This window comes from Ceratotherium simum, chromosome 32 (genome assembly GCF_057802395.1).
Source record: "Ceratotherium simum simum isolate JZ-2026a chromosome 32, ASM5780239v1, whole genome shotgun sequence".
In the NCBI taxonomy this organism is placed as follows: Eukaryota; Metazoa; Chordata; class Mammalia; order Perissodactyla; family Rhinocerotidae; genus Ceratotherium; species Ceratotherium simum.
Window position 1 is genome coordinate 7,142,908 of NC_141931.1, and position 126,022 is coordinate 7,268,929.

Sequence of the window (126,022 nt, forward strand, 5' to 3'; positions counted from 1 at the left end):
TGCTCAAATGAACTCATACTCTACTTACTGTTTTGTGTCTTGCATCTTTTACTTAATAAAAATCTTGGAGATCTTTCTTTATTAGTACTGCTAAAAACTGAAATTCAACTGAGTAAATTTTAAAGATCTTATTGGCTTTATTCAGCCATTCATGAATCGGGCAGCATCCCATCTAGCAGACAGAAAGGAGCAGCTGTACAAAATGCAAGAGTTTTACGGGCAGAAAGGAGTGGAGTGAGGAAGTTACACCAGCAAAAAGCAGATTGGTTGTGGCAAGGTCTCTTTACTTGAGTGGACGGCAGGGTTCTGTGTGGCCAATGACCTCACTGGTGTTGACCAAGTGATTCCTGATTGGTTGAGATTCCACTTCTGGGAAAGACTGAAACTGGAATTAAGCTAAGTCTTAGTTTGGTGAACGGTGGGTGGGGTGAGTGGGGCTTAGCATCAGTGACTCCATTTTGGAGTTTTTTTTACAGTATATACAGTACCTACAGGTCTACAACATTCCCTCTGATGTCTGCATAGCATTCCATTGTGTGAATGTGCCAATGTTAATTACTAGTCCCCTACTGATATTTAGTTTATTTCTCTTTTTTGTTGTTGCTAATATAAACAATACTGTAATGATCATTCCTGTACCTTGACCTACTTTTGCGAATGTATCCATGTAGCAATGAACTTGCTAGATCTTGGGGTAAGTGCATTTAAAAATTTAAAAATATTACCAAATGAACGCCTGTTTCCTGTGTATTTACCAATATTGAGTTTTATCAAGTTTGTGATTTTTGTAAATCTAATCGTTGGAAATTAACATCTTATTGCTTTGATCTGCATTTCATTCGTTCACTCATTCCACAAATATTTATTGAGTGTTTACTATGTACCAGGCACTCTGATGTTTTATAAAAGGCCCAGTAAGTAGTGAAGTGAACATGTTCTCATAGACTTTATCAGCTATTTATATTTCTTCTTCTAGGGGCTGCTTGTTTATATCCTGCTGCATTTTTCTTGGGTTGTTGCTATTCTTCTTTTAGATTTGTAGGGACTCTTTGTGAAGACCTCTCCAGTTTTTCATGCATGGCAAGTTTTTCCCCAGTTTATTTTTGGTATGTTGAGTTTGTTTAGGATTTTTAAACTTTGTTTTGTTTTTTCCATAGAGAAGTTTTTAGTTCCTATGTAGTAAAAATAATTTTACTTTATGGCATCTAGGTTTTGTATCTGGCTTAGAAATGACTTCCTCATGCAAGATTATATGTAAATCCTCCCATGATTTCTTCTACAATTTTTATATTTAAACTTTTAACATTTAAACGTTTGATTCATCAACAGAAAGATTCAGATCCAGATTTATAACTTTTAAAATTGCTGGCCAGTTTTCCCTAGTTTTGAATAGTTACTATTTCTACACCAGTTTGAATATCTACTATTGCATGTGACTGCCCAATTTTCCCAACACCATTTATTGAAGAGACTGTCCTTTCCCCATTGTATGTTCTTGGCTCCTTTGTTTTAAATTAAATGACCGTATATTCATGGGTTTATTTCTGGGCTCTTCTATTCCATTGATCTATGTGTCTGTTTTTATAAGATCCTAAGTTCATATTTATATTTTCAGACTTTTCTGGACTGCCTATTATTTCTGTTACCTTGTCTGCTAGTTATACAATTTGTGCGTTTTATTTAATATTAATGTAAATAATACATAAAACATTATAGTAATATGTTTTAATATATGTTTAAGATACCTCCCATTAGCCATTTTTTTTCAATCCTATGAATTTCTTATTATTCCTCATATCAATTAGGATGTTTTTGCCTGTAAGTCACAGAACAACCAACTAAAAGTAAGGAAGCCTTGTTATCTCCCACAACCAGAAGAGAGGATGAGCTGTTTCTAGGACTGGTTAACTCAGCTGAAGCAGCAGCGAGGATATAGGCAGGTGTTTTCCATCTTGCTCTGCCATTCTCAGTGAGTGTCAGAAGAAGGCTGCAAAGTTCCTGTAGATGCAACATCCAGCAAAGGATGTTTTATAATGTGTATCTGAGTTTTTCTCCCCCAGTTTTAAAAACATTTTATTTTGGAAAAAGTTTAACATTTACAAAAGTAGATAGACATGATATCTATGATATTTTGTGTGATAAACCCCTGCTCCCATTAGCCAGTTTCAACAATTGTCAACTCATGTTTAATCTTTTTCATCTATATCCCACAAACCACTACCTCCTACCAGATTATTTATTATTTACAAATTCCAGCCATTATTTAATCTCATCCATAAATATTTCAATATGTATACATCCAAAAGTAGTAACTTTTTTAAAAAAAGCATAATCCAAATATAATCATGTATAAAAATGTTAACAATAATTGCTTAATATTATCAAATATAGTTAGTGTTCAAGTTTCTATGATTGTTTTATAAGTATTTTCCCCTTCTTTCTTTTTAATTTTTTTATTCAATTTATTTAAACAAAAAACAAAAACAGTTCACCCATTTCTCCCACCATACCCTCCTCCCCATCTCTGGCAACCACCAATCTGTTCTCTGTATCTATAGGCCTAGTTTTATACATATATATATATTTTTTTTTTTTTCAGATTCCACATATAAGAGAGATCATATGGTATGTGTTTTTCTCTATCTGACTTATTTCACTTAGCGTATAATGCCCTCAAGGTCCATCTATGTAGTTGGCAAGATTTCATCTTTTTATGGCTGAATAATATTCCATCGTATGTATATATATATATATATATATATATATATATATATATATATATATACACCACAGTTTCTTCATCCATTCATCCATTGATGGACACTTAGGTTGTTTCCATAGCTTGGCTATTGTAAATAATGTTGCAGTGAGGATGCACATATCTTTTTGAATTAGTGTTTTCTTTTTTTTTTTTCCAGAAAAATACCAGAGGTGCAATTGCTGGATCATATGGTAGTTCTATTTTTATTTCCTGAGGAACTTCCATACTGTTTTCCATAGTGGCTGCACCACTTTACATTTCCACTAACAGTGCACAACGGTACCCTTTTCTCCACATCCTCACCAACACTTGTTATTTCTAGTCTTTTTGATAATGGTCATTCTAACAGGTGTGAGGTGCTATCTCATTGTGGTTTGATTTGCATTTCCCTGATGATTAATGATGCAGAGCATCTTTTCATGTGCCCTTTGGCCGTCAGTATGTCTTCTTTGGAAAAATGTCTACTTGGATCTTCTGCCCATTTTATAATTGATGGTTTGTTTTTTTGCTCTTGAGTTGTATCAGTTCTTTATATATTTTGGTTATTAGCCTTTTATCAGATATATGATTTACAAATATTTTCTCCCATTCAGGAGGTTGCCTTTTGATTTTGTTGATGGTTTCCTTCACTGAGCAGAAGCTTTCTAGTTTCATGTAGTCTTATTTGTTTGTTTTTGCTTTTGGTGTCAGATTCAAAACATCACTGCCAAATCCTATGTCAAGAAGCTTACTGCCGGGCCGGCCCGTGGCTTATCAGTTAAGTGTGCATGCTCCACTGCTGGCGGCCTGGGTTCGGATCCCGGACGCGCACTGACGCACTGCTTCTCCGGCCATGCTGAGGCCGCGTCCCACATACAGCAACTAGAAGGATGTGCAGCTATGACATACAACTATCTACTGGGGCTTTGGGGGAAAAAATAAATAAATAAAAATTATAAAAAAAATAAAAAAGAAGCTTACTGCCTATGTTTTCTTCAAGGAGTTTTACGGTCTTATGTTTCAAGTCTTTAATCCATTTTGAGTTAATCTTTGTGTATGGTGTAAGCTAGTGGTCCAGTTTCATTCTTTTGCATGTGGCTGTCCAATTTTCCCAAAACCATTTATTGAAGAGACTGTCCTTTCTCCATTGTATGTTCTTGGCTCCTTTGTTGTAAATTAATTGACCATATGTTTGTGGGTTTATTTCTGGGCTTTTCTATTCCATTGATCTGTGTCAATATGATACTCTCTTAGTTACTATAATTTTGTAATATAGTTTGAAATCAGGGAGTGTGATGCCTCCAGCTTTGTTTTTCTTTCTCAAGATTGCTTTGGCTATTCGGAGTCTTTTATAGTTTCGTACAAATTTTAAGATTTTTTGTTCTATTTCTGTGGAAATGCCATTAGAATTTTGATAAGGATTGCACTGAATCTGTATATTGCTTTGGGTAGTATGGACATTTTAACAATATTAATTATTCTAATTCATGAACACAATATCTTTCCATTTATTTGTCTTCTTCAATATCTTTTATTAATGTCTTGTGATTTTCAATATACAGGTCTTTCACCTTATTTCTCCTTGGTTAAATTTAAAGTCCCCTACTATCATTGTGTTGCTGTTTCTCCCTTTAGGTCTGTTAATATTTGTTTTATATATTTAGATGCTCCTGTGTTGGGCACATAAATATTTACAAATGTTATACCTTCTTGTTGTATTGACCCCTTTCTCATTACATAATGCCTTTCTTTGTCTCTTATTATAGTCTTTGTTTTAAAGTCTATTTTGTCTGATATAAGTAAAGCTACTCCAGCTTTCTTTTGGTTGTCATTGGCATGGAATATCTTTTTCCATTCCTTCACTTTCAGTCTGTCTGTGTCCTTATATCTGAAGTGAGTCACTTGCAGACAGCATATAAAGGGATCCTGTTTTTTAATCCATTCAGCCATTCTATGTCTTTTGATTGGAGACTTTAGTCAATTTACAGTTAAATTAATTGTTGATAGGTATGTGCTTATTGCCATTTTGTTAATTGTTTTTATAGTCCCTCTCTGTTCCTTTCTTCTTCTCTTGCTCTCTTTCTTTGTGATTTGAAGACTTTCCTTAGTGGTATGCTTATATTCCTTTCTCCTTATCTTTTGTGTATTTACTATAGGTTTTTGCTTTGTGGTTACCATGAGGCTTACATATAACAACATGTATCTATAACAGTCTGTTTTAAGTTGATAACAACTTAAGCTTGATCCCATTGTAAAACTGCACATTATTACTCTCCCCCCACACATTTTGTTTTTGATTTTACATCTTTTTATCTTGTGTATCCCTTAACTAATTATTGTAATCATAGTTATTTTTACTACTTTTGTCTTTTAACCTTCATACTAGCTTTATAAATGATTAGTCGACTATTGTTACTATATACTTACCTTTCTAGTGAGATTTATTCCTTCACATGTGTTTGGTTTTTTTTTTATAATTTTATTTATTTATTTATTTTTCCTCCCAAAGCCCCAGTAGATAGTTGTATGTCATAGCTGCACATCCTTCTAGTTGCTGTATGTGGGACGCGGCCTCAGCATGGCCGGAGAAGCAGTGCGTCGGTGCGCGCCCGGGATCCGAACCCGGGCCGCGAGCAGCGGAGCGTGCACACTTAACCGCTAAGCCACGGGGCCGGCCCTCTTCACATGTGTTTTGTTACCAATTAGTGCCCTTTCTTTTCAGTTTAAAGAAATCTCTTTAGCATTTCTTGTAAGGCCAGCTTACTGATGAACTCCTTTAGCTTTTGCTTGTCTGAAAAACTCGTTGTTTCTGCTGAAAAATCTCTATTAGTGTTATGGGGATTCCCTTATACATAACAAGTTGTTTTTCTCTTGCTGCTTTTAAGATTCTCTTCTTGTCTTAAACGTTTGACATTTTAGTTATAATGTGTTTTGATGTGGGTCTCGTTGGGTTCCTTTTATTTTGAACTCTCTGGGCTTCCTGGATCTGGATGTCTGTTTCCTTCCCTAGGTTAGAGAAGTTTTCAGCCATTATTTCTTCAAATAAGATTTCTGCCCCTTTCTCTCTCTCCTGCTCCTTCTGGGAGCCCTGTGATGCAAATGTTAGTCTGTTTGATGTTGTCCTGTAAGTCCCTTAAGCTGTCTGCACTTTTTTAAAATTCTTTTTTATTTTTGCTATTCTGGTTGCTTGAGTTCCACTGGCTTGTCTTTGAGTTGACTGGTCCTTTCTTCTGCTTCATCTAGTCTGCTGATGAAGCCCTCTCATGTATTTTTCAGTTCAGTTACTGTATTCCTCAGCTCTGTGACTTTTATTTGGTACTTTCTGATATTTTTCATCTCTTTATTGAAGTTCTCACTGTGTTCATTTCATCCATATTCTCCCCAGTTCAGTGAGCATTTTTATGACCATTACTTTGAACTCTTTATCTGGTGAACTACTTATCTCTGTTTCATTAAAGGTTTTTCCTGAAGTTTTATCTTGTTTTTTTCATTTGGAACATATTCCTTTGTTTCTTCATTTTTCTTGACTCTCTGTGTTTGTTTCTATACAGTTTATAAAACAACCACCTCTCCCAGTCTTGAAGGAGTGGCCTCGTGTAGGAGATGAACCTTATCTTTCAACCCTGCCTCAGCTCCTGATGTCTCTCAAACCTCTGTGCTTGTGCATGCAGCCTACTATATTTTTAATAGCTCCCAGTGGCTGAGGATATGCCAAGACCTGTCAGAGTCCCAAAGGGGAGGATCGTAGCACCTAGACTCAGTCTGACTGGAAGCCAGACCCTCAGGCATCTATTTTTTAAAAGTATACAAACATATACATGCCTATGGGACTGTCAGCATAAGCCCCACTGGCCACCAAAGCCAGGGAATCTGCAGATGTCCCCAGAACAGCAGTCACAGAAATCAGGGCTCCAGACGAATGTATAACCTTCTTTCTGGGTGATAGTGGCAAGCTGGAGCAAGGCAGAGGGAGAGTGCCAAGAAGGTGTCCACAGCATACGTTCCTTAAGAGCAGCTCCACGGGCCACTAAATTTGTGCCAAACCTAACACCTGCCCCTCAGGCCAAAGCTCCAGGACAAGCAAAGAGTCCTCCTTCACAGAAAGACTGGGGAGCAAGCTTCAGTCCACTGTCTGTGCAGCGCCCTGGGGGTGGCAGCCTGCCAAGAACTGTCTCTCTGATTTCCATAGTCCTGTGGGGCCCAGGAGTGCAAGCCCCCCCTGGCCACCAGAGCCAGGCAATCAGTGGGCATTGCACGGGCAGCAGCCCCCAAAACTAGGGCACCAGACATAGAAAACAAGGCACCAGACACATGTAAAGGTCTCCTTCAGGAGACACTGATGCTCTGGTGTGTGGCAAAGGGTGAGTGCAAAGATAGCATCCGCCCTAAGAGTTCTCTGGAAAGGATTACAGTTAGTCCCAAGATGCACTGTCTGCCAGAGCAGGTGATGTAGAGGTGTCTCCTGGCAGCAGTTGCAAAAATCAGGGCACAAGACAGGGGTATGAGCTCCTTTCTGGATGACAACAATTATTACAGTCCCATGGAATCAGGAATGCAAGCTCCCCTGGCCTCCAGAGCCAGGCAATCTAGAGGTGCCCCCTAGGTGGCAACTGCAAAAATCCAGCTCCAGACATGTGCAAAAGCTCCACTGGAGGAGACAGTGGTGCTCTGGAGCATTGCAAAGGGAAACCGCAAAGATGACACCCATCCCGGGAGAGTGTTCCAGCAGGCTCCTAGATGTGTATGTTAAATTAGATGCCTGCTTCTCAGGCCTACACTTTAAGAAAGGCAGGTGAGCCTCCTTCACTTTAAGTCTGGGAATGATGGGCTTCCTCTGACCTGGGCCATGATGGCTTCTCAGATCACTAGAGTCTTGTGGGTCTCCAGCCACAAGCCCCATTGGTTTTCAAAGCCAGATGCTTTGGGGACATCATCTCTCAAGTGTACATCTCAAAAGTTGGGATGCCCGATGAAAGGTTCAAACCCCTTGCTCCTCAGGAAGAAGCTCCAGTTCCGAATTCCCTCCTGGTTGTGGGGCGCCTTGCTGGGAGTGGGGTTTATGGCGAGATTTTGTCCCAGCCTCTCCTTCCCACCTCAATATGGTTTTCTTCTCATTGCCTGATGTGTAGGCGTTACTCAGCCAGCCTTTAGGTTTTCTTTAAGAGGAAATTGTTCCATATGTAGCTGTAGACTCAGTGTGTCCCTGGCAGGAGATGAGTTCAGGATCTTCCTATGTCGCCATCTTGAACCGCCATCCTGAGTGGACTTTAGCCTTTTCAAAAAGAATTTTCCTGATAATCTATACATTTACTTTTCCAGGTGAACATAGGTATTGTTCTATCAAATTCTCCTCCAAAAATCTTGTTGGTATTTAATTGGAATTATGTTGAATATATTGAGGATTTTGACATTTTTTAAAATATTGAGTCTTCCTATCAAAAATATGCATGTTTGCTATTTAAGCCATATTTTCTATCCCAAAGAAAAGCTTTAAAGTTTTTTTCACATAGACCCTATCCGTGTCTTTTTTTCCCCCAGCTTTACTGAGAAATAATTCACATATAATGTTGTGTAAGTTTAAAGTGCACATGATGATTTGATAAATGTATATATTGCAAAATAATTACCATAATAAGATTAGTTAACGTATCCATCACCTCACGTGATTAAATTTTTTTTGTAGTTAGAGCATTTACTCTCTTAGCAACTTTCAAGTATACACTACAGTATTAACTATATTCATCATGCAGCACGTTGGATCCCCAGAATTTATTCATCTTATAACTGCAAGTTTGTACCCTTTGACCGATGTCTTCCCATTTCCCCCACTCCCAGCCCCTGGTAACCATCAGTCTACTCTCCGTTTCTATGAGTTCAGCTTTTTTAGATTCCACATATAAGTGAGATCATGCAGTATTTGTCTTTCTTTGACTTATTTCACTTAGCATAATGCCCTTGAGGTCCATCTATGTTGTTGCAAATGGCAGGATTTCCTTCTTTTTCAGTGGCTGAATAATCTTCTATTGTATATATACCACATTTTCTTTATCCATTCATCTGGTGATGGACACTTAGGTTGTTTCCATATCGTGGCTATTGTGAATAATGCTGCAGTGAACATGGGGGTGCACATATCTCTTAGAGATAGTGATTTCATTTCCTTCAGATGTATACCCCCAGAAGTAAGATCACTGGATCATGTGGTAGTTCTATTTTTAACTTTTTGCTGAGCCTCCATACTGTTTTCCATAGTGGCTGTACCAATTGACATTCCCACCAAGAGTGTACAGGGTTCCCTTTTAACCACATCCTCACCAACATGTTATCTCTTGTTTTTCTGATGATAGGCATTGTAAGAGATGTGAGATGATATCTCTTTTTGGTTTTGCTTTGCATTTCTCACATGATTAGTGATGTTGAGTACCTTTCCATGTACCTTTTGGCTATTTGTACGTCTTCTTTGGAAAAATGTCTATTCAGGTCCTTTGCCCATTTTTTAATTGGACTGTTTTTTTGCTATTGAGTTGTATGAGTTCCTCATATATTTTGGATATTAACTTCTTGTCAGATAGATGATTTGCAAATATTTTCTCTCATTGCACAGATAGCCTTTTCATTTTGTTGATTGTTTTTCCCCTGTGCAAAAGCTTTTTGTTCAATGCAGTTCTGCTTGTTGATTTCTGCTTTTGTTGCTTGTGCTTTTGGTGTCATATCCAAAAAACCATTGCCAAGACCAATGTCAAGGAACTTCTTTCCCATGTTTTCTTCTAGGAGTTTTATAGTTTCAGGTCTTATATTTAAGTCTTTGATCCATTTCAAGTTAATTTTTGTGAGTGGTGTAAAATAAGGGTCGATTTCGTTATTTTGCATGTGAATATTCAGTTTTCCCAACACCATTTATTGAAGAGACTATCCTATATATGTCTTATTCATTTTATTGATATAGTAAGTTAAGTCTTTACTTCAATTTTATTTTCTATGTAGCAAAGCTACTGATGTTTGCGTATAAAACTAGTAATTTACTCTCTTACTGAGTTCTCCTTTCTTTAGTAGTTTTCTTTTTATTTTCCAGGTACACATCACTGAAAATAATCATGATTTGCCTTCCTCCTTTCCATTTTTATAGCCCATCTTTTCTCCTGTCTAATTGCATTAGCTAGTATTTCCCAAACAGTACTGGAACAGTACAGAGGTGATAAAAGTCCTTTTTGGTTCTTGAATTTTATGGGATTGCTTCTAGTGTTTTGTCATTAAGCATGATATGATGTTGAGATTCACATGACTGTCTTGTTCTCATTCTTCAGATCTCAGCTTGGAGGTCACATCTTCAAGGAGGCTTTTCTTAACAATATGATCTAAAATCCCTTGTGGGTCTCTAATTTATTATCTTGTTTTATTTTCTTCACAACATATATTTCTGTATTTATTGTGCATTATGTACTGAACTATGAATTTTTTGTGCATTTACTTTTTAAAAATATTATTGTTTTTCCTTCACTTAAATGTAAGCTTCACTAGAGCAAGAACCTGATCTGCCTAGCACATAGTACCTTTCTGTTTTTTTTTAATTGATTTCATAATAGTTTACAACATTGTGAAATTTTAGTTGTACGTTATTGTTTGTCAGTCACCATGTAAATGCATCCCTTCACCCCTTGTGCCCAGCTCCCAGCCCCCTTCCCCCTGGCAACCACCAAACTGTTGTCTCTGTCTGTGAGTTAGTTTATCTTCCACACATGAGTGAAATCATGCAGTCTTTGCCTTTCTCTGTCTGGCTTATTTCGCTTAACATAATATCCTCCAGGTCCATCGATGTTGCTGTAAATGGGACGATTTTGTCTTTTTTATGGCTGAGTAGTATTCCATTATATATATATACCACATCTTCTTTATCCATTCATCAGCTGAGGGACACTTGGGTTGCTTCCTTTTCTTGGCTATAGTGAAAAATGCTGCAGTGAACATAGGGGTGCATAACCCTCTTTGGACTGTTGATTTCAGGTTCTTTGGATAAATACCCAGTAGTGGGATAGCTGGGTCATAAGGTGTTTCTATTTTTAATTTTTTGAGGACTCTCCATACCATTTTCCATAGAGGCTGCACCAGTTTGCACTTCCACCAGCAGTGAATGAGGGTTCCTAAATTAAGAATACCATCCCATTTACAATTGCAACAAAAAGAATAAAATACCTAGGAATAAACTTAACCAAAGAGGTGAAAGAGCTGTACACGGAAAACAATAAAACATTGCTGAAAGAAATTGAAGAAGACACAAAGAAATGGAAAGACATTCCGTGCTCTTGGATTGGAAGAATTAACATAGTTAAGATGTCCATACTTTCTAAAGCCATCTATAGATTCAATGCAATCCCTATCAAAGTTCCAACAACATTTTTCACAGAAATAGAACAAAGAATCCTAAAATTTATGTGGAACAACAAAAGACCCCGAATAGCTAAAGGAATCCTGAGAAAAAAAAACAAAGCTGGAGGTATCACACTCCCTGATTTCAAAATATACCACAAAGCTATAGTAACCAAAACAGCATGGTACTGGCACAAAAACAGACACACAGATCAATGGAATAGAATTGAAAGCCCAGAAATAAACCCACACATCTATGGACAGCTAATCTTTGACAAAGGAGCCAAGAACATACAATGGAGAAAAGAAAGTCTCTTCAAAAAATGGTGTTGGGAAAACTGGATAGCCACATGCAAAAAAATGAAAGTAGACCCTTACGTTACACCATACACAAAAATTAACTCCAAATGGACTAAAGACTTGAATGTAAGACCTGAAACTATGAAACTTCTAGAAGAAAACATAGGCAGTACGCTCTTCGACATCGGTCTTAGCAACATATTTTCAAGCACCATATCTGACCGGGCAAGAGAAACAATAGAAAAAATAAACAAATGGGACTACATCAAACTAAAAAGCTTCTGCACAGCAAAGGAAACCATCAACAAAATGAAAAGACAACCTAACAATTGGGAGAAGATATTTGCAAACCATACATCTGATAAGGGCTTAATCTCCAAAATATATAAAGAACTCATGCATCTCAACAACAAAAAAACTGCCAACCCAATCAAAAAATGGGCAAAAGACCTGAACAGATATTTCTCCAAAGAAGATATACAGATGGCCAATAGACACATGAAAAGATGTTCAAAATCATTAACTATCAGGGAAATGCAAATCAAAACTACAATGAGTTATCACCTCACACCCGTCAGAATGTCTATAATTAACAAGACAGGAAACAACATGTGTTGGAGAGAATGTGGAGAGAAGGGAACTCTCATACACTGCTGGTGGGAGTGCAAACTGGTGCAGCCACTATGGAAAACAGTATGGAGATTCCTCAAAAAATCAAGGATAGAACTACCATACGATCCAGCTATTCCACTGCTGGGTATTTATCCAAAGAACTTGAAAACACCAATGCCTAAAGATACATGCAGCCCTGTGTTCATTGCAGCATTATTCACAATAGCCAAGACTTGGGTGCAACCTAAGTGCCCATCAAGGGACGAATGGATAAAGAAGATGTGGTATATATACACAATGGAATACTACTCAGCCATAAGAAAGGATGAAATCCAGCCATTTGTGACAACATGGATGGACATTGAGGGTATTATGCAAAGTGAAATAAGTCAGAGGGAGAAGGTCAAATACCGTATGATTTCTTTCATTAAGTAGTAGATAATAACAATAATAAACAAACACATAGAGACAGAGATTGGATTGGTGGTTACCAGAGGGGAAGGGGGGAGGGAGGAGGGCAAAAGGGATAATTCAGCATATGTGTGAGGTGATGGGTTGTAATTAGTATTTGGGTGGTGAACATGATGTAATCTATGCAGAAATAGAAGTATAATGATGTACACCTGAAATTTATACAATGTTATAAACCAATGTTACTGCAATAAACAAAAATTAAAAAAAAAAAGAGTGTACTGCCTATATTTTCTTCCAGGACTTTTATAGTTTCAGATTTTACCTTCAAGTCTTTGATCCATTTTGAGTTAATTTTTGTGTATGGTGAAAGAAAATGGTCTACTTTCATTCTTTTGCATGTGGCTGTCCAGTTTTCCCAGCACCATTTACTGAAGAGACTTTCCTTTTTACATTCTATGTTCTTAGCTCCTTTGTTAAAGATTAGCTGTCAATATATGTGTGGTTTTATTTCTGGGCTTTCAATTCTGTTCCATTGATCTATGTGTCTATTTTTGTACCAGTACCATGCTATTTTAATTATTATAGCTTTGTAGTATATTTTGAAGTCAGGGATTGTGATGCCTCCAGCTTTGTTCTTTTTTCTCAGGGTTGCTTTAGCTATTCGAAGTCTTTTGTTGCCCCATATGAATTTTAGTATTCTTTGTTCTTTTTCCATGAAGAATATCACTGGGATTCTGATTGGGATTGCAGTGAATCTGTAGATTGTTTTAGGTAGTATGGACATTTTAACTATGTTTATTCTTCCAATCCATGTGCATGGGATGTCTTGCCAATTCTTTAAGTCATCATTGATTTCTTTCAATAATGTCTTATACTTTTAATTGCATAGGTCTTTCACCTCCTTGGTTAAATTTATTCCTAGATATTTTATTATGTTTGTTGCGATTGTAAATGAGATTGTCTTCTTGAGTTCTCTTTCTGTTAGTTCATTATTAGAGTATAGAAATGCAACTGATTTTTGTAAATTGATTTTGTACCCTGCAAATTTGCTGTAGTTGTTGATTATTTCTAATAGTTTTCCAATGGATTCTTTGGGGTTTTCTATATATAAAATCATGTCATCTGCAAACAGGGAGAGTTTCACTTCTTTGTTGCCTATTTGGATTCCTTTTATTCCTTTTTCTTGCCCAATTGTTCTGGCCAAGACTTCCAGTACTATGTTGAATAAGAGTGGTGAGAGTGGGCACCCTTGTCTTGTTCCTGTTCTCAGAGGACTGGCTTTCAGTTTTTCCCTATTGAGTATGATGTTGGCTGTGGGTTTCTCATATATGGCCTTTATCATGTTGAGATACTTTCCTTCTATATCCATTTTGTCGAGAGTTTTTATCATAAACGTATTTGGATCTTGTCAAATGCTTTCTCTGCATCTATTGAGATGATCGTGTGGTTTTTATTCCTTGTTTTGTTAATGTGGTGTATCACATTGATTTGCAGAGGTTGAACCATCCCTGTGTCCCTGGTATAAATCCCACTTGATCATAGTGTATGATCCTTTTAATGTATTGCTGTATTCAGTTTGCCAACATTTTGTTGAGGATTTTAGCGTCTATGTTCATCAGTGATATTGGCCTGTAATTTTCCTTCTTAGTATTGTGCTTGTCTGGCTTTGGTATCAGGGTGATGTTGGCCTCATAGAATGTGTTAGGAAGTGTTCCATCTTCCTCTATTTTTTGGAATAGTTTGAGAAGGCTAGGTATTAAATCTTCTTTGAATGTTTGGTAAAATTCTCCCGAGATGCCATCTGGTCCTGGACTTTTGTTTTTGGGGAGGTTTTTGATTACTGTATCAATCTCTTTACTTGTGATCGGTCTATTCAGATTCTCTATTTCTTCTTGATTCAGTTTTAGGAGGTTGTATGAGTCTAAGAACTTATCCATTTCTTTTAGATTGTTCAATTTGTTGACATATAGTTTTTCATACTATTTTCTTATAATCCTTTGTATTTCAGTGGTATCCATTGTAATTTCTCCTCTTTCATTTCTAATTTTATTTATTTGAGCCTTCTCTCTTTTTTTCTTAGTGAGTCTGGGTAGGGGTTTGTCAATTTTGTTTATCTTCTCAAAGAACTAGCTCTTTGTTTCATTGATACTTTCTACTGTTTTTATGGTTTCAATTTCTTTTATTTCTGCTCTAATTTTTATTATTTCCCTCCTTCTGCTGACTTTGGGCTTTGTTTGTTCTTTTTCTAGTTGTTAGGTGTAATTTAAGATTACTTATTTGACATTTTTCTTGTTTCCTAAGGTGGGCCAGTATTGCTATGAGTTTCCCTCTCAGGACTGATTTTGCTGCATCCCATATGAGTTGGTATGGTGTATTTTCACTTTTGTTTCTCTCCAGATATTTTTTGATATCTCCTTTAATTTCTTCAGTGATCCATTGGCTGTTCAGTAGCATGTTGTTTAGTCTCCAGATCTTCATCACTTTCCCAGTTTTTTTCTTGTAGTTTATTTCTAGTTTCATAGCATTATGGTCAGAAAAGTTGCTTCTTATGATTTCAATCTTCTTAAATTTATAGAGGCTTGCCTTGTTTCCCAACATACGGTCTATCCTTGAGAATGTTCCACGTGCACTAGAGAATAATGTGTAATCTGCTCTGTTTGGATGGAGTGCTCTCTCTATATCTATTAAGTCCATCTCGTCTAGTTTTTCATTTAAGTCCACAATTTCCTTATTTACTTTCTGTCTGGATGATCTACCCATTGATGTAAATGGGGTGTTAAGATCCCCTACTATTATTGTGTTGTTGTTAATATCTCCTTTTAGATTTGTTAATAGTTGTTTTATGTACTTTGGTGCTCCTGTGTTGGGTGCATATATATTTATACGTGATAAGTCTTCTTGGTGGAGTGTCCCTTTTATCATTATATATTGCCCCTCTTTGTCTCATTACCTGTTTTTTCTTGTAGTCTACTTTGTCTGATATAAGTATGGCAACACCTGCTTTCTTTTGTTTGTCATTATCTTGGAGTATCATCTTCCATCCTTCACTCCGAGCCTGTGTTTGTCTTTAGAGCTGAGATGTGTTTCCTGGAGGCAGTATATTGTTGGATCTTGTCTTTTAATCCATCCCATCATTCTGTGTCTTTGGATTGGAGAATTCAATACATTTACATTTAGAGTGATTATTGATATATGAGGGCTTAATGTTGCTATTTTATCGCTTATTTTACAATTCTTTTGCATTTGCTTTGTTTCTCATCCTGTGTGTTTCAGACTACCAATTCAGTTGGTAGATCTGTATGATGGTTTTCTTAGTTTTCTCTTTATTTATCGTATGTGTCTCTGTTCTGATTATTTGTTTAGTGGTTACCATGAGGTTTACATAAAAAATCTCATAGATGAGATAGTTCTTTCTGATGGCCTTTTATTTCATTAAACTAAGTCAATTCCATCCCTTTCCTCTTCCCTTTCTAAGTTATTGTTGTCACGACTTATTCCATCTTGTGTTGTGAATTTGTGTTTGAAGTAATGAGTTTGGGCTGGCCCCGTGGGATAGCGGCTGGGTGCGCGCACTCTGCTGCTGGCGGCCCAGGTTTGGATCCTGGGCGCACACCGATGCACCGCTTGTCAAGCCATGCTGTGGTGGCATCCCATATAAAGTGGAGGAAGATGGGCACAGATGTTAGCCCAGGGCCAGTCTTCCTCAGCAAAAAAGAGGGGCATTGGCATGGATGTTAGCTCAGGGCTGATCTTCCTCACAAAAATAAAAAAATAAAATAAATAAATAAATAAACTGATGAGGTTATGTTTGTTTGGTGTCTTCCTTCCCCTAATCTTTGATGTTATAATTAAGTGTTTGCTAACCTTTCTGATAGATAGCTGCAATTTTTCTGATTTTGTCTACCTATTTTTCTCCTTGCTCAAAGCTTTGTATCCCCTTTCTCTTTTTTTTTTTTTTTCAGGCATGAGGGCCTTCTTGAGTATTTCTTGTAGTGGGGGTCTTGTGGCAATGAACTCCCTGAGCTTTTGTTTATCTGGGATAGTTATTATTTCTCCATCATATCTGAGGGATATTTTTGCTGGGTAGAGTATTCTTGGCTGAAGGTTTTTGTCTTTCAGAATTTTGAATATACCATTCCTCTCTCTCCTAGCCTGTAAAGTTTCTGCAGAGAAATTGGCTGAGAGCCTGATAGGAACTCCTTTGTACGTTATTTTCTTTTCGTCTAGCTGCCCTTAATATTGTTTCTGTGTCATTGACTTTTGCCAGCTTTACTACCATATGCCTTGGAGAGGGTCTTTTTATGTCACTGTATTTAGGAGATCTATTGACTTCATTCACTTGTATTTCCCACTCCTTCCCCAGGTTTGGGAAATTCTCAGCTATTGTTTCTTTGAACAAGCTATCTGCTCCCTTTTCCCTCTCTTCTGTCTCTGGAATACCTATAATCCTTATGTTGCATTTCCTAATTGAGTCAGATTTTTCTCAGAGAATTTCTTCATTGCTTTTTAGTCTTAGTTCTCTCTCCTCCTCCATCTGGCGCATTTCTGCATTCTTATCCTCAATAATGCTAATTCTTTCCTCCACATTGTCAGCTCTGTTCTTTAAAGATTCCAGATTTTTCTTTATCTCCTCCATTGTGTTTTTTATTTATTTATTTATTTTTTTTAAATCTTTTCTTGGTGCTTTTTTTATTTTATTTTATTTTAAGATTTTAATTATTTATTTATTTATTTTCCCCCCAAAGTCCCAGTAGATAGTTGTATGTCATAGTTGCACATCCTTCTAGTTGCTGTATGTGGGACGCAGCCTCAGCATGGCCGGAGAAGCGGTGCGTCGGTGCGCGCCCGGGATCTGAACCCGGGCTGCCAGCAGTGGAGCGCGCACTTAACCGCTAAGCCGTGGGGCCGGCCTCCATTGTGTTTTTCATCTCCAACATTTCTGATTGGTTTTTCTTTATAGTTTCAATCTCTTTTGTGAAGAAGTTCCTGATTTCATTGAATTGTCTGTCTGTGTTTTGTAATTTGTTGAGCTTTTTTATGATAGCTATTTTGAATTCTTTGTCATTTAGGTTCTACATTTCTGTGCCTTCAGGATTGATTTCTGGGTTCTTATCATTTTCCTTCTGGTCTGGAGATTTAACATATTTTTGCATATTGCTTGAGGGTGTGGGCTTATTTTTCCTCATGCTGAAAATGTCTGGTAGCAGCTTCCACCTGCCACCATGGGTGGGGGTCAAGAGCTGTGTATTCAGAGCCTGCCAAGATCCTTGGGTGCTCTGGCCAACCAGTTGTGTGGGAGCACTGGGTTGGGGGAGGGACTCTTTCTTTTCACCTGCCCTATCCCAGGGGCTTCTCGCTCTTCCCTCGCTATCTGCTCTCCTGGGGTGCTAGCTTGATGAAGGCATCCCTGCAACAGTTCTGTCCCCTCTGTATGGGAATTTCCCACAGGCTGTGAGAGAACTTGGCAAGTGACAGTTTTCCCACAGAGGGCCGCCCCTCCCCCACTCTCTCTGAGAGCTGTGTGGTCCTGGTCCCAGGGTCGCTGTCACTGGGGAAGGAGAGGAGTTCTCCTTACCTCCTTCCACTTCCTCCAGGGGTTCCAGCACCTCCACCTTCAGATGTAAGGCTGTGTGGGTCTCTCAGACATCTTTTGTGTTGCGTGAATGTCCTCTATTGGTATATGTATGTCCTTTTTGCTGTATCTTAGAGGGGAAGAGTCTAAGTGGGAAAGCTCACTCTGCCATGATGCTGACATCACACCAGTACCTTTCTATTTTTGATCAGTGAACACTGGACTTCCCTGCTAAGAAAAAAATGAATGCACTTATATTTTCTCCCATCTTATCACCATCTCCCATTTTATTATTTCAACATTGCCACATTTTACTACACTAATGTACTACATTTCCCATCGTTCTGTAGTTGCATATGTAAATTGCTTCCATATCACCAACACCACTTTTACCACCATTCTCCATTCATCTCTTGGTTATATTTTGTCAGTTGCTGTTTTCTTCAAGGTCTCATGAGTGCAATAATAGTCTCTGACCTTTTCATGTTTGGGAGTCTCTTTATATTTGAACAACTTACTAAGTATAATATTTGGGTGATGGGCCGGCCCCATGGCTTAGCGGTTAAGTGCGTGCGCTCCGCTACTGGCGGCCTGGGTTCGGATCACTGGCACGCACTGAAACACTACTTCTCTGGCCATGCTGAGGCCATGTCCCACATACAGCAACTAGAAGGATGTGCAACTATGACATACAACTATGTACTAGGGCTTTGGGGAAACAAAAAAAAGGAGGAGGATTGGCAATAGATGTTAGCTCAGAGCCGGTCTTCCTCAGCAAAAAGAAGAGGATTAGCATGGATGTTAGCTCAGGGCTGATCTTCCTCACAAAAAAAATAATAAATCAAACTGTTAAAAAAAATATTTGGGTCACAATACATTTTCTTAGACATTTCTTAGAACTTCATAGACATTACTCCCATTATTTTTGTCAGAGAATGTTGTTCAAATTGGCATACTTTCTCTCTTCCCTTCTTCTGCTAGTGGGGTCAGAGGTTGTACCGGCTATTTGCTTGTTTGCTTTCAGGTTCATTTTTCTCCCTTTTATTCCCTTCTCAGCATTACAGGGACTATCCCAAGCTCTCTCACCTTCTTGCTTCTGGCAAAGTTACGCTAGTGTAGGCAGAACTAGAGGAGGAGGGGGAAAGCCTGGGTTTCTCCCTGTCTCTGCTTCAGATGGCGTCGTAGTCAGTGGCTTTGTGTTTTCCTGGGATCCATCTCCCTCCATGCTGCCGCTCTGTCCATACTCCCAGCTCTCTTCTTTGTCATTTCCACCAGCGTGGCCTGCCTTGGTTTTATCCTCCACCAGTTTCAAATTACCTCCTTTTGAAATACCTCAACTGACTTCCATTTTCTGACTAATTCGGGAGTGATTAGATGTGCTAAACTACATCAAAATTTTCTATCTTCCTTTCTTTCCAACCATCATCTTTCAAAGATTGTAGAACAGTTTTGTGCTTCTTTCATTGTTTTGATATTTGTGGAAGAATATTTTGGCCCTTTAAATACTTTTGTTTTGTTAAGCATTGGGGGATATTTCATCAGCTATCTTATCCTGCAATTCCATTATCAGTATTTTACGTAGTGTCTTTAGAACTCTTGTGCTTGTCAAACAGGTATACAGAGATGTAGCCTGAGACTCTGCATTGGAATTTTAAAAATTAGAGCTCTTGCGAAAAATATTTATCATTTTAATAGTTTTAGCTCATAAAGATAAAATGTCAAGGTATCAAAATGAAAAAAAAAAGTGAAATTTGAGAGGCTCGTTGACTTGAAATTTCAGTGACTCTTTGCTGAAACTCTCCTCTTGAATCACGATTTTTTTTTTAAATAAAAATATTTTTGAAAACATTAAGCTTAAATATTAAATACAAAATTAAGCAATCTCACAGAGCAAATATTTTAAATGTATACTTCCTTCACTCATTCATGCAAAAATATTTGAGCACCCACTATGTGATTTTTCTGGGTAATGGGGATACAAAATACACGAAAGAGAGAAAAATTATTGTCCTTGCATTCTTTTCTCATCCAAGGTAATAACCCCAGAACTACCTAAACAGGATAAGAAAACTTATTGTGATCCTAACACACACACATAGGCTGATCATAGGCAAATAACAGTAGGCATCTTAAAAAAGGAAAAAAAATGCCCATTTATGAAGTACATATAATGGCATCAAGAGATTTATGAAGTACATACAATGGCATCAAGTGCCTGTCCAATCTTAATCTTCTTACCTCTGTCACAAAGGCAGGGAGTTCTCACATCCCAGTCATTTTCCTATAGGATGGATATGTGGAGTACAGATGTTCCATTAGTGACACATCTTAGAATGTGACTCAAGTGTTGCCTGCCTACACCCGTCCTAAAAAGTCAGAAGGGTCTGGTTGGATGCCAAGGCATCATCTGAACCAAGAGATGGACTTATCAAAGTGTTCTACCTTGTGAAACCAGGACACAGTCCCGAAATCCCATGCCTCACCCAATCATGCCCTTCAGAAGCTAGGGCCAGTTCCTGCTGGTCCATCTTCCTAAACTCGTCACATCAGAAGTAGCATCTTGCTTCTCATTGGCTTATTTACTTCTAAAATGTGTTCACAGGAGGCTAATTATTACTAGTTCAGTTGATTAACTTGGTTAGACCACATTTCATAGTGTTAACAAAACAGGCTTGGAGTTAGGTTTTGGTTACCACCAGTAAATTGTAATAATTTCTTAAAAGAAGAAAAAAAAAAAAAAGCTAGTTGCTGTTCCTTTCCTATCGCCCAAGGTGAGAGGACCAAAATCAAACCATGAAGAAAAAATTTTCAGTAATCTTTGTAAATTTTCGTAAATTGATTCTGTCCATAGCCCATTAACATACATAATTCATTCAACAAGTATTTATGGAGTACTTATTATGTATCAGACACTGTTCTTTCATAGAAAACTAGAGTGAGAAAAACAGCAATGGTGTCCTTTTAGTTGGGAGATCAGGAAAAGGACTCTTGAGCAGGTGACCTTTGAAAAGAAACTGAATGGAGAGCAAACTGTGCAAGTCTCCAAAGAACAGAGCTTTCCAACAGAGAGAAAATGCAAAAAAACCTGAAGTGGGATTGCAGTGAGCAAGGGAGAAACTAGTGGATGAGACAAGATTGTGGTGATATTCAGGGGCCTGAACACACAAGCCACAGTAGGAGCTTCAGATTTTGTTCTGAGTATGAAATCACTGGAGGCTTACGAACAGAATGATGTGACACGGTTTATGTTTCACTCTGGCAGCTGTATCTGCAGAACAGATTGTGTATGTATGGCGGTAGTGAAAGGAGTAGCAGCAGAGGAAGGTTAGGAGGTTGTGGCAGTGGTCTGGTTCAAAGATCACTGTGGATTGGACTGTAGTGGCAAACATAGTGGTAGTGAGAAGCTCTCAAATCCAAAATACATTTTGAAGGCAGAGCTTGTGGGTCTTGATGGATTAAATATAGGGTGTCAGAGAAGAAAACCCTCTGTTTGGACCTTGAGCAACTAGGGCGAATGATGGTTATCAATTACTAAAAATAGGAACACTGGAGAACAAAGTCTGAAGCACAGATCAAGAGTTGTTTAGATAACTTGCCGTGTTAAGCTAAGTATCTGAACTCACCATTGTTAGGAGCTCGAGGAAGAGATCAGGACTGGAGATAATTTGGATAAATTGACCTAAGAGTGGGATTTTTAAAGAGAAGGGCCTGGATGAGACCACCTAGGCAGACTGCAACTTAGCGCACTCCCAAGTTCAGATATCAAGACCAAAAAAAAAAACAGGTACAGCAAATTACGACAGAATCTCAAGAACCCCAACTTCAAGCCAAAATTCTCACTGAAATAGCTCAACTAAGAAATTACGTTGAGGGGCCGGCCCGGTGGCATAGTGCTTAAGTTTGTGCGCTCCGCTTTGGCGGCCTGGGGTTCACAGGTTCAGATCCTGGGCATGGACCTACGCACTGCTTATCAAGCCACGCTGTAGCAGGCGACCCACATATAGACTGGAGGGAGATGGGCACAGATGTTAGCTCAGGGCCAATCTTCCTCACCAAAAAAAAAAAAAAAAAAAAGGAAATTATGTTGACAGTATTGAAACATGACTGCTATTAAAATTTTCGTAGTAATCTGGTATTTTCTCTCCAATACAAATGCAAATTATGCATTCTAAGGCTTTCAAAACAGTTCTGAAATAACTGCACAATATAGTCAAAACATATTTATTACTTTTTAGCGTCATTGTGTACACTCCAGTACAAATACAAGAATATAGCCATATTTACAGGTATTGAAAAGAAGTCTGTATATTCAAACCCTATATCTAAATACAGTAGCTTTAAGTCCTGAACTACAATAGTTCTGGTTTGCAGAGTGAATTTACTTCATATTCTGCCCTCTCCCCTTTGAAATAATCCCTTGAAGCTAAGGCTGTGTTTAAACAGAACAGATTGCTTTTGAAATGGGGTAACAGTGCATTCTTTGAAAAGTTTTAAGCACCTCCTTTCAAGAATTTACAAGTGTGAAACAGATATATAAAATTTAGAAGATAAAACCATTCATTGGGACTATTAAAAGAAGCATGTCTTTAAAAAGGCTGAAGCATGGAGTTTTCAGTGTGCTTAAAATCTGGTTATAGTCCAAGTTTTAAAATTAAAAGTTAAACTAGTTAAATAGGAAACAGGAAAAAAAGGTAGGGAAGCTGGTTCTTCAGAGGAAATACTAACAGACCTACCATCACAAAATACATTTTATTACAGTATCAGTTTTTAAGGTCTGAATATAAGACTACTAACGCCCTTTTTAAAATAGAAAAATAAAAAATAAAAATCGTGAGGTTTTCTAGGGGCTATTCATATTTCTGTTTCCAAATTATCAGAACCAAGGTGCCCATCAAAATGAGATACATGTTCAAAGCCAAGGCAACAGGCCAACTAGATAAAGAAGTCTCAGATATTATGCCTATTTTAATAAATATTCCCTGGTTAACTCAAAAAGGTTAGTAGCTGGACACCCATGTCTGTACTAAAGTGTGATATTTAAAATAATTTACTACAGAAAAATAAGTGAATCAAGTATTGTAAAAATATTTCCACAAAAATTTTAATTTTCTGTTTAAAAATTCACCAAGAAATTTCAAATTAGGAATCTTCTATAAACACGTGAGCAGTCCACTTAGGAATGTAAACATTTGTTAAAGCAAACGAATAAGGTGACATAGATCAATAAACTATTAGCAAATCAAATTCAAATTTACCTTAAATCACAAGTCAAGTTGCTATCTGATCAGGAAATATTTGCCTACTACATCACACATTGCTCACTTTCCAGGAAAGACACAGGACTGCATCTAACTTAACACAGTTCTTCGGAGTTTCACTTACATGCACTAAGCAAGTCCAGCAAATGTTAACAATCTCACAGGTATGAACATTTCATGACGATATGACATGTCTTTTCTTACATTTTAAAAGCACTCAAGTTACAGTAAAAAAAAAAAAAAAAAAGAATCAGTTGCCAGGATAAGATTTTAATTCCTCTTAATTACACTGGAACATTTTTTGTATTTTAGAAAATATCGTCCATACTATTGCTTACAATTTACTTTTTAAAATTTATTTAAAAGTTTGAGCATTAGCTTCTATACTTTAAATATGCTCAAAGCACAAGAGCAATTTCAAAATTTTAGTATCCCAGAATGTAATAACATTAACGTCTCTCATCACAAAATAAGCCCTTGGTGCTGGCAGTTCTGAAAGCACATGAATACATCTGCCTCAACAGGAAAAAACAAGTCTCTAACTTGGGCGAGTCAAGATTTTGAAATTAAAAAGATTTTTCTGCATAAAGAAACCCTTGTGATTTGATATAATACTGGCAGTGTCATGCTAAGGCCATGTGACCAATATTTTAGCAAAGAAAAAAAAAGCCAAGGTAATTTTATAGTAGCAATAGTTTCTTTTTTTATTTTAATATACTTTAAGAAACAATATACAAAGCTGAGCTTTCCCGCCATTTCCAGATAACAGCAGGAAGCTCCAATTACACAAATTTAGCGTTTTGTGATGGCTAAGAACAGCAGTCAGCACCAGACTTGAACAGTTAGCTACAACACAAACATCCTTCAAAATGAAATGTCATAATAGCAAGACAGGTAAACCAAGGTTTAACAAATGACAACCACTTGGGAAATGACAATCATTCTTGTTGAATTTCATATTTCATTAAATATCTTATACACAATTTCCTGTTAATGTGTTTTAAACAAAACCTCCCTTAAGGAATTATTTCAATTAAGTATAAATAGTCAACAAGAATAGTTCTGATAAAGAATCCCCAGGTAGTTCAAATTCTAATATGCATTGACCGAAGGAAAAGAAAAGTAACAATTTTCGTTTGTTTTAACATGTTTATTACAACAGATACAATTCACATCTGACTAGCTTTGTTTCCTCTTTCCCCTCCCACAACCATGTTCATTGGGCCGTTTCCTTATATGTGAGCAATCCATGTACTTTCAGCACACATGCCCAGCAGTACTTTTAAGTCCATTCTTACAGGGTGCAAATGGATTTCAATAATTTATACAAACAGTGGGTTATGCTCAATCACTGCAAGTTTAAGCTACTGTACACAGGAATGAAAAGGTTATAGAAAAGTGCCATAGCAACAGTGCCTTAAGAAAGGAGAAAAAGAGGAGCCTTAAAAAATGGATAAAATCAGATCAAGGATTTCAGAGGAAAATGGAACACACAGGAAATGAAAAACATTTCTCTGCAAAACAAATGGAGAAGCACTGCTCTTGATCAGGTGCAAGTGTGAAAACAGTTGTTTCATGATATTTTGTACACTGCCCATATGGTTCAAAATCGTATCCTTAGACACAGATCGCCTGGCGCTTGCACTGAATTTTTGAAAATGCAAGATTTCTGAATGATAAATTAACCCCCCAATTTTTTTTTTTTTTAAAAAAAGCTAATTTTGCAGACAGGTTTACATGTAAAAGGCTAGGTATTTAGCCACCTCAGCATTGATTAGTTTTGGATGTCTAAGCTCTGTTACACATGGCTTCCCATGGCTTCACTCTACAAAACATATTTACAACGTGAAGAATACATCTACAAGAAATCTACATTTCAAGGGTTTTTACAAATCAATCTTGTATCTTTCCCCTGAATTGACTCACAGACCCCGTCCCCTTGTCATTTCCTTTGCCCAGCTTAACGGTCCAAAGTCTACTTAAATGCAGCTCAAAAATGTTAAGATTGGGCAATAGATTTACAGTTCCTGTACTGAAAACCATGTGCAATTATTCACATCTTCACACCATGAAGGAATTCTGATTTTTTAGCTTTTCGAGTTCCTTAATTTGTTGTCTCAAAAATAGTATCCTGAAAAATAAAAGAAGGCATTAGAATCTGTGTGGTCATATAAATGTTACAGAAAAATCAAACTTTTAACTACAGTAATATCTTATGAGTAATTACTAGTTAAGACAAAATAATTAAAAACTAATTAGTCTACAGTTAAGACAAAATAATCATTGAATATATGTGATATATATTAAAGTACTAGGGTGACAAAAGTTAGAATGTTTCCTAGTTTTCTAACAATTTCTCAATAATTAACTTGACTAAAAAGACATTTAAAATGTAGTTGTTCACTGTATCATCACACACACAAGGCAGCAGATATTAAACATGAGATAAACCTATATTACATGTTTCCTGGGCCACAATATAGTAAGTCTAGAATTAACTAGGTGCAAGAGGCTAATTGTTTTGAAGAACAATATAAATGTAGGTTCATAAAAGTGGAGCCTAGTCAAAGTCCAATTGACATGTATATTTAAGACAAAAGACAAAACACAAATGCCATAGCTAACTAGATTTCCATAAACTTCATAACATCGTTCCTTTTCTGACCCCTCTCTTCTGTGATCTATGACATTTATTGCCAATACCAGTGAATTAGGTATAGTCATATACTGGCTTGATATTTGACTGTGTATACTGTTTCAATAAGTTACATATAAACAATAATTTCCTGAAGTCAAATCATCTGTTTAGCAAGCCAAAATGAAGTTTTACGTATGTCAGAACTACTTTCAGAGCAATCCTAGAGTAAAAAATTCCCAGTTGATATTCAAAAAGTACCTCCAGATATTTCAGTAATTGAAACATTAGATAAAAACTCACTTTTCCAAGTTTAGTATAAACCCAACTTGGTTTTTACCAAATATTTGTGGTTTCGAGACAAGATTAACCCTATCTGTGACCCCATGACTTATAGAGACAGGATGTGAAGCCATTGAAAGTTTGTCCTCAATTTTCTAATAGGCACTTAAAAAAATATCTATACTATTTATCAGGATGTAGATATCCTACTTAAGTATGGTAACAGATTATGAAATAATAAGAGCTCAGGTGTAAACAGTAAGAAAACAGATATACATCATTAAACCTGTTGGACAACTAAATTCTTACTGTAATTTCCAAGATATCTATCAGGGATGCAAGAACAATGTAAACAGAACATAATTTGAAATTTCAACTAAAGTATGCTCAGCAGTAGAGTGCTACTCTCAATTCAAGAGGGAACTCTTATTAGTTGCCGCCAACAATTCACTTTTCAAATAGTATATTACCGTATCTTATAAAGTTATAACATAAGAAAAAATCCAATGCAGCATTTACCATGGGTTAAGAGAAATAACTCTAGATGCCATTACTGTTCACCAGGAATATTATCAAATTATGAAAACAAAGTTATAGTATTATGGAACATGATATAATACATTAAAGAGAACTTTAAATTTCAGAAATAAAATTTATGTTTTTCAGTGTACTTTAAGATATATATAATGCTAAGAAACATAAAAACTTATTTCAGCAAAAGCCTTACCTTTGCTCTCGCAAAGTTGCTTGAATTTCACATACTCGGACTAGAGATCTTAAATTTTTTAATTCAGTACAAATTTCTGACATGTGAACGCTTCCCATGTTATGGGCTTCTTCTCGTAATCTTGATGCCTATATAAATAAAGAAATGAAAATCACATAAAATATGTCAAATTCACATACAAAAAATAAAACATTATATTTCTGAGTAGAACTTGATACAATTACAGAATAATCGTTTTCCCTTTACGTCCACAAAAATGCTGGCGAATCTAAGGGGGAAAATGATTATCTTTTAAAAAACTGTCTCTAATCGTGGAAGGTAATTATTTTAAGATTTCCCCTTCGGGTTTCTTGAGAAAATAGTACTTCTAATCTCAGAAAAGCATAGCACTAGGATAGATGGACTCATGATTTGTGGTTAATAAAAGATGCTGGGTCAGCCAAAGCAGAGTTCACTGTTCAGCCAAAGCAAAGTTCACCAAAGCAGTTTATAACACTGATAAAAGGGCCTCACTGTATTTCTGTATCATGAGATACACAACCTATCTCTTTAAACTTACAGAACATCTCAGATGGTCAGTTATCTGATAAAAGGGAGAAGCCAATGGCAGTAACTGCAATGTCCTAAGGTCCCTCACCCCAAAGCAAAAAGTGTTTCCTAACTTCTAGTAGCTAGTCTAGTGGGAGAGTCATAAGATTAATAGTACTAACAGATTCTAAAACTATCAGAGTGGCAGGTTGAGTGGAAAAAGCACACTGGCTTTGAGCCACATTCACTGTATTAACTGGGTCAATTTGGTATAATCTATTGGGTCTTAATGGCCTCGCTGGTAAAATGGGAAAACTCATTATTGCCCTGGTTAGCAGTTTTACGAAGTGGAGAAAATTAACATAAAGCACTTAGCACAGAGTTGAATGCTGAGTACTTAACAATGGTAGCTATAACGATAATTATATTAAAATATTTTATGTGAAACCACAAAAAGTTACCTCATAAATACCCTGTAAGTACATATCAAATGTTTTCTAAAATGACTACAATCTAATTAGAAATTTGTTGTTTTAACTATAGCTTGAATTCAGTAGTCCAGATTAGATTTTCTAACAGTAGAATTAAATTATATTTTGCTAGTCATCCTAAGGTAAAACATCTGCTGTGAATCATGTAACATACCTGCTTCTCTGCATGATCTGCAGGCCATCCTTGAACATGCTTTATGAGATTTTCATTGAAGTGTGCTGCTAGCGTAGGTGTTAATGAACACGTAGGTCGGGCAGATGAATTCTGTGGTACAACTGTTGCATTTGAGGCATTACTATTGGAAGTATGATTTGGACCAGGTGATGGACTTCTCTGGCTACTGGAAAACATAATTGTATGTGTAGTATGTTTAAAAGCAGTTTCTAGGTATCCTAGAAATTGTCTGTCAACATCTTCTAATAATTTAAAGATATCCAAATTCCTAAGACAAATTTGTTTTTTTAATATCAAATAAATAGAATTTAAAATCCAAAGTACATTTGTATCATGTATTTGTCAATACACTTTTGGGGTAAAAAAGAGCCCTTTAAACAATAACGTCAGAGTCATATTCAAAAACAGTACTCTCCAAATTTGACAGCAAAACCTGTTGATTTTGTATACTACAAACACCAATCAGAATGCAACTAAGAAAGGGTCACATTTTAACAGTTGTAGATATAAGGCACATCTGAATATTATATCTTAAATACATGTAGATAAGGAGGGGAAAAATACGTTGCCTTTGTTTAAATAGCAGAACAAAGTATTGAATCAGAGGGTGAAGTAATGTGAAGCAAAATACAGGCATATTATAGGATAGCAATGAATGAGTTTAGTGGCAAAATAAGACCAAAAAAGTAACACTCTGAGATTGGTTATCTTCTTTTAAAACTGTGTGGTTTGGGCTAGGGTTTGGGGAATATGGTAGTGAGAACCAAAAATTTAATCACCCAAGTTGATTTCCTACCTGCTTCACCAGACTTGGCTCTGAATGAATTTCAGTTATTTCCAAAAACTAAATCTCCCAAAGGATGAAGAGTTTTCATCACTGAGGATATTTAAAATAATACTGCAGCCTCTAAAGACAATTTAAAAGAAGAATTTCCCAAAAGTGTTCTGAGCAATGGCAACATTGCTGGAGTAAGCAGACAGCTTCCCAAGGTGATTATTTTGAAAGGAACAACTCTCATTTGGATGTGTAAGTTCTGAAATGCTTGTTTAGAAAACAACAATAAAAACAACAGTTGAATTATTTTGCCACCTCAGAGCAAGAAGTAAAAATAGGAAAATCAATCAAATGAAAATCATCTGAAGTTGTATTGTTAATAAATAAAGAAAAATGACAACACAATACAGCTCTATCTGACAAGCAATCCATATAGGGTCAGAGTTTCATGAAGCTCCCAGGAAAGCCTGACACACACCAGCTGGAAAATATTGGCCCAAGTTTCAGATGTGAGATTTTTGGCTTCATCAATACACTCAAATCTAAAACCGCTATGAGGATGTTAAAAATGCCGTCATTTACAACAAATAAAGTATTATAAAATCTTGTGCCAAATCTTGTGCCCTCTTTATACAAGCATCACATATTTTGTTGCTTCTATCATATTTCACTAAGTGAAATTCTAAAGAGTCACTTTCTTTAAAACAACCCAGGCTTCCCTACTAGAGACAATAATCTACTTGTTGTAGATGACATTTGTCTTTGTCAATTTTATAATATAAAACTAAATTAGGCTATCCATGGATTCTTCCAAGATCAAGTACTGTTACACATACATATTTATAATATTCTAACAATGCCATAGTAAGGAAAAAATAATGTTGTCTCAACACACAATATCAACTTACTTTGAGCGCTGAAGACTTCGAGGAGAGACAGGTTCATGACCTTGCTGCTTGTCAGCAGTTACAGGCTGCTGTGTGGCCGATTGTGAAACTGGTCCTTGCTTAACTACTGGAGTACTGACCTGAAATGTCAAAATCTGGTGAGATGGGCTTCTATGACATAGGGCAAATAGCATGGAAACTAGATAAAAGCAAAAGTTCTATCAATGAAACTTTCCAGTTATTTTTATTCTTCAGTGATTTTTAAGAAAATAAGAGTTGTCCTAAGTCTGTTTCATAATAAGATTAATATTAGTGATACAGACATATTTAATTGTGTAAATTATCATTTAGGCCCCCAAATCCACATACCCCTCCAACTCTAGTTATTAATCTTAAACACTGTAAAATCTAGAGATTTAAAGAAGTGGAATCAAAGGAGTTCCCAAAGGTCATGTAGTTAGAAGAGAGTCAAGTTTTGAGACTTAATTTCTTCATAAAATGGCCCAAGGCCACAAAATTACTTTCTTAGCACACCAGCATAAGAAACCAGTCCTCCTGTTTTTGAGCCCAGTTTTCTTTCCAATACACTATAATACCTCGTCTGATTTACTGTTACTTCTATATCAATAAAAATAAACGTTACTATATCATGCAAATACAGCTGCTCAAATTTCAACCACACATGGAGAGAATGTATAGATTGGTCTATCAGAGAATGAGCCCACACAAATTCAACTTAAATGGTTTTCATAGAGATGTTACCCTACAAAGGTAGACCAAGAGGTCTATGATTGCCAGTGAGGATACACATACTATTCATATTCAGATGCCACAGAAAGAAAACAAGCAATTTTAAGCCCCAAATTAAGGCACCAAGGCAGATGAAGCCATTTGTGATTTAGGTCACATGCACAAGCAGTTTTTTGTTCGGGATTTTTTTTTTGGATGATTAATATTCTCCCAAACAAATATGGATAGCCCTGCTACTTCTGAATATAAAAGAACATGTTCTTTTATAAAACATTTTTACAAAATCTACATAATCAAATGTGCACTTATTTTTAAAAATGACTCGAAAAAGTTTTTGAATGTAAAAACTGACAGCCATCTGCTTAAGGGATTTGAAACGCTAATTTTATAACTGACTGTAAAACTAACTCTACCACTTAGTACACTTTTAGTCATTATTTATTGTACTCTTAAGATACCACCCTGAAGATAAGTTTTAAGATCTAAGAATAAGATCTCTTGCTGAAACTCACATTTTAATTCTTCTCCCATCAAAATATAGGCAAACAATAAGGAATCGCATAACAAAAAAACCAACAAACAATAATAACTCAGAATTTTAAAAAAATCTAGATTGACCCTAAACATGCATAGATAAATGACTGAAGTAGGGAAGGGATGAGCCAATAGGAAGACCTAAAAGCTGGCCTACCATCAATTTCAAGCTATGTTTCAATGCATTTATTTTTAGGCTTCTGCTTATGATTTTACTTGAATAAAGAATTCTTTGGCATGAAAGTTTGAAACAGCTCATTGTTTTACAATAACTAAAAAAAATTTCCTCCTACATTTACCATTAAGAGTAAATATATACCAACTTCCAAATCTCTCAATGTTTTACTGGTGGTATGCTACAAAGCAAAAAATGAGTATGACTCGGATTTGCTTATGAATTTGTGGACAAGACTCAAATGATGTACGACAAAATTTGACTACAGCAGTGTAAGGTCCTGTTCATAGTCCAGTAAGAACAGGCCAGCAATTTTCTAACTGTGCCCTGAGGAGCCATCCATGGAAGATTTTGCTTGGATAAACACGGGTAAGCACAGCTTAGTAAAATGGGTTCTATTTCAGAAAGAACTAAGCCTCAAATTCTGACTCCGCCACAAAGCAGCTGTATTTTCTCATCTATTAAATGAGACAAATAGTGGTTGATTCTCATGATGTGAAAGTTAAATATAATACATATAAAGTTCTTAGCACAGAAACAGACTCATTTCTGAAATAAAAGTATGGGAAAAAAAGTCCCTGGGAAACATGTTCTCTCATATCTCTTAGAGTTTAAAAATTCTACAAATATTAAGATTCAATTAGTATATCCTTCTTTATCCTGCTGTCCATGTCACAAATCCCAAAGCCAATAAAGAGAACAGACTCAGTGCATAAAAGTGGCAGAGATGCAACTCCCCCCTCCATCCCTCAGTTAACTGACAGATTCTAACCTGCATCTATTCTCACTCACCAGTCATTCACTCCACCACTATTTCATTCTCAGAAAGGCCCTTTTCTACAATACAGATTCTCAAACATTATTAAACTTGTTTTTCCAAAAGTAAGTGATTTCTTTTCCCAATGTCCCTCAAAGGAAACATACCTTTGGCTGTGATGAAACAGGAGGAGTACTAATCAAAGGTTTGATAGGGACTGTGTTAGTTTGAGGTGTGCTTATTCTTGGAGAGACATACGATCTTGGGGATGATGCATCAGACGTTAAAGACATCGGAGACTGATTAGATGGCTGGGCTGTAAAAGAGTGAAGTAATTAATTTCAAATAAACCCAAAACCTCTGCCATATATATGGGGGAGATCTTTTTATCTCTCTATATGTCCCATGTCCCCCAAAGAGAACATTTATCTGAAAAAGTCAGAATGAAGTACTCACTGGGGCCACGCTGAATAAACGAGCTATGTGACAGAGATAAGCACACCCAGTGTAGGTCCCCTCTCTCTTTCTAAGGATGGAGTGAGAAGGTAGGCCTGAACTTATTCTCACATGGAAGGCATCCTCACCATCCTTATTTCTTCTTTCTTATTCTACATTTAGGCCCCATTATGTCCTTTAGTCTCCTGCCTCATGAAGCTAACCAGAGGGTTGTAACAGTCTTTTCACTATTATACTTCAATTTTAGACCAGGTACTCCTGCTCAATTAATCAGCTTTCTGAGTTGGGGTGGGGGAACAAGTCAAAGTGACCCTTTTCATTTCCCTTTTGTTCCTAAGTGTATCTCTTTCCACTGGATACCTTCACAGAGAAGAGGGACAGCTAATTCACAGCAGGACTTGAGCATTCCTGTATCCTCTAGTCAAAAACTATTCTAACGTCAACTTGAACCAAACTTCAACTCTTAAAACATGTTCAATGTTTCGCAAAGATTGAGGGCATATCGTAGTTTACTTTCAGGTTTGGAGTAACATATCTCATTAACAACTTAAATTCTGAATTAAATATATATTACAGATTTGATGGAGATACTGTAAGATAAATATCAAAGCTTGTTCATCTAAAAAGAAAAGGTATATAAAAATATTATGGTATATAGTAGTGTTAAAAATCAAACACAATAAAATCATTATTATAGCTAATCTCTTCAAAGACTAAAAAAAATTGCTATTAATCCCCCCCCAAATCAAGATATAATTCTAGAGATACCTAAGAATATGAATACCTTGTGTAGAGAGCTGAGCAGCTTGAGAGATCAGAGAAGTTATGTTGAAAGCAGATGGTCCAGCAGTAAGAAACTTATGAATTATAGACTGCAGTGAGGCTTGTGTCACAGCTGCTGTAAGAACTAAGAACATAATATATCTTAAATTCAAATAAAAACACCGAGGCATATGTGGCATTAGTAACAACCTGAAAACTGAAGAAGAGCCCAGAAAAAACTGGAGCGTTTCAAATCAGAACTCTCAAAATCAAAGTCTAGAAGATAGGAGTAATATAATAGGTCTAAAGATGTGAAATGATCTGAGGCAGAGGAAAGGAAATTTAATGGGTTTATAATAAAGGAAAATAGTACAGTTTTCTTTACACTATAACTTGGGGGTTCAGTAAAAAAAAAAACTCCTGGATGAGACTTTTTAAAAAAACAGTAAAGAGTGTTCACTGGAACTTCTGATTATACCAGAAACATATCCATATAAAGTGCTTAGTACATTACGTGGAATTAACTGGATAAATGGTAGCTATTTCACACAACTGCTTTATTAGACAAGCTAACCACTCCCCACATGAACACCCACCCCAACAATCTTTTTTAAAAATGGATATTAAAAGCTGAGTACTTAAGAAGACTATGTATTTTTGAAGCATAAGACCTTTTATTATTGACATTTTCTTATGCTACCGTTTCTTCAATCTGTTGCCCCACTTTGCCTAGTAAAACATTAACAAAGGAGAGAATAGAATGGTTATCTTACAGAATAAAATCAAAATACAGAAAAGTTGAGGACAAAAATAGATTAAAGACCAAGTAGCCTGAGATAGCTCCATTTTTAGGGTAAAGGAAGAACTTAACCACGGAACACTACTATTAAATATATTATGCGAAGGCGTACACATACAGAAAATTTTGCAATGCTCTTAGGATTTAATGTTTGAATCTGAATGGTTTATGAATTAAAACTACATCCACTTTTATTCAGACTTCTTTGAGGTGACTGCCTAAATACTTTAGTACCATATTGAAAAGCAAAGCTGGAATTAACAGTGCAATTAACCAGGAAAAGTAACAAAATGTTATCCATTACCTCACCTCCTTTCTCAATTATTTTTCAAGTATTGTAAGAAGGAACTACCTGAATTCCTATACTTTTAGTAATTAGCGTATTTTTAATATTCCAAATAATTAATTCCACATATCAGGTTTTTTTGAAATATGCTAAAAACCAAATGTTTTTATATCAGTTTTAACAAATGCTCTTTACTTCATTTTTACTTAAAAAAAAATTCATCATACACACTAAGCAGACAGAACAGCTTATCTTTGGTAATTACCAGGTACAAAGCAAGTCTTGAAAAATATACAGAAAATCCAGGTATTGCTAACTTGCTTACAATACCAAAGGCCTTAAACTATGGGGAATATAAATTGCAAAGAATGAAGTTCAAATGTGCATTTCAAAATGAAACAAAGACTATTCCTAAATTGAGGATTTTACTAATTATATAATTTTGCACAACGCAAATGAATTTTTAAAAGTAGTTACTATAAAAATTTACCTTCATTTATTTTGGATATGTCCACATTAGAATTATTAAGTTGCAGTGTGGCTTGCAGAGCAGGAAGCAACTGTCTGAGAAGATTTGGGTCCTGAAGTAATGGAGGTATCGGTGACTGTGGAACAGGAGAAACAGGGATTGCTGAAGCAGATGTTGGAGGTGCAGATGTGGGATTCAGCCCAGAGGCAGACGACGTGGAAGGAGTTGTGCAAGAATGTGATACAGATTTGTCTCCTGATGTAGATTCTAAATAAAAAGGAGATAGCAAGGCTGAAAAAAATTACTTGAACAGAGGAAACTGGAACCAACACCAAACAAGCAACTTCCATGTGCCAGGCACCTAACTCAAGTAATCTCATTTAATCTTTACAGGGTAGCACATAGAAGGGGCTCAGTAAATATGTGATTGACTAGAAATAATGAGGTAGGCATTTTTATAGCCCTATTTCACAGGTGAAAAAAATCGAACAAGAAAGATTACATAACTTGCTTGAAGTCATAAAACCTGGTAAAGCAGTGATTCAACCACATCCATGTCTGATTCTAAAAGTACCATACTCTGTTTATTAGTAATGGTGTCTCAAACACAGTTATTTATTAACCACACATTCAAATAAAATTCCATTAGGATAAAGGGACAATACAATTCTCCAGAACTTAATTTATATGTCTGGTAAAATAACTTAAGGTGAAAATGTTTATGACAATAACAACCTACCTACCTAAATATGACAATGGCTTTAATACGAATCAGGATAGGCACCATGGTGAGCAAGCCCATATGGGCTAAGTATGTGAGGAGTAAGAGGAGACTCCTACTTTGAACTTTTATATTAACAATTAACTTTTAGAATTACATCTTTCCCTTTTGTAATTAAATATGAGACAATGAGCTATTTCTATTTTTATCATTTAAAGATTATCAGCACTAAAAAGAACACTTTTAATAGCCAAAAAACACCACCCTCAGTATTTTAAAAAACATGTACAAAATATGCATGGAAAATTATTATTTGAAAGCTGTCATTGCAAATTATTCATATAGATTCAATGCAACTGCAATCAAAACCCCAATAGCATTTTTGGTAGCATTTGACAAGCTCATTCTATAACTTATTTGAAAGAGATAAGGGCTAGTAACAGCCATGAAATTCCTCAAGAAAACAAGATAGATAGTGATGTACCTTTCAGATGTAAAAATTTATATTTAAAACAAAACCAATTTAAGGTATACTAAACTTTTGTATATATACTTAAGTCTTTAGAACTAGAAGAGGAAAACACAGGAAGATATCTTTGACTGATATCAGGATGCAGAAAATTACAAAAAGCAAAACAGTTAAATCTAAAGTATTGGTAACCAAAATATTTTAAGGAACTCCTCTAAATTAAAAAAGACATTCATGGAGAGACAGTCATAGAAAAAAGAACAAAACATATTTCACAGAAGGAAAAACTCGAATGGTTAAAAAAACGTGAAAGACGCTCCACTTCATTGATAATCAAGAAAATGCAAATTAAAAGCAACAGGATATCCTTTTATGCTCACCAGATTGACAAAAATTTAAAAGTATGACAATACCAAATGTTAGTAAGGAGTAATGGGAACACAACATTTCTTTTAAAGACTAAAATGATCTAACCACACTGGAAAATAATTTGGCATTATGTAGAAAAACTGCAGATGCACATACTTCATGACCCAGTCATTCCCTTTAGTATACATCCTTAGAGAAACTCTGATGTACATAAATCAGGAGAAACATTCAACAATTTTTATAACACTATTATAGCTTGTTTTATTTTAGCACAAAACTAGAAACAAACCAAGTGTCCAACATCAGGAAAATGAACACAAACTGGTATTTTCAAACCATGGAATTTTACTAATACAGTGACTTTAATGGAAGTAAAAGAGAATTAGAAACAGAGGCCCTGTGGGTAACATTAAAACTGCACTACTGAAGATGTTCATACATATTCTCTTACAACATTGGTCTAAAGACGAAACATGAAAATGTGCTAAAGCATCTTTAAATCCCCATACATATCCACTCCTTGAAGATTTTCAAGCTCATATATATATACACATTATATAACTGAATTAAGACTGCTATTATGATGTACAGAAGTTTCAGCAACAATGCATTTGACTATTACACTGCTACCTAATAACTAGATCTTCATTTCCAATTCTAATAACTGAACATTCATTAACCTTCATGGTCCTAGAGAAGCTGAGAATTACCAGCAAGCTTACTGAAAAGGGACTCCTTTATCAGTCTTTTTAGGACACTACTCTAATGGTCAAAAGAACTAGGGGCAATAGCTCTCTAAAATATGGACCTCATAGCTGCTTTAAGTTCATTTCAAGGATGTGTTGATCAATTATGATCAACTCAGACAGCCTAAGACATTTTAATTCTTGTAAGGCAGACATTTTAATTTTTCTAAGGCACACATTTAAAAGGAGGGTCTGAAAGGCTAAAAGATTGCCTATCGCGTTTAGCTTTGCTGTTTTGGATTCATAGACAAGTATAAAGAAACTTGAATGAAATAAGATTTTACTTGTGAAAACCTGCTGTCAGTTATTACAGTGTATGGGGCAACTACAGACTACAGCAGCAGTTTTCTCCAGATCACATCCCTTAGGGTTCAGCTTAGGGGCATCTTTAATATTTAGAATTAAACAAGTTCTGTACTTGTACATCCTGCATGAACAATTAAATTAGTACTTATACCCCTCTGCAACGATCCTCTTTTTTGATACTTTTACTGTGGTTTTTGTCTGCTTTTAACAACAGGAGTTGGAAAAGGTGTGAGTTGTTTTCAAATTTGTTTTGGTGCTGCTAAATCTATCCACAGATTTGAAAAATTAACACAGGCCTGAAAATTCTTCAGTGTTGCCCTTTAATCCAAGAAGAGGAAACGTCCCCAAATAAGAAAACTAATACATATTACCATAAAGAAATAAAACCACAAAAACTACACATCCTTAACTTCTAATTTTTATAAGTTTATTTACACTGAGGATAGATTTCTTCTGCAGTTTTCTGAGAGATTATCAATGAATAGCAAGGAAACCAGCTGATACTACTTAATACTTATGGTACCCTTGAGCAACTGATATCTCTTTAGGCCAGAATTTCTCTATTAAGAAGTTTGATTTTGGGGCCGGCCAGGTGGCACAGTGGTTAAGTTCACATGCTCCGTTTCAGTGGCCTGGGGTTCACGGGTTCAGATCCCGGGTGCAGATCTATGCAGCACTCATCAAGCCATGCTGCGGCGGTGTCCCATATATAAAGTAGAGGAAGACTGGCACAGATGTTAGCTCAGCAATAATCTTCCTCATCACAAAAAAAAAAAGTTTGATTTTGAGTATGAGTTTTCAAAAAAATGCTTATCAGAATGACCTGTAAAGTTAAAAAAAAAAAAATAATACAGATACCAGGGCTCCATCCCAGATCTAATGAACCTGGGGAGACCCAAGCATATGTTGAACTTGTAAGAAAGAGTTCTATGGATGATTCTGGCACCCCTTGCTGCTTATGAAAAAATAGAGAACTTCCAAGGTTCCTTTTAACTTTAAAAACAAAAGGAAACAGCCAAAACAAAATAAAAAAACATAGCACGAACACGGAGAACTGAAAGGAGAAAGAGTTAAGATCAAAGACAGGAAAGCTAAATCGCTTTTCCTGGCAGGTCTTCAGCATGCTATTTTCACACTATTTTTAAAAATAGCTCCATTCATCCCTTCTCCCTAAATGACACACCCATACAAATGCCCTTCCAAAGCTTGTTTTAATATTATTTGCCTCAATCTACAAGTATAGTTGAGAATAAATGATGAGTTTAACAATTAATGTAAATGTAAAATGCTATCCTGAAAGGCAGTCTTAGTTTTATCACTAAAATATTATAAAATAAAGGTATTGGTTGGGTGCCCCTCTTCTGTGTTCAGAGTGCCCTAAAACAGATTATATTACCCAGAATCTTCTATTATATAGCTTATTATCTTTCCCTTCTATTAGAACATGAACTTCTTTAGGAGGCGAATTTTGTTGTATTTATCTCTGTAGCCCTGGTACAAAATGGGACTTGGCACCAGGATGGCATCAACATATATTTGTTGACTGGATGCCTGATTCTGCAATAAAGGCCCAGGTGCATGTATATGTGCTCTCTTTCTTAGTCTCTAGGTTCAAACCGTACGATAATGGGGAGGAAAGTCAAAGGTCTCCATAAATAATTGACAAAGCAGACGATGAACAGCTCACTTTACGCTGTTTTCATAAAGCTGAGTAACATTATATAGTTTTTGAGACAAATAACTCATTTAGATTTATTTTAAATAATCTTATAAAATAATCAACCACTTTTTTTTTTCTTTTACACACAAAAGCAACAAAACTACTATTTGGAACAAGTATACAGTCACTGAGTGTGTCTTTTCTATATAGATAATTTTAATTAACAGTTCTGTTTGTCTGAAATCTTTTAAGCTAGAATCTAATCTGTTAGGATGTGAGGCTAATATACCTAATAACACGTTTATACAGATTTGTATCAAACAAATAAATAAAAAATCTGGATCTCTGAAAACAGCTGAAGACGAATAATGAGTTTACACAAGAAGATTAATGTAGTGTTTTGCATTACAAAGCAATTTCAATAGACTCTTCTGCTTTTTAAGAATATCAGCCTCTAGTTTCAATCCTTAAATGCCAACTTTCCCGAGCCATTCAACAAACCTAGGTTACTTTAAGCATTTTTTCACAGTGTTTGGCAATAGAATGGTATCTAGTTTTAGTTCTAGCATTTTAATTGTGTGTGTGTGCCTATGATCTTTTTAAGGATATTTAATGATCTCTTCCTAAGCTATTTTAAATTTAAATGAACTAAATCACTTTCCTACCTGATTATTTCTATGACTTGCAGATAGCTAACCAATTCTTTACTTTAATATGAGCCACAAAATATGTTACCCTTTGATTTTAATTTAAACTGTATATATTTGCTTTGATAAAAAACTTTTTCTCTTCCTTTATGCTTATAATTATGAATTATTCATTTATATTTCCAATTTTTACCAGTAGGGGGAGTAACCTACCAAAGACTAGACTTCACATAGAAACCTGTTACCAAAACCTAACTTTCTCAGGTTTAAAGTAACATCACTCACCTCTTCTAATTATAGGCATCCTTTCAAAACACCTAAGAGAGCATACACCAAAGTCAAAATTTGTTTCTGACCTATATTTTTCTGGTATGCCAAATAACTCCATTTCTATCTATAATAAGATCTAAAGAGATACTGCACTTGAGTAAAAGGTACTAATTTAATTTCTAATCATTAATTTCCTATGATGTTCTGACAGTTGCTGTAATAATACTGAACAGGACATGTGAACACAACTCAAACTACTGATAAAGGCAGCCTGCTTCTTCCATTTTGAAGTAGTGGTATTACACAGGAAAGTACAACATGGAGAAATTATAAAGAAAAACAAAGTATACAAGTATAGTAGAAAAAAATATAAGATTGCTAGGTGACAACATTTAGTATATAATCTGTGACTTTCATTTTAATTTATTTTTAATTTTATAATTCATCAATATTTTTAATCATGTATCCAGCCAGAACTTTCTCTATGTATTTAGAAATACACATAAATATAATGTCGATGTTTTTTAACATAAAGATATATTTTTGCAACTTGCCTTTTTGTTCAACTGAGAAAATCTTCAAGTTAATACATAGAAAGGATAAGCATGTTTTAAAACTTTAAGATTTTACTAAAGTGACCTCTGCAATAACCAACTTACAGACTCACACCAACCGTTTCCCCGAATTCAATCATTAATCGTCACTAAACTTAAGGGTGAAAAAACCCTCATTTTAATCTAATTTCCAATGTTTTGGTACTCTTTCTCTTGAAATTTTTTATGCTAATAAAATACATATAAAATTTACCATTTTAACTATTTCTAGGTTTACAATTCAGTGGCATTAAGTATATTCACATTGTTGTGCAACCATCACACCAGTATTCATCTCCAGAATTTGTCATCTTTCCAAATAGAAACTCTCTACCCAATTAAACAATAGCTCCCCATCTCCCCAGTAACCACTAATCTATTTTCTGTCTCTACGAACTTTCCCATTCTGGGGTACCTCATCTAAGTGGAATCATACAATATTTGCCCTTTTGTGTCTGGCTTATTTCACTTAGCATAAGGTTTTCACGGTTCACTTGTGTTGTAGCATGTATCAGAATTTCATTCCTTTTTAAGGCTGAGTAATATTGCACATATATATACCACATTTTGTTTATCTCCTTTATCTGTTGATGGACACTTGGATTGCTTCCACCTTTTGGCTATTGTGAATAACGCTGCTATGAACACTGGTGTATAAATACTTGTTTGATTCCCTGGCTTTCAATTCTTTTGGTTATATACCTAGGTGTGAAATTGCCTGGATCCTATGGTAATTCTATGTTTCACTTTTTGAGGAACTGCCAAACTGTATCACAGCAGTTGTGTCATTTTACACTCCTACCAGAAAAGCACAAGGGTTCCAATTTCTCTAGGTCCTCAAAACCACTTGTTATTTTCCATTGTTGTTTTCATAACAGTCATCATAATGGGTGTGAAGTGGTATTTCATTGTGGTTTTGATTTGCTTTCCCTAATGATTAATGATGTTAAGCACCTTTTCATGTTTATTGGCCATCAGAATATCTTCTTTGGAGAAATGTCTATTCAAGTCCTTTGCCCATTTTTGAACTGGCTTGTTTGTTTCATTTTGTTGTTGAGTTATAGGATTTTATATCTTCTGGATGTTAAGCCCTTATCAGATATATGATTTACAAATATTTCCTCCCATTCTGTGGGTTGTCTTTTCTCTCTGGAGTATCCTTTGAGGCACAAAAGGTTTTAATTTTGATGAAATCCAATTTATCTATTTTTCCTTTTGTTGCCTGTGCTTTTGGTGTCGCATCCAAGAAATCACCACTAAATCCAACATCATAAAGACTTTCTCCTGTTTTCCTCTAAGAGTGTTATAGTTTCAGCTCCTAAGTTTAAGTCTTTGATCCATTTTGAATTCATTTTTGTAACTGCTGTAAGGCAAGGCTGGCAATTTTAAATGCCTCTTCTGTTAACTGTTCATATCTTTTGCTCCTTTTTCTAATGGATTGTCTTTTTCATATTGCTTTGATGAATTCTTAACGTATCCTTAATGTACTGTTATATATGGTGCAAATTCTTTCTCCCAATTTGATACTTGTCTTTCGACCTTTATTGTATTTCTGTCACAGAAAAGTTTTAAATGTCTTATGTGATGAAATTTATCAACTTTTTTTTTAAGGCAAAGGCATTTTGGATCTTGATTAACAGGGCCTTCCCTACCTGTCATGTTACAAACAGTATTTTCTAATATTCTTTCATCACAAACTTACCAACTAAAGCAGACTAAATTCCTCCACTAATATATTCAGTTATTCAATAAACATTTGAGTAAATCTATGGCCAATCATTCTAATTTTCCATGAATATTTAGTAATCCTAAAAATTATTTTAAAGCAACAGAGGGATGGAATGTGGTCTCACTGAATAGGTCTGCTTCAGTGGCTACTTTGTTTACTTTTCAAACTTATCTATGCCAATAAATCATAACTCTAAATTACCAAATAAAAAACTTGTTAATTAATGTCATTGAACTCTTCTGACTCGGGCAATTATTTGGCCAAAGCAATGAACAAGGACCCACGTCTGCTGCCTATTTTGTCATTTACAAATCTGGAAGGGAGGGTGGAGTTAGGTCCAGTTTAGAATGATCAATGGGGTTGCCAACTAATAAAAATCAGTTTTAGATTTTTTAGCACATCAGAGTTTCTCTGTTAAAGTAATAAAGTAATCTTGTCCAATCTAAAGTAATCTTGCCCACAGATGTTCAAATGTCACCCTAACAAACAGATATAGATCTAAAAGGAGGTACCTGACTCCTTTGTTTTGCCTCACCTAACACCAGAACTCTTCTCTGCAAAACCAGAGCTTCACAGCTTCTCCACATCTCTGTCCCTCAAACAAGCCTAGACTTTGACTTATCTTAGGTTCTTTTTCTCGAAAGACACACTGGCAGTAAACAGATCTAAGTCTATTGCTGGTATCCTTTAGATGCACAACACATATGACACTCTTCTTTTTCTCCAAATAGATTTTTTAAACCAGGACCAATGCAGGTGCTTCCCCAGCCCTCAACATACTTATCGCCATTCTTTCAGTTATTTATCCATCTACAACAAATATTTACTGAAGCCTATTATTTGTCAAGCACTAGGGATAGAGCAGTGGTCAAGAAAACAAAGATCCTGCTCTTGTACTATTTAACACAGCATCCTACTGTTGACATCCTTAGATACAGTTTTGCTATACTATTAGCACTTAAGACCACAAAACCAATCTTACTTGAACCATCAACCTCTTAATATAAATTATTTGTTAAGGAAAATCCAAATAAGGAAATCACTATGTTGGTGAGAAGAGTCAACAGTAAGCTTACTTTAAATACCATGGATGTCTCCACTGAGAAAAAATATATATTTCAAATTAATGGATGCTTCACAAATTTAGACTAACTGGAAAACAATCTGAAAAGATCCAAATTGTTGTACAATTTACTTAAGGAAATAATACTGTCTTCAATCTACATGCAGAGAGAAGTACTTGGAAAGAGTGTACAATTTTCCCTATATAAATATGCAATTCCAAGGTAATGGAGTTTCTTCCTGTAAGTTTAAAATTATATATAAAATTTTCATATAAAGTTTTCCATTAGCAAACATACTTTGTAGAATTTACATTTGAATCACCTAAGGGGCCGGCCCCGTGGTGTAGCAGGTAAGTGCAAGCGCTCTGCATTGGCGGCCCGCGGTTTGCAGCTTCGGATCCCGGGCACACACTGATGCACCGCTTGTCAAGCCATGCTGTGGTGGCATCCCACATAAGGTAGAGGAAGATGGGCACAGATGTTAGCCCAGGGCAAATCTTCCTCAGCAAAAAAATAAAAGAGGAATCACCTAAGATTTGTCAGGAATTCTGAATTACTAGAATCCAAATTAATATAGATTTGTTGTGTATCTTTTACTACCTGTGGTTTCGTGGAAAGAACACGGACTTTGGAGAAGCTGCCTCTAATACCATGTGTTTAAACCGTGGCAATGTTTAGGCTCTTCATATCTAAGAGACACCACCTTCCCTCAAAATGTTGTTTTAAGGAATAAACTAAAATGTATATAAAACACTTAGCACCAAACCGAGTACACGGTTAATTTTTAATTATTTTAAGTTTGTCAGGAATGGTGCTTGAAGCATGGAGGGAGAGGGAAGAAGGTGAACAAATAACAAAATGCAATAAAACCTAACGTCTAACCCTAAATAAGATACAGTCTAATTGAAGGAACTAAAGCTATAATGTGATAAGTGCTATAACAGACCAAGTGTTTGGGAAACAGAGATTGGGAGAGGTTAACTGACATGGAGAACCCAAAGACTTAAAAAGAATGGGAATGGAGGCAAGAAAACGTCCTTTTCAGCTAAGGCTCAAAACATGAAAGAATATAACATGCCCTAAGAAATGTACAAGTTTATAACAGATGGATTATAGGGAAGGAAAGAATGGAATGCTGGAGATCAAGCTAATAAGACAGACTGCAATCAGACTGTCAAGTATTTGCTATAATCTTACTAAGAAATCTAAGTATGGACTTTATCCTTTGGATGATGGAAAATCATTAGAAAATTTTAAGCAAAGTGACACAATCCAATTTAAATTTTATAATGATGCCACCATAAGTGGACAGCCTGGGCAGAAGGAAGCAGAGCAGTAATCAGGAGGTTATTTCAAGAGAGATGACCTAAGTTTCAATAATGGCAGTGGCAATAACAAGAGAAAGGATATACACAAGTAAGATATAGAAGGAAGAATCCAGGATTTGTCAATGGGTGGGTAGGGGTAGGTGGGCAAGAAATGTTGAAAAGGAATAGTTGGGGGATAGTGCTGTCACTTACTGAGAACCTAAGAATAAACTGTGGGAAAAGGGATTTGGGACACACTGTATTCTGAGGAGATATAACAAATAACAAATGCTTATAGAAGGGAAGCAGATATATGTGTGAGTTAGAAATAATGATTTGGGAGTCACTTATGTAGACAAGGTAGTCACAAGAATGACTGCCCAGCAAGAGACACATTGAGCAAGAAAAAACAGTAAAAGACTGAACTTATTGATATTTAAGGGGCAAAAAGGCAATAGGATGTTTTTCTAACTGACAAAGATTTTAAAAACTTTTTCTGAGACTAAATAATCAAAATAAAAATTTAAGAACTGAAAACCATAACATCCTTTAGAAAGTACTACCACATTAACAATTACTGCATTAATTCAGATTTCATCTCTCAAGAATTCTCTTTGTAAATTTAATTCTATATCAGGGTAAATATGACTTGTACATATGAATTTTGGTAAAAACCATCTTTGGGGAATTTGACATTTGCATAAAAGTATGGTTTAGTAAAGTGTAACAACTCATTTGGAAGAAGCTGTTTAATGTATCATGCACTATATGATAAAAGTATGGTTTAGTAAAGTATAACAATTGTTACAAGGGAAATTCAAATAAAAGGAAACTAGAAGCAAAAGAAACCCAATTATCTGAACCCTTTGTCAACAAATTAAATCAACATGAAATAATGAATCAGACAATAGATTAAAAGCTTAAAGACTCATGAGGTCCATATAGTATCTTCTTTTTTTTTAATAATTTTTATTTATTTATTTTTTTCCCCCAAAGCCCCAGTAGATAGCTGTATGTCATAGTTGCACAGCCTTCTAGTTGTTGTATGTGGGACGTGGCCTCAGCATGGCCGGAGAAGTGGTGTGTCGGTGCGCGCCCGGGATCCGAACCCGGGCCACCAGCAGCAGAGCGCGCGCACTTAACTGCTAAGCCACGGGGCTGGCCCCATGTAGTATCTTCTAAACCCACAGGACATTTACAAGTTCCTCAACATTTACTGATGCCAATCTGCTAATCAGTCTGCTAATGTACCCATCATTTATTTACTTATTGCCTTTTAACTTTTTTAGTGTCTTAAAACATACCATAAAGTTTAAGTTTGGAATTGTGAGTGGTCTATGCAAATATACTTATCCCATCACTTTGCTTCTGTTACATGTCACCTCTCAAGTAGTTGACACAATTTTTCTCTCACTCTTTTGAACATGCTATGAACATGTTATTAGCACTGAGTCAAACACGCTATGAACATGTTTTTAGCAGTGAGTTAAATAAACACAATTTGGATTACAAAGTTTAACTTCTCTTCAGACATTAAGACTTCTTATCTTGTGACCCATGACTCAGTTTTCTAATTCACAAACTGAAACCAATAGTTGCACATTATGTAGAAATGATAAGTTTTAAAATGTTTCTATTCATATTAAATTGTAATTAATAGGAAATTCAGACAATTTCAAAACTCAACCATTAAGACAATTATCACAAAAACCAAAAATTACTTCACACAAATATGAAGGGACAGTCATTTGGCTTTGATAAATTATTTAAACCATTACTGTTAAAATTAAGCACTCGACTTCAACGTGTCAAAGGCAAAAAACAGTTCTGAGGCGTCATAATGAAAAATTAAAAGAAAAAGCTGAATATGGCTAACTCTAGACCTAAATCTATGCAGCAACATTCTAAAAGACTTTTTAAAAGAATTTATAATTAAGAGTCTTATTTAGGCTAATGAATATAATGTAATATAATCAGAAACTATAATTCAACGTGCAGCATCTAGTAATAATGGCATACCTTTTCTTTCTGTTTTCTGTGCAGGGACAGAAGATGTGGGTGTAGGCAGTTTTGATAAAGTAGATGCTCCATTAGCATCAAATGATTTCTTTGGCTGGTGATCAGACTGTAGCGTAAATGGACTAGAAGGAACAGTGCTTGGGGTAGCAGTTGGATGAACCACTGGTTTGATGGGGTGCTGTACTGGCGTAGAACTACTGTGAGTCTCTGCTCTTGGCAGTCTGTAGTCTCTGTCATTGTGTCTGCTTGTTTGAGACAAAATATTCTGTGGGAGCAAACTACTGGCATCACTGGAATGCTTGTCTTCCACTTTAGGTCACAGTTCGAAAAAAGAGATGTTGGAATGACGGAAGGGGGAAGAAAAAAGATTACGTTAGAATCCTGTCTTTCACATCAGCTAATTTAGCAACATACTTGTACTTATATCTTTTTATAAAACTGCAAGCCCAGTTAGTGTCTGCAGTTTTGGCACTAGCATATAGATATCCAAATACTGGAAGAGGAATTTTAGCTCAACTATAAATATTAATCTATACTCAGATTTCAAGTGGGCTACTAGTTTTTGGGAATTCTTTAGAACCACACTGTAGTTCAAAAAAAATCAATATATGAAGTTATATAACATTTTACTCAAATAAAAAATTTTTTAATATTTTAAAAATTGACAAAGTAAATGATAAATTTTTTAAAAACATGGATCATAGGTTCTAATAACTGAATTATCCACAGTGGTTCAACTGCAAAAGAATATTGGCTTTATTAGCCTGATTTTTCTGAATACTAAAGTAGCTAATTAGTGGGTTCTAAAGTAGTTTGTGCTAGGGCTTAAATGAACTCATTTTGGGATAGCTGAGTTTATGAAGAACTGTGCATTCAATAAGTAACTCAATTCACGTTTTCAATAAGGCTAACAAACATCATCGTTATAAAATCAAGTTATGTTATCTGAAAAGAGAAGTCCTACATCTGCAGCACAGTCAGAAAAATCTACTTGCTATTATCAGTTGTATTAAAAACAGGTCCTCTTCCAAATTAAAGCCACAAAAATATTTTAAACTGAGAAATAAGTACTTTTGCTTACACAAAAAAATTACAAAAGAAGAAAAATTTCAACACTCGTGGTAACAAAATTGATATTTATCAAAAAATCTCTAGCCTAAATTACAATAGTCTAATCAGTGACTAAAGAATTAGAGCAACTTTTAAGTGGAGAAACATCTTAGGATTCAAGTACATGGTATGTAATGATATTACCAAAGGACGCCCTCCCTGTTGAATATTGTGTTGTTTTTTCCAACTCATGGTTCCTCCAAGTCTAGAGACCAGGACAGCACAAAGGAGGAAGTATGCTTAAACTACAAGTCAGTTTTCAAGTTGTCAGTGCACAACTCCTACATGTTACACCAAAACAAAAGGTACTGGATACTGCCAAAAAACTTCACTCACATCACAACACAAGGTCTTTAGACTTAATGACTTAATAAATGAACTTCAGTGTTATAAATTACACATATATCATCAGAAAAATGAACAAATAGACTGAGCTATCATAGCAGAATACAAACACCTGTTGCATGATATCAGTAAACTATCAAGTTGCATGCGCATAAAACTTAAGAATACAATAGACACTTTTAAGTCAAATATAACAGAAATAATACCATGCCTAATTCCCACCAATCCTGTCACTTGATTACCTAGAACTTTTATTTCCTTGACCAAGAAAACTCCCCTTCAGTTCTGTATTGACTACAGCCAAAATGTATCAAGTAAATGTACTCCCATGAAAATGAAAGATGATACTACTTCTAACATTTGTAAGCTTTGGAGAAAAAAAAAAAACAGCAGCAGCATTAGAGGAACCGAGGAAGCTACAGCTGCAACAACTTTCTATTACTTGGCAACTCTAGACAGAACATAGTTAAAGCAGTGACTGTCTGCACACCCCCCACAAGGACATTTAGCAGAAGTCTAGAGACGTTTTTGGTTGTCATTTTGGCTGTCTTTCTAAAATCTATTTTTCTACCTTTATCTCTTTACACATAAAATATTCCCAATCCTCCTGCATCCCCTACACACACACACACACACTCTCTCTCTCTCTCTCTCCCCCTCTCCCTCTCCCTCTCTCTTCTTTTATTAGCAGTTAGGAATTACAAAGCTTTAAGCTTTACCCTATATGAACATCAATATACTAAACATATGGGAAAACTCTGCCAACTGTGCCTATTTTTTGAATAGACAAAGTTAAGCACTTAAATGGCTTAGTGACTGTATTACTACCACATCAAGTATAGCTTAGCTGACCCATTAAAAAAGAAAAAGCAATACAACTCAAGTACTTGCTCAAACATGATTTAAAACTCAAAAAGTGTGATACATGACTACATTTCAACACAATCACAGATGCATTGACTCATCATTTGCACTTCTAGAAATTTAGCTAAGGAAGTAATCAGATAAGTGGGCAAAAACAGGAATCACAGCATTGTTTATAATAGGAAAAGGCTAAAAACCACCTAAGCATCGAGGATTATTTATAAATGAGGGCACATCCAAAAAATGAAATACCATGCAGTCAAGGTAACAAATGTAGAATTATAAACTGACACGGAAACATATCCTTGAAATATTATTGAACAAAAGAAAAGGTTAAAAACAGTAACATATCTCATTTTTGGCATAAAACACATACATATGTAATTTTCATACATTTATATGCAGACAGAAAAAAGTATATGTCCCCAAATGTTACTGGGTCATGAGATTAAAATTTTTCCCTCTCTTTATCTTTTTAATAACAAATAGTCCTTGCTTTCGAAATCATGAAGAAAAAAACAAACCAAAAAAAAACCCAATTTCATTTTTTGAAAAAGATGCACACAGATAATTTAAAAACACAACTCTGGTTTTATTTCTTTAAAGATGGTTTATTAAAAAGACAAAAGTAGTATTTTTACTCCCATCAATATTTCTATCAAATTTCTAATTACTCCTCTTCATTCACTCTACCCCAAGGGAGAAATGACTTAAATGATAGGTTATTTTGGAATGAACACAGCAGACATACAAGGCTCTGATCTTTTCCCTCTCTGGGAACTATCAGCCAGGAAGTGGAAAGACCCGGCCCAACAACAAAAAAACTTGTCCTCACACCCATTTGCTACTCTTCCTCGATACTCCTCCCCCAATTTTTCAGGAGGCCCACAAGCTGTGTGCTTTTTTTTTTTTTTTTTCCTTGGAAAGTAAAACTTTTATCTCATTTTTAACTGTCTGCCGAAAGTCAGTTACCTAAGACATTAAGTAAAATGGGACTAGAACCCAAGCCTTCAGTCTTAAGATACAATATTCTTAATTTCCTAACTTCAGTATTTTAAATGATTTTGTCTTCTGAGAATTAAGTACAATTTTACCAATATAAATCAATATTTTCTGCGGAGACTAAATACATCCTCTACTTTTTTGTTTTGAGTTAGAGGAGAGTTCAAATGCTTAAGTCTAAGAATTCCCAGAACACATCTTAAAATTTCAAAATTTGACAACGTGCCTAAGAGCTCTATGTGGCATTTAAATTTTATTCTCAGCAAAGGAAACCACTAGGAATAGAATATGTTTAGTAAAAGCTTCAAATTCAAATATAATTTGAATTAAAAGACAAATGTATCTTACCCATATTGTCCCACATGGACAAAATCTAGCCTCAGAAGAACATTAAGATGAGCACACAGTATGGAGATGTCACATAGGTCTATGATCATGATGAAATCAGTTTTCAAATATAAGGATAAACAAGTTTCTCACTGATAACACATAACGCCAATAGGTACTTTGATGTCACTATCTGTGTGTGGCTATTATTCAATTATTAGATTAGCACTCAGGGAGTTTTCGAAGGGATTTCAGTGTCCAGTTTAATAGGACACAATTCAGGGTGGGGGGAAGCTCCTGTTTTAAAAAGAAGTCAATCCACAACATGAAATTTTATTTTTTACCAACTCAACTGTATTATAGCCATTATGGGTAGTGATGAATACATATGTGTACTATTTCATTGTGCACCCTTTCCCATTTTAGGAACGAAAATAGTGGAGGTTGGGGGGACAGATCCAACATAAAAGAAACCCTTATGTTTCTATTTATTTTAGTTTACACATGTAAATGGATATGCATATAGATTTGTAAAGCAAAGGAACTACAGGAATGAATCAAACATTATAGTGTTTCACAGAAAAAAATTAAATACTTACTTCCACTGGCAAACCCACTAGTGGCTGTTGCTTGCATCACCTCTCTTCTGTAATCCCTATCTTTTGGGAAGCTATTAACTGCCATCTTGTTTGCTTCTTTTTGCCTCTGTTCTCTAAAAATCAAAATTAGATAAACCCATAAAAATTACATCAGGTACAATGAGTCTACATATAACACTTCTGGCCAAATGCTCAAAAGAACTGAACATGGCCACATCATTTAACTGGTGTGGGAGATGGGATGTAGCAAATAGAACATTCATGTTTCTCACTGATGGCAATATTGTATCAATTATTTATATGCCATTAACCCTACAACCAAAACCCTGCAATATTAATTCTACATATATAATGGAAACATATTACTGTCCTACAAGAAATATAAAGATTTCTATTATAAATTTTAAGGGAGATGCATAAATGTAGATTAATATAAATTTTTAAATTAAATATACAAACAGTTCACAAGGCCCTTGTGGACAGTTTCTTACCTGTCCTGTGTTTTTGTTTTTTTTTTAAGGTAAAGAGAAATTATGGAAAACACAGACAATGGGCCAACCACTGCAATTAAAAAGGGAAGTGATGAGTATCACTATAAGAAACCTAAACTTAGAATGTTTTAATGTTCTAAGATGTTAACCTAGAGTCAAGAATGAGAAATATTATTCAATTATATTAAGAGCAAATACCTTTCAAGCCACTCTTTTGGTTTTTCCCATTGTGAAACTTCCGTTCGACAATTGTAGTAGTATTTTTTCCCAGAAGAGCTAATATGCTCAGACCAGTCATCTGCAGAATCATAAGGCTTAAAAACACATTTTTAAAAATTAGAAAATGTTAAAGACTATCTAATCACTTGATATAAAATATCAAGACTATCAATGGTTTTCAAAGCATACATATGGGAGAAGACTTGAGATGAAGATGCCCTCAACTAGGATGTAATTATCTGCATATATATCTTAGAAGACCTTAGTCTACGAAAATTTTTAAAGACAACAATGGAAAACCCAATAAAATATCAAATTAAACAGAGTAATAAATATTAGTTTATTAGGCAAAGGAAGAAAAATGCAAAATTAACACCTTGATTTTAGAAAAGCATTACAAAAGTTCCCTGTTATCATAATTTTAATTGCTGAAATCCAGTCACATGGGGAGGGATGTTAGGGAACCCACTCTCAACTGACTGACTTGATGGCATGAGAGCACATCAGTTCCAAACTAAGGCACAATAGTAATCATATATAGTGTAACAGAGAACCACCTGCCTGCACTGACTGTTACTTGGTGGGAAAAAGCACAAAAAAATTTTTAAATGTAAACACAAAGCTAATTAGAAACTATAAATTTGTTTCACCTTCAAAATCCATGAGACGGGTCAAGTATTAACTAAACCTTGCCTCACGTAATATATAGGATCAGCAGCATCACTCATTTTCCCTTAACTAAAACTGGTCTGTCTTTCGAAAGTTCTCAGATACAGTCTCTTGAAGGTATTTTATAGGCACCGTAAGATTATAATAAGATTAGAAAAATCTGAAAGGCCCAGTTTTCATGGAACTGATTTCAAAAAAGGTAACACTGAAGTGCCTGCACTGGCCCCAGGAAATCTGATAGAATCCCAAGTATACTTCTAGATGAACTATTTTTTCAAAGGAGCTTTGAGATTAAAATGAAACAATGTTATACTCTGGTACTCTATCCTTCTTCTGGGTTCACCACAGCGTATATCTATTTAAAAAAAAGCTTGAGGAAAAGAACTCTTATGCTCTGCCTACTCAGTTATAATTTTACCAAGCAGAAAACGAGCTGAGAGAAATTACGATTTGTCCACAGGTCACAAAACTAGTTAGTGGTAGAAGAAAGGATCAAAACTCAGGTTTCCCGATGTCCATTATTTAATCCACTAAATCAACACCAATTCTGGAAAGGCTGTAATAATTCTGAGGGTAGTTGAAGAAATACTGTAGATTGTGCCATATGTTGTATGCTCTCGGGTTTATGTCCCAAAATAATGAAGCTATTGGAAATCAGCCCTGTGCCTCCAAACCTCTAAAATCAATGGAGAGTTAATTCTCAATCCCACTAACTTCCGAAAGCAGGCTACACCAAGCTGCAGGAACCCATTCAGAGAAGACCAAATTCAAAAAGTTCTCTACCACCCACCACTCCCTATACCTAAACTGTTATGCAAACTGAGATCTTCTGTGGATGTATCTGGAAGATTTGGTTTACTTGGCAAGTGGTTATATGGGATTACTGGGTAGGTCTGAAGACAGAGAACGAGATTTGAGGCAGGTAGACAGAAGACACCAAGAGTAGAGCAGAGTGGTCTAGACCAGTGCTCTTCAAAGTGATGGTTTTGAGAACTGTTTCCTGTCCCGGAGGTAAGGAGCTTGCATCAGAATACGTATAAACACACCGCTTCCCTCACCAAAAAGTCTTGCTTTAAGAAAAAGAAATTCAGCTCAACTAAACAGTGTATTTAACAACATTTAATTTACATTCTGGCACAACCTTCAGGACAGTTAAAAGTTCACACACCAGAACCTTGAAGAAGTCTATGACACTGCATGATTTTGCTTATCAAATCCTAGGTCAGTACAAGTTAATGTTTACTTTAACAAAATGTGTTCCAGGGTACAACATTACAATCACATACCAGTAACTTTAGTTTATCTTCTCCACCCCACTTCCATCCTCAAAAAAGGTTAAGGAAAACAAAAAAAGGTAATGGGGTAACTTTTAAAATGTTGATGTGTAACAGCAAGTGTTAAATTTCTTTTTTTATTGTATTTTTTTTTCAGTTTTATTGAGGTATAATTGACAAATAAAATATTTAAAGCATACATAGTGATGATATGATACACATGTACATTGTGAAAGGATTCTGCCGATCTAGGTAATCAACACATCCATTATCTCACATACCTTTTTTTTTTTGGTGAGAACATGTAAGTTCTACTCTATTAGCAAATTTCAACTATATAACACAGTGTTATCAATCATTGTCACCATATTATACATTAGATCCTCAGGTGTTTAATTTCTTGATTTTAAAAAAAGAATAGCTAAAATTAAGAACTAAATAAAGAAAAGGCCTGCATGGGCTGGCCCCGGGGCTTAGCGGTTAAGGGTGCACGCTCTGCTACTGGGCGGCCCGGGTTCGGATCCCAGGCGCGCACCAATGCACCGCTTCTCCGGCCATGCTGAGGCTGCGTCCCACATACAGCAACTAGAAGGATGTGCAGCTATGACATACAACTATCTACCGGGGCTTTGGGGGAAAAATAAATAAAATTTAAAAAAAAAAAGGCCTGCAAACATTTCAAGTTTTCTAAATTAGGCTTGATGTAGTTGCCAACACATGCTGCAAGGCAGCAGCTCTCCAAGTGTCCTCCAGGAACCCCTGAAGGATTCTGAGATCATTTCACAAGATCAAAACTATTTTCATAATACTAAGACGATTCTCTCTTTTTCCTCCTCATTCTACCCCAAGAACACAGTGGGGTTTTCCCAGAGGCTCTACAGGAAATTTGATATCACAAAAGACTGAATGTAGAGCAGATATGAAAAAGTAAGTATCTTCTATTAAGTCAGGCTTTAAAGAGATGTTTGATTTTTTCGTTTTAGCAAGTTATTTTTCATAGAAATATATTTCATATGTTAACATGTACTAGGTTTAGGACTGATTTTTAAATAAATCAAATATTTCAAATTTATCAGTTTTAATTTTTAATATGGTAAATATTGATGATAGAGTTCACATAAACAAAAGCTCTCTATTTCCATGAATATAGACAGGTCTTGAGACTAACAAGTATGAAAATGGCTGCTCTAAAAGAATAGCACTAAACAGTCACTGAAGCACCTATCGGCTCTCCTTCAATTCAAAATGTCTTTTAAAACTCTTATGTGAATGCTGCTTTTCTCTTCTTAAAAAAAAAAGCATCTTTCTACCTTTCCACTTTGTCTTTGAAATATGGAGTCCCACTACTACTTCTCTAAGTTCAACTATGGAAAAGAAACAGTTAATCTTGGAATTAATTTATGAATTATTAATAAAGAATAGTTCATTCAATAACAACATTAAAGATGGCATTCACTGTAACAAAGAATTTCATGGCGTCCTAAGAGTTCTCTGATAAATTTCTATTTTTTTAAATTACGTAGAGGCACGCCCCAAGGCACCACTTCTCCGTCCAACGCGAGGCCGAGTCCCACGTACAGCAACTAGAAGGATGTGAACCTATGACATACAACTATCTACTGGGGCTTTGGGGGGAAAAAAAATGAATAAATTAAATTACGTAGAATATGTTCAGGCAAGACTGGTTACAAAGACTAGATCCTGAGAGCCTCAAACTTAATAGCTCCAAAATATGCAGAAGATATTTAACTGATAATAAGAGGAGTTAGAATATAAATGCAAAGTTCTTTAGGATTGAATTTAAAGTGCTTCCCAGCAACAAATCAAATTTGGTGAAGAATACTCAGAAGATTCCAATTATAATGTCTGTAAGTGCAAATAAAAATTTTTTTTCTAAATGAAGACTCAGAGGTCTCTTTGGGGGAAAAAAAATCACAAATATGAATAACTAATCTAAAACATTCTACATAACATCTTTAAGTCCTATCGTGACTTAGATCAGGAAAAAGGAGGCATTCACCAAGCTTTTTCTAAATATACATATTTTTTTTGCGAGAAAGATTAGCCCTGAGCTAACATCCGTTGCCAATCCTCCTCTTTTTGCTGAGGAAGACTGGCCCTGGGCTAACATCCATGCCCACCTTCCTCTACTTTATATGGGATGCCACCATAGCATGGCTTGACAAGCAGCGTGTTGGTCCGTGCTCGGAATCAGAATCTGCGAACCCCGGGCCACCCAAGAGGAGCATGTAAACTTAACCGCTAAGCCACCGGGCTGGCTCCCTTTTCCTAAACATTTACCATAGGCTAGGCTCTGTGTTAAACATACTACAATCAATGTTCATCTTAGGACTTAGCAGGGAACTACATGTGAATATCTTAATGTAATACTGAAAAAATATGGTAATTTCAACTCCACTTTCAACAGTTAACTTGATAAAATATATATAAATATAAATCACCCACACAAGCAAATGTCTGTGTAGATAACTCTACATAATATTTTTACTGATGTTCCAAGACAGATTTAAAACATGAAAACCTCTAAGAGAAAAAAACCCCACTTTTTAAAAAAGCTATTCCATATTTTAACCTGGGTTAAAATAGTGTGTTAACCTGGGTTACCTAACATTCACCCGTTCATTTATTCTTTCATTAGGAAAATACTAGATGAAAGGTAATTTTATTTTTACTTACTACTCAAAAAATTCTATTACAAGTGATTTTAAGACAAGGTCAGTTTACAAGTAACCTTCGGAAATGTTCAAAAGCCGACTTCTTAGGTAAGATTAAATGCATAGTTTATAAATGATATATGATGTGTCATGCCTACTGAGTACACTATAATGAAAAAGACCACTACTTAGAGATTAATCACACACCTACAGCTGAAATCTACAGAAAGGGAAACCAATTCTGAAAATACATAACATTTAATCCATTCTGGTAATGGTCTTCAGTCTCCACTCACATAAATGAAATCCTCTGACACCCTTTATGACTTGGGTCTTTCAAGCTTATCTGATGCTTATTATTTATTCTTTCTGATTTTACTATGTTAATCCATCTCTTGAAAATCAAAATAATCAGGATCTGTTTTCCCTGAACAAGGAATTTTTTTTACCAAAAGAATATTCACATAGCCTGCCTCCGTCCTAACAGCAGACAAATACCAAATCAGAATTGTCAGTGATAAATGGAGCTTTAGGTTAGTATTATCTTAATGGGGCCATTTTTCACAAAAATAGAGATATTCATTCTAAAATCCTGAATACATGCCTTATTGAAAATGACTCATCACAAGCAGTTTGATGGTAACACCTGTGAAGGTTTATCAAGCTGTTATCTCAGCCTCAATACCACCCTTCTATATTCTGTTCTGTGATGCAGGGCTGGGATAAGGCAAAGTACATTCTATTTAGCCAGCTGGCTTTCTGTTAGATTCTGTCAACAAATACTAGGCATCAGAGGAAGACTGGAAGGCAGGAGAAAAGAGAAGCCTAGCAGCCACAGTCAGTTTCAGTTTCCAACTCTCTGCTATCCACCCCAAACCAGAACTAGCTTCACCGTACTACTCAGAGGTACTATCACCAGCTCTGCAGGGCTCCTCCCCTAAGCTCCGATAATCCCAAACTCTTCCTATTGTTCCCCAGCCCCAAGGGGTGATTACTATATATGCGTTACCTCAGTGTTTCCTTTTGATTTTTCAGTCCTCAATACCTGCAATATCTGCTTAACCAATCCTGTATATGAAATTTTCTGTGTAATCTAGACCCTGATTAATACCATCTTTAAAACTATGCTAAATTTATTTTTATGACAATGTTATTATGGATGTCTCAATTTTCTATAGAAATATACTATCCACACCACTTCAACAAGGGACAAGAAATAATCAACTCTGAGGGTTTTCAATGCCAGTTAACGTATGATGATCATCCAAATATCCAAGGCAAAATCTGCTGGATTCAATCTACACTTCTATAGCCTTCTAGTTGTCCTTTCCTTCCTATAATGTATTTTCCATATTGCTGATGTAATTTTTTAAACTGCAAACATGATGTTACTTCACCAATTATACCCTTCAACAGCTCTCCATCGCCTTTATATAAAATTCATATTCCTTGGCAAGATATGTAACTCTTTGTTGTCTGGCCCCAACTTATCTCTGTAACCTGAGCTCCTGCCATTCTTCTGCACTATCAAAATGCTTGCAAGTTCTCCAAACATGCTATGCTTTTTCACACTTCTGTGTCTTTGTAGGTGCTGTTCCTTTACATGCTGCACAAATTTGAAACCTCTTCAACTGGCTAGGTCATATTCAAGCTGTTGGATAGCGTTACTTATACTTTAACAGCTTCCTCATCCAAGGTGGGAGCCCCTCTCCGAAAGCAACTTGAACAGGCACTGTTTTGTTTACTTTTTGGTCTGCACCACAGGCCCGAAAGTTCCTTTAACATGGGCCACGCTTTCTTAGTTCTATATATTTACAACCTAGCATATGCTTGGCAAATGGAAACCTTATTAAATTTTTGTTGAATAAATGTATTGGAACTTTCATTTAAACCTTGACTTTAAAAAATTCAAACTGAGTAATAACAGCTACTTCATTAACAGTTACTTCATTTTAGAAATATCTAAAATTCCTCATTGGGTTTCACGCCCTTGAGGACAGGGACCTTACATCACTAGTGTCTAGTAGAGTGCTCAACACACAGTAGACGCTAAATAAATATATGCCCTAAAAAGCTTATATATTATGGAAAGAGCAAGCTCAAGTTAAATCACTTTAAGTAACTACAGAAGTTTCACTTTATATCTCAGTTATTCCTATGGTAAAATTTTGCTCTGATGAAATAATACCAAGATGGTATCTTTTGACTATGCTCAGTTCTACTAATAAGGTTAGCTCATTAGTTCAAATACATTGAGAAAAGGTCAACTTTGATTAAAAATTTTTTTAAAGAAAAGACATTAGATTTAACAAGACTTGGTGTGAGGTTTTTGTTTTTTTGCAATAAATTCCAAGAAGAAAAAATTAGGCATGTTTATATACTTACTGCATCTGAAGTTTTGCTCGGATTATTGCTTGGATTAGAAGAATGTGAATTTGAACTATGAAGAGCACTGTGGTTGTGTGAGTTTTCTTGTGGAGAGTAACTGGTCCCTTAAAAAAATAAAGAGCAAAGTGAATTATAAGTAAGTTGTATTTCATGTTTAATTTAAACTGCTCACTATATATCCCTAAATCAGCATTTTACATAAGTATCAGGAATATATACATATTCATACTACTTATAGTATATAAAATATTTGTCAGCCTACTGAAGATGTGGCTTAAAGAGCACATACACTACATGGCTAATAACCTATGGAACAATGTTATTTATAACGAGACGAACAAAACTTCAAGTATATCATGTCTAGCAACTTGTATCTTTTTTTTTAAAATAGAAGTTTTATTAGGGAAAGACAGATATACAACGTACATGAAGAAAACAAGCACAAAAATCCAACTGATAACAGAAGTAAAAGTCACAGTGATCCAACGTTTTTGCAATTATTTTTCAGTTGCTTAAATAGTCTCCATGACTTATTTTTTAATATTTTTGCCAATTGTTCAATTAAAACAGTATCAAGTTTTCAAAAAGTTAAGTCTCAGGGAAGGTACTTGCTTTCATGATGGTAAAAATGACATCAAGTTTCCTAACAACAGGTCCAACTCGACCTAAACATGGCTTTAAAGTAACTCAGGAGCTTTATGAATAACCTACACATTTCAGAGACTATCAGGGATGATAGTTTTTTGTCTTAAGAAAAGCCAAGGTATAAAAATCTAGACATGCAAAAATACTCTGATTAATGATACAAAAAGGTACACCACAAAACTCTAATTTTTAGTATTTCAATTTTATTTCACATATTTATTTTCCAGCATCAAGGTAACATAATTCAACTTATTTTTTTAACTGAGTTAGCAGTGGTGTGGAGGGTACACTATAACGAACAAAAACTGCAAGTGGGAAGAGCAATTTAAATGGTCCAGTGGTCTAGGAATTAGTTAGCAGTCAGAACCAGAGTTGTTAGGAACAGATATAAATAAGAACTATTTCAATCAACAGGGAAAACTAAATGCATAAGAAAAGTGAACTGGGACAGACAGAAGATGACTTTAAGGTTTTAGATATCCAAGTGGAAATGGTGAGTAGATCTATGTAGAACCAGGAATTCTGAAGTGGATCTGGAAGTCTCTTCCCTTAGAGCGGAAAGGTAGGAGACTCTTAACTTAGCGTTGCATATAATAAATAAGCAATATGAGCTCCGAATGAAATCAAGAGTATGGCAAGAGAAAAGGCAATGGCCAAGATTTAATCTTGGATGGGGGCCAGCTTATAAGGGAAGCTAGAAGCAGATTCAAAGACCTGTAAGTCCTCTTAGAGAACCACTGAACCTGGGGGTGGTCTGAGGACTCCAACATACTCAGTTACTAAGAAAAAGTAATACTCCAAGTTTTGAAGAAAATCTTGAGATCTACGCTGAAATTTGTACTTTTCAGAAGTAACTCAAAGATTTTTTTAAAAGTCAAGTTTACTGCTGAATACAAATAAGAAACAACTAGTAATATGGACTACCAGAATACCATAGTTATACACTACTAGTAGAGTTGAGATTTCCATGGAAATTTCCATAAATATGTGAGCAAAATGGAGAAAAGGCCAATCTTATTGACTGAAATGAACCCCAGAGTAATCCATCAAGAAGCCTGGGTGAGATGCCCTGACATTTATCTGCATACATTCTTGAGCAAGATGCTCTACACTTAAATCTATGAAATAAAAGTGCCATGTTAAAGATTTGTTAAAAGACATGATAGATAGAGTGCTCTATAAACATAAGTTATATTAGGAATGAGGTCTATTGATCTGTCATGAGGTTAAGATCCAGGAATTCACTCTACTTTAGTGTTGTTCTTATTATCAACGAAAATTTTAAAAATTTACAACCATCCAATTAATTAAGCTTTTACCTCTGAAGAAATGGTATGTCTTTGACCAGCCTGACAGACGTTATCAGATAGCTTTTAGCTCTAGTATATGTGTTTTCACAGGGCATAATGCAATAATCAAAAATCATAAGCATTAAGGCACACTAGCCTAAGTTCAGTCAAGAGAAAACTGAATCAGCTGTTGAGAGGGAAGTCATTTCAGAGACAGGAGCTTTTTGAATAGGGACCAGATTCCACATTCTATGAAATAATTTATCTAGACCATTTAGCAAAACTAATTGAAACTTAAAAAAAAAAGTGAAGAACAAGATAAAGATATACAGATATTTTAATAAAAGACTAAAAATAAACTGACATTCTTAAATAGAATCCAAAACTAAGTAAAAGAGGTCTTATAGAAGGCATGGTATGGTAAAGTAGGCAACAGAACTTTAGATTCCAGCCAGAAGAATGTGCTTAAGAACTAAAGGGAGGGTAGACTTGCCCCGGAATAACATGACTATAATAAGCTAAACCAAGCTAACTCTCTATAACGAAAGCTACAATTTATATTATCTTCCCCAGGGTCAGAGTAATGATGGTGGTGGTGGTTATGATTTTCCAGAGCCACGTCTACAGAAAGTGCTACAACACAATGTTACTTTGAAATCTCCTACCTTATCTTAAAAACTCACGTGAATTTTTGTATTCTACCCCATGATGAACTTGTGTGTTTCAGGATAAGAATGCAAGCTTTTTTATTAGTAGTATAATATTAATAATACAGTGTAGAATCTAAGGCTGAGCAAAAGAGTAAGTGATTTGTGGACGGTAACACATCCAAAGAAGAGTAGAGCCATACACAAAACTTGAACTCAGAATGTTCATGCTCAATCTAGTACTAGTAACTATTCAAGTGCAGAAAGGAAGATAACATATACGCTGGTGAGGGCGAGTCTCATGGATGCTGTGCGGCCCAACAAAGTAATGAGAGCAAAAGCTGTTTCTACGGTCCAGTGCCCTTTGTGTTCTCTGTACATTACCAAGAAAAAGGTTCACTACTTTAAAGAAAAAGAAAATAGCTCCTTGAAAAAAGTAGTATTTGTAGATAAGTGGGATGAAATTAGTTTTAAATGATACACATTTAAACCAACCTTAAGAAATTAAAGTAGGACTGATAAAGCTAGTCCTAAAGGCTTGGAAGAAAGGGGTACTATTGAGAATTATTTGGGTTTTCTTTTTTTTGGGGGGAGGGGGGAGTGGCGGAAACGAAGGGGTCATATGGTTATGCTTGCCAACTTGAAGAACCTAAAGGGTGAGCAAAGTTCTCCTGTCCAGTGCTTAACCAAAGGTAGATATGAAATGGAGATGTAACATGATTGGATGCTAGTATCAAACTAGAATCTAAGGGTCAGCAAACTACAACCTGCTGGGTGTGTTTTTACTAATAAAAAGTTTCATCAGAACACAGCTGCAGCGAATCATTTAATATTATCTATGGCTACTTTTGCTTTTTAATTGTGAAAATGACCGTGTGGCCTACAAGACTAAAATATTTATTATCCAGCTCTTTAAGAAAAAGTTTGCCGACTTCTGGACTAGACGTTAATCTAAGTAGTACAATACAATACAATACAACAATGTGAGATAATGACCTTTTCCCTAACAGAATCTTCAATATTTAAAAGGCAGAATAATCCCTACTTGGCATCCATCAAAACTTCAGAAGCTAGATCTTAAAGGGTAAGGAGGATATAACCTACAATCTGAGAAGAGAAAGGTGGAGCCCTAGGAGAGGACTCTGGGCCAAAAAATGCAGCCGAACACATCTGACTCAGCAACAAATGGGCATTAAACAATTAGATTGCCTCTCATTTAGAAAAGGGAACTTGGATATTAGAGGGAAAACGGGAAGTATATACGGTTCTACATGATCAAACACGGTATGGAAATGCAACTAGCTTTTCCACAAGTTAAACAGTTTTCACTCTACTCAGGGGCAAAACATTATGGCATTTATGTCCTTATTTAGAACATGACAACCACTAAAATTCACTACCAGATCCTCAGACCTAGAAATTAAATCTTAATACATAAGGTATATCTATAATACTAAATGAAAGATTTCAAGGACATACACCATCCCAAACTCCCTTTCAAACTAATAAAAGCAGATACCAGGTATGAATGAATAAGGTTCAGCAGTGGATCTCAAACTTCAGTAAATTTAAAAATGTAGATTTCAAGGTTGCATCTCACAAAGAATTTGATTCACAGTATTCGGAATGGGACCCCAAGATCTGAATTTTTAATAAGCATTCTCAAGATAGTTTTGGTGTGGTCAGTATCTGGGCCACACTTAATTCTAAATGTTACATTGCCTTCCAGTGTCTTTGGTCCTCCTCTTAGCACTCCAAAACCAGAAACCACAAACATTTAAAAATATGGGGATTTCACAAAGAAAGCCATACCTCTCATGGGTATGTTTGCCATAACACAGATGTTTTCCTGAAAAACCCTGAATTCTGCAAAACAGTACAGTAAAAACAAAAGTTTTAGGGGAAAAATAGAGTAGCAGCAAATCACTTAAAACTACGCAACTCTGTTATAACCAGAGCACTAACAAAACTTGAATAGCACAGGCAAGCAGCTCAGCATGGTTGTGGATTGCTTCAGGGGATATTAAAAATGCAAAAAACATTAGGATAGAAATGTGGCTTGCTGGGGCTGAGAACATGGAAGTGAAGTTCTGAGCATTGAGGCTACAGGTAAAATGGACAGCGGAGAAAGTGCAACTTGCCACAGACAGGGAGCCATGCAAGGCTAGGGGGACAGATTTGAATTTTCTTTAGGGGTCTTGCCTGTGTAGCAGCTGGTTGAGGGCTTTTTCCTTTCTATTTGAAGGTTATAACCCTACTCCTGCTATTCTGATTCTCCTTGCCTAGAAAAAAAAAATTTCACATATGAACCAACACAACTTCAATTTATATAGATGTCATTCTCCAATTTACCAATTGTATATGAGCTAACTGGTAATGAAAAGCAAGAGTTGTAGCTAACCAGACTATGTCTCTTAGGGAACGGGGAAACATGAGACGGTGTGACAACAACAGGCTTCCATTTGAGTTACTCCCTCTAGATATGTGCTATCCAAATGATAGCCACTAGGCACACACAAGCTGTTGAGCACTTGAAATCTGGCTACTCTAAATTAAGATTTGCTGTATGTGTAAAATACACACTGGATTCAAGACTTAGTACAAAAAGAATGTAAAATAGCACGTACATATTTTTATATTGATTACATGATGAGCTATTTTTTTGTTAAATAGTATATATTACTAAAATTAATTCCAGATATCAGCTACTAGAAAATTTAAAATTGCATACATGGCTCACTGGATAGCACTGCTCTAGATGAAGATGCCCACTGATACTTAATGAAAAGGGGCCAGGGATGCCTACTGTGCACAGGACTTTTCTCAAAGAACTGTCCCATGTCTGAAAAAAATCAGCTTATAATTAGCTGAGCCTAGAACCTAATTCTGCTTAACATAATATGCTGAATTTTTCTTGGAATATAACTGCTACGCAAATTGTACTGCAGAGTACTTAGATTTGTTTCAAACTTTTACCAAGGTGTTCACTACTTGGAAAAATCTCACCACCAAAAATAATGCCATACAATAATGCTGCACTTCTATCTATTATAAGCGAATGATATCAAGATTACTTTGTTAACAGAGTTAGGACCAAAAATTATTAAATGAAAGATGCAGCTCTCACTGAATTTCATTAATAAAGCTTGTTTTAAAAACAGTACTGCTATCTTATATGTTTATCTCAAATGAACACGCTAAATATTTCTAGCACAGTGACACAAATTACTTTGTGAAAATTATGTATTACATTATTACCTTCAAAATTACTCATATCTTTCCTACTCTTATGTGTAGGTAGCATGTAATATTTATGTTTATTAGCAGGCTAGAAATGGAGATTTTACAAAATACTTAAGGGAAGGTGCACATGCAAAAGAATGAAGTTGAGTTAGACCCTTTCCTCACACCATACACAAAACCAATTCAAAATGAATCACAGACCTAAATATAAGAGTTGAAACTCTAAAACTCTTACAAGAAAATACAGGCATAAACCATGACCAAAAGTACAAGCAAAAAAAGAAAAAAAGAGATAAACTAGACTTTGTCCAAATTAAAAACTACAGTGCTTCACAGGCCACCATCAAGAAAGTGAGAAGACAATCCACAAAATGGGAGAACATATTTGCAAATCATATCCAAAGGACTTTTATCTAGTTTTCTACTAGCAGAAACTCTTACAACTCAATAAAAAAGATAAATAATCCATTTTTAAAATGAAGGACAGATCTCAACAAACATTTCTCCAAAGAAGACATACAAATGGCCAAAAAGCGCATGAAAAGATGCTCTACAACATTAGCCATTAGGGAATTGCAAATTCAACCAGGAATGAGATAGCACTTCACACCCATTATGATAGCTACAGTCAAAAAAAAACCAGACTATAACAAGTGTTGTTGAGGATGTAGAGAAACTGGAACCCTTATACACTGCTGCTGTGAATATAAAATACTCGGCTGCTTTGGAAAACAATCTGGCAGTTCCTGAAAAGGTTAAACATAGAGTTATCATATGACCCAGCAATTCTACTTCTAGGTAAAATGTCCAAGAGAAATAAAAACACGTCCACAAATGTCCACAGCACACTATTCTTTTTTTTTTTTGGAGGAAGATTGGCCCTTTGCTAACATCTGTTGCCAATCTTCCTCTTTTTTCCTTTTTCTCCCCAAAGTGCCAGTACATAGCTGTGTATCATAGCTGTAGAGTTGTAGCTCATCTACGTGGGATGCCACCCCAGCGCGGCTTGACGAGCGGTGAGCAGGTCCGTGCCCAGGATCTGAACTGGCGAACCCCAGGCCACGAAAGTGGAGCATACGAACCCAACCGCTACGCCACCAGGCCGGCCCCACAGCACATTATTCTTAACAGCCAAAAGATGGAAACAAACCAAATGTCCATCAACTTATTAATGGATAAATCAAACATGGTATATCTATACAATGGAATATATTTTTTGTGTGCGTGAGGAAGATTAGCCCTGAGCTAACATCCATGCCCATCTTCCTCTACTCTATATGTGGGATGCCTGCCACGACATGGCTTGGTAAGTGTTGCAGTAGGTCCATGCCCAGGATCTGAACCTGTGATCTATAGAGGCAAATCTATAGAGACAGAAAGGACATTAATGGTTGCCTAGGTCTGGGAGCAAAAGGGTATGGGGGGGGCACTGAGGAGTAATAGCTAGATGGTTTCTTTTTGAGTGATGAAAATGTTCTAAAATTGGTTGTGATGATGGTTGCACAACTGTGAATATATTAAAAACCACGGAATCGCACACTTTAGATGGGTGAACTGCACAGCAGGTGAATTATACATCAATAAAACTGTTACCAAAAAAAGGTCACCATACCTTACATGTTATTTCGACTTGTCTAGCTTAGACAGCAGTCCCTAATTCATCATTTCTCAAACTCTAATTCTATGAGATGCTTTGAATAAAAAATGTTGCATGGTCATATAAATCTGGAGAAAGCTGTACATGATATTCTCTCACAGAAAATGTCAGTGTACTTTAAAGGCTCTGAGAATTACTGAAGTAAAGAAACTTTAACCTGGGGGGAAAAAAAAAGGAATTATGTCCTGATGCACGATACAACATAGATGAACCTTGAAAACACTATGCTAAGTGAAAGAAGCCAATCACAAGAGACCATGTATTATATAATCCACTTAGATGAAATGTTCACAAAAGGAAAATTATCAAGACAGAAAGTAGATCAGTGATTGGGGAGTAGGCAGGGAGGGGAAGAAAATGGGGAGTGACCGCTAAAAGATATGTTTTGGGGATGGAGGGTGATAATTGCATGGCATGTGAATTATATCTCAAATTTTTTAAATTAGTCATTTAAAATACCTTTTAAAGGGTGGGGAGGTTGAGAATCACTCATTTAGTGAAAAGAGCACTCAATCAGGCAATCCGAGCTTTAGTCCAGATTTTACCTCTACCTTATAAATAAAAATGAGGAGGTTACCTAACTTCTATGGTTATCTTCACTTGTCAAATAAGGTACTGGTTGAATATGTAAATACTGCAAAGATCACAACTAAGTCTGAAATGCTATACTTACGAACGTTATTAACCTCTTTTGACCTCTGCCATCTGACTTTTTACTAAGGGACTAATGAAGATATTAGAGTAGATTTTTTATCCTCCCTTCTATTAGCTCTTGGTGAGGGTTTTATTAACAAAGTAACAATAAAAGCCAGGCTCTTCGGCACCATGGCTTAGCGGTTGGGTGCGCGTGCTCCGCTGCTGGCGGCCCGGGTTCGGATCCCGGGCGCGCACCAACGCAGCGCTTCTCTGGCCATGCTGAGGCTGCGTCCCACATACAGCAACTAGAAGGATGTGCAGCTATGACATACAACTATCTACTGGGGCTTTGGGGGAAAAAATAAATAAATAAATAAAATTATAAAAGCCTAGATCCTTTTAATTGCCTATGCCCTCAAGACTCAGTGTCTTATGCTTCTATTTGCTTAGAAAAATTATCAACACATTAACTCTCGACTCTTCAGTGATCTCAGACACTTGATTCAGTACCACACAGAGCAAAGAGTCAGTTAGCATTACAGGGCAATGTAGAATTAATCCTGGAGTAAGGATCTCCTTGTTCTTACTGACTCCAGTAGAAATTCACTCAGTTCACCGTAATATTTAAACTGCTCTCCCACTTTCATTCTCATCTCCATTTCAAAACACTCTCTACAGAATAGTCAAAGTAATCTTTTAAACACGTATCGCAGAATTCATGTTTTTGAATTTTAATGAGTACAGAGGGAAGCCACTCACTCTTCTCTGGCCTCACTTACCTTTCCAGCCTCATCCTGCAACACTCACCACCTTCCTAAGCTGACGCCTTTAGAGATACAGTACAGCAAACAAGGAGAAAGAGAGGCAGGTCTTGGCAAGCCTGTAGGTAATTCTACCTCCTGACTAATCAACTGAGCAAGAAGTAGCTGATTTCAACTTTGGAAACCTCATGGTATCCTCAATCTAAGAATGGGTGAAAAATGAATGCAAAGGAATCTTCAAGTATGCGCTACGCCCTCACATGTTTCACACACTTAAAATCTCAGTTACATTAAGATAGTAAGAGAAATTACAAAGATCATCTAAAACGAGAAGGGATTTAACCGGGTACAAGGAAGAATAAACTTCCGTCAAGGGACACAATATGAGCAACGGCATAAAAATAGGAAAGCACAGGGTGACAAGGATTCTGAGGGCAATGAGTAAAACTAGTTTGACAGAAACATGAGATGCCTGTATATGAGATAAAAGGGGTGTAAAGCTAAGTTAAGCTAAAGATTACTCAAGGGCCCTGGAAGCGAAACTAAGGAAAAAACGGATTTTATCTTCTGGACAAGGAACTCACAAAATAAATAAAAACCTAATTTTTGTTTTTGAGTATTTTTTTTGATGCTTGTGAACAGTACCAGGTGCATCATCAAAAAAAGCAGACTAAAAGCATACATCTTTAAGGATAAGACAAAAGACTAAAGAAGAGGATTCTTTCTCAGGTAAAGGCTGTCTAATATTTTCCCCAACTTTAAGCCACAAATTCTTTCCTTACATGGCTGGTTGCTCATCGTTCAGGTGTCAATTCACAAGGTTACCCCCTAAAAAAGCCTTTCCCTCACCACCTCCTATCACCTGCCTATCTCTCTGTCATCACCATTTCAAATCACTATTTATTTCCTTTATAGCTTAAATCACAATATGAAATTATCCTGTTTGTCTGTTTTAAATTGTTTGTCTCTTCCACTAGGAGAGAAACTCCCCAAGCACAGGGACCTTGTCTGTCATGCCATGGCTATGATTCCTGTAATTACAACAGTACCTGGGTCTGTCAGTAGACTCTAAAATAAAATAAACGCATGAAAGTAAGCCCCATACTTAAAACAGGAGCCGCTCTTATTGCCAGGGGGTAGTGGGGGATTAAGGATCAACTAACCCAGCCACATTCTTGGAACCTCTAGGCTCCATACAGTATCATTTAAAAACGAATGATATATTGGGGCCGGCCTGGTGGCGCAAGCAGTCACGCACACACGGTCTACTGCGGCGGCCCGGGGTTCGCCGGTTTGGATCCCGGGCGCACACCCACACACCACCTGTCGAGCCATGCTGCGGCGTCCCATATAAAGTGGAGGAAATGGGCACGGATGTTAGCCCAGGGCCAGTCTTCCTGGGGGGGGGGGGGGGGGGGGGTGATTGGCAGATGTTAGCTCAGGGCTGATATTCCTCACAAAAAAAAAAAGGAATGATAGAGAAAATCTCTCGAGATTAGTTGTCAAAAGGCTGGATAGTGGTAACAAATCCTGTGTCATATGCAGGTATGTAAACTTTATCCGTTAAATGTAACTTAACAGAGATGTACACAAACAGCATTTATTCTAAAACTCCATCTGTTTCTGCTGCTTAGTCATCCTGCTTTTATGTTGAGACAGTTAGGGCTGCAGATAATGGATAGAGTTGCTGGTAATCTAACATTGGACACCTTGTGTCTAGGTGTTCTCCAACTGTGAAATGGTTTAAAGGGAAAAGTAAACACTGCCACATTGCCTAAGCCAATTTTATACACAGTATGTGGCAGATGCAAATGTTACTTAACTATGAGATATTTTAAAAATAAAAACAGAAGCTCAGAGCAAGTAGGGGAAGAGAAGCTCCAAGAGATCGTATTTGCTGATAATGTTTAACCTACACACCAATTTTATGGCAACATGCTTTGGACAAAGAATATTACATATCTTTTCACCTTCCCTTCAGTCCCAATCTTCCTATTCCTCACCACCCTCCTTGTCCAATCACAGCTCTAGCCAGACTTAGATTACACAGGTTTATTGAGGAACTGTTTCAAACTTTCAAGGAAAAAGTAATTCCTGTAGTGTATAATCCGTTCCAGAAACAGACCAATCAAAGAAGCAACCAACTGGAAAATCCTGACAAAGATAACAAGAACCACAGAGCAATAACAGAATTAAGAGAATTCAGAACATATACACCTCAGTCAAGGAATACACAATGGTTGAATATTGAAAGACTTGCAAGATTTATAATCCGGAAAGTTAATTTTTAAAAAATATGCTATTGGGGCTGCCCCAGTAGTGCAGTGGTCAAATGCGCGTGCTTCGCTTTGGCAGCCCAGAGTTTGCAGGTTCCGATCCCTGGCGCGGACATATGCATCCCTTATCAAGCCATGCTGTGGCGGCATCCCATATAAAGTAGAGAAAGATGGGCATGGATGTTAGCCCAGGGCCAGTCTTCCTCAGCAAAAAGAGGATTGGCAACGGATGTTAGCTCAGGGCCAATCTTCCTCACACACATACAAAAAAATATGCTATCAACAGATACTGAGAGAACATTTGATAAATAAAATTCAAACAGACTTCTAACAAAGCATTAACAACTAACTGTAGGAATAAATGGATGGTGCCTTAATATAAAAAAGATAAACTTCAAAGAGGGATGATCTTTACATAACGATCATTTATCACCAAGCAATACCTTTTAATACCAAGAACAAAATTCCCAATTAAGAGTCTTTTTTTTTATGTTTACTATTTTTTTTGAAATTGCAATAACTGTTTATCTCCTTTTCTAAAATAAAGAACAGGTATTAAATTATAACCAGAGGCTGGAGAAAAACATTAGGAAAGATAAATCCACCCTCAAAGGCTTTTTTCTACATGTACAAATAAATACCCATAGATGGAATCAAACTGATTTCTACTTAACATTCACTCATCAATAAATGCGGTTCTACATCATCATTTTTAATAGCAACATTATACTCCGCAGAGCATGCATATATCATAATACGTAATCAGAGGAACATTTATGTTCTCTATTTAGCATTCATCTAGGTGTTGGAATTCCCAACCCATTGAATTAGCAATATCTAACACTGAAAAGAACCATGTTAAAGTCATCTTAATAGCTTTTAAAATCAATTTGGAAATAGTCTTTTAATTCAATGATTGGAATGATAAATACCTTTTAACAAAATCAGACAGCACAAAAATTTGATGATAAAAATTACATTAAAAGCAGATTTTCAGAAAGATGACAGCATGAGAATGTTTCTATATTTGCTCTCTATAAAACCTATCAAAATTAACTCAAAAAAAAAAACCAAAAAAGGAAATTTAATCAAATCCAACAAGAGTCACAACCCAATAAACTGGAACTGACAAATGATTTCAAGAGACAATTAAATCCATACTCAAGTGCAGAAAAATACTAAAAGCCAACATCCAATTCCTCTTAAGTCTATTAGAAGACATATTTTGAAAACTATGGCAGGCTGAAGAGGTGGGAGAGAAGGGTCGCTTGGCCCAGTAAGTTGACTTTTTTGGCCCAGTTAAGTAGAGAAACTACCTGAATCAGAGCAGAGCCCTGCCACTCTAAATCTCTCCCTGGACCCCCAGATATGATCTCCGGAAAGAGAATTAAACAAATACAGTGGAAGTTCAGAGAAACTAGAATGAACTGCTCTTTTCTCACATTATCCCCCTCTTTCTAACAGACATGTCCCACACCTCTTTCCCTGATCTGGACTCATATTAAAAACCACCAACTTCTAAGAATACAATTAAAATAGTGTCCAGGAGAATAAGAAACAGAATCGAAGAGAACCTAATCACACTTTAGACTCTACATATATATTTTAAACCTATATATATATTTTAAAGGCCCAACAGAATAACTTCACTCAAGATAAGTACACAGAAACCATCCCACACAGAGCCTGTGCAGAGATCAAAGTACGGGTATACAACATAAACAGATGAAGAAAATACTTTGAAAGAAATCTCAGGAAACCAGTAGCTCTTCAGACAAATTCTGTTCTATCTCAAAGAGTAAAGAGAACATGAATTCTATAAAACAAAACAAAACAAAACAAAACAAGAGATAAGAGGATACAAAAGGGGGAGGGAGCCGGAATAAATGAGGAACTTACAGAAAAGATGAAATGGAAGCAAAAACCACATTAGAAGTAATAAAAGAATCAACACTGCTGAAAGCAATGTCAACCATAAAGAACACAGACCTGAGAAATATCACAAAGCATACAGGGTAAAAGGCCAGAGATGACAGCACTTAGAGGTAAGAAGCCAGATATGAACTATGAAGACAACATATGTAAAACTGGAGGTTCTGAAGAAGAGAATAGAAAACAAGGACACTCAAGAGTAGAATAAAAGCAAGCTTTCCTGAAATAGAGAAAGATCTCAATCTGGAGACTGAAGTAGGCTCACCATGTACCAAGAAACAGTAATAAAAAACCAATAAAAACTGACACACATCTTCACATCCTGGTGAAGCTGCTGAATTTTAAGCATAAAGAAAGAATTCTTAAAGCATCCATGCAGCAGAAGTATATCATTTACAAAACAAACAAAGAAAGGCTGACCTCCGACTTCCCCATAGAAACACTAAATTCCAGAAGACAATGTAGTAAAGTTTTGTGCTAAGAAAATAAAATGGATGTGACCCAGAGAATTATTTTTCCAATCAGGATGTCATTTACGAGTAAGAAGAACAGGAGGACATTCTCAAATACTCAAGAATTCAAAAATTAAAGCACTCATAACTTGGGGGGGGGGGTGTGGGGTTAGTAGATAAACAGACTAACACTGACAATCATAAGAAAAATCAGGGCCGGCCCCATGGCTTAGCGGTTAAGTGCACGCGCTCCGCTGCTGGCGGCCTGGGTTCGGATCCCTGGCACCCACCGCTTCTCCGGCCATGCTGGGGCTGCGTCCCACATACAGCAACTGGAAGGATGTGCAGCTATGACATACAACTATCTACTGGGGCTTTGCGGGGAAAAAATAAATAAATAAAATCTTTAAAAAAAAAAAAAAAGAAAAATCAAAATAAACTGGCAAATGGAGAAGCTGTACTTTGAAGACTGGCAGCATGCCCCGAATGCAGCTAAACTCATCCGTTTAATATCTGAGATCAAAAGCCACTTAATTACCAAGTGTTTATTTTGATACCTGTTTTGTGCCAAATGACTGACGTTATACAGCAAACGTTAATTTACTCGAAATATACTCTTTAAACTTTTCTTTTGTCGTAATTTTATTTAACAAAATCTGTCAATAACATTCCACCCCCCACCCCCCACAGAGTACTCATTTACCAATATTTAATTTACTGAACATTTACTATAAGCCAAAGATGGTGCAAGACACTAAGAGAATAAGACAGAAATCATTCTTCCCTGGATCTTAGTTTAGTTTCCCAAAGTTAACTATGTATCAAAAGAAACTGAGGTGCTTTTTAAACAGTTACGATTCCTACTTCCATTCTACCACTTTTAATAATCTGAGGATTTTCAGATTTGTTTGCTTGAACTTCCCAGGTGATTCTGATAGATAGCCAGGTTTAGAAACTACAGGTCTGCCACAGTTACAACATGCAATGCAACTTCTTCAAGTGTCCTAAATCTTCAAATAAATAACATCCAGTAATTTTACCATTGACTGTATTTTATCCTATTGTAAATTTTCTGACAATGGCAGTCTAACAGGTATGTCACTTTGCTATAAACAGCAGATTCTAGAGTGTGTCACTGCTTTTTGAACACTCAATTTTTAAATATCTAAAAATAGAGTAGTAGCAACATGGACATCTGTGAAAATGTGTAATATCCCAAGAGTTTGATAGGTTAAAAACAAATTACTTTAAATATATTTAACAAAGAGTATGTGTGTTCCAACAAATCTGAAAGTACAGGTTATCAAGAAGAGTTGCTTATATTATTTTCTGAGCAAAATGAAGAACAAATCTAGTACATATCACTCCACATTACACACAAATATTAAACTAGCATCCAATAATCAAATGCCTTTCCTTAAAAAAATTGAGGTATTTGTGTAATGACTTACAGAAGAATGTGTTTAGAGAGGACAACAGACAGAATAACTCTGGCAACAGTAATAATTTATAATAATATAGTTATGACTGACGACTATGACTTTCTTGCTTGTAGCTGTGATTAAAAAGTTAAGCAGCTAATCTACCATATGATCCAGCAATCGTACTTCTAGGCATTTGTAACAGAGAAATGAAGTTATTTCACACAAAAATCTGTACATTAATGTACAGCTATATTGGTTAACAGCCAGAAACTGGAAACAACCCAAATGTCCTTCAATGGTTAAACAAACTGAGGGACATCATACCACAGAACACTACTCAGCAATAAAACAGAAATGCGTTCTTGATACACACATTCTCTTGGTTCTCAAGGGAATTAAGCTGAGTGAATAAAACCAGTCTCAAAAAGTTACATACTGTGATTCCATTTATATAACATTCTGGAAATGACAAAATTATAGAGATTGAGAACAGATTAGTGGTTGCTAGGGGTTAGGGAAGAGTAGAAAGAGGGAGGTGGCTGTGGCTATAAAAAGAGTAGCACAGAAATTGTTATGATGAACCGTTCTGTATCTTGACTGTGGTGGTAGTCACATTAATCTACTCATGATAAAATTGCATGGAACTAAACACACACACACATACACACACACACACACACACACACTGAATGCATGTAAAACTGGTGAAATCTGAAGCAGGGCCAGTGGACTGTATCAATGTCAATTTCCTGGTTATGATAGTACACTAGTTATGCAAGATGTTACTGTTGTGGCAAACTAGATAAAAGGTATACTGGATCTCTCTATAATATGTTTTACAGATGCAAGCAAATCTACAACTACCTCAAAAACTAAAAAAAAGTTTTTTTAAAAAAGTAAGCCACCTAAAAACAGTTGGGATTTAAACCCAAGTGTGACTGCTCCTTCTACTTTCCTGCCTGTTGACAAATACGTGTGGTGTGGTTTCGTTCTCTCATTGCCGCTAATCATCAAGTCATTCTTGCTGGAGGTGCTCTTTCATCACTGCTCCTCACTATCCCCACAGAGTTTCCTCATCTCCACTAATGTATGTTTAACCACTCCTACTCACTTGTCTAACCCCTTGGCTTTTCTCTCATTCCATCACCATGACTTCAGTCAGTATCAAAACTTTCTCCAAATAAATCGTTTTGCCTTCTAGAGACAATACAACAATAACAACCAATCATGTCAATGAACTCTACACTACACTTTCCTTTCTCATTGTTCTTGTTCCTTGATTTTTCTGTTTTTTTTAACACTGGATTTGACACCATTTCAGAAAATCTCTCTTCAAATATTTTAATATAATTCTCCTTAAAAATACAGTAGAGTCTCCTGTGTTATTATTACTAAATTGCCATGAATTTGAACAAGTTGAAAGTAACCAAAAAGACTTAAGATGTTTTATGAGTCAAGATTCACTGTAAAATTCCCAAACCTATCTGATTAGTGCTATAAAATATAGCATTTTAAAAGTTAAACTTTAAGAAATATTTTCAAAAAAAGAAAAAGCAGTGCCACATTTAACCTTCCCCCCCTTTTTAACTCTAAAATCTCATTTGCTTTTCCTCATAGAACACAATCACCAATCTTGACTATAAGCCAAAACTAAGAAAAGACAGAAATATTAGGTATTACTAAACATTCCAAGTATAGAGAAAAAGAGAATACTTGAAAAGAGTAACACTGAAAGAATAATATGGTTCTTTGTGTCTAAATCCAAATAGATTTTTACTCAGTATCATAAAACAGGAAAAACAAAAAACATAAGTTACAGATTTCAGGCACATTATTCCATTTAATCCTCAAGCAAATCTTTGGGGGGGTAGTAAAAATACCTATTTTACAGTTCAAAAAACAGGAAAATTTTAAACAATGAGCCCAAAGCTACAGAGTTAATAAGTGGAAGACAAACATGGGTTAGAGTCCTTGCTGTAACGCTAACTTGACGTTATTTTCATTGTACCGCAATGCTATTAATGCACCACTATTTACATAATTGACATTTGGAACAGAATAGCTAATATTTAATTACTTTAACCCCTTCAAATAAGGGACAGAATGAAATGCCTAAATATTGTCAATTTTATTAATTTTGTTACCTTTCTTATCTCCTAAAAGTATATTCTTAAACTATAATCAAATTCAGAAACAACTATTAAGCCTCACATTACCTGCTCATTAAATCACCATATTATTCAGCATCTACTATGTGCAAGGACAACGAGTATCAGACCAATAAGTGTGTGTAAATAGTCAGATCACTCTGTTTGAACCAGATTTTCAATTGATGTCAATCCCCTTAAGGAACTGTGGGAAAAAACATTTAGAAAATCTATTAGAAAACAGAACTCATCTTAAATGCCTGCAGCATATCATGTATCACAATCAGTTCCTGGCTCCCTGTCCTGCTACCCTCTCATCCTAACCCTTTCCTTCCCCCACAATAAGATTCTGATTCAATAGTTTAGAAGAGAAAGCTGTAATATTTCACCTACCATCCCACCTAATGAAAAAACTTAAAAGTTCTGTAATCCTTGTTTCCCCCTTTAGGGTCAAATCCCATTAAAACACACATATCCATACACCCTAATTGTTTCAAACTATCCTTTTCAAAAACACCATTTAAAAGTGAACTTTTCATTTCTAGTTAAATTTTTGCCAAAAGAAAACCTATAAAAGTGCATTTTAGATAAACACAAAATCAAAACAAAACAGTCAAATTCACAGGAATGACAAACATCAAAATCAGGACAATTCTGGGAAAGGGGCAGGGGTGAGGGTGGGGTGTCCAGAGGATAATGTGACTGAGAAAGGGCAGGACACAAGGGTCTCCCTTTATCTGTAATGTTTTATTTTTTAAATTAAGTGGGGAGTACACAGCTCTGGAGAGCTACAGCAGATCACCTTGCATTACCCTTCTTTAACTTTGACATCTATCGTTTCATATTAACAGTATATAAACCAAAATATTTTGAAAAGTGCTTTTCAAAACCTATAAAAAAGAAACTCTTTCCAAAATGAAATCTTACCCAGAACGGATATATAAAACAGATAAGAGTAGACAACTGGTCTCTCTTCTCTTGCTCCTAAAAGTGACCTGCAAGATACTTTTGCTCAACACCCATGGCACCAAAGGCTGCATTTTGAAAACATTAAGGAGACCCATTTAGCAACTTTAAGTTTCAAATAAACATTCCCATGTTAACTTAAAAAATGGTGCCACAGTGATCTCTCCAGCTATAATTAAGTAAACGGCAGATAATAATCAGTATATACCCTATAACAGTAATAAGCTGCCTTCTTATTATCAATGAACTGTTAATGCTCCAATCTAAGGCCAACCCTTTAATTTGTACACTAAATCTCAACATTACTCCAGCAATTGTCCCTCCCCAATTTTTTCCTCTACTAGATCAGTCCTATTAGCATATCAATATGCTTCAGTGGCTCCCATCTTTAAAAAAAAAAGAAAAAGGAACCCTTTTTCCTTTAACCCATATCCTACTCCAGCCACAGTTTTGTTCTCTATTCTCCTTTTATTAGCAAAACTTCTCTATAAAGAGTTAAGTCAGTCTTCATCTCCTACTCTCTTAAACCCACTCCAATCAGGTCTTCATTCCCCCTGGGTCCACTGAAACTGCTCTCAACAAGGTCAACGTGCTCTAGGTCGCCAATTCTCAGTTCTCACATTATCCAACCTACTAGCAGACCTCGACACAAGTGATCATACACATTCCAAGTAAACATTTTCTCCACTTGGCTTCCAGGAGATACTCTCTGTAGGTTCCTTCTTCTCCACTGGCTGCCCTTTCTCAATCTCCTTTGCTAGTTCCTCCTCAAGTTTCTGATTCCTAAAGATCATAGTACCACAGGATCAATGTGCAGCTATCCTTTTCTTTTCCCTGTCTATAGCAGGGGTAGGTAAACTTTCTGCTGGTCAAATCAGACCACATCCATTCCTTTACACAACGTCTATGGCTGCATTTACACTATATCGGTAGAGCTGAGTTATTTACAAGAGACTACGACTGCAAAGACGAAAATATTTACTATCTAGCCCTTTACAGAAACTCTGCAGACCCCTGGTCTTGACTCATTTTCTATAGAGTCTGGGTGAAATCTAGTCTCATTGTTTTAAGTTCACTCTATATAATGATGACTCTAGCCTGATCTCTTCCTTAAACTTCAGACTCAGCCATCCGCCTACTCCACATCTCCACTGGGTGCCTAAACAGGATTCTCAGATGTAAGACAACCCAACAACACAAAACTCCTGATTCTCCCCACACCCCAAACCTTCTGTTCTATAGTCTTCTCCATCTCAATAAATGACAATTCCAGCTTACAAGTAGTTAGGTTAAAAGTCTTGGAGTCATTCTTAATTTCCAGTTCATCAGCTGTTTCTTTCAAAATACATCCAGAATCACACCACTTCTACATTCCAAGAAGTCAGTAAGGACAAGAATATCCTGTTTGCAAGGACTAAAGAAACTGGACTTGCTGATGACCGAATCGCTAACCAATCAATGAAGTACCAGTCTAGCCTTTTGCCTGGTGACTGAATCTCAAGCCAATCTATGAAGTACAAACTTAGCCTTAGCTCATCTAGCACCAATGAACTCCTCTTTAATATAACTTACCTCTTCTTCCTCCCTTTTTCCCTTAAAAACCCTGAGCCCCTCTCCAGTAATCAGAACACAATTTGGGTTTCTATCTGAATCTGTGCTCCCTGAACCGCAATTCTTTGATCTCAAATAAACACTTTGCCTCTTAAACTGGTTTCTGTTTTTGTAGATTGACACATCCTAATCCAAGCCACCACTGTCTCACTTTCAACTAATGCAAGTGTCCTAAGTGATCTCCCTGCTTGTCTTATTCACACAGATTAAGTCACTCAATATCCTATGATGGCTTTTCATCTTATTCAGAGTAAAAGCCTAAATCCTTTCCAAAGCCTACAAGGTCCATCTGGCCCTTGCTATAACCTCTCTGAGATCATCTTCTATCACTTCCTCACTCTAAAAACACTGGTGGTTATCTTGTTCAAACACAACCCACTCTCACCAGAAGGTCTTCACACTTACTGTTCTCTGCCTGAAATATAGTTCCTTCACCCCAGATTGTCATGCCTACCTTCATTTCTATACATCAACCCTACTTCCCTACTTCCAACATTTCTATAGAACAACCCTTACTTACCAAGATTACCTTATTTCCTCTTATTCAGCTATATTTTTCTATGAGGGAGCACTTTTCGTTAACTCTTACATATTATTATCTCTCCGAAGACGGTGTCAGTTTTTTGAGGGCAGATTTAACTGCTTTGTTTTCTGCAATATCCAGAGTACCCGGCACACAGTAGGTATTCAATATATTTGTGTGTGCTTAATCAATATTTCATGGAAAATATCATGCTCCCCTTAATGTTTTCTTACTTTACATATTTCCATTTGCTACATATTTCCATTTGCTACATCAACAAGTTCATCTTGATTGATTTGTACCAAGGTACTACTATACATTCTTCATTCTACAATTTTCTGGTATCTTCTAACCCTTCACTTCTAGTCAACCTTTGATTCTAGGTGCCTACCAATTATATCAACTAAAAAGCCTTCAGTGCACAAAAATTACATTCCACTCTTTGTAGAGTGTCTTTATTCCCCCCAAGATAAGCCCACCTTGGGATTCCTTGAACATCTTGAGTGCACCAGATTTTATTGATTCTGAAGCAAACTCAGTATTATTTTACTTGCTTTCATTAATATCAACAATTGTAGTCTTTGACACAATGAAATGCAATAATGAAGACCAAAGAGATAAATGGAAAATTCTTAACTTACACAGGTTAGTTCACTTATATAAAACTTCTTATAATTTATATTTATAAAAGTAGATTGCTACACATAACACTGGAGAACAAAGTAAAGTGGCAGCAGGAAAAAAAATGAAGAAAAACAATTTCACAGAGTTTAAGTTTTATCTCTGAAGACTGAGCTTGCTAAATCTCATATCCTTTATATATGTAATAATACTGTTATGACACTAATACAGTTTTATAATACTTTTGTTATACTGCCTCATGTGATTTTTACTTGCATTAAAAATGCATTAAACTACATCTAACAGTTTATTAGTTGATTATACAGGTACTCAAGTTAATTTTAAACACCACAGGGTATAACCACCCATTTTAGAGGTTTTTATTAGAAAAAGACTGTTTCAAGTTAAATAATCTTCACTTAAGCAGCCTTTTCAGAAATGTAACCGAAGTATGCAATTACCAGTCCCAAATGTTTAGGACACCCTCCATCTTAAAATTGCTATACATTAAATGGATTAAAGTGGCAAAGTTTTCATTTAACAAAACTACTGCTAACAGGCAGGAAAAACATAGCCTTTCTCAACTCAAAATAACCCATTCACATCCAGGCTAAAAACTGAGTGCTAACGTAAAACAGTTCACAATTACTGTAACAAACACCAAGAATTTTTTTGTTTTTGTTTTTTGGTGAGGAAGATTGTCGCTGAGCTAACATCTATGCCAGTATTCCTCTATTTTGTATGTGGGATGCTGCCACAGCATGGCTTGATAAGCGGTGTGTAGGTCCGTGCCCAGGGCTGCAAACCTGCGAACCCTGGGCCGCCGAAGTGGGGCTCACGAACTTGACCACTGTGCCACGAGGCTGGCCCACACCTGGAATTTTTTCATGCAACCTAATCGCTAAGATAAAAAAGACATTTCCTGAGAAAGCAGGGGTTTGCAAAAATCTTTACAATATTGTATGTATGTTTCTGTGGTTTGAATCAAAGGATATTCCCAACGTTCTCTAGTGTAATCCCCACAAAATGTCACTAAGAATTCGAAGGTGCATGAATACTGACAACTCCAACTGGATCCTTATTTAGTCCCAAAATATGTCATACCTTTTTTAGTCCCAAAAAACGTCAAGGGTCATAATGTTTTCTTGTGTCCCAGAAAAAAACGAAGGATACTTCTGCAGACTTAAAGGGCCCCTGTGCTCTTAGCATCAAAATTTTATGTCATAGTTTCTTAAACTTTTAAATATATTTAAATTTTTTTTTAAGTTTTAAAAAATTTTAAAGTCTATCCCAGATTTTCTGCCACTAATCATGCAGTGGAATTCTTAGTTCCTCTATTCCATTATAACCCTATCATACATATAGCACAAAGCAGTGGTTGTCACTTTTATGTATATCAATATGACTTTTGGGAGCATGTTAAATATGTAGACATCCAGGTCTCATCACCCAGAGGTTCTGATTCAGTTGGTCTTGAGTGGGACTGAGTAGCATTTTTAAGCACATCAAGTGATTCTGAGGCAAGTGGTCCACAAACCACTCTTTGAGAAACAATGGTACAAGTTTTTGACCATGAAAAAAAAAAGCCAGCATGTTTCTCTGGCTTTTCATTATAGAAATTCATTATATTATATTATAGAAATTCATTATAGAAATTCATTATATATATATTATAATCTATAATGAATATAGATTTCTCCGAAATAGACTGTAGTACGTTCTGAAGAATTGACAAGACCAGTTAATGTTACTGGCAGTATATTTTATAGTATATGTTCACTTTTTATTAAAAAAACAAAACCCTCTATAGACCCTAAATAACTGCACTGGATTTAGTCTTTAAAATTAGATATTTAGTCCTCTGGCAGGAGAAAAGATTCATGAGAAATCAACCATTTGAACAATCTGTTGCTGCCCTGGGTAAGAACCGCAGTACCACAGATATCACTATAAACCTTTTGATTATTCCATTTCAATTCACTCAATACGTTATTACTCTCTAGTAATTACTCTTAATCACACATTTTACATATCATTTTCAAACTACCTAAATGACAGAAGATATCTGAAATATCCAGTAAGAAGGAAGAGCAGGGGCCGGCCCAGTGGCACAGCAGTTAAGTGCGCGGGCTCTGCTCCGGCAGCCTGGGATTCACAGGTTCAGATCCCGGGAGCGCACCAATGCACTGCTTGTCAGGCCATGCTGTGGCGGCGTCCCATATAAAGTAGAGGAAGATGGGCACGGATGTTAGCTCACAGCCAACCTTCCTCAGCAAAGAGAGGAGGATTTGCATTGGATGTTAGCTCAGGGCTGATCTTCCTCACGAAAAAAAGACGATGGAAGACCAAAGACAGAGACTGTGAGGCAAGAATGCCCAAAGAACTCCAAGAATGTCAGTGTGGCTAAAGTTCAGCAAATGAAGAGTAGAATCTAGAGACATAAGGTCAGAAGAGGTAACAACGGGGTAGTAACAAATCACATAGGGCCTGTGGGTCACTGTAAGGACATCTGAGAGGGTTTTGAGCAAAGGGGTAACTTCATACGACTGCTGCACTGAAAATAAACTGAAGAGCTGGAAGGTAGGAAAGCAGAAAGACCGGTTAGGAGGCTCAAGATTATTGGTCTGAGCCAACTGGGAGGCTGTAGTTCTATTAACAAAATACAGAAGACCATGGGAAAAGCAGGTCTGAGAAGGGAAAATGAAAGGCTCAGTTTTGGACACTACAATATAATCACCATAAATAAAGTGTTATATGTGATAGCAGATATGCTAACTATCTAGACTGGGGATTGGCGATCAAAGGAAATAACTCCTCCGGTGAAGTCTGAAAACAGGAAGAAATTAACTAGGCAAAAAGTGGCAGGAGGAGAGAGAGTATTCCAGAAGGAAACAGCATGTGTGAAGTACTCATGTGTAACAGAACTTTTATCTTCAAAGAACTGAAGCATTTAGGAGAGCCAGAGAAATACAAAGAGATGTAGCAAGCTGTTTTTCAAACATTTGCACTTTATCTTAAGGGCAGCAGGAAGACAGAGAGAGTTTTACATAAAGAACAAGCAAATGTACTTTTCTTAACAGGTGATTCTGGCCCCGATGCAAAGAATGAACTGGAGGGAGGGGAGTAGCAGTATGCTACTGCTTTAATTCAGGCAAAACAGGATCATGGTCTGAGCTAGAAAAAATGAACAGATTCAAATGCTATTTCAGAGGCAAGATCTAAGAGACTCAGTAAGGGATACTGGGGATAAGAGAAAATAATGGCATTATGAGTCAAGAGCTAATAAGCAAAGTAAACAAAACCAAGATGCAAAGAGAACCTAAGCTCATACAACCAGTAAATGGAATTGAAGAATGTTTCACCCAAACCTTAGTGCTCATTCCATTCCACAGCTACAGACACCTACATAACGTTACAAATATTTACTCATGATAGATACATGCATTCTGAAAAATCCATTTTCACCAAAAATAAAATGCTAAATTTAGGTATAAACATTTACACTCTACTTATATACTTGAAACTTAAAATGAGTAATGAAATTCCCTCAGTCTTATTAATAACACTACATAATTGCATAATGACTTTGTTTATAATACCATTAAGTATCTTATCTTTTAAGTAAGAATCAGAAAAAGCTGTACATTTAAAATACAAAGAATACATAATGATTTCTGGAATATGAAATTAGTATCTCTCTTTTTTTTAAGAAAACCCACCAGAAACTGGCATTTGGCCAACAGATTAAGTTTAAAATGTTTAATACTCTGTATTTTGAGAGTCAAATTGAGTATTTCCCGTGTTAAAGCAAAAAATGAATACCGTATGGTGGGCAATTTAAGACTTAATAAATTGGACACTGTAGTGACAAAGTTACAAACTAAACTACTTTTTATGTAAATAAAACTGATTTTTGCAATACATATAGTACATACAGTAAAAACTTCAGGACTTCTGTTTATAATAGTCTTGAAAATTTTCAATGTTATTTCTCAATTTAAACTTAATAAATACAGAGAAAACTACAGCACTATTCTACCATTCTCTATATAGTGATGAAAATACTAAATGAACATTGGTGGGAAATATTCCAAAGGTCCATCCACACAAACAAACAAAGCCATACACACTATACTATAGTTCTGGCAGGGAGTGAGTTTTAGTTACCATGGTATGGCAGGACACACAGCAAATATCTGAAAGCATAAATTAAAGCACAAAGCTCAGAAGGTTCTCCTACACACGTCTCAAGCTATTTACTTGGAAAGGACCTTGGAGATTACTAATTCAACCTCATTGAAAAAAGGGGAAGAAAAAAAAAAAAGCTGCAGCCAAGAAGTTCTATGATTTGCCCATGGTCAAAAAGTTAATAACCAGCAAAACAAAAACTATAACATCCAGTTCTCAAGACTGGTTCCACTTTACATTTTCCACTTTACGTTTTCTCACCTTAATTCTTGTTATCAAGTTAACAACCATCTATCTCCAGCAGCAAACCATCCTAAAAGATATCCTAACCCAAAAAGAAACTTTCTTACAATTAGAATCCAGTCAATATTCAGAGTTCTGGCTCTATGAATCGACATTTTCTTTTTTTAGGTTTTAAAATTTTATTTGGTAGTACTTCTTTAACATGATGCTTTGACGTGTATATGAAAAACCCAAAGGCCAACCAATAAGGGTCTTCGGAAATAACACCGTACGAGACAAAACAGAAGTTCTCTATATGCTTCCCTGCCTTCCTCCATTGTTGCCAATCTAAATGCCATTGAAAGGATTACAGAGAGGTAATATGTATTATGTCATAAGGAAGAGACAAGGCTAACAAACTAAAAACTTAGATACCACTCTGACCAACACATCTGAATTTTTCCACCTGATTTGATCAATTTTGAGCCTACAGAGAGGAAACATCATATGACACACCATTCCAATCTGCAAAAATAAATTAGTGCTTTTTTAAGCCAGAAGATAGCTTTTTAAAAACCACACATATCCTTAAGAACAAACACTGAGAGGGGGCCAGCCTGGTGGTGTAGTGGTCAAGTTTACGCGCTCTGCTTTGGCGGCCTGGGGTTCACACGTTCGGATCCCAGGTGCAGACCTACACACAACTCATCAAGCCATGCTGTGGTGGCGGCCCACATACAAAAAATACAGGAAGACCGGCATAGATGCTAGCTCAGGGACAACCTTCCTCAAGCAAAAAGAGGAAGATTGGCAATAGATGTTTGCCTAGGGCCAATCTTCCTCACCAAAAAAAAACGTTAACACAGCGAAAAAATTAGAAAGGTGATAAAGAATGTGATTTCTTAAAAAAACAAACATTAGAACCTCATACAGAAAAAAATAGACAGGAACCTTCAAAGCATTTACCTTAAGGAGTCTCCAATGATGTCAACTCTCAAAACATTTATTTCTCCTCTTTGAGAAACCATTTCAGAGCCTATAGCATATTCATCAAATACCTTAAGCTAATTCTTCAATCACTGAAGACGGGTTTGACTAATAACAATGAATAATTCAATGAAAATACTGGTAAATAAGGTAGAAGGAAAGTTGGCTAATATTGTTTCAGATCAAAAGCAAAATGGGATTAAGAGAAATTAAGAATACTGTGGCTCTTGAATTTTCAACAAGATGTGAATTCAACCCCAAAAGACTTCAACTGAGCCATTGCTGGTTTAAAATAGTTTATATTCTTTCAATGAGTTTACTTTTAGAACTCATAGTTTTACCATCAAAATGCACGAGTTCAAGGGCTGAAGTATGCCATGTTATACTTGCATTATTTTTTCTCCCTGATACAAAACGATGTTCACGTAACATTTTAGTCACTTTCAGGAATGAAACCACAACACAATGAATCACTAATTAAAAATAATTAGAGCAGAGATTCTCAAGGGTAAAGGAAATGGAGCTCCACATGTGAGAATTTCTAGAGAAATTCTTAATCTCAATAAGCTTAAAAAAACCTTACTGAATATTCAAATATAGGGTTATATTTGGAAAACAGACCAACACCAACCAAAAAACACCCCCAAACCCAAAACCCAACCTAACATACTAGTGAAAGTAAAACTATAAAATCTCCTTAACTTAGTGGGGCATGAATTTAAGAGGATTTGAAAAATAACGATTTAGGAAAGGAACAATCAAAAATTAATAAAAAGCCTATAGAATTTTAAATGTCATTTTATTATTCAAATTACATATAGGATTTTATAGGATTACAATAAAGCAACTGATACTAGTCTAACAATCAAGGCCACTTAAGAGATTGCTAATATGTTGGAATTAACATACCAATTATATACACATTTTTTTTAAAGTTTATAATGAAAAGTTTACATAGTTTCCTGAAAGTCTGAATAAACTATTTGCTTCCTTCATAAACGTACAAATGCAACTTCAATCCAACCACTTTAGGAATTCTAGAAGAGTCAATTCTTATTATTTTACTCTTTACTGCATCTGAAAAATTAACTTTCAATTGAACCCAATTAACTCTCTGAAGCTTACTACCACTCAACTGTTTCTGACATGTACTAGATATGTCAAATGGCATATAAGACATTAATTTAACATTGCTGAGCACCTACATTTATATGCCAGGCCCTGATACAATAAAAATTAACACATCGTCTCTGCCTTCTAGGAGCTCACAGTAGAGCAGGAAGACCACACATGTAAACAATTAAAATTGTAAAAGAGCTGTAACAGAAATAGGTTCAAGGAAGGAAAGTTCCTACAATAAAGAACTAGGATCTTGAAGGGTTAAGAAGTTTGCCAAGAAAAAAAAGGTGGAGTGGAGAGAGGACAGTTTTGGCTGTGACAATACTTTATAAAGAGGGACAACAGCATTTGATATTCTAGAACTGGGTAAGTGGTTTTACATGACTGTAGCATAGAGAGAGGAGAGGGTGGCTGAGAAAAGAGAGAAGTTTGGCAATGGTGACTCAGAAGATTTTAAATTCTTCAAATTTTCAAGCTATATTTACAAGCAGAAAATCTATTCTGAGATGCCAGCTTTCTGGCATGAACAAAACAGTGTTTTCTTATTGTTTCAGTGTATACCAGATAGGAAGATTTCCCAGAGAAGTATATGAGGAAGTAGGGAGGAAAATTCATGTTTGGACAATTATGTTGTCAATACAACATAACGAAGACCTATAAAATTCAGGCTTTATATTTATAATTAACAAGACAGGAAACAACATGTGTTGGAGAGGATGTGGAGAGAAGGGAACTCGCATACACTGCTGGTGGGAGTGCAAACTGGTGCAGCCACTATGGAAAAACAGTATGGAGATTCCTCAAAAAAGCAAGGATAGAACTACCATATGATCCAGCTATTCCACTGTTGGGTATTTATCCAAAGAACTTGAAAACACCAATTTGCAAAGGTACATGCACCCCTGTGTTCATTGCAGCCTTATTCACAATAGCCAAGACTTGGAAGCAACCTAAGTGCCCATCAAGGGATGAATGGATAAAGAAGATGTGGTATATATACACAATGGAATACTACTCAGCCATAAGAAACGATGAAATTCAGCCATTTGTGACAACGTGGATGGACACTGAGGGTATAATGCAAAGTGAACTAAGTCAGAGGGAGAAGGTCAAATACCGTATGATTTCCTTCATTAAGTAGTAGATAATAACAACAATAAACAAACACACAGGGACAGAGATGGGATTGGTGGTTACCAGAGGGGAAGGGGGGAGGGAGGAGGGTGAAAGGGATAATTCGGTACATGTGTGTGGTGATGGGTTGTAATTAGTATTTTGGTGGTGAACATGATGTAATCTATGCAGAAATAGAAGTACAATGATGTACACCTGAAATTTTTACAATGTTATAAACCAATGTTACTGCAATAAACAAAAAAATTTAAAAAAAAAAAGGGTTAATGAAGGAAATAATATGTTTAAATTTATAGTCTAAAATTTTTACTCAGACAGCAATGTGTTAAGAATGAGACAACAGAGCTGTTAAAAGGATACTGTAATAGTTAAGAAAAGGGCGATGAGGTCTAGAATTCCCCCTAAACACAAGAGAAAAGAAAAGGAAAAGGAGTCAAGGATGACTTCTGAAGCACTAACCAGGACAAGGAATACTCAAGTTAGGAATAGATTTTAGAAAGCTATCTATGAAACATCATATGAAACATGCCTAATAAGCAAAAACATATGTGGGCCTGGAAATGAAAGGCTAGGATTTGAAGAATGAGAAGCAGCAAGCACAGAACACCTCAGGGAATACTAACTTCTCAGTGCAGGTACAACAGACTCAGAGCTCAGGAATAAGATTAAAACAGTAGACCAGAAAGGAAAATCAACATCATGAAAAATCAAAAAACTCAATGGGGAAGGAGAAATCACTTCAAAGGACTTAAGTCAAGTCAAGTAAGACAAGGACTGAAAGATTTTCAGTGACCTTGGTAACCAAGAGATTATGAGCAATTGCAAAAAGAGAAATCTCAATAGTGAGAAGAAGTATATAACAGAAATGGGCTAAATTTAAATTAAATAACATTAAAACTTGAGCTTCTGAGTTGCACTAGCCACATTTCAAAGGTCCAACAGGCACATGTGGCTAGTGGCTACCATACGGGACAGTTCAGATATTGAACATTGTCAAACACACAAACGTTCTATTGGACAGGGGCTAACCTAGACTCTCATTCCCAAATGTGAACAGACAACTACAAACAGCAAACATCTGAGGAAGTTAATAACATGGAAGAGATGGACCAAACTCAAAAAGAAATCTTCTGAGAAAACATATTTGACATGGAAAAAACTAAAATATAATTAAAATCTGAGTATTTCTATTTAATCAGATTCATAAAACTACAGGGAGCTATAAAAAAATTAAAAGTAATTCGTCCAAAATAAAATTTTCAATAGGTGGATAAAATGACCTTAGCTTTAAATATAATTAGTGTGCTGGAAGAACATGGCAAGGAATTCTCCCGAAAGTAAAATGTATTATCACTCAAAAAGTATCCAAATACCTACTATTTACCAGGCAAGAAATATGTAGAACAGAATCAAAAGATATCTAACATGAGTTCCAAAAGAAGAGTCAGAAACAATTTTAAAAAGAGAGGAAGGGTAGCAGGAAGAGGAGGGAGGAAATGACTCTTAAGGACTATCTTCAGACCAAAACAGCTGTAAGCAAGAAGTATGAAAAAAGACCACACTTATAAAGAGAGACTGGAGAAGTTTTAGATCTTAAGGGAAAAAAACAAAAACAAAAACCCACCTAAAGGCTTTCAAGGTGGGGGTGGGAGAGTAAAGTAACAGACACATCATAATGGATAAGCTACCTATAAATAAGAACTAAATTTGATATCAGACTTCTCATCTGCAACAGTGAATGGTAATCATCAATTCAGGACTATCTTCAGAAAAAAAAATAAAGATTCAAGGAAAAATGATTCTTTAATCTAGCCGAAAGACTATTTTTCACGTTTAAGGACAAAATGAAGACATGTCTGGGCATGCAAAGCCTCAAATTACTACTCATAAAAAAAATAATCGTTATGAATCTTTATGCAAACATAAAAATAAAAATGCTTTAAAAAAATGAAAAGTGAAATCAACTACCATACTGAAAAACTTTCTCACCTGTCAGAAAAAAGATCAAGCAAAAATTAAGCATACAAAGGATTTATATTAGGGGCCAGCCCCCTGGCTTAGCGGTTTAGCGCACGGGCTCCACTATTAGCGGCCCAGGTTCGGATCCTGGGCGCGCACCGATGCACCGCTTGTCCAGCCATGCTGAGGCAGCATCCCACATACAGCAACTAGAAGCATGTGCAACCATGACATACAACTATCTACTGGGGCTTTGGGGGAGAAAAAGGGAAAAAAAGGAGGAGGATTGGCAATAGATGTTAGCTTAGGGCCGGTATTCCTCAGCAAAAAAAAAAAAGAGCAGGATTGGCATGGATGTTACTCAGGGCTGATCTTCCTCACAAAAAAAAACAAAAAACAAAACAAAGGATTTATATTAGTTATGTATTACATAATTAAAGAACTTGATCTGACAAAGTCCTTTGTACCGAAGAGAAAATACATTATTTTCAAACATCCAAAAAGTATTTACAATAATTAACAAAGTATTCTGAGATAAGGAAAGAAAATCTTAATTCTAAGAAGCCAATGAAATTAGAGTTTAACAGAAAGACAAATAATAATAATTCAAAAAAATACTAATTTATGAAATTTATTTACAAAGTTTAAAACACACTTCTAAATACTCCTGGGCTAAAAAAAGAAAAGTCATAACTGAAATCACATTTAGGCTTGAATAAAAATGAAATCACTCTGTAACTCTGCATCAAAACCTATGCAATATGAACAAAGCCGCAAAGTTTAAAAAATTCACATATTTAAATATTTTCAATAAACAACAAAAAAATTAAAATAAACTAAGTACTCAGAGAAATTAAGGCCAAAAAAGATCCAATAAAAGCTGAAATAATAAAATACAAATTTTAAACTTTATACCAATCAATTTTCTAAAAGAGAGAGGAAAATCAATAACCATAGGAAAAGTGGGAAAAGAGACAAAGTTCTACCCCTCAATAAGGCAACAATACCAGAATTTTAAAGCAGAATTCAACCATAGCTTTCAGAAATAGATAATTCCTATATTATTTAAGTTGCTTCAGGGCACAGAAAAACAAATCTTTCTACCCCAGTCTAAATAATCCTTCTCATTTATGGACATAAAGGAAAAAAAAATTAAATAAAATATCAGCACATCAAAATCATGAATATTATGACCAATAAAAAGTTTTTCAACATCAAAAACGTTTCAACATTAAGAAACCTATTATAGGGCCGGCCCCGTGGCTTAGCGGTTAAGTGCGTGCTCTCCGCTGCCTGCGGCCCGGGTTCGGATCCCGGGTGCGCACCGAGGCACCACTCCTCCAGCCATGCTGAGGCCGCATCCCACATACAGCAACTAGAAGGATGTGCAGCTATGACAGACAACTATGTACTGGGGCTTTGGGGGAAAAATAAATAAATAAAATCTTTAAAAAAAAAAAAAAGAAACCTATTATAATTTATCACATCAGTAAACTGAAGAAAAACCATATGATCATCTCTCTTAACAGCTATACAAAAAGCATGAGATTCAACATCCATTCCTGATAAGTACTCTTGCCAAACTAAGAAAAGAAGGAAAGTGCCCTAACTTGGTAAAATATCTACCAGAAAACTAAAAGAAGCATTCTTTAAAGGTGAGACTCCAGAGGTACGTCCATTAAAGTCAGGAACAAGGATGCCCATTATCAACACGAACATTTTTGGATGCTCATCTTTGGCAATATCCAGCCCTGGTGGTGTAGTCATTAAGATTCGACATTGAAGCCCAGGTTCGTTTCCAGTCAGGGAACCATACCACCCATCTGTTGGCTGTCATACTGTGGCAGCTGCGTGTTGCTGTGATGCTGAAAGCTATGTCACCAGTATTTCACATACCAGCAGCATCACCCCTGGCAGACAGGTTTCAGCAGAGCTTCTGGACTAAGACAGACTAGGAAGAAAGACCTGGCCACCCACTTGTGACAAAACTGGCCATGAGCACCCTGTGAATAGCAGCAGAGCACTGTCTCACATAGAGCCTGAAGGTGAAAGGATGGAGCAGAAAGACCAGGCAGGATTGCACTCTGCTGTACAAAGGGTCGCTAGAAGTCAGAATCGATTCCACAGCATTAACGACAACAACCTCTGGCACTAAACAGAAGTAAAAAAAAAAATTATCCAGACGAGAACATACATTTAAGTACATCCTGGATGTTTTTGAAAAACAAGGGGACTTGCCCTAACAAGAAGCAGAATATGCTATCTATCTTTAATAGCTTAGGCTGAACCACATGTAATTGATGATTATACTTTTTTTTTTTAATCTACAAAAACAGTAATTTCATTATGATTTAAGCCAATATAAAGCTACAGTGAGGGGCTGCAGCAGAAATGCACATTCTACCTTTCATAAATGTTGCCCAAGTAATTTTAATAAAGAAAGATAATATGCAATTAGCGAGAACTATATATAATGACCTTAAACAAGCCTTCATTGTTATAAAAGTTTGTTTTCTCTTTGGATACCTTCCTACCAATCTGATTTACGAAAATTAAGTGAACCTTTGTTTTAATATAGAAAATGTAAGACTTTTTAACTCAATCCATTCTACAATATCAAAGCAGAAATCAGAAGTTTCCACATTAGTGAAATTTTGATATGGTCCCCATAAAGCAAAATTCCAAACAAGATTATAACAGCAATAAAGAGGTCACTTAATGATAAATACAAAATGTCCAACATCTTAACTATCTATGCTCCCATACCCCCATTTCTCTTAGATTCTCCCAGTATATGAAGTTCAAGCTTGAGGTCTTCTTCAGCATTTCTAATCACTTTCACACTAGAATCTGTTTTTCTCTCAAAATATTCGTATCAACCACAATCCTCTTTAAATTCTACTTCCACCATCTTAATGCAAATCCTAATCACTTCAAATCTACAGTGCAACAAGTAGTGCTAATAACATGGCTTTATATAACCAAAAGTTAGCTAATATGCCCAAAATCAGCATACAAAAGGACAATTTCAAAGTGTCAAAGTATAATGTGCCGATGTGCAAAGACCTAAGGGGGAAAAAGTAGTGAACAGTGTATAATCCCCAAACTATGCTAATAACACGGCGCAAACAAAGTCAAACTAAAATAAACAGCTACAAGTAATAGCACCCAATAGTTCTCCTGCTCTAGACTGACCATACTTAGGTCTTTCCATGCATATACAATCAAAATGAAAACCAACTAATATATTAAACAGTAAAATAAGTTTTCCGATTCCCTGTGTCTGCACTAATAGTTTAACATTTAAATACTAAAATGAGCACTACATTTTGAAACCTGTTCTTCCCAAGGATCAAGAACATCCCTAAATTACAAGTCAGCACAGTCATGCGTTGCTTAATGACAGGGATACAGTGTGAGAAATTTGTTGTTATAAGGCTATATTGTCCTTGTGCAAACATAATAGAGTATACTTAAACAAACCTAGATGGTAGAGCCTACTACACACCTAGGCTATACCGTACGAATCTTATGGGACCATCATTATACATGCAGTCCATTGTTGACTGAAACGTCATTATGCGCTATGACTGTATCAGGGTCTCCGCCACTCCTTGTCATGGTAATAACAAATACAACTGACCTAAATCAAATTAAAGGGGAGATTTTGAGTGGCCAAGTACTTTGTTCTACTTTTCCAAAATAATCAACACTGATATTTAACAATTACATAAAAAAGGAATTATCATAACTACAACAAAAATATAAAATTAAGGTTAGCCTATAGTTTCAGAAAGTACAGCCTTGTGACTTAACCCTCAATATTCTTTATAATTTAAATTTCCCACGATAAATGAGACTCAGATATCTGTGCATATGGTATTAAATTGAATTTAAACTCTTGACAAGCAGCCAACAGGCAGCAGAAACCTGACCAAAGTACCACAGAAAAGGCTGCAGGCAGTAGAGAACAGTACTAACAGCCTATCACACTGTGTTCCAACTTCCTAGCTTTTCTCCATCACAACAAATCTTTTCATGACCAACTGGCACACTTTTATTAAGTTAGAAGAGTCTGCAAAATTATTCTTCACAAATCAATTGAATACAGAAATACTTGATCATGATCCTCTCCTCATCTAAGCCAAAATATTCCAAAATAACATATTTTACTGGTATTGCTTTTTGGCTACCAGAAAGGAGTACTTCTATGAATAGAGTACAGGTCAGAACCTTTCAGAAGATGCCAATACTATGTCATGCTCTTCTGCTTGTCACACAACTCAGAAGTAATCAAAGATTAAACTGGAAGACTAGCACTATCTAAATATAACAACCATACTCATCTTAGTTTGTTTTAAAATGCAATTCCTCCTTAAGCGTCAATTTTAAGAAAACTGTTTGCTAACACCTGTAGTCAGCCTGAGTATACCAACTTGGGTGAAGGCTATTTTTCAAATAGATAAAAACTAAATTAAGTTGACCACTGAACTGTCTCAGAACAGCTTCATGGCATGGGAATGGGGGGTGTGTGGCTATGGAGTGCTGAAAACAGTTTTATCTAAAGCAACAGCAGTGGCTCCAGATACTACCCAAATATATCTTACGGGCCTAACCAGTTCCTAATACTGGTTAGAAACTTCTCTGCTCCCCAGCATTAGTTCTACCTTGGGGCGTCTATCTATCCTGTGACGTCTCTGTCACAGGATACTAAGTTAGCTATTTAATGTGTAACTGCATACAAAATGTACTACTATCTGTGAATCAGGAAAGAAGGTGACAGAGAACAAAGTTTTTTAAAACTCAAGAAAACACAACATATGATTTGGCAAATAACCACTCTAATTTGTAGATTCCTAATGATAAAATTCACATTCCTTAATGTTCAGTTCAGAATTCCTTCTCCTCTCGTGTGTACTCTCCCTAGTTCTGCAGTTTACAAATATGTAAACTAAACCAGTGTTTGTTTAAAAAGTTTTCTAGGCTCCATCACCTATTGCTCTGATTCATGGTAATTCAGACGGAATCAGGGAACTTGTAGCATTAAAAGCTTCTCAGGTGATTCTAATAAGCAGCCAAATTTGGGGAAATTACCCTGTGTTCTGGTTTCTGAGCCCTTACAACTCTCCTAAAAATCTCTGAACTACAAAGTCCTGGGTATGAGCAGGTACCAAATTAGAATTGTCGTGCAGCCCCCTCATGTAGCTCTCATTTGCCAGACTCCTCACAGTTGGCAACTGAGCTACCCAGTATTTTCATTCCTAACTCTAAAGGAAGAAGGAAGCAGTAGTCTGAGACCTAGGGCTGCTGATCTGACACTAACTCTTAATTAGTCACAAGAATAAGATAAATATAAACAATAATTTATAAAAAATAAACCTAATAATTTACTGTGTCACAGTCCAGGCACTTAGCTAAATGCTTTAGAAGTGTTTCAGATACATAATTTCATTTAACCCCACCATAATCCTAGGGGAGTGGACACAAAAATTCAGATTACATAGTGTGCCCAAGGTCACCTAGCTACAAGTATCAGAGCCTGGACTTGAACACAAATCTAACTGAAAGAAGGCTTCACCCATTAGTTAAGAGATATGGTAACTATTAATATTCCCTAAGCACTAACTAAAAAGAACTCCTAGTCAGTCCTCTCAGATTGATATTGTCAACACCAAGTGTCTGTTGAATCTACTATGCAAATATTAAATAGAAGCCAAAAGAAAAGAGACATAATATGAAACCATTTTAATAAAAATTCTGGAAAGGCTATTTATAGAATCCCTCTGATATTTTATGGCATAAGAACGTGTCCTATGAAAAGTACTGATTTAACTCCAAATGATAGAATTCAAGGCAATTTTATCTTCCCCTTTTCTATGCATTTCCTACTTTTTCTATAAATGTGTACTAATAAAGAAAAGTTTTAGTACAAGAAGCACTATATAGTTCAAGGACCCATTAACTCCAATGTTGCCTTGCATAAATATGTTATTTCAGAAATCAGGCATATAAAAAATTTCTTCAGAGAAAGAGGAATATATATAAAGCTAGACAGACCAACAGGGTGATCGTGTTCTCCAGAACGGTGCTGTCCAATTCAGTAGTCACTAACCATATGCAGCAAGCAGGCATATGAAATGTGGCTAGTCCAAACTAAAATGGGCTTAAGTATAAAATACTGGATTTCAAAGACTTTGCACACAAAAAGGATGGTAAAGAATCTTATCAATAGTTTTTAAAATATCAAGTACATACTGAAATGATATTTTAGATATATTAGATTACATAAAATATACTGAAATTAATTTCTTTTCACTTTTACTTCAACATGGCTACTAGAAAACTACAGATGTGATTTGCACTTGAGGTTCACATTACATTCATGACAGTGCTGCTCTAGAACCTTCTTACTCACATGCAGCAGCAACATGGACACCATCTGGGATCTTGTTTAACAGGCAGACCCTTGCGCCCCACCTCCTAACTGTTGGACTAGAACACGCAGTTGAACAACATCCTCAGGTGATTAGTATACACATTCAAGTTTGAGAAGCACTGTTCTAGAAAACTGCAATTTCATGTCCCTTAAATCATAAAGATAATCGCAATATTCTTTTATCTACCTATTTATTGAAATGCCGTGTCAGGCACTGTTCCAGGCAACAGAGATACAAGGGAATAAAATCATTAATAAACTCACTCCCTGTTCTGGTGGAGCTTATATTCCACCGAAGACAAGCAAACAAATTAAAATACCGTCAGTTATACTATAATACTTGTTTTGAAAATGCAAATTTGTTCGAGCACTACTGACATATCAGGAAACTACCTGAGCATAACACAAATTTCCCATTTATATATGAGCGATTTCACCTGTGATAAACACTGGCTGCATCCAGCTGAACCAAACTACACAAAAGATTTCACAAAGTACACAGACACACACACCTCAAACATCTGCCAGCTACCTCAGTTCATCATATAAATTATGACTCATATCCATCCACAATTGCTGTTACAACTTTCAGAGGGTTATTTCAGACAACCCCCTTCTATTACTTCACAATAACACACAATTGTGACCCACCTCCAACAGATGCCCACTTCCACAAGCTAATTTTAGGTCTTTGTCAGGGTAAAGTGTCATGTTTATTGTATTGCTAACGTACTCCTTAATCATTTAATATGTGATGCTATGATTTTTACTGGGTTCCTATCTTTTTTTTCCCCAATAATTTTATTTATTTATTTTTTTCCCCCCAAAGCCCTAGTAGATAGTTGTATGTCATAGCTGCACATCCTTCTAGTTGCTGTATGTGGGACGCGGCCTCAGCATGGCCGGAGAAGCGGTGGGTCAGTTTGCGCCCCGGATCTGAACCCGGGCCGCCAGCAGCAGAGCACACGCACTTAACCGCTAAGCCACGGGGCCGGCCCTCCATCTTTTTTTAATGTTCCACTGACAATGTTTTTGAATACTGTGCCCCTAATCACATTTTTCCCATAAATTCTGTGGTGCAACTTTGCACAGCATGGTGACTTTCAGGAACACATATGTCATGTTCCAGCAGAATGACTACAACTAAATAACATCAAGTCACATTAAGTACAAGGAAGAAACAAAGCAGGGGAAAGGACAGAAAATGATGGGGATGGCTGTTTCAGAGTGATCAGGATGGGTAGGCAGGCCTCTATGAGAGGTTGCCATTTAAGCAGACACATTATTGAAGTGAGAGAGTGCACCAGGACATACAGAAAGATGAACATCCCAGAAGGAAGGAGCATAACGTGCAGAACCCTTGAGACAGGAACACGCTTCTTCCTGTAGGGCCAGTATGGACAAAGCAGCACCAACAAGGGGAGGAGTGGCAGGTGAAGAGGCTTAAGAAATACTCACACACCAGATTACACACGGGTTTTTCTAGGCCTTAGTAACAGAGAGCCACTGGAGGGTTTTGAGCATGAGTGACGTGAACTGACTGACATTTTAAATGGACCACTCCATTTTAAAAGGAGCCTGGCTGTGCGGGGAAATAACTGTGTGAGGCAAGAAGGACGAAGGGACACCATTCAGGAGGCTTTTGCAGAGTCCACGTAAGAGAAGTGGGTAGCCAGGACTACAATGGTTTTATTTTCAGTACTACGGAGAAGTGGTTATACTTGGAGAATAATTTGAAGGTAGTTATAAGGTTTTATGTATAGCAAAGAAACTTGCCTTCCAGCGTCAACAATTAACAGTAGGCTAAATACTTTAATTGGATTGTACTTTCATCAGTAAAACAGGAATAATCCCAATCAGCCTATTTCAAAGGGTTGTTACGGGATCAGATAAGAAACAACGTAAAAGAGCTTTGAAAATTATGAAGCATCATATAAATCATAAAAAGGAGACTCTTCATAGGTAATATTTTCAAGCCCTAAATAATTGGTTTCGAAATGACTGACAAACAGTATCTCCAGGACTCAGTATAGGGTCTCAGAAGCAGAATCCAGTTACATATGTGGTCCCAGTTACAAACCCTATCAAGATGCCCCAGCTCATTGCTATCATCCCTCTTTCCAGCATCATAACAAAATGACAGACTACATACACCAAAACTATTCTGCACAACAGAATAAGACAACAAACAAATGCTTAACAGACACAATCTAGAATATCAATTTTCTGTGAATTACGGACCAAAAATGCTGTGTTACACCGCGAACTTTAAATACATCTTACATAACTAAAAAACAGTTCAATTAAGACCGCCTTGAAAGATCAAAGTGAACCATTCCCAAATATTTCTGTGAAATAAAAATATCATTATGTCATAAACAATACATAACCATTTCTTCAAAAATAAAAATGTTAAAATGTGATGATTATAAGACAAATGACATGGTATGTGTTCAAATACATGCACAAATGTTTAGAGCATACATGTTTTCTAAAACTAAGGAAAAAATACTGAAGAGATGAAATATTAAGACTGCTAATCTGCCAACCTTATTCTGTTTCTCTTGAAATGGAACACCTGTTTCCTGTAGTCTTTTTTTTAACTGACCTAGGGAAATCCAATGCAAACTACCTAGTTTACTGTCGTACTATAAAGCACAGATCAATAAAAATAGGTAATATTTATCTATTTTTACTAGACAGAAAAACACAACATTAAATTGTACTGAAATCCAAATATTAGTAAATTTTAGAGTCTGCATGAAATTTCCAAGGTGCTTTGAAAACAAATGTTTGAATATGAGGGCTTGAGAAAAACGGCTTCTTCCTAGAGAAAATTTTGGCAAGCTTTCATGCTGAAACTTATTTTTAAAAGTAAAATAGTGACATGTGATAACTTGGTCTAGAACTACACACACACACTGTACCAACGGCAATGCCCTGGCTTTGCTACTGTACTATAATGAGGTAAGTTGTAACCACTGGGGGAAGTTAGGTGAAAGCACTAAGAGGATACAAGCAAAATCACCTTTAAACTAATTTGTGCCACAGTAAACACCCACCAAATCAGCTTTCAATATGCCTACATGTTTAATCTCTGACAGTATATACAATTTAGAAAGAGTAGAAAAAGAACTAATTTCTAGACTCAACTCTGTCATTACTTGTTCAATTTCATACAAGTAAATTTTCCCTCATTTGTGAAGCTATGAAACAGGGATACTATGTTCTATCTACCTTCCAAGGTCAACAAGAGGATCAAATAAGACTGTTCATTTTTACAGTACTTTCTAATATTACAAATGCAAAGCATATTCCATTTTATTCAAAACATAACATTATCTGAATAACCATAAGGCCATGTTGTACAATGTGAAAAGATTCAAACACTAGTAAATTACGTTTTTTAAAAAACTATGAAAACACCAATTAACCCCAAATGGTCCCTACTGAACAATTCCTTCAAATGTTAAAGTAACTTTTGTATGAAAATACATTTCCAAGTTTCTCCAGATACACTTAAATGACAAAACAAGCTAAAAACTTTCAGTACACAGCTAAAAACTTTAAAAGCTTTAGAGACAATCTTACTAAACCACTAAGGGCAATTTTCCTTTGTACTCAAAGATATCTGGATGCTAACTACAAAGCTTTGCAAATGCACTCAAGTGCCACAAATCAGGGAACCAATAAAGAAGAATATTTTTCAATTAACGAATGGAGCTATGCTATTTCCCCAAAAAAGATATTTCTAACAAGTATTCCAAATATATCTTATTACAGTTAATTCTAAGAGGGATGATGAGAAAAATGGGACAACTCCCAAGAGGTTGAAGTTTTGCGGAACAGCCTTACAGAATCTCTGTAAAGATACCCTTCATTCCTAAACTCATCTATACTAGCATCATTCTTAAATTTTAAGTTACTTGGTAAAATAATCCTTTAGAACTAGTCCTCCAGAAAAACGTATTTTAACCAAATGGAAAGAGTTTTAAAATTCCACAGAAGTACAAATTCAACCTGTACTGTATGTTCATACTTGTGACGTTTGGATGTCAACTGCACCTTTAAAAACATTTCTAAGCTATGAATAACAAATCTAATAATTATACCTTAAGATTCTTGCTTTTGCTTGTATTTACACAAAAAATTATATCTTTTGCAGATATATCACAGAATACATAAAAATAACTTATTTCACCAAGTTAAAGAACCTTTTTAGTAAGTTATACTCTCACATAATTTCCCTTAATTTACAATAGATAATCTACATTCCCTTTAATAAACTCTTAAGGGATAAAATCTCTGACTTATAACTGTATGTACTATGTTGCAATAAGTCTTTTCTTAACTAAAGATTTCTAGGAGTGACAATCCTTCTCAATCTCTGCTTTCTTACTTTTTATAGTATATCTTAAAGTACTTTTATACATTACTTCTGAACTGGCACTTTTCAAGGAAATCCAAGGTGCCATGAAAGAAATCGAATAATTACTGAAAAAACTATGTTGTGATGTAGATAGATACCAGAAAGCCCAATCCTGAAAAAAACATCAACACATCTTGCAAGTTCCACATTTGTTTAACTTGCTTTTGTAAAATGCAAGTTACAAATCACAGCACATAGGCTGTTGTTAGATATTTACTAAAGAAAGTCATTAACTGTTTTTAAATCCTAAAATTAAAAAAATTGACTTGAAATTATGTAGTTCAATAAACAATATAGTAACCTGTTGTTACATTGTTACTTATACATGCTGAGCGCAAAAATAATCCAACTCACTTGCATTTGACTTTGGATAATGGTTTTGAATATATATATATATGCACATAAAAATATTTATATATATTTAATATAAATTCATATTTATTTAAAGATAGAAATCTAAGGGAATAAAATATCTGTGATAAAATTATTCATATGCAGTTTAAAAAACTTAGTTTCAAACACTTATTAGCAGTAAAAAAAAAAAAAAAACACCTGGAGTCAAAGTATAATGACTAAACATCTAAGTATTAAATGAGGGAAGAATTACCACTTGAGATCTTTAAAATACAGAATTAACAGCAAAAAGGCACTCTGAACTCCAGAATGGAGATCTAATATATTAGGGTGTTATTATTCCTACATAGTATAAAGGAATATGGCAACGAGGTAATCTTAGAGATGGTACAGACAAGGATGGAGTTATAGCATCAGTTAAAAGGCTCCAGAGGAAGACAGACAAGCAGCTAAAAAGCAAATTAGAAAGTGAGGCCTAACTTAGCAAAGGACTAGACGAGAAAAATAAGTAAGAAGTTTCTTACAAATGGACCTAAAAAAACAGCAGCAAGCAGATGCAAGTAAAAAGGAAACTAAAAGCCAACATGAGGTTATCTGGAGTTATCATAGGAAGTAAAATTAAAATCAAAAAGAAGAAAAAAGGATTACAGAAAAAGTAAGCAGCTAAACCACCACTAGCTCTCAAGAGTCAAAGCCTTTAAGAATAGCTTCAGGGCCAGGATCGCATCTTATCTTTACTTCCAGAAACACTACACAATTGTTGACACACAGTGGATGCCCAATGTTTGTTGAATGAATAAGCAACAGAATGTTCTTGGGATTATTTCACCTGTAAAAGAATTAATCAGGCATGGTTCACTGTAAATGTAACAAAGCTTTTACAGAAGTTTCCTCGAGTACCTCACTGACTTCTTCCTGGATTTGGGGACAGATGATACATTAACTGGAACATAATCACTAAAAGAGAATCTAAGATACTTATCTATAAGGAGACGAGTTGCCACATCCTATTTTGTCACAATCCCCCAAATTTTAAAAATACAGTGTAACACAAATAGTACCTGCCTTCCAAGAGCTAATATGTGAAATGAAATCACTATAGAAGAATGGTTGATAACAGTATGATCTCAGACTACACATAAGACTATAGAAAATTTACCCACAAAATTGAAAATATTAATAGTTTAAGTAATTTTGTCAACAACTTCTAATACTTTAATAACCAAACATGCCTGCTACTTCTACTTACAAATGTATGGTTTGTAAGTGCTGCATAAGCAGCACAAAGCTATATATAGCTATATTCAAAAGAGAAATATTATTTTCCACTCATCCAATAACCATTCAAACTATTTCATCTTCATTCAATCTTCTAACCATTATTAATTTCCCCAATCCAGGAACTATGTACAGAGGTGGCCAATGTTTCTCAATATCTGATCACACTGAGTAAAGCTGATTTCTGTCCTAAGAGGCAAAAAAGAGGCCAAAAAGATACAGGATATTTTTTTAAAGTAAACAAAGTATTGAGAAGCTAGCTGACAATCAAAAGCAGAAAGCCATATGGTACAATACTTAGTTTCCTTAGAAGTTTATAAAAGCACAATCAATACTGTATATTCACCTCAAGAACGTTATCTACTAAGCAATATAATGTGGGAAAAATATAAATGGTATTAACTACCTTAGTGAAATTGATTTGTTCCTCAATGAATGCTTTAAACATTGAGGAACAATGAATGTTCCTCAATGAATTTGATATTTTGGTACATTTTGGGCAAATTAAGTTTAAAAATAGTTATTGAGTTTATTTTTATTTACTTTTTCTCAGCCTCATACCACAAAGAGCTTGAGGCAAGGTAACTGAAGAGTAACAGCGCTGCACAGAAGGCTAACTTTTAAAAAGTTCAATACTTCAATGAACATGGTATAGAAGTTAGGTTATTCACAAGACCCTGGAGAATACAGAATATTTTAAACGTTTACAACAAAAACCGAAAAGGAATTTTCTGAATTACAAATGTTTTTTTTAAACCTGTGAACTGTCTCAAAAAACATACTAAGTTTTTTTTTCATACTAAGTTTTTAACTGCATAATTTATCCTTAGGAAACACACTTGAACTCCTTAAAAAATAAATTCAAGTAGCAACAAGGATCTCAAAATAAACTAAGCCAAATAAACTGAAACCTTTATTTGAAAAGATTAAAGCTCCTTTCTTGGGAAAACGTCCTGTACATTTCTCTCCTTAATAAAGAATTTGGTAGACTATATTCATCAATGCATTCTCTAATTATCAACCAGCGAAGTCCATTTTCAGATCCTTAGGTCAGCACCTTACTTCTACAGTAACTTGCTTAGGAATCAAATAAGTTGATAAAAATAAAATTATTTTGATGACATAACCATATGGTAATGTCCACAAGCTGGAAATATTACCACCCCCTTGTTTATCTATTGTTTTACATAGAGCTATTGTGAAACATAAACATACATGAAAGTTTCAACAAAAAAGCTACTCACCACCATCCCTCTCTCTAACTCTGTGAATATGCACATTTTTGGCCTTACTGTGACCTGTGCTGTCACTATATTTGTTTTCAGGACTATCAGATCTCCGCAACATTTTATTTGGTGGTGAAGGATCTGCGGCGTCTCGCATTTTTTCATGTCTGTGATCACCGCTACTGGGGTGACTCTTCGATGAATATTTAAGTGCCTGTAAAACATCACCCCCCCAAAAAGAAGAGAGAAAGAATTGAAACTTTAAACTTCCTAAATTAATTTTATCATAAAATTTGATGTTATTAAATTTATTGTTTCATAAATTTATATCAATAAAATTAAAATTTCCATTTTCAATTCTGCCTTTAAGTTAGTCAAACAAGTCTTAAATGCCTAAGAGTTACTATAAGGCTCCTCACACAAATCATAATACCCTATGCAAAAGAGAAAAAATAAAAGAAAAAAAATCCACTCCATTAAGTATCTCGTAAATACAAGAAATCAGACACCTTTGTACATTAATTCCGCAATAAATTTTTCTGGGAACTAAAAAATTTAATTTAAAGAAAAGTACAAACAGTACTACTGTAAGCTATTTCTGCTCTACAACTACAAGTAAAAGTAAGCATAAGCATGTGTCTGCAAACCTACAAAAAATGAAAGCATCAGTCTCTCCAATTCTTTGATTCAAATAAAGCACTTCAAACCTAACTAACCAACTCTTGCAGATGTGGGATACAATTTTAAGGTATAAAAATGTTGTGTGATATTTCAAACAAAACATAATGGAACTCCCTTCACAATGATTTAGTTTCATTCTAAAACATATTTAAGACAACTATGATATATCAGTCTTTTACAGCATATAATTAATTATGTTCTAGAGAAGCAGATTCAACAGCGTTTAATTTTTGACTATCCAAATGTAACAATGTTTTTGACGTTATCAGGGGACGTAAGGTTTTTAACTTGAGCTTTAACAACTCACGGTAGCCAGTAACAAAACTATCAGCTTAGAAACCTACTCTCCTTTCCTTTAAGTGATCAGATGTAGAAAGTATTTACTTCTGGTGTCATCTGATAGTTACCAACCATTTATGAAGTTTTTCCTCCTGAAAAAAAGGACCACTTCCACCACAATTTTTAAAAACTTTCCACACAGCAACTGCTGTAACAAAAAGGAACCAACATACCTAGCGCTGTCTACATCAGAATGAGTTGTCTAAGTATTCAAAGATCTCAATTCTTTCAGAAACAAAAGCACTCTTCCACTAGTCAGGCAATTATTTGCACCAAAAACAAAACGGGAAGCGATAGGAGTTTACAACACACTTAAGAGTTGCAAATCAATTTGCTGTTTCTTCCCAGACCTTTCATTTAATCTTAATACCTTTACATTAACTTTTAGTTCTAATTTTAATATCTTTACGTTAACTTTTAGTTCCCCACTACAATAAATAAATATGGTTCAGAAGGCACCTCATCCCATCGATTCCTTCAAGCCCAAATAATCAAGTCAGGTCTTTTCTGGCCGAGAATGATTTTTTTCTTAAAAAACTGAACTTCCTCCAGTCACCTGTCAAAACAAGTCACTAACGCTCGCTGGAGAGCGCTCAGAGAACCCAACACACGATTTTCAGGGGCCCCGCGGTGCTAGTTTGGGATCTGTTGCACAGAAGGGCCTGTAGCGACTTCTGAAGCCTGCGCTCGAGTAGCAGTTCCTCCCTTCCCCCTCCGTCCCCCCATCCACCCCCCACCCCGGGCTCGGCTGGTACCTGGTAAGGCTGCGAGTCCCCCCTCCGGTCGTGACAGCTGAAAAACAGGAAGAGAGGCAGCAACATGAGACATCTCGGGGAGAGGAAGAAAACGCGCCCCCCCCCGCCCCTCCCCGCGGGAGACCTCCCGAGCGGACCGGCGACCAGCCCACACGCGCGCGCGCACACACGCAGCCTCAGGCGGCCCCGAGAGGGCGAAGCCCCGCGCCCCGGCCCGCGCTCCCTCCGCACCCGCCCGTGCTCGCCCGCTCGCGCGGCGGCTCCTCCTCCCCGCCCGATCCCGAGCAGGCTTAACAACAAAAATGGCGGCGCGGCAGCACCAGCTCAGGAGGAACAGCCCCCCCCGCCGCCGCCCCCCGCCCGCTGCGGCCCGGCCGGAAAGGAAAAGACGATTTACCCATCACTGAGTCTCTGCTGTTTCCTCGCATACATTACCATCAATGCCCGGCCTGTGAGTGTGTGTCGGGGGGCGGAGAGCGGCCGCGAGGGGCGGGCGGGCGCGCAGGCGGCGGGCGGGCGGCAGCACCGGCACCAGGGCCCGGCGCGCCCTCGGCGACTCTCAGCACCTCCCCGTTACTGGCGTCGGCGCTCCCGGGCCATCTCCCTGCGGCCGCACCACGCTCACACTCAGCCCGGGCAGCGGCGCCAACTACACGGCGGCAGCGGCGAACCGGGGGGAGGGGGCCAAGAAGACGCGTCCGGCTCGGCCCCGCGGAGAGCGACTGCCTCCTCCGCCTTCTCCTCCTGCTCCGCCGCCGCCTCCCCTCCTCCCCCCGCCGCCGCCGCTGCCTGGTCCTTCTCCTTCTCCGCCTCCTCCTCCTGCCGCCACCGCCGCCGCTGGTGCCGCCGCTGCCGCTCCACCAACTACATCCGGGCAACTCGGCCGCTGCGGCCTTCGGCAAACCTCGGCAGTTTCCGCCGCGCCCCTCCTCTCCCAGCCTCTGCCTCTCTCCCCGCCCCGCGCAGCTCCGGAACGCCGCCTTCGGCAAACCTCGGTTCGCCCCGGCCTTCCTCTTCCTCTGAGGCCTGGCTCGCCTCCTCGCGACCCGTCAGCTCTTTCCGGTTGCCGCTTCTTTTCCTCACGCGACGTCCGGCCAGCGCCGTTCCCTTTTAGGGATAGTCCTGCTCGGGGACCTGCTCGAGGCCGGTCCCAGGGGCCCTGGGGTGCGCGGGGAGGGAGCCGCCTTCGGGAGGAGGACGGTGGGGCGCGAGAGAAGCCATCGCGGACTAAATAGGGAGGCGGCGGCTGCTGCGCGTGCGCCCAACGGCGCGGGGGTGGAAGGGTGCCCGCCCCTTCGGGCGCTGGCCGGGTGGTCGGGAGCCCCCGGTCAAGCGGCGGGCGGACGGCTGTCAAGGAGCTCTCTCGGTTTGCTGCGACGGCAGCCGCTTCAGGGAGGCGGGGGGCCCACCGTTCCCCCGGGCCCCTCATGGAGCCGGAACCGGGGCCTGGGCGCCTGCCGCCACCCTGACGCCGCGCGCGCGGCCGGCCGTCGGCGGGCGGGGGCTGCTCGGAGCCCGGCGAGGGCAGTTGGCAGTAAGTCACTCCCCGGAACGTCGGGAGAGCGAGCTTTCCGAGGAGGAGAGACGACGGGGGGGTGTCTCGAGACTGCAGGGAGGCCGGGTGTCTGCGCGCTGAGGGAAGATTCTAGAGTGAGGAGGGCGCCGCTCCGGGCCGTGAAGTAGAACCTCGGGTGGGCCTGGGGCCTTAGGGGGATGGGTTACTGGGAGAAAATGCTGAACCGCCTCCTCCACATTCAGTATCTTCCACCGCCAGTCGTGCGCTCCCCACCCTCTCCTTTATTTCTCGTTTTTCTCTCTTTTAGTTCCTCTTCCTCGCTGGAGCCTTTTGGTGAAATTCCTCTGGAAGTTCTGCATGTGAATAAAGGCATGGGGGGTGCTCCACGAAATGGCTGCAAATTGAATTTTCCGTCCTGCTGCAGGCCCAGTAGCAACGCTGGCATAATGGGAGGGAACAGGTCAAGTCTGCCAGAAAATTAAGCTTTACTTGAGGGTGGCAGTATTCCGGTAATTTTTTTTTTCTGCTCTAAACTCCTTGTAAGGCAACATTAATTTAATTAAAAGGATTGTAATAAACATAAATATACAACTGTTTACACAGAATAAAAAGGTAGAATAGGAAACATCACAAATAAGACCCCTCCAAAAGACAATATCAAAAAGTAATTGATTTATTTGGTATCCAACAAGTTATCTTGTTGTTGGGCCTAATGAAGAAATGGAATGATGTGAGGAAAAAGACCCTGACGTCACAACTGCTTGAAAGAAAGAATTACATACCCTTATTTGTCACAGCTGCCTGCTGAATACTAAAATTATTGCGGTTTGTGAGGACCAGTGAAAGCCTACTTCATGCCGGTAAGCTGTCGGTAACTCAGGAAAAACTGCCAGTGAGTGAAATGAGGGGAAAAAAAAAAAACCTCGAGTCTTATGTGCAATTTCTAACATTTTTCTAACAAATACATTGAAAACAAGAGACACCAGCTTAGAAGAGTATAGAAAATAATATATCAATGTAGAAACTTTTTGAAAACTAACAGCAACATTTGTTTTGTTTGATAGTCAGCCGTCTACTGAAATTGATGTATACTATTTGATTAAAAGCAGCAGACTGGGCTTAGCTATGGAGGAAACAGTTCCAAGCAGTGTACATTCAGTCCTCATTCTTCACAGATTCCATATTTGCGAATTCGCCTACTTACTAAAATTTATTTGTACCCCGAAAATCAGTATGTGCAGCGTTCATGGACATGTGCAGAGTGACAAAAAATTTAACTTGTCTGACATGCATGTGCCCAGCTGAGGTTAAGCAAGGGGACACTCTGCTGCCTTATTTCAGCTCTCATACTGTGGACAGATGTGCTTTTCACAATATATATATCATCATGTTTCTCACATTTTTGTGCTATTTATTGGTGGTTTTGCTGTCTTAAGTGCCCCCAAGCATAGTGCTGAAGTGCTGTCTGATATTCCTAAGCACAAGAAGGCTGTGATGTGCCTTGCAGAGAAAACACTGTCCTAGATAAGCTACCTTCAGACTTATCATTAGTGCTCTTGGCCGTAATGAGTTCAGTATTAATGAATCAACAATATATATTAAATAAGGTGTCTAAACAGAAACACATGAAACACAGTATGTATTGATGAAAATGTTGTGACCAGAGTCTCTTGGGAACTGAACCCTGCATTTCCCCTAGGAGCAGTTCAGGGTTCATGGTGACTTTATAGAACATAACTACCTCAAATAATGAGAATCGACTATTTACTAAAGGGCACATCTGAATGCTATACCCATTTTTTAAAGACTCATTGCCTACCTTAGACTGCATTATCTGTTGTTATAAACCCTCCTCTGCAGATATCTTCAGTGCATTCCTCCTTCTTCCTTTGTTGTACGTGCCTAAATCAGAACCCTTGTTAATTCACTGTATGCCTGCAGCAGAGCTATTGAACTTGGTTGGAGAAAAACACATCTGCACTCTGAAGTGAGCTCCTTGTGTTCCTGACCCCCTCAGGCTAATTTCCCTAATCCGTTTATCCCGCCATCTTAAACAACTATTTAACATCTTCTAAACCTGACTGTACATCCCACTCCTCTCTAGTAAATCATTATCTTGCTTCTTATCTAAGAAAAGAGAAATCAGTAGTAGTTCTCACTGTGGCACTTGCCAACCTTCCTGCATCTGAATACACTGCTACACCAGTAACTATAGATAAACTGTCAAAATTCCCATCTAAGACCAAACTTGCCCCTTTTGCATTGAGTTCCATTTTACTCTTGGAATTGTCCAGTTTCCTTATGAATTTTTCCCCTCTCAGCTGGATCACTTTTGTCAACTTATAAACGTGTTTATATTTTTATTTTTGCTGAGGAAGATTCACCCTGAGCTAACATCTGTTGCCAACCTTCCTGTTTCTGCTTGAGGTAGATTCACCCTGGGCTAACATCTGTGCCAGTCTTCCTCTGTTTTGTATGTGGGTTGCTGCCACAGCGTAACTGCTGACGAGTAGTGTAGGTCTGTGCCTGGGAACAGAACCAGGGCTGCTGGAGTGGAGCGTGCTGAGTTTAGCCATGGGGCCAGCCCCATAAACAGGTGTTAATAGCTACCATCTTCAAAAAAAAAAAATCTTGACTTGTATCTTCCTCCAAATGCTGCCCCATTACTGTGATCTGCTCTCCTGTATAGAAAAACTTCATCTCCAATTCTGCTACTCTCTTGAACCTACAAATCAGACTTGATCCCGACATTCCACTGAAATGGCTCAAAATCGTCATTAGCCTCCATGTTCTCAAATCCATTTTTTTCCCTCAGTCTTCATCTCACTTCACCTGTCAGCAGCATTTGAAACAGCTGATGACTTACTCTCTTCTTCCTGAAGCTCCTTATCTTGCCTGCCAGGATTCCATTCTGTATTTCACTCTTGCTTCTCTTCTTTCCTAAATGGCTGTTCCTTACTTCCCTTGCTGGTTCCTTCTCAGTTTCCCCCCTCTAAATGCTGGAGTGCCCCAGGATTCAAATCTCACAACTTGGACTGCTTCTCCTCTCTCTACTCTCTTTCCCTAGGCAGTCCCATCCAGATCTCCAGCCAAGTGAAACCCACATTTGAGTCTTCAGCCCACACCTTTTCCCTAAATACTGGACTTAACACTGAACTGCCTACTCTATAGCACTGCTTGACTGTCTAACAGGCTTCACAAACTTAATGTATCCAAAACCAAACTCTAATTTTTCCCCCCAAACAAATCCCAATCAGATCTTCCCTATTTCATGAAATGGCAACTGCATTCTTCCAGCTGAGGCTAAAAACTTTGGAGTCATCCTTGATTCTTTCAGACCTCGCATCCACTCCCCCAGCAAATCCTACCAGTGTTATCTTCAAAATATACCCAGAGTCTGATTGTTCACCAGCTCCATCCCATTCACTCTGGTCCAAGCCACCAACTTATATCTAGACTGTAGCAGAGGCCTCCTGCTGATCTCCTACTTCAGCCCTTGCTTCCACATGGTCTAGTCACACAGCAGTCAGAGTAATCTCTTTAAAAGTCAATATCATTCCCATCTTAAAACCCACCATTGGCTTCCCATCTCAGAATAAAAGCCAAAGTTCTTACAATGGTCTACTGTGCTATGTAAACTGCCCCCACCCACGTTACCTCTGGCTTTATATCCAATGACTTGACTTATTCTTTTTCCACTACTCTATCCTCCCTTTTTCTCCAATATATCAAGCGTGTCTCTGTCTCAGGACCTTTGCACTATTATCCTACTTGGAATACTTTTCCTTTTGGTGCCTACCTGGCTCACACTGTCACTTCTTTAGATCTTTCTCAAATCTCACCTTATCAGAAAGGTCTTTCCGTTGAAAACTATATAAATGGCACCCCATGGCCATCTCTCTCCCTTACCTTGCTCTATTTTTCTTATACTATTTGCTATATAGTATGTCATATATTTTGTTTATCTGTTGGGTTATCTCCCACTAAAATGAAAGCTTTGTGACAAATCAGATAAATATTTGTTGAATGAAAGGATATTTGCCTACAAAAAAATATACAAAGAAAATAACAAAATACTGTAATTCTCAAGAGGAAAAGATGTATGAGTTTATTTCTGCTTGCTTTCTAAAAACAATAAAATTATAGATCCAATCTTGCTGTCACAAATAAAATGGGGAAAAGCTGGATTATTCCTAATACAGAAAAAGGTATAACAAATAACATTTGAAAATTTACATAAATTTGCCTATATAGCAAATCTTAAGCAGACTGTTTGCATTTCTTTCTACGGAGCAATCTCAAGTTTGTAAGTGAGCAAAAGTCCCATATTTCAACCAATAGATTAACACACATCAATCAGTAGAGGGGGAGAACTGTCAGCCCACAGACTATAAGTGACCATGATTTTAATGTGATCGTATTGGTGGAGAAAGAATGAAAAAGTGAAGTCCTCAAGCTTCTAGTTGTAAAAGGGACTTAAAATAGATTTTGCTGGAATTTCTAAAGGGGCACAAAATAAGGATATATTCCCTGAAATTTTTACCTACCTCTTAGTTTCTATCGCTTTTTTCACTATCCTTGCCTTCCTCTCAGACTTGGCATAGTATAGTGATTAAAAGCGTGGGTTTTGGAATCAGAATGACATAATGTAGAGCTCTGTTATTGACTGACTAACAGTGTGACTTTGGGCAGATTACCCAAGTCTCAGATATTATGCTTCTTCATCTCTAAAATTGGTTTGAGAGGGTATAGGGCTGTTTGTAACAAGTAAATTATATAAATAATTTAGCAGCACCTGACACATGCTCCACCAATGATGGTTATCATTCATTCATTCAAAAGCATCATTAAATGTCTGTGTATCATGGCTTAGAAACATAATATTAAGCAAATTCACTTGGTCTCTGCTCTTATGGAGTTTATATTTTAACTAACTACAATATATAACTAAAAGGAGACCCTTTGTATTCTCAGATTTGTGATGTGAGGCTTTTGTTCAATTATGTGGAAAAATAGGAAAACTGCAACAAAAATTACTAAAAGACCTCCAGGACAGCACCATGTCAGTATATGGTGTATCCTTCTAAGCAGGGATAATAATACAAATAATGTAATCGGCAGATCCTGGGATCCGTTTTGACTCATGTATTAGCAGTAGAGGGAAGTTCTGGATTTGCAAACTGGCCATTTTTTGAAGTTTCTCCAAGTGATAGAGACTAAAGTGCAGCCAAGATTGAGAAATACAACCTAGACCCTTTACCTCTGTCTGGGAAAACTTCAGCCTGAATTAACCTGACTATTCAGTTTCTCAGTACTTCTCAGCAGTTGTACACTGCTAAAGACTATTGAACAATAGAATAGACTGATTTTACTAAAATCTCGTGGTCGCCAAAATCAAATGGACCCTAAGTACAGCCAAGCAATGTTACATTTCTCTCTTCATCTTCCTCACATACTCCAACAAGTTTTTCAGACTTCCACTCTCTTCAAACCTATCCCCCTCACTTTACTAACTCTCCTTCACTTTCAGCAGATAACATCGCCTCCTTCCTCCTAAACTGAAACCATCAAATGGAAATTTCTTCCTGCTTACAAATATACAAATATACCTACACGCAACTTATCCTTATATTTACTCAACAATTTATTGAGTACCCACTGTGTGCTGGGGATACATCAATGAACAATACAAACAAAAATCTCTACTCTCCTGGAGCTTATATTCTAGTGGGAAAGGACAGGCATAAAATAAATAAATGATATAGTAGTTTAGAAGGTAGTAAGTGCTGTGGAGAAGAGTGGAGGGTGATAGGAAGTACCAGATTAAGGAGTAATATATTAAATAGAGTGGTCATTGAGCAAATGACATTTGAGCAAAGACTTGAACATGAAGAAGAAGCAAGCCATATGGGTGTCTAGAGAGGACTGTTCCTGCCAAAGGGAACAGTAAGAGCAAATATCCTAAGACAGGAGTGTGCCTGATGTGTTCAAGAACAATAAGGAAAGCTGTGTGGGTGAAATGTGGTGACTGAGGGGGAAAGTATTAGGACATGAGGTCAGATAGGTTAAAAGGAAGGGGTGGGGGAGCAGATCATGAAGGATCTAATAGGCCATTTTAAAAAGGTTGGCTTTTATTTTGAGTCAGAAGAGAAGCCGTTGGAGAGTTATGAGCAGAGAAGTGGCACTGGCTACTATGTTGACAATAGTTTATATGGCAAGAAAGGAAGCAGGGAAATGAGTTTGGATGCTACTGTATTGTCCTAAGGTCACTGTTTCAAAACAGGAGTTAAGCCTCCTCTCTAAGGTTATTTCCTTCACATATGTTTTCCTTCCACCCCTTCAGTTACTTTACACTATCAATGATCTTTTTCTTTGTATACTCAAACTCTCCCTTTCATCTGGATCATTTCTGTTGGTTTTTAAACATGTCTGAATCCTATGTCAAAAAAACCCGTCCTTAACTGCAATTACTGCTCTGTTGTATTTCTCACTTCAGCCAAACTTCCAGTAAGACTTGCCTTTGGCACCTCACTCATTTTCATGCTTCTCTATTTATATTTCAGGTCACTATACTATGACATCTGCCCTCATCACCAAAATAGATTTTCCTAAGGCAGTGGTTCTTCAAGAGGTGGTGCTGATTCTCCAGGAGGAATTTGGAAATGTGTGGCAGGATTTTTTTGGTTTTGACTTGCATATTTTTTTATTATAACTTGAGGGTGAGGGGTACTACTGGTGTTTAGTTGTGGGAGGTTAAGGATGCCTAATATACTGCAATGTGTAGGACAGTCCCTTACATTTAAGAATTGTCCTTGGGGCTTGTCCTGTGGCCTAGTCATTAAGTTTGGCGTGCTCTGCTTCGGTGGCCCGGGTTTGGTTCCCGGGTGCAGACATGCACTACTCATCAGTGGCCATGCTGTGGCGGCAAGCCACATACAAAATAGAGGAAGACTGGCACAGATGTTAGCTCAGGGGGAATCTTCCTTAAGCAAAAAAACAAAAGAAGATTGGCGATGGATGTTAGCTCAGGGCGAATCTTCCTAAGCGAAAAAAAAAAGAATTGTTCTCAAAATACTGATATCACCCTAATGAAAAACAGTCTTAAGCTCACAAATGACTTCTGTGTACCTGTGTCCACTGAACATTTTTCAGTCTTTTTCCTACTTGATCTTAGAATATTTGACGTTGATAGCTACTGTCTTTGCATTACCCTTCTCTCTTGGTTTCTGTAACACATCACATTCCTTGTTTTCTTCCTATCTCTCTGACAGCTCCTCTCATTCCTTTTTGCAGACTCATCCTCTTCTACTCCATTACCAAATGTTGAGGTTCTTCAAGAATCAGTCCCATGGAGGTGATGTCAGCAAAAATGGCAAGTAGGGAACTCCAAGGACACATCCCTCCACATAAGCAGCAAATAAATTGGCAAAAATTGTCAGAAACAAGTTTATATCAACTCTGGAAACTGGTGAAAGGTTACAGTAGCCAGGCAAACACTTAATCAAGAAAAAGGTTGTTGAATCTCAGTAGGAGACCTCTGTGTCAGTTAAACTTACCATGGCCACATTTTCCTCATCGCCAGTTCAGTGGCAATTTTGAAGATGACAACCTGCATTTCAGGTGTAGGTTCCTGGTGCCAGAGGGAGCAGAATGGACCTTGTCCTCAAAGAATTGTGATGATGTATTTTGACCTGTCTGGTGGCTCTGTGAAGGACTGGTGCAAAAGGTTCACTCCTATTTCACCTAACTTGAACCTCTCCTGAGGCAGAGAGGTGATTACCCAGGGGGCATTTGTCAAAAACATTTAAAGGCAAGTTTATTAGCTGCTGTCACCTGGAGAAAGAAATAACAGTTGGGGCAAACAATAGACACCAAAAAGCCTAGGAGGGAAGGCTGAGGAGTGAGATACTTGAGAGAATAAAGTCTTTGAAAAGTTCCCACGTTTCTTGGAATCTGAAAGGCCACATGCACACTCAGTGTGGGGCATATGCTCAGAAAAGACCTGAAAAGGCCCTAAGCACTCACTTCTCGCTAAATTTCAGACTCTGCTCAAATAGGAAGTGAAGGCTAAGGTGGATTTATAAATTACCCAGCTGAATGTTGAAGGTGTGCCCCAACACATACACAGAGCCCGCTGGCAAAGACTGGAAGTGTTTTTTCTTCGTTTTTTGGTTCTAGGCATTTAAGGAAATCTCTTGAATCACTAGCTGACCACTAAGGCAACAGAACAGAGACTTCAGTGGCCACACACAAGGAATATAGACTACAAAGTTAGTTCAGAAAAGTCGTTAAACAAACAACAGAAACCACAACAAGCAGTAACAACAAACTCTAGAGAGGGAGGAGAATCTGATTTTCAGACTTGCCACATTATAATAATCGAAATGTACAGTGTTCAACAAGAAGTTACAAGACAGGCAAAAAAATGAGAAAGTATGGCCAATAGTCACGAAGAAAAGAAATTAATAGAAACTGTCCCCAAGGACACACCAACATTGGACTTACTGGACAAAGACTTTCCATCAACTCTTTTAAATATGCTGGAAGCACTAAAGGAAACCATGGACAAAGAACTAAAAGATATCAAGAGAACAATGTCTCACCAAATTGAGACTATAAATAAAGAGATTGAAATTATAAAAAGGAACCAAATAGAAATTCTGGAGTTGAAAAGTACAATAACTGAAACTAAAAATTCACTATAGGGGTTCAACTGCAGATGTGAGCAGTCATAAAAAAGAATTAGCAGACTTCAAGATAGGTCAATTAAAATTCATGTGAAGACCAGAAAGGAAAAAATAAAAATGAACAGAGCTTAAGAGACTTGTGGGACAACATGAAGAATGTACGTATAATGGTTGTCCCAGAGTAGAGGAGAGACAGAAAGGGGCAGAAAGAATACTTGAAGAAATAATGGTAGAAAACTTCCCAAATTTGGTGCAAGATATGGATCTAGATGTCCAAGAAGCTCAATGAACTCCAAGTAGAATAAACTCAAGGAGACCCACACCAAGACATAATCAAACTGTCAAAGTCAGTGCCAGAGAGAATCCTAAAAGCAGCAAGAGAGAGGTGAGTCCTTACAAGGGATCCTCAATAAGATTAACAACTGATTTCTCACCATAAACCATGGAAGCCAGGAGACAGTAGGATGACATATTCAAAGTGCTGAAAGAAAAAAACTGTCAGCCAAGAATTCTATATCCAGCAAAACTGGCCTTCAGAAATGGAGAAATTAAGGCATCCTCAGATAAACAAAAACTGAAGAGTTTGTCACTAGCAGACCTGCCTACAAGAACTATTAAAGGGAGTCCTTCAGCCTGAAATGAAAGGACACTAGACAGTAACTTGAATCCACAGAAAGAAATAAACACTGTTAAAGGTAACTATCTAGGTAGATATCAAAGTCAGCGTTAATGTATTTTGGGTTAGTAACTCTTCTTTTTTCCCCTGTATGATTTAAAAGACAACTACAAAAACAACAATTAAAAACCTTTGTCATCGGGCACACAATGTATAAAGATGTAATTTGTGAAAACAACATAAGAGGGAGAGGATGGATCATAGGAGCAAATATTTTTTATACTATTGAAACTAACTCAGTTTTTATCCAAACTAGATTGTTGTAACTTGTTAATTATAATCCCTATGGCAACTATTAAGAAAGTAATTAAAAATCATGGAGTAAAACAAATGAGAAGGGAATCAAAAGGTAATCTAACAAAAGAAGGCAGTGGAGGAATTGAGAAACAAAAAAGATATACAATGTATGGAAAACAAATAGCAAATGGCAAAGTAAGTCCTTATCACTAATTACATTAAATGTAAATGCATTAAACTCCAATTAACAGGCAGAGAGATTGGCAGAATGGGTTTTTTTTTTTAATATTGTAACTACATACTGTCTACAGGAGACTCTAGAACCAAAGACACAAATGGGTTGAAAGTGAAAGGATAGAAAAAGATATTCCAAGATATCTCAAGTGCATATGGAACAGTCTCTGGTATAGAATATGTTGGTCCACAAAACAAGTCTCAATAAATTTTAAAAGATTGAAATCATACCGAGTATATTCTCTTACCACAATGGAATGAAACTAGAAATAGCACATCCTCAAACCACCAATGAGTCAAAGGAGAAATTAGAAAATACTTTGAGATGAATGAAAAAGAGAATACAACACACTAAAACTTAGGAAATGCGGCAAAAGCAGTGCTCAGAGGGAAATTTATAGCTGTAAATGCCTACACTTAAAAAGAAGATCTAGAATCAGTTACCTAACCCACCATCTTAAGGAACTAGAAAAAGAAAAGCAAAGTAAACCCAAAGCTAGCAGAAGGAAGGAAATAATGAAGATTAGAGCCGAGATAAATGAAATAAACAACAGAAAACAGTAGAATCAGTGAAACCAAAAAAAAGTTGGTTCTTTGAAAAGACTGATAAAATTAACAAAGCTTTAAATAGAATGACCCTGAAAAAAGATTTAAATTACTAAAATTAGGAATAAAGTGAGGGCATTTCTACCAACCTTATAGAAATAAAAAGAATACTACTAACATTTGTATGGCAATCAATTTTATGACTTAGATGAAATGTATAAATTCTTAGAAACAAACTACCAAAACTGACTCAAGAGGAAATAGAATAGACTTAACAGTACAATTAAAGAGATTGAATCAGTAATCAAAAAACTTCCAACAAAGAGAAGCCCAGAACCATATGGCTTCAAGGTGACTTCTATTAAACATTTGAAAAACAACACTAGTCCTTCTCAAACTCTTACAAAAATAGAGAAGAGGAAACATTCATTCTATGAGGCCAGCATTACCCTGATAATAAAGTTGTTACAAGAAATAAGGACTTCACAAGAAAATAAAACTACAGACCAGTATCCTTAATGAATATAGATACAAAAATCCTCAACAAAAATGAATCCAGCAGCACATTAAAAGGATTATACAGGGCCAGCCTGGTGGCACAAGTGGTTAAGTGTGTGCGCTCCGCTGTAGCAGCCCGGGGTTCGCCAGTTCGGATCCTGGGCACGTCCTCATGCACCGCTTGTTAAGCCATGCTGTGGCGGCATCCCATATAAAGTAGAGGAAGATGGGTACAGATGTTAGCCCAGGGCCAGTCTTCCTCAGCAAAACAGAGGAGGATTGGCATTGGATGTTAGCTCAGGGCTGGTCTTCCTTACAAAGAAAGAAGAGGATTATACACCATGACCAACTTGAATCTACAAAAAAAAAAAAAAAACTATTAGAGCTAATAAACAAATTTACCAAAGTCACAAGATATAGGATCAACATACAAAAATCAGTTGTCTTTCTATATACTTGCAATGAACATTCCACAAATGAAATTACGAAAACAATTCCACTTAAAATAGCATCAAAAAGGATAAAATAATAAGTTTAAGTGCAAGACTTGTACACTGAAAACTGCAAAACATTGTTGAAAGAAATTCAAGTAGACTTAATTAATGCAAAGACATTCTATGTTCATATATTGGAAGACTTAATACTGTTAAAATGTCAGTACTCCCCAAATTTATCTACAGGTTCATTGCAATCCCTATCAAAATTTTAACTGCCTTTTTTGCTGAAATTGACAAGTTGACCTTAAAATTCATACGGAATTGCAAGAGACCCCAAAAAAATTGTGAAAAGAAAATTGGAGAAGTCCTATTTCCTGATTTCAAAACTTACTACAAAGCTACAGTAATCAAAATAGTGTTGTATTGGCAGAAAGATAAATATATGTCAATGTAACCAAATTGAGAGTCCAGAAATAAACCCATACATTTATGATCAATTGATTTTTGACAAAGATATCAAGACAGATCACTGGCGAAAGAATAGTATTTTTAATAAATGCTTCTGAGAAAACTGGATATCCACATGCGAAAGAATGAGTTTGGACCCTTAACTCACACCATATAAAAACATTAATTCAAAATGAATAAAAGAACTAAATGTAAGAGGGAAACTATGTAAATCTTAGAAGAAAATATTGGGGTAAATCTACATGACTTTGGATTTGGCAATGGATTCTTAGATATCTATGACATCAAAAACACAAGTAACAAAATGAAAAATAGGTAAATGGACTTCATCAAAATTTAAAACTTCTCTGCATCAAATGACACTATCAAGAAAAAGCCCATTGAGTGGGAGAAAATATTTGCATGTCATATATCTGATGAGGGTCTATTATCTTGAATATATAAATGACTCTTATAAGTCATCATTAAAAAGACAACCCAAATTAAAAGTGGGCAAAGGACTTGAATAGACATTTCTCCGAGGAAGATATTCTAATGGCCAACAAATGAAAATATGCTCAACATCCTAAGTCATTAAGGAAATACAAATCAAAACCACAGCGAGATACCACTTCACACCCACTGGGATGGCTGTAATTAAAAGACAAGTGTTGGCAAGGATGTGGAGAAATTGGAACCCTCGTAAATTGCTGGTGGGAATGTAAAATGGTGCAGCCACTGTGGAAAACAGTTTAGTGGTTTCTCGGAAGTTTAAACATAGGATTACTGTATGACCCAGCAATTCTACGCCTAAATATATACTCCCAAGAACTGAAAACAGGTAAACAAAAACTTGAATGTTTATAGCCAAATAATAACCAAAAAGTGCAAACAACCAAAGTGTCCATCAACATATGAATGGATAAACAAATTACGGTATATCCATACAATGGTGTATTATTTAGCCATAAGTAGGAATGAAGTACTGATACGTAGTACAACATGGATCAACCTTGAAAAACATGCCAAATGAAAGAAGCCAGACACAAAAAGCCACATGTCATATGGTTTATGTGAAATGTTTAGGATAGGCAAATCTGGAGAGATAGAAAGCAGATTAGTAGTTGCCAGGGGCTAGAGAGACATAGGATTAGGGAGTTACTGCTTAATGGATATGGATTTCTTTGTTTAGTGATGAAAATGTTCAAATTTAGATAGTGGTGATGGTTGCAAATATTGTGAATGTACTAGAAGTCACTGAATTGTATACTAAAATGGTGAATTTTATGTCATGTGAATTTTACTTCAATTAAAAAAAAAAGAACCAGTCCTTCTCAGTAATTTCTTTCCACTCCCATGGCTTCTGTGTATAGTTATCACCTATACACAGATGACTCACTAATTTGTATCTCTAACCCAGATCTTTTTTCTAGGTCCAGGGCTGAATATCCAACTGCTTAGATATCCAACTGCTGACTTACCTAACACCTACACATGAATGCTTCAAGTGCATCTTTGAAACATACAAAACTGAACTCATTACCTTGCCTTTCAAACTGGGTCATCTTTGAATGTTTCCTATCAGTAAAGACTAAAAATAGCTCTTACTCACTGAGGGCTCACCATGTGTTAGGGCTGAAATAAATGTTTTACATCTATTAATTCATTTAATCCTCACAAGAACCTCATATATTATCTGCTTTTTGCAGTGAGAAAATTGAGAGGCAAAATAACCTGTGGATATCACACACCTTGTAAGTAAGGCTCTTTGAACAAAGGCATCCTGACTTTTCAGTCTGTTTTCTTAATGGTACTGCTAGACCATTATCCACCTTTTTATAGAAACCTGGAAGTCACCCCTGTTGCTTCTCTCCTTTACACACCCTATCCAATTCATCATTAGGTCCTGTTGATTCAATTTCCTAAATATCTCACTCCATCCAGTTCCTTTCATCTCTACTGCCAGCCTCATCCAAGCCGCCATCTTTTGCCTGTTCAATGACCTTCTAACTGATCTCTCCATACTCACTGAGAACTACCAAATGAAAAATAATTATAAATATAATTTTGTCTCTTCCAAGTAGGAATTCATATTGTCCTATGTCCAAAGAGCATTTCCAAATAGTAAACAAGTGTTGCCACATAGAAAACCTTAGTGAATTTCAAAAAGTAGAACTCTTAAAAGCTACTCTTGATCTCAGCAAAATAAAACCTGAAATCAACAAAGATTACCTTGATTTCTTAATGCTTTTAACTTCTAGTTCATTGTCAATCTCTCCAACTCTCCTACCTTAGTTTTTGGTTATTTTAATATACACATCAATGCTCTTTCTAACACCTTGACTCCCATCTTCTTGGACACCTCTTCTTTTCACTTTATGTAAGCCCCTACCTTGGTCATTCCCTTATTAGAGCTACTTATTACCAGTAACTGCAAACCCTCCATGACCTTGATTTCATGCATCCCCCTCTGATCATCACCTTCTATCCTTCCAGCTCACCCTTTCTATATACTTCATTCCCAACAATTCTTCAAACTCATTGGGAATTCCAATATATTGATCCTATCACTGTGTCACTGCCCCTCACCCTTTTTCCCCTTTTCACCCTGTTTAAATTCTGTAGTCAATCATTGATCACTCCCTTGGATGTTCTATTAACTTTCTCTTTTGATTCATCATACTCACCTGGCAAAACCATAATTCTAATCAGTGTTAATCTACTCCACTCTGGCTCCCCTGGAGACTGGCAGAAAAATACAAGGTGTTAAGAGGTCTCACTTTAGATTTATGAACACAAATCTCAAGTGATCTCAAAATGCTACCAGGAGATTAAATCATATTTGTTCCAAGTTTATTCACTCTCCTCTTTTCTTACACAACTATTTTATACAATTCATCTCTTCAAATATCCAGCACTTTCTACTCCCAATCTTACCCTCAGTGATAACTTTTCCTATTTCCTGGAGAAAATTGCAACAATCAGAAGAGAGCTCCTTGGGCTGGCCCCATGGCTTAGTGGTTAAGTGCGTGCGCTCTGCTACTGGTGGCCCAGGTTTGGACCCCGGTTGGGCACTGACACACTGCTTCTCCGGCCATGCTGAGGCCGCGTCCCACATACAGCAACTAGAAGGTTGTGCAGCTATGACATACAACTATCTACTGGGGCTTTGGGGGGAAAAAAATAAATAAATAAAATCTTTAGAAGAGAGCTCCTTCCACTACATCTATCTACCTATCAGCATCTGAACTCATGTACTCTGCTTTCCGGTCTGTTACTATACAAAAACTGTGCATGCTCTCCATGCTTTTGTCTAAAATCAGCCTCTCTGCTTGTGTACGAGATCAGGGATCAGCAAACTACAGCCTGTGGGCCAAATACTGCTCTGTGTTTTCATATGGCCCATGAGCCAAGAATGGGTTTTACATTTTTAAATAGTTGGAAAAAAAAAAGAATATACAACAGAGACCATGTGTGCCCCACAAAGCCTAAAATATTCACTGTTGGCCCTTACAGAAAAAGTTTTCTGATTTCTATACTACCCATCCTCTCTCACCTACTCAGTGATATTGATTCAACAATTCTCCCTTCTCTCTCCTACATTTACAAGTTTTTGCCTCCATACTAAATTATTTCCACCATCATTCAAACATTCTGTTACTTCTCCCATTTTAAAAAAAGTACAAAACTCTTGATCCCCTGCCCCTTCCCCTGCCAGTTACTGTCCCATTTCTTTGCTCCCCTTTACAACACAGCTTCTTGAAATAATAGTCTATATTTGTCTCAAATTCTTCCCTTCTAATTCTCACTTGAATATACTTCAGTCAGGCTTTCACCCCATCACCAAAACTGCTCTTGTCAGGGTCACCAATACACTCTGTATGCTAATTCCAATGGTTAATCTTCAATTCTAATGTTATTTAATCTAATAGCAACATTTGACACAGTGGATCATTCCTTCCTGCGTGATAGACTTTCTTCTCTTGATTTCCAGAACACCACACTGTGTTTTCTCTCTACATTATTGGTGTCTCCTTTGCTGGTCTGATGCTTCTTCCTGATCTCCTCGGGGCTTAGTCCTTTCTCCATCTATACGTCTTGCTGATTTTATCTAGTTTCATGGCCTTCAAAACCATCTATTTGCTGACAACTAAATTTATGTCTAGCCTTTACTTCTCTCCTGAAATCCAATCTCCTAACTGCCTATCGATATCTCCATTTGCATGTCAAATGGACATCTGAAACAACATCCAAAAGTAAATTCCTGATCTTCAACCTCATTTCACTGATGCTAACTCCATCCTTCGTGTTGCTGAGGCTAAAAACTTTAGAGTCCTCCTTGATTTCACTCTTTTACACCACACATCCATGCTAACAAAAAATTCTATTAGCTCTACCTTTGAAATAGAGCAAGAGTCTGACCACTTCTCAGTTCCTCCACTGCCACCACCCTGGTCCAAACTACTATCATCTCTCACCTGGATTACTGCTCAGTTGCCTACTACTTGATCTCTCTGGTTCTACCCTTGCTCCTTTTAGCCTATGCTCAACATAATAGCCAGTGATGCTTTTTAAATGTAAATCATTTTTTGTCACACATCTGCTTAGAATTCTTCAGTGGCTCCCTATTTCATAGTGAAAGCTAAAATCATAACAATGGCCTACAAAAGCCCTATATGAATTGGCTGCCCTTACCTCTCTGACCTCATCTCCAATTCTCTGCCCTTGCTTGCTCGAGTGGCCTCCTTGTCCTTCAAATACTCGGGGCATGCTACTACTTCAGGGCTTTTGTACAAGCTATTTACTCTGCATTCTCTGCCATATATCCACCTAGATAACTCCTTCACCTCCTTTAAGTCCTTGCTCAAATTTCACCTTCTCAATGGGGGCTAATTTGATCACCATATTTAAATTGCAGCCCCTCCACCTGCACCCATGATTCCCCTTTCTCTGCTCTTTGTTTTACCTATAACACTTATCACCTTCTAGCATGCTATGTAATTTACTTATGTTTATTATTTATTGCCTATCTCCTGCCCACTAGTGTCAACTCCATAAGGGTGGGAATCTTTGTCTCTTTTGCTCACTGATATATCCCAAGCATGTGGCTCATAGTGGATGCTCAATAAATATTTGATGAGTGAATGAACAAACGAATCAAAAAAAACTTAACAACTTACTAGTCTTTTAAACACTGTACTACACAACTATTGGATAATAGCAGAAGTCAAAGTTGAGATTACTGATTGTTTACAAATTGAAAAACTAGAACATTTCATACAAAAATATATGGGATATGAATAAAACCTAAATCCAGAGGAAAAAAATCATAGCTTTAAGGGAACATAATGCCAAACATAATAATTCTTACTGTGATCAGAGAGCTGACTTATAATGTTTTCTCTACCATCACTTCCTGCATCCATCTCAGCAAGGCTACTGGACTTTCTCTTCCAAGGTTATTACATTAGAACAGTGGTTCTCAAAGTGTAATTATTGGACTAACAGCATCAGCATCTCCTGGGAACTTGTTAGAATGCAAATTCTGTTTTAATAAGCCCTCCAAGTGATTCTGATGCATGTGATTGAGATTCAATGCATTAGAATCAGGGAGCTTATTTCTTACTGACTTTTCTCTTCCAAGGCCCAAGTAGAGGAATAGAATCTACTTTTTATTCACTTCATCTTGCTTAGGAAGACACATGTAATGGATTAGACAAGTTTAGTAGATAATCAGTTCACCCATATTAGCCAGTACAAAATTATCTTTAATTCTTGATGCATTTTGTTCACCATGTAAACTTTGAATACCTTAACTTCTATTTTTTAAAATGAGACAAGACAAAAATATTGGCAGAAGAAAATTCACTCTTATAGGCTTCTATCTGCCTTATAGTTATTATCCTGATTTAGATAGATAATCACAGACAGATCTTTACAGAATATCCTAGTTAATACCCAAGAATAAGTTTTAAAAGAAGTATTGAGACCTATATTGAGAACACTTCGGAATTTACTGAAGGACATAAAACAATTTGACTAAATTGAAAGCCATTTAATTTCCTGGATGGGATAATTTAATATTGTAAAGGAGGACAGTGCTGCCAAATTAATATATAAATGTAATGCAATTCCATTCACAATGACAGCACTGGGGAGGTGAGTGTTGCATTTGTCAAGTTCATTCTAAAATTTATCTTCAGAAAGGAATTCATGAAAAATTCAAAATTATGAGAAAAGCGAATAATGAGGGGAAGATTTCATACCATACGTTAAAATTTACTACAAAGCTAAAGTAATTTAAAATATATGTTATGGATATTGGAAGAGACAAATACTATACAGAACGAAATAGAGAGTCCAAAAATAGATCCATGTGGTTATAACAAATCAGTGTATTTAAAGGAGACATTCTAAATGAGTAGCAAATTGATAGAATATCAAGAAATGATGTTGAAACAATTGGCTACCCATTCTGAAGAAAAGAAAATTAGATCCCTTCTTCACATCATACTCTAAATTCTTAGTGTATTAATCTCTAAATATTAAAAACTAAAGTATAAACTACTAAAATAAAACGTAGAATAGTTTTGATCTAAGAGTCACAGGATATGAAACCCAGAAGCCGTGGAGAAAAAGACGGATAGATTTGACACATACACATTTAAAACTTCTTCATGATGAAAAATGAACCACTAACAAAAGGCAAATTGTGGATTTAGAGAAATTAATTGCAATACATAAAAGAATCAAGAATTTTATATGTAAGCTATAAAAAGACAACAGAAAAGTAGGTAAAATATATTAATAGATGAGTCGTAAGAGGAAATACAAATGGCTGATAAACATACTGAAAATGTTCAACTTCACATATAAACTAAGAAATATAAATAAAAATAATAATAAACTTTCAGTTCAAGACTAGACTAAGCACCTGCATGTACCTCTCTTTCAAGATCTATTTTGTTTTCTTAATTTTATAGTTATATACCCTTATGTTCATCATCTCATTATTACCTTCATTTTACAGATAAGAAAACTTGGGCACAAAGTAGTTAAATTAGTTGACCGAAGTCACACAGATAGGAAAAGCAGTGGAGCTGGGGCAATTTGACTCTAGGATCTCCCTCTATACCACTACACCATGCTACCTCTAAATGAATTAAAGCAGAGTTTTCAAGCGTGATCTTGGAGTAGTCAAGACCCTTTCAGAAGATCTATGAAGTCAAAACTTTTCATAATGGTTAAACATTATTTGACTTTTTCACTCTCTTTCATGAGTGTTACAGTGCAGTTTTGCTGAGGCTACATGATGTGTGATGTTGCAAAAGACTGAATGCAGAAGCAGATATGAGAATACAGCTGAGTTCCATCAAGCCAGATATTAGAGATTTACAAAAATCTAAACAGTCACTTTTTTTATTTTGAAAAATACAGTTATTTTTGTAGTATTTTTTGTAATAAAATTTAGTTTATTATTTTGAATGAATTAATAAATATTTTAAAATTTTCTCAGTTTTAATTTCTAGTATAGTAAATATCAACAGATAAAACCCGCATAAACAAAGGCTCTTTGGAGTCCTCAATAATTTTTTTTTAATTTTTAATTAATTAATTTATTTATTTATTTTTCCCCCAAAGCCCCAGTAGATAGTTGTATGTCATAGTTGCACATCCTTCTACTTGCTGTATGTGGGACACAGCCTCAGCATGGCCGGAGAAGCAGTGCGTCGGTGCGAGCCTGGGATCCGAACCCGGGCTGCCAGCATCGGAGCGCATGCACTTAACCGCTAAGCCACGGGGCCAGCCCTCAATAATTTTTAAGCATGTAAAGGGGTCCTGAGACCACAAAGTCTGAGAACTACCAAGTTAAATAATTACCTTCAGACAACTGACAGCTGGGTCACTTGGGCCTCTAACCCCCTTTTCCATTTCCCTCACGTATACAGAGCATACTCTGGGGGCATCTGTGGCTTTTCCCCCCAAGAATAAAATCTCAAGAATTGTTCTCTAGGCTCGAGCAGTGTTTCCCAAAGTATAGTATAGACAACCATTTGAGATGGTACTATGCCACCATCAGCCCATTTCTACTCCCTGGGCACAAACCTGTGCACAAGTATGAACTATCCATTGAGCAACACCCTCTGTCCAACAAGTAGCCCCATCCCAGCAGGCTGGCAGATGTAATTGGCTCCC

At 36.6% G+C, this 126,022-nt stretch overlaps 2 protein-coding genes across 10 annotated transcripts; one reads left to right on the forward strand and one right to left on the reverse strand.

The window, feature by feature from the left end:
* Nucleotides 1-23,938: 23,938 nt before the first annotated feature.
* Nucleotides 23,939-105,623, reverse strand: WAC (WW domain containing adaptor with coiled-coil). 6 transcript variants are annotated; one of them, XM_014783575.2, is made up of 14 exons: nt 105,540-105,623; nt 104,549-104,585; nt 102,792-102,987; nt 58,609-58,715; nt 51,585-51,700; nt 50,896-51,008; nt 46,649-46,957; nt 34,770-35,015; nt 33,217-33,339; nt 32,144-32,292; nt 29,782-29,900; nt 28,078-28,264; nt 26,905-27,032; nt 23,939-25,391 (listed from the first exon to the last, which is right to left on the reverse strand). In XM_014783575.2, exons 3-14 carry the CDS (start codon nt 102,928-102,930, stop codon nt 25,322-25,324), a joined length of 1,806 nt encoding a protein of 601 aa, XP_014639061.1. In that variant the 5' UTR covers nt 102,931-102,987; nt 104,549-104,585; nt 105,540-105,623; the 3' UTR covers nt 23,939-25,321. The 6 variants fall into 6 exon arrangements, with proteins under 6 accessions (XP_014639061.1, XP_004425318.2, XP_087276842.1 ...); XM_004425261.3 differs by lacking the exon at nt 105,540-105,623 and adding an exon at nt 104,946-105,089; XM_087420716.1 differs by lacking the exon at nt 105,540-105,623 and adding an exon at nt 104,946-105,089 and having other exon boundaries at nt 28,078-28,261; nt 102,792-103,004; nt 104,548-104,585.
* On the forward strand, nt 104,581-119,156 carry LOC147912950 (uncharacterized). 4 transcript variants are annotated; one of them, XR_015549332.1, is made up of 3 exons: nt 104,581-105,610; nt 106,372-106,924; nt 113,358-119,156. XR_015549332.1 is itself a non-coding variant. In XM_087420726.1 (3 exons), the coding sequence occupies exons 1-2, from the start codon at nt 104,613-104,615 to the stop codon at nt 106,544-106,546; spliced, it is 1,173 nt and encodes a 390-aa protein (XP_087276852.1). In that variant the 5' UTR covers nt 104,581-104,612; the 3' UTR covers nt 106,547-106,573; nt 113,358-119,156. The 4 variants fall into 4 exon arrangements, 1 of the variants encoding a protein (XP_087276852.1); XM_087420726.1 differs by having other exon boundaries at nt 106,372-106,573; XR_015549333.1 differs by lacking the exon at nt 113,358-119,156 and having other exon boundaries at nt 104,581-106,082; nt 106,372-106,520.
* The last annotated feature ends 6,866 nt before the right edge of the window (nt 119,157-126,022 follow it).

Excerpts from the sequence above, each read along its gene's own strand:
- WAC (XM_087420715.1), bottom strand. The coding sequence starts at position 104,986 with ATGGTAATGTATGCGAGGAAACAGCAGAGACTCAGTGATGG. Across the intron at positions 33,340-34,769 it reads CATATCCAAAATAAATGAAG|TTCTTACAGCAGCTGTGACA; the intron begins GTAAATTTTTAT and ends TTATGTTCTTAG. Across the intron at positions 29,901-32,143 it reads CTGTTTCATCACAGCCAAAG|GTCAGTACTCCAGTAGTTAA; the intron begins GTATGTTTCCTT and ends TTGACATTTCAG.
- LOC147912950 (XM_087420726.1), top strand. The coding sequence starts at position 104,613 with ATGAGACATCTCGGGGAGAGGAAGAAAACGCGCCCCCCCCCGCCCCTC. Across the intron at positions 105,611-106,371 it reads CGACCCGTCAGCTCTTTCCG|TTCCTCTTCCTCGCTGGAGC; the intron begins GTTGCCGCTTCT and ends TCTCTCTTTTAG.